This window comes from Notechis scutatus, chromosome 5 (genome assembly GCF_049901735.1).
Source record: "Notechis scutatus isolate UNSWTSFEM ecotype Mainland chromosome 5, rNotScu1.2, whole genome shotgun sequence".
NCBI lineage: Eukaryota > Metazoa > Chordata > Lepidosauria > Squamata > Elapidae > Notechis > Notechis scutatus.
In genome coordinates this window covers 34,825,351-34,955,309 of record NC_142013.1, presented here as the reverse complement: position 1 = coordinate 34,955,309, position 129,959 = coordinate 34,825,351, and the positions used below count along the sequence as shown (strand labels likewise).

Genomic DNA, 129,959 nt, shown 5'->3' with positions numbered 1-129,959 from the left:
GTGGCCTGTAAATGGAATAAGCATAATTGTTTCCACAATAACAAACTTTATACATGGCTCTAGCAGATCTTGCATATGGCAATTTAAATGTCAAAGTTTTCTATGTTCTCTATGAAAACATTAGTCTTCAATGAACCCTTTTTCATATTTTGAGAACAGATATTTAATTGTGCTGTGCTGCCATCTGCATTCAGAGAGAAAATGATTCAGCATATACATACTCTTTCACATACCATCTGCTGGGAACACCTTAAACCAAATGCATCTCTTCCAGGAGATGATATTAGCTGTGGAGGCAGCTGTGAGAACTGAGAAGAAGCAACTGTTTGAAGGTTTTCCTGAACTCTGAATCACATTATGCCCTTTGAATCTAGATCTCTGAACATCTAATATGAAGCCTTAATATTAATATTAAATAATAGGAAAGCCCTAATATAATCTCAGGAAGAATAAACACATAAGGAAATGTTTTGCAAAATAGCAAATTTTTAACTGATCTCCTCAAAATCATATAATAAAAGTTACTGATTTGTTCAAAAATTTATAAAGAGTTCCTGACTGAAATTTTCAAAGCTATTTTCTCAGTCTGAAAGGCAGTAACTAGATAATTAAACTATTCTAGCTTCCTGACTAATTAAGACTAATTAATGAGCTAAACATTATGAGAATCAATAGGCACAGGATATAACCAGACAAGGCTTCCTTATTTAAGACCTTTTTTTTTTGCTAATAGAAATATAAAGCAAATTCATAACTTTCCCTTTAAAATCAGTAGCAATTACTGGCAATTGAAGCTACTTATGGTTCTGTTTTAAAGTTACAGCTGCTGCAGTGCCCTCACAATCATTCACCCCTATGACTTTTTGTAGGTTGCAGCAGCAGTTCCTGCCTCTCTCCACCTCCCTCCTGCTCCCCACACCCTGAGGACCTTGGGCCTATTCCCACACACCTGGCATCTCTTGAAGATCTCTGGACCTCATACTGGGAAGGTACACATTTCTAGGCCACGTGACTGCCTCCCAGAAGTGGCCACCATTTTCAGTGCACCCACAATTCCTTGCGGGCATTTCCAAATGTCAGTTGCTTCTGTGAAGCCGTGATGAGCATACCAAAATGGCCGCTTTTGCAAGGATGTTGCATTGGCCAAGGATGAATTGCTTTATTTTGCTACCTGCACACAAATCTGCACAGCACTGCAGAATTGCAGGTGTGCTGATAATGATGGCCACTTCCAGGAGGCAGCCATGTATCCCAGTGCCATCTGTCCTGTACTCCTTCTCTAACATGAGGTCAAAAAATCTTCAAGGGGTTAACAAGAGGGAATGCGTGGAGCCTAGTGGGGTGGGAATCAAGCCTTAGACATGGGGCCCAGTGTGGGCAAGACCTGCGGGGACTGAAGGGGTGAAAATAACAATGGGACATTTTGGGAGAGGAAGAGACTTTGGGAAGTCTGGGATAGGTGGGCCTGTGCTTGTGCTAGGCCTCTAAGGAGCTCTCCCACCTCTGAGACTGCCTGTGCTCCACTTAACAACCCTCATTTTCATTTAACGACTGCCTCAGGAAGAGCAGGGGTTGGGGATCATTAAATTAGACCATCTCACTTAAGAGCCATCATCACTTGCAACCATAATGGGCAGGCACCATTATGGTCATACCTTGAGGACTACCAGAATTTCAGAATTCTGACTAGACATGTAATCACAGTAGTTCTAGAGTATCACAAATGTCCCAGATATAAACTGGAAAAAATACTAAAGTCTTCCAGGTTTGCTTGAAAATATTGAGCTCAGGGCAGTTTATAAATGGAATAAAAACTTGGGAAGAAGGTCGTCTGTCTGTTAAGGTGAACTGGAAGATTCCATTTTTATTATGGTGTAAACTAGACATTTTTGCTAATGCTTTTTGTGTTAGTATTACTGCTTGTGCTACCAGTTTATGCATTTCTGCTTGAATGCTCTCAAAGATTTAATGCAAGACTTGGCTGTTTTTGTCCTAATTTTTCCTATCAAAAGACTATACGAAGTGCTTTATATTCATTTTGTATTTTGAACAGCTCAGTTCAGTAATCTTTAATCCCTGTGATAAGTCTATAAGATGGTACTAAAGCAGTACTTCTTCCCCTGCTTTTTATGCCTGAGGACATGAAATAAACATGTCAATGAGAATGAGGCAAGGAGAACAATGAGAAACAGCATAAACTAACAAAATAATGAAGGACCATTGTCTATAATCTTCCAGTCCAATTACCCGTGATTAAGTTTAGCTGAGTTCAGTTGGATTTGCCTCAGGCTGAACATATAAAGATAGTATTCTTAAAAATATCCCGTTTCATTGCGGCACCCGGACTTTTTAAAGTCCAAGTAGTTCTCATTTAGAAAGTGCCTCATTTAGTAACCATTGGTGATAAAAAGGCAAGAGTACATTTCATTCACCTTGCTGCCCAGCGCTCACCAGCCTTGGTGCCCTGCTTGGCCCTGCCACTCCTGGCTGACCACACCAGGCTTTCCACTCAAGGCTACTCATGCCATTCTCCAAATAGCTTCTGAGACCTTCCAAAGCATCTCAAGAACAACATATGCAATTTTGAGAATGATGGACATGGTCTTCCTGTGAGGTTTTAGAACGCTTCAAAAGTCTTCCAAAGCATTGTAAGAATGACACACACTATCCAGAGAATGGTGGGCGTGGCCTCATAAGATTTTAGAAGGCCTCAGATATCTTTGGAACATTGTGAAAACAGTGTGCACTATTTGGAGAACAGCATGACCAGTTTTAGAAAGTATGTTTGGCCGGTCCAGCAACTGCCTGGCATCGAGTCAGTCTGGGTCTTGTGAGCAACAGGAGAAAAACAGCAAAGGTCAGTTGGGCTCATCAGGGCCTGAGAAACACATGGTAAATGGCCTTGGGAAAAAGGCCTAGTGTGGCCAGCAGATCACTGGAGGTAGCACAGCCAGCAGAGCAGAACCAGTAGACTTCTACTTTAGGCCCACCTCCGCTGAGAAATACCATAAAACAAGGCAGCCAAAAAGCAGAGATAGATGGCAGGGTAAGTGGGTGGGAGGAGCTGAAGTTTCCCTGTGGTTGTAATTGTGGATGGTTTGCTAAATGGCCAAATTTTCATCATAGGATCACAGAATCATTACAATATCCATAATTTTGGAGACTGGGTGTATCATTTATTCAGGTCGCCCATAACTTTGAACAATAGCTGAACAGATGTTTGTAAGTCAAGGATTACATGTATGATATTACTATCTGCTAGGATATATAAAAAGTTTGTATTTTTCCTTTAAAATATGCAATTCTGCAAATTGTTTTCTCTGAACATACTGTAACCATACATATATTAATAACTAGGCTATTCTTAATAAATAGATACAGTAGCTAGGCAAGAGCATGATGTACTTAAAATAAGCCTTTCCAAAGTAAGGTAAATATTATATGCTGACATAATGTCTTCAGAGTAGCAGTAGCTATAATGCATTTTGGCCTCTTGCTTGGTATTATCTGATTAAGAACTCATTTTGTCAGGAGGCAGCTGTTGTCTTGGCTGGGTATTACTATAGAAATATGCCAAATTGTTTATATTAGTATTCAAAGGTTACATTTCAACTGTTTTATAAGTCAGCCAAATAGTTTTGACATCTGAATGGAATGAAAGGCCACAATAATATCTAACTCAAGGCTTGAATACTGTATTGTATTCCAGTGTTTATTATTTATCAGTTAACACTAGATTTTAGCCTCATTACACATAAAAAGGTCAAGGGTCATTGTTGACCTTTCATTTATGATGCATCAAATGCCTTTCTTCTGCTTCCCAAGAAGGTAGCTCATAAATACACTGTAATCTATTTTAAATTCAAACTCAACAAGTGAGTTCAAGAGTGCCCTGATTTTCCCACCCTTGTGCTTGCAGTATTAGGAATTTTTATTAGGAAAGTTGCCTATTCCTGGACCATCTTATGTAACTAAATTACTGAATTCTAGATCTCAATACCACATAATAAATATATACTTTGTTTATTGTTTGTAGCATTTAGCACCTTTTTTATTATCCAAAACAAAAAGTACTTGGAAATAATCTAAGATTCCATCCATCATTTACAATTCATGCCTTCTATCAGCTGTCAGTCAGGATACTGGCTATATGTATGATTTGTTTAGCATGTGGTTTGAATTATCTTCTTTATAACAAGAAAAAAGAAAAAAAAAGATTTTAAGGTACCATTGGAATCTTAACTGGTGGACCACTAAGACACCTAGATCCCTCTCACAGTTAGCGCTGTTGAGCCAGGTATCTCCTAGTCTAGGCCTGTGCACTTGATTTTTTTCTGAAGGACCTCTTTTCACCACTGAACTTGTTGTTCGGTCCCAATGTTCAAGTCTGTTAAGATCCTTCTGACAGTGTTGTCTGCAGTTTAATGAGTTTCTTTTCTATTCTCTTGTCTGATTCATTTTAGAGATTGTTGAAGAATAATGAGCCTAAGATAGAGTTTTGTGGTGCTCCACTGCATGCTTCCCTTCATGTAGATGTAGTTCCATTAAGGACTACACGTTGAGTCCAGTTGGTCAGCTAGTTGCAGCTAGTTCCATCTGGTGGTGATGCCATCCCATATTTTTCTATATTACCAAGAAGTTTAGTTTAACTGTTATTGATTTGCCAGCACGAGGCATATTTTTTATTCATCATTGCTAGTGTCAGTGAGGCACTCATTCTGGACTAGCTGAAGAAATTTTTGAGCTGCATAATTAAGATGAAGCTGACTGGAGGAGGTTTTACCTTAGTGTGCTGCGAGATACAGACTCTTAGTCACTGGCACCAAATGGCTGCTGGAGCAGAAGTTGGACAATGATATATTATGAATTGGCTTCCTATTGTTGCCATGGGACTATCTGAAAAGACTTTCAGCAAGAAGATTCATAAAAACCAGAGGTTATCTTGTTTGTTTATTTTTACTGCTCTTGAATTGTTGGTCTTTACTATCTTAAAATCTAGAGGATGGAAGGGCTAAGACTTACTGTAGGACAGTTTTGATAAGAGATGTGGAGGACCTGGTATCCCTGAGGGGTAGCAGTTTATTCCTTCCTGGGTGAGGGTGGTAAGGGTACAGATTAGTTCACTTTAAGTTAGTAAGAATGGTTATTTTTGGTTCCTTCCAGCCACCCAGGTAACAGCAGGGTATCTGGGAGTGGGTGTTTGGACTGATGGGCAATGGAGTGGTCTTGACTGGGAGCACTGATTCTACCCTTACAATTGATTGGGAGAACTGTGGCATCTAGTTACATCTAGTATACAGTATATGATGGAATTCCTTGATTGGAAAGGAGGAAGGATGGGGGTTGAAGGAAGTTACTATGTCATGAGGTAGAGGAAAGGAGTTGTATCATGGTGGTGATGGAAAGAAGAATGTATGGATGGAGGGCTATAAGTTTGATACCCCTGGCATGGAGGAAGAACCTATTTGATTGGTTTATGCCAGGCACCTAATGGGCAGTGCTTGATTCAAAAGGAATTTGGGATTTTGTTCTTGAGGTTCTGAGGCATAGTTCAGCTGAGGCCTTAACTGCAGCCTGGAAAGAGGGGTAAAAACAGCCTTATACCAAATCAAGTTTTCAAAGAAACTGTAGGTGACATAAGCTTGTGAACAAACTTTCGATTAATTTTTAATAGTCTTCGCAGGGTATCAGTAGAGTGATGAAAGCAATATCAAGGCATAACAATACAAGCTTCAACCCTTTTTATAAATGTGTGAAGCTGAACTAATGTAAAAGTGGCAAAGATTGCAAGCTCCTGTGAAAATTGCTGATTTCTTGCTATCATGAAAACATTTAATATCCTCAAGGCATATTAGATGACTATCCCCACCTATTACCGGTAGCAAAGTTATATCTGATATTAACTTTATTATGGAATTTGCTTAATGCAAACTCAGTTTAAAAATTACAACACATGCAAAAATGATTGGGGCTTACAAAGCTTTCAAAAGAGATGCTTTGGAACTTCTGGAGATGCATAAAGCACAGGCCTCTTTTTAATTTACACCAGCTGCATCTTTTCGAAGGTTGATGAGGCTGCTTTAACAATTTGAAAGAAGTATGTAAAACATGATCTTTGGTGTTGTGAATCATCTCTTTTGAATGCTTTATTTTTTTCCTAGATAATAAAATTTTATGAAAACCAACTGTTTAACCTATGAAATGAAAGATAGTTCTTGAATAATAATTACCTGTGACAATGTTAGAAGAAATTTTATTTTGGCAAAAATAAACAAGGTCATTGTTATATACGTGATGATTCAGTACAAATTTCCCTTTTATCTCCTTATGTCGATTAAACCAAGTAGCTGCTCTGTCCAAATTTTAAACTTACATAGATGAATTTGCAAAATAAAAGTAAAATATATTTAATATCATAAAATACTTAGTATAATCTAATCAATGGAAAGATTTATTACATTAATTCCATGCTGTAAATAGCCAGCAGATATTGTCCAAATTTTGTTTCAAACAGAAATCTACCTGACAATGCCATCCCCTACTGTCAGTCTTATTTTTTAATCTGTTAATCTTGCTATCCTGTATTTAATATGCTGGGAGTCTATTATGTTACTTTAAATAATTGTCTTTATACATAACAATATTAGAAATGTTATTAGGATTTTAGAACTTAGAACTTTATCCCAAGCACTCTAAGAACATTGTTCCATATCTTGCACTTGGCTCTTGTTCATTTCTTATGCCCCATTGGTGATAAAATACCACATCCAAAAGGACTTTGCTCAATGCCAGATCAGTTCTCACAGGCAGTTTATACAAACTTTTATATCAACAATTCAATGATATAAACATTGCACAAATATATCACACGTAGTCCTTATTATGATTATGCCATAGCTGAAATAAGCAGTCAAAATTCATTATGGGCAAAAAAAAAGTTTTTGACTAGCAGAAAAGGAGTAAGAACGCCTCCATTTTCTCTTGAAAATTTTACCTGCTCAATAACAGTTTTGTGTCTAGTTGTGCATTGCTCCACACAATATTTAACTCTTGCAGCTTGATAAGCCATCTATCTATGCTATCAAGCTGTTACAAAGATTCTTTCCTTTTCATCATTTGTAATAGTATATTTTCTTTTAAGCATTGAAGTATTAGTGCATGATAGCCAGAAAATGTGGATAACCACAAATATTTTATCTACCTACTTGTTGACTCACATGTTAAAGAGGCAAAGTTGTTTTTTCAACAGAGAAAATGTCATGGAGGTGACAGTACATTATCATTCCTACTTTATCTCTTTGATGCTCTGCTGTTTTCAGCTGTTCTATTTTAAGTCATCTGGGAACTGGACCTAAAAAGCATTCTTAAAGTTCAGAATGTTGTGAAATAAAATAAGAAATGAGCATTCTTTTTATCACAGTAGATATTTTTAAAAAATTTCCAAGCACAGAAATTATACTTAAACAACAAAAATTCCTAGAAGCATTATTCCAGCAAAGCTCTATTGATAGAAAATTAGCAATAAAATAAAACTTGTCATGGTTGGAGTGTGTGTTGTGATTGTGTCTTATTTGAATTTCACAAAAATAGATTCCATAATTATTGTGCCAGAAAATTTATACTGTAAATTTAAAATGTAAATTTATTTTAAAGACAAAATTAGAATTTTCTAATTTTCTAATGGGACATTAGTGGTTTAAACCAGTGGTCACCAACCAGTGGGCCGGGGACCACTGGTGGTCCATTAGAAAATTTTGGTGGTCCGCAGAGAAATGTCACCCCCAAAAGCACCCCCCAAAAACAATTAATCCAGGCTGCACAGGAATACAAGGCTATGCTGCCCACATGGCCCATGGGAACACAAGGCTTGTATGGCTTGCATTGCAAACAACATGAGGTAGTGAGGGGAGGATGGAAGGGACAGAGGGGGGGGACTTGCCCCATGCGCCTGGCCTGGCCACTGGGCTCCTTCTTTCTGCTTCTTCTGCTTTTGGCTGCATACAAGGAAAGCAGTTTCTTTCTCTCCCCCAGACTCCGCCAGAAATGAGTCTTTGGGATCCTGCAAGGCATCCTGGTCCAAAAAGCTGCGCCAGCATGACAAGTCTTACAAAGACTCATTTCAGGCAGAGTTTGGGGGAGAGAAAGAAAGACTTCTGCTGCTTCTGCTGCTTTCCTTGTATGAAGCCAAAAGTCTCTCTCTCTCTCTCTCTCTCTCTCTCTCTCTCTCTCTCTCTCTCTCTCCCTCCCTCCCTCCCTCCCTCCCTCCCTCCCTCCCTCTCCCCCTGAGAACAGAGCTAGAGAAGGTATCCTGCAATCCCAAATAAAGAATGATCAATCAGTCAGAAAATGGGATGGGGAATTTTCCTGCAGACTTTTTTTGGGGGATTTTCCCAGGATCTCTGGTCCACGGGATTTAAAATTATGAGTTTGGTGGTCCCTGAGGTGCAAAAGGTTGGCGACCCCTGTTTTTAACAAACAATGTTCAATGAATGGGACATGATTGCTTTTCTGTTAAAAAATGCCATCAATATTTGATTTAATTTATTTTTTCTGTTACTTTCTCGAGGAACCCTATCAGATTTTTTAAGAACTCCAGAATTACATAAAATACAGTTTTAAAAAACCCTGCATCACATGATCATTGGCACTGAAAGACAAACTTCTGTCTCTCTTTACATATGTACTCTCATACACATATGCATTCTAGACATTTCTTAATCTTCAGATCTTGCTCATGTTAAAAACTATAGAAAATAAATATTGTCTGATATTTATTTATAGTCACTATTGCATGTCAGGAAGCAAGGATACAGAATCATCTTACTCCTGGAAAAGCTTTCTTGAATCCATTGCGTTATTCAGAAAAGGGTACTACTGCTGATTTCTGGATACTGAAATTAATTATGATGGATTCTAATTTTCACACACCTTCATAAACCCACACATAGAGTTAGCAATTCTAGATTAAATGACTCAATAAAATGTTAGCCTCTATCCCTAGTTAAAAAGTCATGAGGGCCTGGGATGGGAAATGGTACTGTGCACATGCTCCTTAGCTTATAAACATGAGCACAATTGTTGACTAAGTGCAACACTGCACAACTTCAGGATGTGATGTGACAGCTTTGGCTTAGCATCTATTGTAAATCCAGGTATTGTTTTTGTAAATCATAGCTTATGATTAAGTACTGTAATTCATATGTAATCAAGTTACTGTGCATATGGAGCAGACTTCATGCTATGTAAAAAGCTAGTCATTGACTGTTCCAGCTACATCCAGCTACCACCCCAACCCTGACTAATACTGCCTGGGAGGATAGAGAAATATTGTAATCTAAGGCCAGAGAGTTTCTTTCTCCAATCTGCTAAAAGGGGAAATCTATCTGAATTCTATTCATATTGTTCACTAAGCCATGGTTTGGTTTCTTAAGTAAACTGGCATTGACTGGTTTCACACAATGCTACACCAAAACCAACCAAACTATAGGATTTACTGTGAAATGTAACACCAGCACTGGAATTAAAGAACTAAGGATAGGGTAGCACAGGGGTCGTCAAACTTTTGGACCTCAGGGACCACCAAACTCATAATTTTAAATCCCGCGGACTAATAATATGAATTTTGACTGACAGTGGCTTGCTGACATTTTCCAAGGGTCTCTACAGAAAGCAGCAGAGACCCTGGGAAAATCCCCCAAAAAGTTTGCAGGAAAATTCCCCACCCCATTTGCCTACCGATCGATCGTTCTTTATTTGAGATCGCAAGATACCATCTCCAGCTTCGTTCGGGGGAGGGTGCGAGGAGAGAGAGAGAGAGAGAGAGAACTTTTAGCTTCACGTGAGGAAAGCAGCAGAAGCAGCAGAAGTCTGTCTTTCTCTCCCAAAAAACTCCACCAGAAATGAGTCTTTGTGAGACGTTGTGCCGGCGCAGCCTCTTGGAACAGGATGCCTTGCAGTGTCCCAAAGACTCATTTCTGGCAGAGTTTGGGAGAGAGAAAGAGAGATTTTTGCTGCTTTCCTTGCGTGCAGCCAAAAGCAGAAGAAAGAAGCTGAAAGAAGCAACCCAGTGGCCACTCCAGTACATGGAGTGAATGGGGCAAGTTCCCCCCTCCACCTTTTCCCCCCTCCGCTCACTACCTCGTGTTGTTTGCAATGCAAGCGACACAAGCCTTGTGTTCCCACGGGTCATGTGAGGGCGCAGCCTTGTGTTCCTGCACAGGCTGGATTAATTGCTTTTGGGGGGGGTGTTTTGGGGGTGACATTTCTCTGTGACCACCAAAATTTTCTCACGGACAACCAATGGTCTCCAGCCTACTGGTTGGCGCCCACTGGACTAGCACACCACAAAATTGATGTGAATTCCACCCTTTTTGTAAAATACTTGCATAAGAAATAAAGTCATCTCTGCCTTCAAATGAAACTATTTAAGGCCTCACTTCTCTTCTTCTCTACTTTGGATTATACCACCAGCTGGTTTATGAGTAGTGATGATGGCTATTAAAAGGTCTAAGAACTCCATCAGCCTCACTTCCTGAAAATGAGTTCTTCAGCTACAGGCATGACCTATTTAGAAGTGCTTAAGATACAATAATGATAAAATGTCAGCAGGCAGAATGAGTAATGACAACTTTGAAATTTATCTCAGGTTGAAAAGGCTGGGGGATAATGGTACTTGTGCACAGTCTTTCAAAAGCAGTCTTCTGGGCTGCCAAATAGGCTTGTACACTTAAAAACGTACTAGAGATTAGCCATATCTTTGCCTGTTTTTGAAACCCATGAAGAATGCAACATTATTTTCCATTTGTAATGAAAGCATTTCTTTTGGTCTTTTTGTGTTCTCAGTGTATTAGTGACTATCCAAATTGTAGCCTTTTTGATCAAAGGAACAATAGACTATTTTCACAAGTGGCATGAAAAGTGATGTAATTGCTTTTCAAACACAGAGCAAACTGTCAATCAGAAATTCAACAGGAGGCTTTTCAAGAAGGAATTCAGCTGCTTGCTCACCACCTGGCCATCATTTCAGTATCATTTTCAAAATTTGCATAAAGATCCACGGGGATTGGCTGCTCTGATTGTGCAGCGAGCGAAGGACTAATTATTGTGATATACTGTAAGATCGGATGTACAAAGGTTCACACAGAATTCTTTGGGTGTCTCTGTTCTTCGATCCAAAATGCAAGAAAAGGTAGAGAGCTGTTATATTTGCTTTCGCCTTAAATTCTTAACAAATTCTGAATATGGGGTGTCAAAACTCATGATGCATCACGTGATGTATTGTGACTTTTTTCCCCTTCGCTAAACTGAGGGGTGGGGGTGACCAGCATGTGACACATCCGGCCTGCAGGCCACAAGTTTGACACCCCTGGTATAGAGCCTTTTTTCAGATCGTGCAGATTTAAGTTATTGTCACACTTCCCATATGATTGTTTAACCTGTTGCATTAAGAGGAGTGCTTTCTGTTAGTTTTTATGCAACCCAGATGCTGTTGTTTGTGAAGGATGTAACATATTGCATAAATCCAGATAATGGTGGTTCATTCCATATACCATTAAGCAAACTATGATTTAGTGCATTGCATTCAGAGCTCCAAATCTCAAAAGTATTTTGTTTCAATTTACATATTGCTTTCCAAATTATAATGACTGGATTCTTGCAAAGCACTGTGAAACCAGCATTTGTGGGTCTTTCCCCGCCCTCTCAAAGGACCCGAAATATGACCTTTTATGGCTTCTTCTATTCCATCACTTTTATAGTTGTAAATACAGTAGTTGCTGCATTCTGTTGCTACACTCAGGCAATATTCAGCTTACTGAATTTTTAAAGATTGTTAATTTTTTATAAATATGGCAAGTATGAACAAATCTCCAGCTTCGTCTTTATTTACAGAAGAACCCTGGAGTCCCACATGGACCATTTAGACATTCTTAGAAAGTAGTACTTCTAGCCAAGTATGTTGTTTGGAAATATGCCCATCAAGGGTGAGGAAAGAGAAGTGATAGGAAAGGAAGATTTTTTGTTGGAAGATTAGAAATGGGAGTATCTTAGTTCTTTGCTACATAAAAAAATCCACAATCAGTGTGCTTCTCGTACAGTGACCATTTTGTGAAAACATCCATTAAAGTTGACCCACCTGCCCAAAACTTAGAAAAATGTGCCTTTAGTGTTTGTTCATTCTAAGTCAAGGGTGTCAAACTCACATTGTCACAGCAGTATCACGTGACACATCAGGACTTTCCCCCCCCTTCGCTAAACTGGGTGTGGACATGGCCAGTGTGTGATGCATCCGGCCTGCAGGCCACGATTTTAACAGCCCTGTTCTAAGTAGATAAAGCTGAATACCTTTTGATCGAAAAAGTATAGTCTGTCCATATGAAAAATAATGTAGGACCCTAAATAAATAAGTTCTTAAGTGTTAACAACTAGGTGTTGGTTGGTTTGCAAAAATATTTTCTGTTTTGAGTTTTAGTGGATGGGGCAAATATCTGAGTTAGAAAATGGAATCACATGTAATGAATTTAAGTTTTATGTGTTTTGAAAAAAAAATTCACATTTTGATGAAGTTTTTCACATTTGTGAATTGAGAAAAAATGAAATAAAATACAACTCATAAACTAATCCTGGCACTCTACTCTGATAAAAATAGCCAAATCTGTGTCTTTTGACATAATTAAAGAGAAAATACATATTAGAAAAAATACTAAGCACTTCCAAGTAACTACAATTGAGGATCTAACTATATCCTTGTAAGTTGATGCAAGTTTTTTCCTGTATGTTTTTAACAGTAATCATTTAATGAGAGCCTATGGTTACCCTATGGCTAAGACATTTTCTCTTCTCCTGGAGAAATTCAGAAAAAAAATATTGATTTAATTCCTCTGCCCACACATTTAATCAAGCATAGTATTTATTTGTCCATCTCCTGTAAAGCTTTATACTTTTCTTAAACAGAAAATAGAACACAAAAATATAAAAATGTAAAAAAGAGAATAGAAAGTAAGGATCAATTGAATATGATAGTAAATTGCTACTCTACAAACTGGGAAACCATAAAAGTCACCTGGTGGTGACTTTACTCTCTTGTTCTTTCCTTCAGTTTCAGTCCACCTCCCAAGGTTGTTCTTGTTGTGGAGAAAATAGAAGCATTATTATGTTGCCTGGAATTGTACAAAATAACACCAAACTATCAATGTAAAGTTTGCTCAACTTCAAGGTTGTATGCCAGTGGCAGCCTGTCCTAGATCAAGGGACCCTGTGCTCAGTCATTCAAACCTTAGTAATCTCACAATTGGACTGTTGCAAGAGGCTCTACATGGAGTTACTCTTGAAGAACATTCAGAAGCTACATGTGGTGTAGAGTGTGGCAATGCGGGCAATTCTTGGGGCCCAAAGGTGGTTCATGTAACACCACTGCTCCCTGAGCTGCATTGACTGCCAGCTTGCTTCCAGGAACAATTAAAAATATTGGTAATCACCTTTAAAGCTCCTCGTGGCATGGGGCTATGTGAAAGACTGTCTCATCCCATTGGGATTTGGCTCACCTCACCCGTCCTGGCAGAGGAGCCATGCTGTGAGCCCCACTGGCCAGAATATTCCAGCTAATGGGGTCCTTCTTGGCCATTGTGCCCTTTGGAATATCTTGACCCCGTGGAGTGAGCCTGAGTCTAACTCTCCTCCCCTTCTGCAAGAACTAAAACATCTTGCTCTGGAGGGGTTTCACATGGAAGGTGGTTGATAGATCAATCACAGATCTCACCTCTTTTCATTCTACACCCTACCTCCCCATCTTTTAATTGGGGCTCAATAATAGAATTCCTATTGTATTGTATTTATTTTATTTGTGTCTTTTAGGTTATGTATAGTTTTTATTTTTTTAACACTGTAATCACCCATTATTACCCTGTGCTAAGGGGGCAGCCAATAAATGTTACAAATAAATAATAATGTTAACAATAATGATTATTTGCACTATTCATTCGATTTGCAGATAATTAATCAGATAGAAGCAATTGAAAAACTGTATACCAGCATAACAGTTCTTTGTGACTGTGGAATCCTAAAACCTTGCATCCTGTCATAGAAAGTTTTCTAGTCAACTTTCAAACTGCAGTAATGATGCAACTACTGTTCCAATGTCACTTAGTTCTAGATACAGCTGACAGGCAGTCCCTAGTGCATGTTATTTCTACTGAAGAATAAACAGATGTAGAGGTAAAACTTTCAGTTGAGTGAGCTCTTAATCTGTCCCAAAGCTGGCTCACTGATTCTGTCGTATAGTTTATAGTTATTGCCTTGCAGCAGAGAAAGAATTTGCCCTATAGATTGCCAGCTGTTGGGTAATCTCTACATTTTCTATTCCTGACAGTTATTGTATGATCTCTATTGCAGGAGTGTCAAACTCCAGGCCTGTGGGCCAGATCCGGCTGACGGGGTGCTTAGATCTGGCCCGTGGGGTTGTCCTGGAAACAGCAAAGGACTGGCCCGCAGTGTCTCTGCCAGCAAAAATGGAACACATAGCCCTCCCGAGCTCTGTTTTTGCTGGCAGAGTGCTCGGACCACCACAGGAGCCCCCAACATGAGTGACGTCGAGGTGGACATCCCTACCCTGGCTACGCCGCCACTCCCGGCCCTCAGAGGTCAAACACAACCCTGATGCGGCCCTCAATGAAATCGAGTTTGACACTCCTGCTCTATTGTATGCTCTTTTGATTTTTAATATAATTTGATGGTTTTTTTTTTTAAAAAAAATACATTGCTAAGCTGCTTATTTAAGACAAAGTCTGTGCAGTTTTACAGAATTTAAAAACAACAGCAGTGAACAACAAAAACACACTTTAAACAGTGATCATTAAGGGATCCCAATTATCCCTCCATAGCCTGAAAAACCCATAAGGTCCATCCATCCATTTCAACCCAAAGCTGGAGGGAAATTAAAATGCTTCAACACAGGCAAGGTGGAAGCCATGTAAATCTCTGGGAGAAGTCAATTTTGAAACAGAAGAAAATTGTAAAGAATTTTCATTGTCTTCTGTATACAGCAAACCACCTGTAGTCTTCTCTCTAAACAATGATTTTGTATTCAGAGCACATTATAAAAGAACTAAACTCTTGGTGCTAATTCTTTATTTAGAAAGCAGTATGGTGTCATGAATAGATTTTACACAATCCAGACAACCACTAGAAGATTGTGGCACTGCTTTTGACACTATCTTGTGTCTAGAAAAGATAAATCTTATTACATTCTTTTCCAAGAGGCAGTATTATTAAAAATAGACTACACTAGTCACAAGATGTATTATCAAGAGTCTTTACAATTGTTTGTTTTAACCTACCAGTTAAAGAAATATTTTCTTTTTATATAACCAATGTGGATACTGCATGTCTTGATTTTAAATATCTTAAAACAAAATTTTATTCTGACAGGAAAAGGGTCCAAAGACATGAATCATAAGAAATGTCTGATATATAACCCTGAAACTGACAGTTTTCATTAATTATATTGATGTATATACTGCTTCCCATATCAAAGGAAAATAATCAGTATGAGTAGTGCCTTAAGATTTTGAGTGGCCTTAATTCAAAAAAGATCTGTGTCAGTGTTCAAAGTAATGCACCCATAGAAAGCAGAACTCCAAGGCAGGCAGATTCCTCAAGGAATGATTTATTGGATACCTCATATTGGCACAACTAGTGAAAACCAACTCTGAAAGTTCCCGTGGTTTTCACAAGATTAAAAACTGAAAGTTTCCCCTTCTCCCAAGTCATCAGTCACATTGTCCAATAAAGGTGCTGGCCAGTTGCTTGGTTACTCCACTCCTCCTCCCCCACAGCCACCTGTTGGAATGCCCTTGGTTCCCATAGGAAACCTTTTTGTTTTGACTACAAACCCCCAGCTATCTATTTCTCCCCTCCCTGTCTCTTCTTCTTCCTTGTGGCAACTCTGAAGCCTCAAAGATGGCCTCAGCCTGGTCTGCTTTAGGACTGACAATTTGAAGGCTTTGCTAAAACATAAAATGAAGAATGGTGTAAAAATTGCTAATTGTATTTTGTAATTTTGATGATATAATTGCTTTTTATTTCTACATAAACCTGAGTCACATTAGGTGTTATTTTAGAAATATTGCACACTTCATTGTTTATGTAATTTATATGCCTCATTTTATGTAGCATAATCTTGGTAGTTTATAAATCATAATAAAACAATGAAAAGAATAAAATCATCAGCACCTCCTTCAGGCCTGATAAACAATTATATGGGACGGTGGGATTCAAATTTTTTTACTCCCAGTTCTGTGGGCATGGCTTGGTGGGCGTGGCAGGGGAAAGATACTGTAAAATCTCCAGTCAGAGGTGGTATTTGCCGGTTCTCCGAATTACTCAAAATTTCCACTACCGGTTTTCTAGAACTGGTTAGAATCTGCTGAATACCACCTCTGGTATGGGATCAGCCTCACCCTACCCTAACACTACTGGAAAACTCCAGGGTAGCGGCCCGGAGGAAGTGTTTTCCAAAGGGCAAGGGCTGCTATGGAGAAGGTGTGCTTCCTAAGTCACCCTCTGGAGGGCAACATTTAAGAAAATGGACCTGGAGAGTATATTCACTTTATTGGACCTGGTGGAGCAGGTAGAGGAAAGAGGATGCCACAAATAAACTGATCTTGTGATATTCATGGCTTTAAAGATGATAACTTTACAACATACCTTGAAAAAAACTGGAAGCCTGTGCAACTCACATAAGGGTAGTGCAACGATGACATACCCCAAACTGCACAACACTGCATTATGGACTACTTTCAGCTTCCAGATGGTCTTCTAAGACAAATCTTCCAAAGCACATGGCAGGCATAGAACCAGGAAGTGACCAGAACATGAATGACCATGAGCAACACTTTCCAGTCCAGAAACGCCTATAATTGCTACATGAGATGGATTTGTGCAAAGCTCTCTTAGTCATAACTGCCAATTGCAGTTATGGAACATGAATTTAAAGGGTGTGCATGAGTGCACTATCGTGACTTCACCCAGTGGCCTCATGTAGATGTTAAAGAGGAGAAGTAAAATTTCCAAGCCCTGAGACAGCCCACATTGCAAAGGAACAAGATTTGGCCTTTTATTCTTTCTCTGCACCCACAGCATGGATTGGAACCTGCCACAGAAAAGGAGAAGCCGGTGCAGAGCATTTTCCTCCACCAATCCCAGAACTGGTCCAGAAAAAAACACCACAATCATTTTACCATTGTGTTAATGGTAACTATGCTTCTCTAAACATTATTATACTTGAATTTTTACCTGTTTCAGCTAGGATTGGATCAAGAATGACAGGAAATACAGCCCAACATCAGTATCACCACAAGTTCCATATCTTTATCTTGCACCAGTTCTAAATCTCCAGCAAACTGCTTTACAATAAAAATACTAGAAGCATTTTTATAAGCAAACACAATTACCGACAGTATCTAATGTACTGTTATTCATTATATTTATAGCCTGCTTTAATTCTTCTATTGTTCTATGAGAAATGCAATATTATCATTTCATTTGACAATATACATACAAAAAAGCAAAAAGAAAAGAAAAGAACAGTAACCCTGCCAAGGCCACAAAGAAAGATAATCAAATGTTAAACCCCCAAATAATTTCTAAGTTTGGCTTTTGCCTGTGTTTATGATATTGAATCTGTACTTTTGGCCTTGCATGTGATTAACTGTGGCAACTGCATTCCTTTGACCCCTTTTAGATCATTCTGTAATGTTTAATTCCAGTGACTGAGAGATCATGCAGATCAGTGGTCACCAACCAGTGGGTCGGGGACCATTGATGGTCTGTAAGAAAATTTTGGTGGTCCGCAGAGAAATGTACCCCCCAAAGCAATTAATCCAGACTTTGTGGGAACACAAGGCTGTGCTCCCCACCCACTGGCCCTTTGGACGAGCGCAAACCTTACCTTGAGTAGAGCCATGCAAGCTGGAACTGGAAGGTAAGACCAACAGCGGGGGAGGGAAATCCGCCCCAGGGCGGCTTGCTGACATTGATGATAAAGTTGGCCCCATATTCCAGAGCTGCAGTAGTCACAGGACTGGCCCTTTGGTCATCCTGGAGCAGCTTCGCCAGTCCATGGCAGGCTGGTGCATCCGGGTGGAGGAGCAGCTGCTCCGAGATGACCAAAGGCCAGTACTGTGACTACTGCAGCTCTGGAATATGGTACCGACTTTCCCACCAACGTCAGCAAGCCACAATCAGTCAAAATTCATATTAGTAGTCCACGGGATTAAAAATTGTGAGTTTAGTGGTCCCTGAGGTCCAAAAGGTTGGCGACCCCTGATCCAGATGGTAGATGCTAACAGAATTTTATGTGTAATTGTTTCTCTTTTCCTCCTAAATGTTTTTGACCAATTAAAAAGAGAAAATTAAAGACTTGGGAAAATAGGAAAGAGAGAGAAAGATGACACACTACACATCTCACTTTACCTTCCACCCAGTGGTGGGATTCAAACATTTTTACTACCGATTCTGTGGGCATGGCGTGGTTTGTTGGGCACGGCAGGGAAAGGATACTGCAAAATCCCCATTTCCTCCCCACCCCAGTAACCTGCTTTCCAGCTCTGTTCTCCTGTGCTGGGCAACAAAAAAAGACCCAGCCAATCAGCTGGGACTTGGGAGACAGATAATAGATGGGGGCGGGGCCAGTCGGGATGGTATTTGCCAGTTCTCCGAACTACTCAAAATTTCCACTACCGGTTCTCCAGAACTGGTTAGAACCTGCTGAATACCACCTCTGCTTCCACCCTATTAAATTCCACAAAGTAGGAATGGTGAACCATAGTAAGATCAAAGTCCAGAAGCATCCTGAAACATTGGTAACACATATCAATAGTTGCATAATTGTTGGTGGTTATTTTCTAAAATATTTATGAGAGGAATACAGTCAGATACAGAACATGCTGTTATCTCACTCCAAGATATGGGACTTTTCTATCAACAATTTGCTCCTTGGAGAAATAAATTTACTTATTTGCAAATGTATTATATTTATACACTGCATAACAGTATTCAGTATTAACATATTAGTGACATAACTACAGTTACAAATCAGTGTCATTTTAATTATGCACACAAATTACCCTACCATCACCAACTCTCAGCATGGAAAAGACATTACTGGTTAAATGACAAGAGTATGAGTTGGAAATAAATGCAACCCGTCTTACTGAAAATAGCTGCAATGTAAACTCTTGGGACAAGCTTTCAAAGAATCATTCATTCTTCAAAGTTAGAATTAAACAAACAGTAAAATCTCCTTTGATTCAAGTTCATATTGTAGTAAATATATGGATGTGAACATGTGGCTTTCTTAAGAAGAGCATAGAAGTAAGTTTCTCACTGTCTACTTCCTTAGGGCTTTTTACTCAGTGGCTAATTCCAAAGTTCCCTGGAAGCATTGATGCAAATATTAATCAGGTGTAACTGCTAGCTTTTTAAATTAGCCAAGGGTGGTTTGATGTTTCCTCCTCCTGTGCTCTGTTTTGGATATTTAACTCTGTTTATTTCTGGCCTCTCTCCAGCTTATTTGAACCACAACAAAAATTATATTTTCTTACAAGTCATTATAACTCTGTAGATCTAGTGATTAATCAAGTTTCCTGTAGATGGATTTATGAAGGCAACAGCTGTCAAGAGCCAATGCAAAGGACAGAGACTAGGCTTCATTAAGGAACAATGGACAGGGGCCAGCCACTCATCACACTATGAAATAGAGAGGGCTTAGTTTATAACAGTGATGGCTAACCTGATGACACGCGTGTCACTCGTGACACGCCGAGGCACTTTGACTGACACGCCTGTTGGTGTGGGGAAAACCTGCACATTTAGAGGCTGCCTGTGCTCTGCTCCAATCCCTGCTCCCTGCTTGTTGCGTGGAGGCGTGATGTCACCGCTGCAGAGAACCAGTTTTAACCGCCATAAACTGAGGTTTCTCAGTTTCATTACCTCAGGAACGCTACAGGAGGAAAGGAGATCCATGAGGTTCACAGCCCTGTAAGGTGGCCTTCCAATCCCCACATCCTGCACCTGCAGCCCTGAGACCAGGGAGACAGAGTTTCACAGCCCTGTGTGATCACCCCAGCCCAATCCGTTATAAACCAAATTATTGATATTTCTTGAAGTGACACACGACCTGAGGAAGGCTACACTTTTTCCGATTTTCGACACACCAAGCTGAAAAGGTTAGCCATCACTGGTTTATAACTAAGCGCAGCAAAAAAAAATTTTTTTTGGATAGATGTACACATAGAGGCAAATAGCTTGGTGATCATTCTGTTCTTTTTATTTATTAAGACTTTTCTAAGATCTTATTAGAGCTTGATACTTTCATTTCTAACTAACTGTAGGCTTTCTAGTTTTAGCCTCAGTTTGGATGAAGCTTGACCAAGCACTTGCAGGGCTCAAGTCTGCCTTTACAATGCTTTTCTTTCTTTCCATTCTGAAAGACCTAGGCTCTTTGGGAGACTGCCTAGAGATAATAAGATCTACTGTATGCAGAGAAAAATATAAAATCACCTGCCCTAGATTGAAATAGAGGATCTGCAATTTTTGTTTTTAGCTTTTGCTCTTGATAACTGTTGCCTTCATACATCAGAATAAGAATACTTTTGAGGGCCAAATGGCACAGAAACAAGAAATGTTTATAGCTCCAAAATGTTGGTTTGGGTTGGCTCATTAAAAAGCTATGAATATATGTATAGTATAGCTATGTATATAGGTGTAGTAGTGTAGTAACATAGGAAAACAAACAATGTATCACGGCGTATTAATAACATAGATAATTAAGAAATCAGGAATTAGATTTAAGATATCTTTGTAGTAAATGATCTTAATTAACACTAATAGAGATGTACACTGTTATGAAAACACTGTAAAATGTGAGAACATGATTCTCTTTTTAAAATATTTTCTTTTTTCTTGAATAAAAACTTTAAAAAAAAAAATTTAAGAAATGTCTTCACAAGGAGCTGCGCTGTAACTCCCAGCAATACCAGCAAATTTGTCCAATGGCATTGGATGCTGGGAGTTATAGTTTAGCAATGACTGGCACTTCATCTGTTTTTAGTCTTAAGAGGCGTTAACTGTATAAGTAATTATCTGTAATTAACTTTCACCATTACTATTTAAAAACATTTTTGCATTAAAAAAAAAAATTTACTGTCTGACTCTGGAAAGTCCACAGTACAATGTATATCTACAGAAATGTGTGCTTTTTGTTTGTGTATTGAAAGGTTTTTGTCCAGGCTAACGGGAATTTTCAAACGCCAACAATAAAAAAAGATGCAACTATGATATGTGAGATGCTGAGTCAATACTAGAACAAAGAAAAACTTTCTATCAGGATGTTGATGCTTGTTAACACTTCTCAAAACCCACAGCAGAATATTGCCTTTTTATACTGCTTGTTGGTTGGAAATGCAGTATGTGACTGTCAACACATTCCGGATAGTTTTGACAACCTAGCCAAGATGGATTTCAACTTCAAAGTTATTTTCTGCTAGGAAAATAAAATGAATATTTAGCTTGTTCTGCTTTACTTTGTTTCATGCTAATTTATACTATGGATGGAAGAGCTGTGATTCTTTAACTGTTGGGGAACCACAATTCCTAGCCTTTTTCATTGAAGTCATGTCAGCTGTAGCTGCTGGAGTTTATACTTAACCTCTAGAGAACTACCATATACATTTATAAGATAGCCCTGTGGTAGAATTGTGATATATCAGTTTTGTAACTCTATACATTTTTATTTGCACAGAATTAAAAAGTCCATTGTATTTCCAGTGGGAAAAGAAGTCGTGATTGATCTTACTGATGTATGAATACTGTGTTTTATACTAGAAAGACTGTGCCTTGTTTTTCTTATAACAATATTAAAATTGCCTATAGCAATTGTGTGCAGCTGTTGATTGATAACTATAGATTAAAAAACCATTTAAATTATAAATAATAGAATCTAAAAGCTTGAGAGGGACTCTGAAGCATCTCCATAATTTGTGCCTGAAGTATAATTTTTGCTCTGACTATATACAAAAAGTAATCACTTAATGTAAAAAGTAATCATTAAATCTCTTTAATCCATTTTATATGTACAAGTTTAGCAAATGTAGTTTTGGAGCACAGTCTTTGCACACTACTGGCACCATGGTATGCACCCCATCTGAACATTTATTCTTTACTGTCCCTAAAATTTTCTTAGTAAGAAACCCAGTATTAAGTGTCTTCATTTGTGAAAACTCAAATTTTTCACAGGGTTCAGTTTTTCAACTATTTACTTACTTTGTACTTACTTCTGCTGAAATCACTTAGCAGGCAGACTATTCATTTTTATTTACTTAGCTAAAAATAGTGAACACTTCTTGTCTAGATAGGAACAGAATAACTAACCTAAGCTGCTTCCTTTGGGAGTGTTCACACTAGCAAGCTATTTGCAGTCACATCCATGCTCCTTAATGCTAGACATGTTAACTTATTTTCATTCAAATAGGAATGGACATGCAGTATGTGCATGAATGTAAAAGCATTTAAAGATCCAGTGAAATTCATTTCCATTAAATAGGATTCTGGCTGAGGAATCATTTTACTTGAAAGGATATTGAAGAAGACACATTCCAAAATAGCTATTGACTCCACTTTGTTTCCAGACACAAAATTCAGTTTGTTCCTTACAACCTATTTAGTTCTTAACAGTCAATACGTCTGGGACACTGTTCTCACATGAACCTTCACATGGGTTTGCCCAAGAGACCCCTTGCCAGGTTCTACTTCCTACAAAAAGGCAGCACTTAGTTACTGAAGTCGTTTCCATGATGGCATCCTACATTTGAAAACATCTTTTCTGAAAAATAATATTGATAAGAAACATTTTGTCTTTTCAGTTTATTTGTTTATTTATTTGTAAAATTTATAGGCTGCTCATCTTACCTCAAGTAACTCTGGTGGCTTACAATCATAACCACTAAAATATTTTCCCTCAGCTGATTAATAGTTTAATGAAGTTGTTTGTTGAAGTGATCAGATGTTGAAGGTTTTTTGAATTACATTGAATAGACAGAGATTCCAACAGAAAAAAGTACAAGTTACCTGATAAAATACCCTCTTTTAACACAATTATAAAAGGAGCTTCCTTTTGCTTCCTTTACTTCCTTTTTGGCATTCAACACCTGCACTTGAAGAAAAGTGAGCTATTCCCATGTATACAACTTATAATTTACCTCTTTTTATGTATGCATATTTTTCTCCTGTGCATAAAACTTTAGTATTACACTGGAAAAAGTCATGACTTGACATGATGAAAAGTGCTTCCAGATTATTGGCAGGAGTCGATGTCATCAACTGATTGGCAGGAGGTTTAATTGACTTTTCTAAGCCATGCAACCCAAGGTGTGAATTAGGGAGTTTCCAAAGGAAGCAGCCTGTGTGAATAAAATGCCATCATTTTTCATCATGATGTTAACAAGTATGCAGGAGCCCAGGGGATTAAATGAAATAAAATCTCCAAATGAGTGAAGCAAGTTCAATTGCCTTCCTAACCCTAGTTTGGCTCCATGCTTTTCTTTCATTAATTAAGCCAGAGCAGGTTAATATTATTCACTGAAACAAGTTAAAAATAATCTGGCCAGCCACTACAAATATTTCTGTGGTGCCAATTTGAATTTTGATAGTGACTAACAAATTATTGGTAGCCTTAGTTTGATATTTGTTTGGTGTGTGATCCTAGTAAATGTTACCCATAGTGGGTAGTAAAACTGTTCAGTGTCCAAATATTCTCCCAGACTACTAAATATACTGTAGATGGCAAAAAGTGTACATCCATTCCATCCCCACTTCCTCTCCTTCCTATAACTTATCACAGGACTATAAACCTTCGTGTCCAAAATTTAGCATTTTGACGAGCCCTTTGTAGGATTGTCTTGCAGTCCAAAAAAGGCTTGTGTTTATGGGTAGGTTGATTGTTTGATTGATTGCTTTTAATTTGATCAGCAATTCATCTTTATATTTACTTTGTAAATTTTACATTGCTTCATAAAGAATCATGAGTTAGAATCCAAACTAATTAATCAACCCCTCTCCTTAAAATGCCACATACTTTGAAATGTGCCTTCTTCCTCCACCCTCTCCAGCTTCTTCTAGGACCAGCAGCCAAATTTAGAAACAAGGGAAAGTATTGATGCCTTTTATGTCGCTATCATCAATGACCTTGGTGAAAAATGTATAAAAGCCAGGAACAGCAGAATCTCCTTAGTTGGTCCTTTTCTTGCCAGGGTAGGTATTAACCTCTCTTCTTTCTGAAGATATATGAGTATATTTTGAACCTGGTGTCCTATAAAGTTTGATTGGTATTGTATGTTTTTCTGCTAAGAGATAAAGTTTTAGCTACATAAACAGGGAATATTGTTTTAGTAGTACTGACCTGCTGCCAATAATGTATAGATTAGATACACTAAATGCTTAGTGTTTTGAAAGGAGATTGAGATCTGTGTTATATTAAAGATGGACTGATAAGTTTTTAGTTATATTTTCTATTTTTCCAACTATCATTGGAACTCATTCTGTAACACGGTTTAAACAGATTGTGGATTGAGATTAAGTCAGAGATGAGCTGGAATCCTTTAGAAATGCATAATTTAAGCCAATTCTTATTGCAGATGAGAATATATTAATCATTGCAGTGGTATACAGCCATTGGTTGGGATTTTTCTTTGGTTTGTATTCTTGGTTTTATTCATAATACTATTCTTTTTAACTTTCCAATATTTCAGATTTTTAAAATATAAACATTATTTTATTTTCCTTTATTTTATTTTAAACAGGCAGTACTAATTTGCAACACAGACTAGAATTCTATTTCCTCTTACGTTTAACATTACTTAGTATTTCTGTCCAATGTTTGTCCAGGAATTACATCCTATTGCCATGATTCGTGTATCACATTATGAGACTTTTCTGAAATAGTCCAATACTTGAATATCTCAACAGATGAAAAATCCAGTGTGGAAAAGATTATTCCTATTATTTCCAATCTTAATAGCTGAAAATTCATAAAGATTACTCAGACTTTCTGTCTTGGGATAAAAATCTTGATATAGTGGTCCTCATTTCCAAGTATATCATTTTAGGATTCTACAGTGAAGATCTGATACATTAATACTTTTAGCTCTGAGTCAGTGCTAACATATAAAAGAAAACCTGGAGAGATTTCTCGTCACTAATAATATGAAATTACAAGCAGAGGTCAATTGCATTAAATGTAGTTTTCAGTGAATGAGATATTTGTTATACACAAAAGTAACTCCTTACCTTCCACATTTTTTTAACAAAGGCTTTCTTTTTGATAAATATTATAAGAGTGTACAAAATTAAGCAGATATGATAGGAATTACCACCAAGAAGGTATTATGTCAGATGTATAAACATTAAATAATAAATAAGAACGAATGTTGATTATTCTTTTGAATGTCTATTTTTAAGAGGAACTAATCAGGGATGGCTATTAACATCCTTCTATTTAATTTATTTACAAAAACATTAACATTAGCAACATTCAAAAAGTAATATAAAGGTCAAAGAGCATTTCTTAATTTTTTCACTCCTTATTCTTTCAAATCTAGCATATTTGGATAACTGTATAAAAAAAGGCTTCAAAAGTTTTGCAAAATTATCAGGCCTATCAATTATTTAAAAACTATAAAGCAGGATTATATACTGGATAGAATGTATATCAGACCTTATGGAAGAAGAAGGGCCTATCTGGACACATGCCTTTTATAAAGGTTTAGTAAGTTAAAGCATGCAAGTGACACACACTATTAATCTATAAAATGTCCTGGCCACTTTGGTCTCAGTTAAATTCATGTTATGAGCAAAGAGGATACTAGAACTTGTAAACCCATGTTTTTGAGAAATCAATAATAATTCTGCACAAGCCAAAAGATTAATATAATACATTTACCCATATTTGTTATATTTACACCGGGTTTGAGACAAATTTAGGAATCAGATTTAGGCAAGGCATTCAATGGTGTCATATGGCACTCTGGGAATTCTTATATGTTTCAAGGCAGGAATTATATTATAAGACTTTATACTTTGTTATTTAATTCCTATAGGAATCCTATATAAAATAAAATACATAATTATAAAATAGGTGTGGTGTGTTATAATAAAAAAGGGCTCTTTTCCATTTTAGGTGGAAATGCAGTAAAGCCTCAAAATTTTGAGGGTAGATCTTTGACAAAATAATAGCAATAACTAAACAATGAATGAATTCCTACAAAATTTAAACATATTATATATAGTATATTTGATGGATTTTACAACGCAAAAATAATATTGTTTCCTGCTTCTAGCAGCAAAGTTAATTTTCATGGGTATTGAAATATTTGCAGCTATTTTTGCTTGAAAAATGATTTAATAAGGTGATCTGTTGCTCTGCTTGAGAAGTGGAAATAATTATTGCATAGAAATTGGCAGAATTTTATCAGTTTTATAAATAGCAAAATTAATACTCACCTAAAATGGAAAATTTAAATTTAAATGAGCTGATGCAAGAATATAGATACTATTCTATTTTGCATAATAAAACAATGTAATAATACCATTTCGAATAGCAGAAATTTTATTTATTAAATCTTCTTTTCACTCATAATGGTTTCAGATCAGGTCCTTTTAATAAATACCAGAGCTTCTGTTATTACTTTCATTTTTGAAATGTGCACAGCCCTAGTATTCATGTTTAGTGTAAAATAAACAAAAATTCCTGGCCTGGTTGCTTTGAAGACGAATGAAGGAATGAATGAATGTGAATGAATGAATGAATTCTATTGATACCACCATTCATTAATAATGGAGAAAAATCATATATTTAAAAGATTGCAGTATTACCTTTTATTCAAATTCATAGTTGTAATTCAATGCGAGTTTCTAAATCCCAAGTTATCTTTAAATTCAAACTTTGAGGAAAAAAATAAGCAAAATGCCCTGTGACTAGTTCATTTTATATAATAAGTCTTCTCGTATTTGAGCATTCTCAAAACCTGTAACAGTTTATGGTCCTATTTAATCTTTTGGCAGTTTTCCCTTTATCCTAGCAAAATGTTACAAGATTTCTGTGTTCACTGCGAGAAGAAGGAAATACCATTCCTTTTTTGTAATCCACTCAGAGAACAGTAATAATTAGAAATGATAATGGTCCATGAGCAATTATATACTAAATGTCACAATATCTCCAAGGAATTTTTCCATTAACTCTACAAGAAATCTGAAGAACAAAAGATATTTGATTTTCTAAATATGGAGTGTGCATTATTTTATTTAAGACAAAGAATATATAAACCATATATACATATACATACATAAAATATATAAACATACCAAGAACAGGAAAAGAATTATCCAACAGTCACACTGCATATTGACAATATCAGCTCTTATTGAATAGACAGAAATAAAGGGTGAAATAGTAACGATCTAGAAAGCAAAACTAAAAAAAAAACCTTTAAACCATCTCATTATATTTTCTTGTATTTATTAAATTTATATAGACAAATGTGACTCTAGGCAGTATATCCTTATTCATCATAGTGTTTTGTTTTATATCTGAAGTACTATTTGCTATCTGAAAATGTCATATTACCTAGGACCAAGTGCCACTGAATTCACTGGGACTTAGGTACAAATAAATCAGTTTAGATTGAATTGGCAATGTATTTAACATTATTTATTTGGTAGTAATAATTGTACTGAAAGGGATTTTTGTTCATTTATATGACTATTTTTACTCCCAAACCTCTACCATATTTCATAATGATTCCTTGCTTCATTAAGGGGAATATTGATTTTATTTTGAAAAAAATGAAACCACTATGATGAGTAGCTCTAGTTTTCAACCTAAGAAAATTCAAATGTGACTTTAAATAGTTATATTTTTTGTTGAATTTACTTACTTGTTTTAAAAACTGTAATTCTTGAAATCCAAAAATCTTGAACAATATTCTGCCTGTTTCAGTTGTTTGTGACTAGCAGTTAGCTATGTTGCTATCAATCTGAATAAATAGTCCTGAACTAAATGGTCTGATTTAATATGGCAACATTGGGTGCCAAAATCAGCCTTCCTTAACTCCTACAATCTCCAGCTGGCAGAATTAGTAAGCAATTATAACAGTTGTAATATCAATATATTTGGAGGTACTAGGACTTGTTGGGAGTAGAACAGGAGTGGGAAGCTGAATTCTCCAGAGTGGGAATATGCCTCTTCAAGGTTAGCCAATAATTGTTGGTTTTAGTTCATATTTTGAAGTGCCCTGAAATTGTCACATTATGTCACAATAGTGGGACATAGATAGCTTTTAAAAATTTATCAGCAAATTGTTGTGTATTAGGTACAACGTAGTGTCCATGTCAGAAATAATGTTTCCAGAGAAGATTAAGTCTGATCATTATTTTTGTATTCCCTAAAAATGTAATGCTGGGTGAAAATGTTCCAAATGAATCATTTGAGCCTGAAAAAAAGGAGACTAATCATCATCATCATCATCTGAATGTGTATAGAATCAATTATGTGCATAATCAAATAAGTACTACTGAACTATTGTGAGCAGTCCTATAGAAACCAGAACAAAAGAAACATTTAAAAAATGTTGCAGTGTGCTTCCAAATTTATTAATTAACTTGCTCAATGTATGTCCCACTTTTTCATTAAGAACACAATGTAGAATTTGTGGTAAATCCTTATCTAGTATTCTTCCACAATAATAATCCAGCAAAGTAAATTGGCTGAAAGCCAAAGGTTAGGCCAAGGGCAACTGGTTAGTTTTCTTTCTTGAAGAGGAATTTTAATCTTGATGTCACCAGCCTTAGTTCAATATTTTAATTTAAAATTGTTACTTCAACTAAAAAGCATATTCCTTTTCTATGATTTAGTGCCCTGCTACTTTAGCAGGAATGATTTTTCTGATGCAAATGTATCTCTTAATCTCAATAATATATGTGTTTTCTCTTTATTTGTTCAGGGTCTATGTTGGAAAATAGAAAATATGTTACTGACTTTGAGTTTGTCATTTTATCTTTGTAGGCTAGTTTGCTTCATTTTTCTTTTGTGAGCATATATCCTTCACTTTGTTTGCCAAGATGATGGACATGTCAGAGTTCGGGGAAGCTGCAGCTTTCCTTCGAAAAAGTGACAAGGAAATCATGGTGTTGCAGACAGTGGCCTTTGATGGTAAGATATAATATGACTATTCTGCCCATCATTTCTTCTAGACTGGTAAAGCAGATGCCTGATCGGATATAATAAAATTGAAAGTTCTGATACAAAAGGTACACTGTAGGTCTGAACATGGATTTTAGCCCTTTTGCTCTCCTGGAAAAAAAATATTCTGGTTGAATCTCAGAATCACACTAGTTATATCAGGCAAAGTTTATGACAGCAGGTGAGGACCAATTATTTGTTGGTTTGTTTTATATATGAATAAACTATCCTCTTTGAGGTAAGGAAAACATTTGGCTGTGGAATTCTGGGAACTGAAGCCCACCCATCTTAAAATTGTCTTATCTGAATATATTTTGTAGGCATTACTTGACCTATGAAATGGAATGAAATGGTTTAGAGAAAGCAAGCAGCCTAAGTACTGCTAAGAGAACACTGTATAATATACAGCTGTTGCTGTTATTTGACAATTTTAAGTATTTAGCATGCTTGTATAATGACAAAAATGTCTTCCTTTTCAAGGAAAGAAGAAATGTTGGATTCCTGATGAAAAGAAAGCATACGTTGAAGCAGAAATCAAAGAGAGTGGTGGTGGCAAAGTTACTGTGGAGACAGCAGATGGGAAAGTAAGGAACCTTCTCTGCTTGATAAGTCACAAGTGCAAGACCTATAAGACAGAGAAACAACAAGCCAATGTAAACAGTTGGTCCAGAGACACTTTAACAATAAGGTCAATTAATCTAAGACAAAAAAGAAATGGCCCATATAGCTGGAGATTGCCTTTATATTTTTATGTCTTTCTGCCTGTCTATCCATCCATCCATCCATCCAACATACTTCAATGTTGACTGCTGGTGACTGTCTAGACAAGTCCCTATGATTTTCTTGGCAAGAAATTGCCTTCTTCACAGGGCTGAGAGTGATTGGTTACTTAGCTGAATTTGTGTGCCTAAAATGGGCCTAGAAATCATTGTCTCCTGGATTATAGCATGATGTCTTATCCCCTCATCACATTTGCTCATATATACTGTAGTATGTCAATAGTAAATATAAGTCCTTTTAAAAAGAGTGAAGCAGTTTATCCTTATCCTGCAGGGACTACCATTGTAGCAACTTGAAAAAAGCCCTCTACAAATACATGCACATCTTTGGATCTGAGGCTTTGGGCTGATCATGTATAAGGCTAGCTGCATAAGAGTAATTATATAAAGATGGTCCATATCTCAGTTGCAGAGGTGGTATTCAGCAGGTTCTGATCAGTTCTGGAGAACCGGCAAATACCACCTCTGACTGGCCCTGCCTCCCGAGTCACAGCTGATTGGTTGGATCTTCTTTTGTTGCCCTGCACAGAAGAACGGAGCTGGAAAGCAGGTTAGTAGGGTGGGAAGGGAATGGGGATTTTACAGTATTCTTCCCCTGCCACATCCACCAAGCCACGCCAGTAGTAAATATTTTTGAATCCCACCACTGCTCAGTTGATTTATGTAGTTCAGTATAAAGATGGGTGGGTGGTTTATAGGAGATTCCTGGTGTTGTGGAAACAATAATACATTTTTATGCTGCTATCTTTGGAGGGAATCAGAGTGGGCACATATGGAGAGCGTGTGGAGGCTCTGACTTAAACTTCTCTTTCCAATCTTGGTTAAGCTGCAGTACTTGTGGCAGTTCTGAATATTCTCAGAGGCAATGGGCAACAAAGTCTTAACTCTTTTATGTCACATGCATGAATACAAAGCAACTGAGTATAAGCAGAGTAGAATAAAAAGATCTGAGTTTACAAAATGTAAAAACACAAACCAACGATAGAGATAGATTTTGTAATTCTCTGTACATTCTCCAAAAAGCATTGTAAACAATCTTAAAGAACTTCAGCAATCAATAGCTGCTTTAATAATTGTTCAGTTGTTTGGAATGTTTTTAAATAAGCATGCTTCTTTCATAGGTTTTTAAATGTTTCATAGGTTTTTAAATGTTTTCATTCATGAAATATGCTTTCCAGTGATTGGAATTTAACTTTGAATATAATTTACAGACTCCTATGTCAAATGGCTTTTAATTTATTGTTAGATGGTCAGCATCATTACTAATATCTGAAAACCTCAAATCTGCTATTATCGTTATTTGAATTTCTGCACCATATTTTATAAAACAAAATTACAAACTTACTATTTTCTATTTTCTATTTGATAATCAGATGTTCCAAGTGATATTGGTACAAGACTGTGCTGATCTGTTTAAAATTTAAGTTGCATTTGTTAATAATGTATACTTGGGAATAATCTTTAATAATGTCCTTTTGTAGTGAGGCTACCATATCCACAAAGATAAAAAAATACAAAATTATTCACAACAGTTAAGTGGCCTTGAAAATAGTAGAACTTGCTAAAATGGTTAAACTTCAGCAAACTTGCTAAAATTGACCTGTTTATTAGGAAAGAAACAATAACTACTTTTATAAAAAGACCAGAAACCTTTTATGGTCTTTTTCCTGAAAATGGACAAAAATGCATTGGTGATTTTGGGAAAAAGGTTGTTTGGGGGAAAAGGAACATGTTATGTCATTTGGGAGGGTGGAAACAGTAATAATTATGTTTGTAACTGCTGCAAAGATCAGATTTCACTTATTTAGATATTTTTCTTTCTCCCCACTCCCATGTTTGATTTTTTTTCAATTTTTGTCCTATTATCCATCCAGCCAGCCAGCCAGCCAGCCAGCCAGCCAGCCATCTAGCTAGTTACTTGAAAATCTGTTTGGTGTAATGATTAAGGCATGGGGCAAAGCCACCTGAGTGATCTTGTGTCAATCCCTTTTATCTCAAGCTTATGAAAGAGGCAATTGCAAACCACTTCTAAGAAGCCTTGTCCTGGAATCTCTAAGAATCAGACACAACTAAATGGAAGATAGAGATATACATAAATACCTTTCAAATTAATAATAATGGGAAAGAGAATGCATCCAATTAAAAGTTCCTTTCTTTTTTTGCAGACTGTTACTGTAAAAGAAGATGATGTTCAGCAGATGAACCCTCCAAAGTTTGACATGATTGAAGATATGGCTATGTTGACCCACCTAAATGAAGCTTCTGTGCTATATAATTTGTATAGACGCTACTCTAACTGGATGATTTATGTATGATTTCTTTACTTTATCATCTTAAAATGTGCTATTTGAATAACATATTTTTGTAGAAGAAAATGCCTTAATGTTTTTCTTAAAGAATTGTTCAGGAATTATTTTTATGAAATATTTTTGTGATACATTCTTCTATTTAATTTAGCAATATTGTGAACTTTCTCCTTATCAGCCTATTTAAAGGACAACAATTTGGGGAAGGCTGTTTCCAAAATGGAAGAAAGAAAATGCATTAGGCTCAGTAGAGACAATGGGTACTGTGTTTTGGATCAAGGATGTTGGAAAAGATTCCTCAATAAATTAAATTATTTTTCATTACATCTTTTTATTCTGAAGACTTTCTAAAGAGAGAGATGTGTGTAAATATAGCAATTGAAAGTAGTATTGTCTTAAGGAAAAGTTGTACAATCTGCAACCTACAGACCTTTGAAGTTCTTGTGGGCCTAAGAACTCTCTCCTCAGCTGGCTGTTGAAATTAAGCTTATTAATAATTATTAAGTTGTCTGAAGATTATTTAAATTATGTTTAAAAAGATGTTTCTTTGTTTAGTTGCATAGATTTTTAATATGTTGCGTTTATTTTAGATTTTTAACCCACCTTTATTATTTTTATAAATAAGTCAAAATGGTGAATATACCAAATACGCCTTCCTGCTCTTTTTCCCCAACAACAACAACAACCCTGTGAGGTGAGCTGGGCTGAGAGAGGTGGACTGCCCAAAGTCACCCAGATGCTTTCACGGCAAATGCAAAACTGGAACTCACAGTCTCCTGGTTTCTAGCCTTTACTAGACCTAACTTAAGAATGTTAGAAGATTTTTGTATTTTTTTATTAGATATCCACTTTTATACCCTTACTCCTTCTGACATGAAGAGACAATTCTACTAACAATAAAATCCTCCTAGATCAATATGATATCAACTCTTAATACTATACCGGCAGGATCATTCTACTCTTATTAAAAATTCTTTTCATTTCTAGACTTACTCAGGCCTCTTCTGTGTGACAATAAACCCTTACAAATGGCTTCCTGTCTACAAAACAGAAGTAGTTTCTGCTTACAAGGGGAAGAGACGCTCAGAGTCTCCTCCCCACATCTTCTCCATTGCAGATAATGCATATCATGATATGTTGCGTAGTAAGTAAATCTATTTGATCACAATTCTTTTTAAAAGTTATGTGTATGTGTACTTGTAGCCTCAAGTGTTCCCAGATCAGCTTATTAACATTTGATGACAAATCACCAATATACAACAGTACAGTTTTTAGTTAATATAATGTGTTGACTCAATTCCTTAATTTGCTTTTTTAAAAAAAAAGTTGTACAGAATGGAACCAAAGTTTCAACTGTGACCTTTCTAGTGGTGTCATCATCTTTCTGGCTTACAAATACATAAAAAAAAAAAAAAGCATATTCTACACTGAAAAGCATATTATGCTTTCTAAAAGATTTTTAGAAAGATCTCTTATTTAGTAGAAGATGTCTGATTTGAAATTACTTTTATTTATTGATTTGATTATCTATGGATTTTATATGCTGCTCCAATTAGACACATTTTTAAGCAGTGTATATTCCATGATCCATTAATTAGATTAAAACAAAGCCAGAAATATGGAGAAACTAAAAGAAAAGCAAAACAATCCAATATAACAATAAAATCATCCTAGATCAGTATGATTCTTAGTACTATACCATCAGGATAATTCAAGTATCCTCCAATCCTCAAAATGTTTTGGAAAAGCAAGGTCTGAAAGAAATGGACTACATATTTCAAGAGCTATGTTGTTCCCAAGAGTGAGAACGATACAAAGAAGGCCAATCCCTGAAGTTCTTGGTGTTAGCATTTTAGCATCTGAAGTTAGGAGCTTCAGCAAATTCTTACTAGATTTCATAAGGCAGGCATATTGATGTAAGGTAGTCCTGCAGTGTAGATCCATAAAGAGATTCAAAGAAAAATGATTGTATCAAATTATTGTTGTATACAATTGTATTTTTGGATACAATTATTTGGAAACCTGCTCACAGCCAATGCAACTCCAAAAGTACTAGTGTCACATATGGACAAACAAAATAGATGCCATCATAACTTGAGCCAGTCATTTTGGATCTTCAAAATCTTCAAAGGAGCCTGATGGCCAGTTGCAATAATCTAACTGTGATGAAGCCTCAGCCCATAGTAACAGATGGTGACGCTTCACCCAGTGAATTCATAGATATGTTAAATTGGAGAGATGAGAGGGTTGATTCCTTAGGCATACCACAATGTTAAGGTACTAGATAAAAAGTGAGGGATCTAAAAGTATAAGAATTATGATTCTTAGCTTCATTCACATTTGGGACATTAAATCTATGTTGCATTTAGTTGAGTTAAATTCAAATATCAAAATGATGTATGATTATAACCAACTCAGATCAACCTCCCTCACGGCTGCAATGATCATAATCTAAACTTGACAATTGCACATTTTGGTACATTAGATTTCTTCCATCAGAGGGCACTAGTGATGCATGCTTAACATCCGGGATAGAATATTTGCACTGTTTTCAGCATTCATGAATATTACCATACAAGGTTTAGAGACTATAATTGTGTACAGCAATTTAAAGAGCAGTATGGTACAAACGGATACTTTCTTTATTCACACTAGAAGGCCATAATATGCTAAATAATATGTTATACATTATAAAAATGTATGTTGAATAATATACACAAAAGCCAAATGAAATCTGTAGTTCTTCAGGCCCTAATAATATGTTTTACAGACTTGTATAATTATCTTGTATTTAAATATGGACTGTCTCTACTTTAAAAGGCATGATTATTGTTATAAGGCAAAAATAAGGCCTAGTTTGACTTAATCTCTTAAACTCGGTTATTTATTTAATAATATTTATAGTTCACCCCAATCCTTTCTTTTGAGTAATTTTTGTAAAAAAAAAAAAGCATAGTGAGAAGATTCTAGTCCTCAGGGATTCAAGATCAGTGATTTTCAACCTGTGGTCCAAGACTGTAGAGGTTTGCAAAGGCTTGAAGAAATATTACACTTAAATATAGAATTAAGTCTTGGGCATCTATGACCACAAAAGATATTTAAAGGGGTTAGGATTAGAGCTAGGGTTGCTGGTGAAGAAAAGATTGAGAACTATTGCTTTAGATGATTAACAACTAAGCAAAAAACACAGTTGAAGTATTCTTAAAATTGTTAGTACAATTCTAAAAATTCCTATGACTAATGCATTCAAGCAAAGGTCAAAAGTATGTTGGAATAATATGGTTTTTTCCTGATTTACTTATTTCTGAAATGAAATAAAGGGTTGAATGTACTTCAGGGATACACTCCTATAACAGTGTTCTACCAAGTTATAGGCATCTCTTAATGGTGGTCTTAACAAGCCCTCCCTAGATGTTTGGATTTCATAGGCAGATTCCATTCTAGTAAGGCTCTGCCTAATATATTTCACTGTTTGAGCATTTGAAGTTTTGAAGGTAAAAGTAGCACTTTGAGCTGACCTACTGGAAACCTACTAGTAAACAACACAATGACATTAAAACTGGTGTTATTCTGTACTGCTCTCCTCTCAGCAGCGTGGCCCTCATAGATTCTATCAGCTGCAGCTTCTGAGTCATCTTCAAAGGTGCTTCAATGCATTACAATAATCCAACCAAATGGTGATCAGGGATTCATCACCACTTGGTTGGATTATTGTAATGCAGTATTATTATTAGCATACCAGTCAGAGTTGGGCAAAGAACCCATAACCAAAGTTTCATTCCAACTGCTAGAACAAGAACTGAGTATCTAGGAGCACCCCTCAAGTCATGAAACACTTGCTTTGGAGAGAGAATTGCCCCTATTCAAACTACTATGTCTGTTGGCTATTGGATTTTCTAATTATTTATAAACGAATAGCAACTCTTGGCATAATTTAAGTCATAAGAAGTGACTCTGGGCACCATCAACAATGAACAGTTCAATTGTACAACTATTCAGGATTTCAATGGAATTTCCAGCTCAGTCAGAGGTGGCAATGTGTAACAAGGTGTCATCAGCATATTGATATTTCATCCCAAAGTGGTGGATGACATGTAAATGTTCATTAACATAAGGGACAGCCTTAAGCTCTATGGGACCCCACATTACTTGTACTCTACACTATCACCAGTATCGGATACAAATGGAACAGAACAGGCCATCCAATTTCCAAATTCTGAAGAATACCATAGTGAATTATAGTGAATGCTGCTGACAACTACCATTCACTGGAGCAGAGGTGTCAAACTCAAGGCCCAAGAGCCGGAATCGGCCCACGAGGTGCTTAGATCTGGCCCATGGGGCCACTCTAGAAACAGTGAAGGACCAGCCCATGGTGCTTCTGCCAGCAAAAATGGAGCTTGGCCCTCCCAAACTCTGTTTTCACTGGCAGAGGGTTGCAGAACGCCGTTGCAACCGAAAACAGAGCTCGGGAGCTCATTTTCACTGGCAGAGCACTCGGGGCAACACAGGTGCCCCCTAAACAAGTAACATTGAGCTGGCCACACCCACCCTGGCCACGCCCACCCCAAAGTCAAACACAACTCTGACGTGGCCCTCAATGAAATCGAGTTTGACATCCCTGCACTAGAGCAACCGAAGCCATTTTTATTTATTGATGATCAGGATGATACATTTTCCTGTAGAATTCTCTGTAGTAAATTCTTTTTTACAAGAAATGTCCTAAAATATATATTTTAAAAATAAGCATTTCCCAATAATAATCTATGAGGAGAAAATGCTGTTGATGTTTTTTTTTCTCTTACTCATAGATCGAGAGAACCAATCAATGCTGATTACGTAAGTGGCTCTTCTCAAATGCTTTATATTAAAAAATTACTTTTCTAGTTTCTAGCATTTTTAGCAGAACATGCACATCTAGAGAAACCTAATTTTGTTGATTGCTAAACCTTTCCATTTTGGCATACAGTTAATTTTGCCCTTATGTTCTGAAAGCAACTTTGGTTTGTATGAAAGCTTTTTATCAAGATTACCTTAAGTCATAAATCTGGAAGATTTCAAACAGATTGTCCTAGTATTCCTTCCCAACATGAATGAACTGTAGATTTAAATGGATTTTGTTTGAGAAGTACTTTTAGAACATATTAAAAACTATGCTGAATTAAGATCAAGTTTCTTTTATTCTAGTATCTTATTTGCTACAGGGCCCAATTAAAAGCATCACATCAACAGCCTTTACCTGATGCTGCTCATTGACAACTTTTATTCAATGGCATATTGGCTATGAGCTAGCATCATTACCATTACCTATGGAAAGTCTTATCCTCAATATTGGATGAACTTCCCTCTTTTCTTTAATGTTCTATGTCTGGACTGCAATTATAGGGATAACCACTAGATGGCAGCAGAGTTCTCAGTCACATAGAGGTCATCTAGTTTATTGTAACCAAATTCTGGTAGTCCCATTTTTCTATAAACATTCATTGAAAGAAACCTTTTTTAAGGGAAAGATGGCTGAGTCTCATTACAAAAAGATTAATGTTCAAGTCGTATTTTCTTGTAAATTAAAAGGCTATCATCTTTCTTTTGTTTACAGTGGAGAATCCGGTGCTGGCAAAACTGTGAACACAAAACGTGTCATTCAGTATTTTGCCACTGTTGCAGCAATTGGTGAACCTGGGAAAAAAAATGTAAATAAAAATGACATTTACTTTGTATAAACAATGACTACCCAGTCACAAATACCATGATAATTACCTATGATGTTTTAAAGAACTTCCAAGTATAAAAATACCAGGAATATTTTCTCCAGTGAGTTTAACCTATCTAAAAGTTTGTACCTTTGTTACAATAGTTATGACTGGGATTCAGGTATAGTCAGGGGTGGAATTCTACCAGTTCGCACCTATTCTCTACAACCGGTTGTTAACATTCTAAGCAGTTTGGAGAACCGGTTGTTAGAACAAATTACTGGCCTAATCCTGTAAGGAAGGCAGAAAGGAAACATTCTGGTGTTGCTTACAGAAACTGCCTCTCCATTAACCCTTATTACATTCTTGGCAGGACTAGACTTCCTGTCTCAGGAACTTCTCCGGAGTTCCCCCCCTCCTTTGCTGGTACTTTGCTTGTGTGGAGTGACCATTCAAAGTTACAATGGCACTGAAAAAAGTGACTTATGACCATTTTTCCCACTTACGACTGTTGCAGCATCCCCACAGTCATGAGAGGCCAGGCGAGGAGATGCGTGCCTCGATGTGAGTGATTTTGAATTGGCCACACCCAGCCAATAACATGACCACCAAGCCACACCCACCCAGTCACATGACCCCCAAGCCACCTAAACCACACCCACAGAACCGGTTGTTAAAAATTTGAATTCCACCCCTGGGTATAGCTTATAGGTATATTAAACATTCCCTCTCTCCATCTCATTCTCCCCTTTCTCTCTTTCTCATGCTTTTTCAAGAGACAATTGGACCTTCTTGTTTTTCTTTGAAGACGTTTTGCTTCTCATCCAAGAAGCTTCTTCAGCTCTGACTGGATGGTGAGGAACTGAAGGACTGAAGAATATAAAACCTTCCATTCCCTACTATCCAGTCGGAACTGAAAAAGCTTCTTGGATGAAAAGCTAAATGTCTTCAAAGAAAAATAAGTAAGTCCAGTTGCCTCTTGAAAAAGTACCTTTGGGAAATCCATGACCTGGATGACTGAGAATCTCCATAGAGACACTCTCTCAGCTTCTCCCAAATAGTGTTGAAAATGATAATTTTCCAAGGCAGCTATGAATTTCTAAGATATTTCCTATACCCTCTTTCAGACAAAAGAGGAATGATTATAAAAGTTAGTTAAAATTTGCAATATAAAATGCGTCTGACCGAGGGGAAAAACACTGCTGTTTTGTTTTTTTACAACATATATTTTTAGTATTGTCCTAGTGGAATAGGTATGCTTTGCCATGAATTATACAGGGGATAAAACAGCTCCTTCAGGTGGGACAAGACATGAACAAAGTTAACTGGTATATGTTGAACAAGTAACTGAAGCATTGGTCTGATTCTTGGTGTTCAGGACAGGATTAATAGTTTTGAGAAAACAATCAATAGTTATCAATCCATGCTGCAGAAACTAAATCTATACCTAGGTAACATTTCTTGATTAAAAACAAGAATCTTAGAATTAAAATCATGTTGTGTCACGTATCAAAATGAATTGTAAAACAAATACCTAGTAAAATCACAACTGGAATGGATTGATAGATGAATATATGTTCTTGTTTTCTTCTTCAATTTTGTTTTTATCTTTTGTTTTAAACAGCAGCCAGCCACCAAGACTGGGGTAAGATACCTACATTTGATTTTGTGCTATCAAACTGTTATCAACTCTTAGTGACCACATAGTGACTGTGCATATAGTCATCTATATTACCAAAAGTTAATCCAAGCATTTTCTGAAGTTTAGAAGTCATGTATGCTGTAATGTTAGTGCTTCAAAATGTAAGTATTAGTTTGCATTCACCCATTTATTGAATTATAACTTCAGTAACTGTAAGAGGAACACATGATTCACAACCCTTCCATATTGCGTTTTTTCCATTTTTTAAAATTATTTATTTGAGGTAGCATCTCACCTCAATGGGACTGTCCTGCCCCCCTGCACCGGCAGAGCGGGCATACTGAGAATTGTGACGGTCAAGGAACTTTGGCTGGTGGGGTCCAGGAGAAGAACCGTCTCTGTGGTGGCTCCTGTTCTTAGGAATTACCTCTTACCTCCTGAGATTAAATTGTCTCCCAGTCCTCTGACTTTTTGTAAGAGCCTTAAAACCTGATTCTGCCAGATGGCTTGGGATACTAATGGGGAACTTCAGACTGGACGTGGTTGACTAATTAAAAGCTAATCCCAAATCCCCTCTCCCAACTATCTGGCTCCCCTCTTTTCCATATTGTGTTAATGGTTTTATTTTGCTTGTCATTTTATATTGGAATTTTTTAAATATTTTCAAATGTTTAACATAATGTAATGTTATGTAGCAAGCCACTAAAAGTCATTTGAAATGAGATGGGTGGCAAAAAAATTCTAACAAATCAATAAATACAAAAAAATAATCTTAGGTGCAGGGAAGGATGGAATTGTTCTGTAATGCTAAGCCAATATAATAGAGGACATCTGACCAAGTACAGAAATTTCAGCTTCTTCATCATAGAATTCACTGGCTGACCTTGGGACAGTCATTTTCACTCCATCCAAACAGGTTGTGAATATGAAATGGGAGAAAGATCTCCTATGTCAACTTCCTTGAGCTTCCAGAATAAAGGATTAGCAATTGTCCATGTGAAAGCTATTCTGCAGTTCTGTCCACATCTTAACCCTGATTTAATTGTTCTGTCTGAATATCTGGACTTTTGTATATTCTTTGCATAGTGTTGCATTCTTCTGGTTTATCAAGATGAAGCCAGAAATTGGGTATATGGTTACATTCTAAAGGTACTTAATTTTTTTGCATTGTAAGGGAACCCTGGAAGATCAAATCATCCAAGCCAACCCAGCTTTGGAAGCTTTTGGGAATGCCAAAACTTTGAGAAATGACAACTCTTCACGTTTTGTAAGTAGCATTTCTAACTATGGAACATTACCATCTTGCATTATTATGTTCATAAAATAAAAGCAGAAATTGAATTACATTTAAATCAGTTTTTTAATAGGACTGTATTCCTTGATTAAGTTATTGGATGGTTCTTTTTACAAGTAATGTCAACAGCTGTTCTGCTGTTACTTATTACAACATTTGGCATAGAAATTGTACCGTCTTGGGATTTTAGCAACAACTTGGCAAGCTAAAGCATAAGCAAACAGGACAAGATTTATTCAGGTTTTCCTGCTATAAACATGGCAGAAAAAATGGTGTTTAGAAATGGCCCAGAGGGAATTCAGGTCAATAATTTTATACAAGAACTTTTCTAGCCTCATCAAATCCAGCCAATGATTTTTTTTTTCTTTTTATGAACCTGTAATCCCTTTTACGAAAATGGAGTTGAAGCAACTGAATGGAACTGAGCGTTTACTGGCTGGATTCCTTCCCTTATGCCTACATAGAGTTCGCAGCAGATATTTGCTCTTTGTGCCCTGATAAAGAAACATCTGTTGATACCTAGGATTGAACTCTCAACCTCCTAAGTGTGAGGCCACTACACCACTCAAATCTGTGATAATTATCCTAAATCAGAACATAGTACTAAAAGTTTCTGGTTCCCGCATAGGGAATCATTTCCTTTGGCAATATTCTTCCCTTTCTGTGCTCTATCTTTCATCTTACCACTGCCAATACTCTCACGTGCTTGGAGGATATACTGTTTAATCAGAAACACACCCTAGAACCACAGAGTTTAAGTATATGGAGTTGGCCCTCCCACAAATTCTATGCTTTAAGGGCTAAGCAACCTCTGTCCAATTGATTTTCCAACTCAAATGTTAATTTGCTAGAAGTTATGGTAGACACCACTGAATGTGATGCTATCTATATCCTTAATCACTATTGCTTATGTAGTTATAAAATACTGTCACATTAGAACAGAACAGAACAGAAAAACAGAGTTGGAAGAGACCTTCAAGTCCAATCCCATGATCAGGCAGGAAACCCTATACCTTTTCAGACAAATGGTTGTCCAATCTCTTCTTAAAAATTTCCAGTGTTGGAGCATCCACAACTTCTGGAGGCAAGTTGTTCCACTGATTAATTGTTCTAACTGTTGGGAAATTTCTCCTTAGTTCTGAGTTGCTTCTCTCCTTGATTAGTTTCTATTCATTGCTTCTTGTCCTGCCCTCAGGTGCTTTGGAGAATAGGTTGACTCTCTCTTCTTTGTGGCTACCCTTTAGATATTGGAACACTGCTATCATGTCACTCCTAGTCTTTTTTTATTTATTTATTAAACTAGACATACCCAATTCCAGAAACCGTTATTTATATGTTTTAGCCTCCAGTCCCCTAATCATCTTTGTTTACCATTAATAAAGGTGTAATAGGGAAATATCTGATAATGCCATTTGCCCTCTCAGAATTAAATATATTAGACCATTTATACATTCTTGGCATGAAGTGTTTACTTTGGTTTTTTTGCAAAGTTCCTAAACATACTGCTTACATGCTTACATTTTGTACTTATCTGAGAAGTCTGAAGGTAGTCCAAAGGAAACGTCTTCAAACTGATATCTTACATTGGTGTGTGGACAACAATTTTAGAATTGGTTATCCTTGACCAAGCTGGCTAGGGAACCTGAAGAATACAAGATAGTTTAATGAACTTGTGGATAGAGAAGGATACTATCCATATTTTGCTGCCTTCCTCTAACATGTATTCACTCCCAACCGAATACACTTCTTATATCTATTAATGGTCCCAATCTTAAATTAGTTTTGATGTTTATTAAATGAAGACCTCATTTTTCATTGAAATACTTGGCCATTTGGATTATTTTCCAGTAAAATCATTATTTTTCACTGGAAACAAGAAGGGACTTCCACATGTGTTGCAAGTATCTTCCTTTTTATTAGTGAGTAATATGAATTTTGATATTATTATAACACAGGGAAAGCTATAAATTATAAGGTCATCAGATTTGGATTGCAAAAGCCTTATCATCCTTTGAATCTTTGTAGTCTATGTCTAGTAGCCATACTAAATTAGAAAGATGGACAACATGTGAAAAATTAGGTATGCAGGTAGTTTTTCTAGATCAATTAGCAGTAGTAGTGGGATATAACCTGCTGCCCAGAATATGCAGTATTCATACAGTATTCTGGATTGCAAAAACAGCAGGACCATCTAAAGTTTATAAATAAATAAAATAACAAATAGATTTTTTACTGATAAAACAAGTAGAGTACAGTTTTATATATGTGAAACATATGAGTCCTATGTAATATTCTGTAAGGGATTCAGCAAAAGTAAGCTGATTGCAATAAAACCAAAGGAAGTATTTGTTGTAATTATGGCTGCAAAGCTGCAGAAACCACACTAGACCCCAAATTCACACATTTAAAAAAAAGGCTGAAGTTCCAGACGCTTGAAAAATATCTATGCTGTTGTAAACTGATAATGTATTTTAAGTCTCTGTTTGTATATACTGTATATAAATTGTGTGTCTTTCCAGGAGAAGAATTTAGAATAAAATGTGCATATCTTTGCACAGATATCTAAATATCACATTTTCTTAAGCAGTCCTAAACAAGCAGGCTCCATGTATACCAGTCGTAGAGTATCAAGCTGTTTTAGAAAGTTTATTGACTTAGAATAGTTCCAAACCAGTGCTTCGCAACACTTCAGGGAATGACCATAGACTTGGTTGTTGTCACAGTTTTGTTTTGGAAAAAAATGTAATTTTTTCTAGAGTTGAGCTTGACTCCTAGTAACTTCCATGCTTATTTGGTTTTCCTGACAACAATATGTCAAATATATTCTAGATGCTCTATTCTTCTGGATCTTTTAAAAATCAACGAATCTAGCTAATCCCTATAGCAATGTAACTTGCTTTTTTGTATGTGAAGTTTTTCTATATCTAATGATAGTGCAGGACAAGGAATGATATGTTTGCTATTTTCTATTAATAAGTTGCAAGGAAGGAGGTTGCACAGTCATTGGAACATTGCATGAGTTTCATGTTCAACGAAATCTCAACCAAAAATAAGATAATCATGGATATGTTTCAGGCTATTTTACAATGACTGCTGGAGAAACATGCATATATTTTATCTAAAAACAAAAAGGGAATCATATTCAATGACTGTGAGAAGATATAATGGGGCATAGTAATATTGAGCATCCTGCTGATGCTCAATATTCTTGATTGTAATGTGTCAGGGGTCCTGGAGATTGTTTTATCAAGATCTCTGAGTATAGTTTGGGAACATGCACGGCAAACTCTTTTTCTAGCCATCGTCACCATGACTTCCTTGAATGAAGATTCATCCTTCCAAGGAGTCATGTTTCTTTAGTTATATATTGGATGAACAATTTGTCCTAAATCTTCCACCATTAATAAAACTTAAAAATGAAATTGAGAAACTATTGAATATAAATTATATCTTATCACTTACTCTAAATAAACTATTGTGATGTATGCAATAAGCAATGATTAAATAAACCAAGGTATAGCGTAATGTTTGAATCAGCCAAAGATTTATCTTAACATCCAAACAACGCTGTTATCAAAGCAAGCTTATAGTAATTGTTAAACTACTATTGGTCGTATATATTATCATTTTCACATGTTTTAAAATTTTGTACAATAGGGTAAATTCATCAGAATCCATTTTGGGACTACAGGCAAGCTATCATCTGCTGATATTGAAATCTGTAAGTAGCATACTGTTTGTTATAACTATAGGCTTTATATTTCACATAAAACTTTCAACCTATTTTTCAGTTTAATTCTTCACTCTCCAACTAGATCTTTTAGAGAAATCCCGAGTTATTTTTCAACAACCAGGTGAAAGAGACTATCACGTCTTCTATCAAATCTTGTCAGGAAAGAAAGCAGAGTTACAAGGTAATAAAAAGGAAAACCATGCTTTGTGTGCATGTTATAAACATGCTTTGTGTGCATGAGGTAAAACTTATCTGAATGTGAATGGATAGAGGAACTAAGAAAGAAAAATGTGAAATAACAGCCATTTCAATTAAATAATGGCAATAAAAAGTAAACAGATAATCTGGAAAACTTTGAATAATTAAAATGACAATTTTCTATCTTTAAAATAAAGAGCAATCAACAATCTATTGAAATAATGCTAACATTAATTTATAGTTATTGATTTAAAATGATTATTTTATCTCATTATTGGCCATATTAACCCACAGACTCTTAGTCTGCAGAATGTTACTTTATCAAGCACTTTAAAATAGCACATATGGAGCTCATGTTAAATAACACCATATGTGTATAGAAGAAAAGAACTAAGTTTCTATGTATAATTTGTGTTTAGAGTAGAAGATTGCACACACAGTGAAATCCTAGAATTCCACTACTGGAGAAGGTAGACAATACTGTCTGTATGGATTCTAACAGCATGAAAATGAATTCTTATGTACCCCAATTGATGTCTTGTATTGGGATTCTGCATATAATTCGGGATGAACAGAGAGCAAAACTATCATACTGATAATAAATACTTCATATAATTTGAGAGGATGTTCCTTTCTATCCACTTTTTTTTACTTATATCTGTATTTTTATGGGACTACATCTGTTATTACACAAGACCATTGATTGCTAGTGCTTCGTGTAATATGGGCAAAGCTTCCCTTTATACATGTCCTAAATTTCTGCTTGGCAAAAGCAGTAATAATCTCATTTTTGTTCTTGTCATCCAGGCTGAGTGGACCATCTGCTAAATCCTTAACCAGTTAGCCTTTGCTATGGCCTAATTAAGGTAGATTAGAGGAACTGTTTCAAAATGATTTTCGGCTAACAGGATTTGGATGGAAATATTCCACTGTGAAAATGTACCTTCCATGGTTAATTTATTCTTATGCTATACTTACTGACCATGATTGTTGTATGGATAAGCTGCTGTCCACACAACAGTTTTACTATTACAGTCGATTATTCACAGTCTGCACAGCTGCATGTGTGAAATGGCAGAGAATTTATTAGAAGTAATACTTTTGTAAGAGGTTCTAGTTGTTGACCACATTTTCTAATATCTTAATAAATTTGTGAAATAATCCTTTTGTCCTAATTTTTTTGTGGGGGGGGGAGAAGGGGGTGATATGCTTCTTGCCCCAATTTGGACATTTGAAATTACATTGCTTCTCCACATAACATCAAAACATTAAAATCAATTGAACACAATTTTGATGGGCTTTTGAAATATGAGAAGCTGTGTAAATGTCTTTGCCTTTTATTATTTGTAGCAGAATTAGGATCAGCAAGCACATCTGCCTATGCTATTTGACTGAAAAGCTAAGCAGGGTGTAGGATATGAGTCTATTGATCATGTGGAGTTAATTGCATAAGCATAAGAATGCGTCATTAGATGGAACTATTCAGAGAGACTTGATTATCCAGGCAAATACAATAAAAAATAAAATAAAGTCAATTTATAGTTTCAGAATGGCTTGGAATTCAAGATCTTTTTAATCCTGCTGAAAATGTGTTCATGTTATCACTATTATGTTAGATTAATCTCTTTCTGAAGGACTAGGAATGTCAACGAAAGTTCTGTATAGGAACCTGGTTAATATAAGCAAAGAAGTGGAATAAGCCGTTTTATAGTGATCAAGTGTGGGTTTATATTTTTTTCAACTGAAGTCTCTTTTGTTTGGCACTAATACTGTTGGACTGCATTGTTTTATTCTTATGGGGGATAAATCCCATTGAATTGGTGGAACATATTTCTGTGTAGATATATGCAGGGTTCCGTAGTGATATAATTTAAAAATAGAATTGTACACATTTGTGTAGATCTAATTTCCCAGCAACTTTGAATAAGCTGTATGAATTGCACTTGTGCTATACTGTATTTTAACTTAATAGGAGCCCAGATCTTGAGAGAATAAACAGTTTTATCTTTTCCTCATTTGCAGATATGCTATTGGTGTCAACAAATCCATATGACTACCACATCTGTTCACAAGGTGTTGTTACTGTGGATAATTTAGATGATGGGGAAGAGCTGATGGCAACTGATGTAAGACTTGTTTTTTTATTAAAGTACAAAAGGGCATAAGCTGCTCAGTAAGAACAACAGCAATTTCCTTATTTGAGTCAGTTCAAACCAATCCATATAAATTGTCCTACTCAACAGGATTGCTGACAATAAATATGCAATGAATCCAGGATCAATACATCAAAAGTCGGGGCAATTTTTAGTATGCAAAATGGTCTTAACAGTGAGTCATTCTTAGCCTTCCTTTACATTATTTTAGAACAGGACTGTACAAATAAACCCATGCTATCTTTTTATTTTATTTATTTTGATTTATTTTGATTTGTCAATCGCTTACTAGATAATAGGTATAAGAATATACATAGTTATGAATACATGAAATGGGTACATAGAAGAAAAATAAAAGAAACAATAGGACAGGGACGGTAGGCACGTTGGTGCGCTTATGCATGCCCCCTACAGACCTCTTAGGAAAGGGGTGAAGTCACTAGTAGACAGTCTAAGGTTAAAGTTTTTGGGGTTTGGGGAAGAAACCACAGAGTCAGGTAGAGTATTCTAAACATTGACCACTCTGTTGCTGAAGTTGTATTTCCTGCAATCAAATTTGGTGCGGTTAACCTTGAGTTTGTATCTATTGTGTGCTCTTGTGTTGTTATGGTTGAAGCTGAAATATTCATTGACAGATAAGTCATTGCAATGTATGATTTTATATATCATATTTAGATCAGACCGAAGACAGCGTAATTCAAGATTTTCTAGGTCTAGAATTTCAAGTCTGGTGGCATAAGGTATTCTACAACGAGTAGAGGAGTGGAGAACTCTTCTTGTGAAATATTTCTGGACTTTCTCAACTGTGTTAATATCAGATACGTAATGTGGGTTCCAGACTGATGAGCTGTATTTGAGTATTGGTCTAGCAAATGTTTTATATGCTCTAGTTAGTAGTGTGATATTACCAGAGAAAAAGGTACATAGGATTAGGTTAACAACTCTTAATGCCTTTTTGGCTATGTAGTTACAGTGGACTCTAGCACTTAGATCATTTGAGATGAGTACTCCAAGGTCCTTTACAGAGCCTGGATCATCAACAAGGTCTTGACTATTCAGCTTGTATTTTATTTTCTGATTTTTTTGCCAATATGTAAAATAGAGCATTTATTTGTTGAGATTTGAAGTTGCCATTTGTTTGACCATTCTGATACATAGTCAAGATCTTTTTGAAGGGTAGTAGTATTGTCTGTGGTATTGAACAGCTTTACATCATCAGCAAAGAAAATGCAGTTGCTCTTAATATGATCACAGAGGTCATTTATATAGAGTATGAAGAGAGTTGGTTCTAGAACACTGCCTTGGGGAACACCACTATTGACAGGTACAGAATTTGATAGGACACTCCCAATTTTGACCATTTGTTGTCTGTTTGACAGGAATGCTTCTATCCAGTTATGCAGTTGTCCAGAGATACCACAAGATTTTAGTTTTAGGAGTAGTTTGTCATGTACCACTGAATCAAAGGCTTTACAGAAGTCTATGTAGATTGCGTCTATTGTTTTGCCCTGATCAAGTTGTGTAGTCCATATGTTTTTACAGTGTAAGAGTTGCAGATTACAGGATAGTTTTTTTTCTGAAACCAAATCGTTTATTAAAGAGTAGGTTGTTTGTCTCTAAGTGGAGGATAATGGATTGGTTAATAATTGATTCCATGACTTTACAGGTTACGCAGCATAAGGAGATTGGTCTGTAATTTTCAACTAGACTGAGGTCTCCCTTTTTGAAGATGGGGATGACTGTGGCTTGTGACCATAGGTTAGGCAAGGAGCTGGTCCTGAAAGATTTTTCCAAGATTATGCTTAGAGGTTCTGCTATGGAAGTGGATAGCTTTTTTAAGAAGTAGGCACATATTCTATCCGGTCCAATAGATAGAGATGGTTTTAGATTGTGTAGTGCTTTTTCAACATTGTCTTCTGTAAAATCGATATGTATTAGATCATTGTAGTTTTCTGTGGTTCGGCTAGGAAATACTGGGCATAATCCATTGCTGTTTACAGATTCCCTAAATACATTCTGAGGCAAAGAATGTGTTAAAGATGTTGGCTTTAATGGTGTTGTCGTTGCAGTCTTTACCTATCAGGGGTAGGATTTATTGACTTTCATAAATTGAGGTAAAAATGTAGTTCTGCTGGATCAGATTAACACCCTTCAAAGATCAGAATTTTGATTCTTACACTGGTTAGCCAGCCAGTGTTTGCAAACAAGAGATGGAAACATAGCAGTTTCCTGTTATTGCCTTGAAATGGATATTTGAAGGCATGCTGCCCTCAGCAGTGTGAAGATAATACTGAAAGTACAAGACAAATAGCCTGTGATAAACCTGTCTTAGATACATTTATCCAACCTCATTTTAAAGCTATTTAAGTTATCAATATTAAAATATTTTAATAAATATATATCCAGAATGTATTTAGGGAATCTGTTTCCCAATGTGAGCACTGTGCTCCCCCTAGAATTTGCCTAATTGTCTTTTCCAAAGCATTTTGTTAAATGATATGCTTCTTTTAAATGTATTTTCCAAATCCCATAATGTGCTCTTAATGTTACTAACTGTTCCATCAGCATCAGGAAATAGAACATGAATAAGACTTTTCCAACAGTTTCAGCTTGAATTTTTAATACCAGAAGAAACACAGTAACACCAGGAGTGCTCTAAGGAAATTTTGGAAAACAAAGCGGCATGTAACTCAGGAAACAAATAACGAAAGCATGTTTTTTTTTCTTTTTAAAATTTTTAACAGCAAGCCATGGATATTTTGGGTTTTGTTGCGGAAGAAAAATACGGTGCCTACAAACTCACTGGTGCAATTTTGCACTTTGGAGACATGAAATTTAAACAGAGACCCAGGGAAGAGCAGGCAGAAGCTGATGGCACAGAGAGTAAGTATTTTCTTTCTTATTTACCAACAGCATTCCTTTTCTTGTTTTGTAATATTACTGTTGTTTTTCCCCCCTAATATTATTCCCACATAGAAATCAAACTTCTTTGTGGGATTCTGTCTATAGATCAGTATGCTGCAGTTGGACACAATCTGAACATATGGTCCATGGGAGTGGATTGATGTATGATGCCCGGGAAAGAAAACAGCATAGCTTTCAAAGACTGAACATTAATTACATAAAAAGTGCCCTGAATAATTTTCTCACTGTTTGCTGAGCACTTAACAGAGATTAAGATTCCCACACTTAACTCCTCACACTCCCAATTCAAAATATTCTAAGATTCCAATCATTCCTTAATTAGAAAAAAAGTAATAAGTAGTTTTTGTGAGTGTTGCCTTACCCATCATTTACCTTTACTCATCATTCTCCAACATTACTATACAATAGGGTCTCCTCCAAGGCAAGGCGTATGTTCTGTGAAGCCTTTGGTTGATTCTCTTGTGCCATATATTGAAGCTGATTTTACAAATTACGCATACAAAGTGTACATGATACAAACCATGCTGTTTTGCTCACATTCACTTTTTACAAGACATAATTACCCATGTAAAATATGCAGAATCTGTGAAGACAATACTCTATTCATACTCGATAGGTAGTTTGTTCTGTAATCACTTCAGAATCAGCTATTGCCCCCAATCAGTAGCTAATTTTTACATGATAATGTCTTCCAGACAATAGTCTAAATTATGATCTTATTGTGCCCATTATCTACATTTTCAGAGTAATACCTGCAAAAATCACCTTGTATTCAATAGAATACACATTGAATTCTTTCTGAGAAATCTGTTTCTCAGTGTCATGAAAGAACTTCTAGGCATGCAGGTGATCAGATCACACTAATTAATTACCTATGGTGAGAGGTCTAAAGATGCATGTGGTCCCCAAAAGCTTCGGTGTAGTCCTCAATATGACTTCTCCTAGGTCAACTTTAATGGAACAGATGGCAGGTAATTAAATTAGGGCTGTATGGTTCTTTGGATTAAATTTTGAAAAGTTACTGAGGGGGTGCAAATAGAGCAGCTGTCAGGTCTAATTAAGAATCAACACCTTTGAAAAATATCTCTCACTTTCCTTTTCTCTTGCCTTTGAACTGAAATGGACTCCTTGTGACTTTAGGGAAATCTGTCTATATATAACTAAAACTCTCACCTTTAACTGGGAAAAATGGTGCATCTTAGGACATACAGAATGTGTCCAAAATCTGGGGCCCATGATTTTCAAGAATCCACATGTTTGGAGAAGTTGTGGCTGCTTCAGTGCTATTGGTTGCTGTGGTACTGCTACTGCAGTCACATGATCTTCATTGGCAACATTCCATGACAGTTTCCCAGTCAGTTTTGCAATACCTCACTCTTTGAACCCTACCTTTGCTTTCTTTTGCAATGGTTATTCTACTTTATATGCAGGTGTTTATATTATATTGTTATATTTTGCAATTTTTTTTCCTAGTTCTTTCTTTTCTCTTCTGTCAGCAATGTCTTCTATCCAGTTGTGTTTTTTTTTGTCAGCAATTGTTAAGTCTGGGGTGTTATGTAACAGGTGCTTGTCTGCCTGAATTTTATTGTCCCAGAGCATTTTAGCTTTTTAATTTTCTATTACTTTGTTTTGTGGTCCCACCAGCTCTTGCTTACAAGTTTATTACCGTGTTTCTCATATAATAAGATTTGAACCTGAATAATTCCCCCCCTCAAATTTCCACTAATGTCTCAATTAGAATAAGAATAAACAGTTACAACATTGCTTTGCATTAGATGATTTTTCTTATTATTTCTGTTCATGTAACTATGGCTTACATCTGTATTTTTTTTTAAATTAAATCTTGTTCAATGTGTCATCTTTTGATATACCTGACAATTGCAAATATTGCTTCAGTAATTAAAATAAATATATTTCTATTCTCCAAAAGTGCTACTGTATATGAACTGCTTATTCATTTTTCATTTTCTTCTTCTGTTTTATTGTTCTCCACCTTGAGTGGATCTAGGTAGAAAAACACCATATTTTGAAATAATCATAATTATAACACAGCTAGAATTTCAGCTACTCTACCATCAGTTAATTTTCTTTTTCTGCAAGCACTGTTGATCAGGCCCATCTTCTTGGCCTCCGCATTATCATTTCTGTGTAACTGAGATTATACATTTTCTGAGCTGTAATGCTGACAAGTGTATGTTCTGCCAAGTGTCAAGATTTTTTCTGTTGAGGTAAATAAACGTCAACATAACAATAACTAGACTTCAAAGTATTAGTATTGGATCCATGATAAACCTAAAGTAGCTTTAGGAAAAACATATGACGTAAGTATTTTATCCTACTAGATGTTTTACATTAAATATAATTTTAGCTCACAATGATTATCAGCTGAGCTAGTTGTTGTATTATGGTTAATACCTGCTTGTATCATACACTTCATATTATTCCTCTACTTTGGAATTCTCTTCTAGAATATGTTATAGAAAACAAACAAGCTATATCTGAAAAATCAATCTAAACTAAAAAAAATATTTTTAAAATTTGGATCCTGCCTTTATTACTTTTACAAATAAGGCCGCAGACATATCCAATACCCTTCCTTCTCCTATTTTACCTATTGAAATGCTGTTTTTTTCAGGTGCTGACAAGGCTGCTTATCTAATGGGAGTTAACTCTTCTGATATGCTTAAGGGTTTGGTGCATCCAAGAGTGAAAGTTGGAAATGAGTATGTCACTAAAGGCCAAAGTGTAGAACAGGTGAGAAATCCTTAAACCACATAATCCATCAAGACACCTCTGTCATATTCAGTTGATTCTTCTGTAAACAGAAGTATTATTACAAATATTTGTATTTTTATTCCTACTGCTACAATTGTCCAGTATTTCCCATACCATAACTATGGCTTTTGAATGATCCAGTCAGCACTTGAATATCATAGTGCTCAATGATCACGATCAAGCTAAATGGACAGGATTTATTATACGATTTCAGGTTTCAACAAGGTTCGTATGAAATTTGTCAAAGTGTTATAAAACTTTAGGCAAATCTATGTTTCTCTCCATAACTGCAGAACCTTAGTATAAGCTAGTCACAATGAAAAAAATAAATCTTTGATGGATACTTTGGTTCCACCATCTAAGAATCCTTCTGTGGAAGCTTACAAATCTACTGCTTCCAACTGTACACCAAACATTGAGTGGTAGAACTAAGACTGCAAATTCCTATCATTCTGAACAGGAATACTGCACAACACTCAAGGCTGCCTAACTCTAAAGAACAATAAACTATGGAGCATATTTTAATGCAAATTTCAATTCAGGAAAGAAATATATAGTGTGGGCACAAGGAAGCAAAATTACTTTGTGGCAGTTCAATATTTTTTTTCAAAGTGAATCTGAAAAAAATATGTGGTTGTTTTAAGGCACTTTACTCATTAAAGTGAATGTGATTCTTAAATGCACCCAAATAGAAGGATCCTTTTTCAGGCTCATAAAACACAGGTTGCTATAAGCAATAGCAAAGATGTACAGTATAAAGCACTCTTGAATCATTTCAAAGCATTCACAGTCCTAGTAAACCAAGGTAATATTCCATATATATTGATGCCATGCCATACAGTTCATTTATTGACATTTTAATCATTTTACTGAGCAGTAGAAAAAAGGGAGATTAGCAAATAATGTACAGTTCTCAGAATGGGTCTGTTATAGCTTAAGTTATCAGTGTATTCACCAATAAAAGCTATTCCACAGCAGAAAGAGAAGCAATGAGTTTTAACAAATATTTCTTGCAGATAATAAACTTCATTACATTCTTCACTATATACCCAGCCATTGTTTCTTATGTTTCCTTAGGTTACCTATGCTGTTGGAGCTTTATCTAAGGCAGTATACGATAGAATGTTCAAGTGGCTTGTTACTCGCATAAATAAGACTTTGGACACTAAATTACCAAGACAATTCTTCATTGGAGTATTAGACATTGCTGGCTTTGAGATCTTTGATGTGAGTAATTGAAACCAAAAATGTCCACAAAAGAGAAAGTTAATTTAAGTTAGCAGACTTTAACCAAGTGTTTTGTTTGTAAAATTTTATTAAAAGTGTTATATAGTCTACCCCACTTATTAGGCAATAACTAGTCAGAAGATTTCTTTGTTAAAATAGTTTTCAGGAATCTTCATAAACCATGCCTTCCAGTTGTATTAGACTTAAGCACTCATAATATCCATTGTGATGACTTAGTGTTATGTTTAAAGCCCAACATTACTAGAAAGCATCAGATTGGTGAAGCTTGACTAGCACCTTGGAAAACTAGAAATGCAACTAATATTAAAATCTTGATTGCTTCCTGGAATCACTGATCTAATGTAAAATTAATATTAGTGGGACAAGGATGACTTTGGTTCATATCTTTGTGAAACATGCCTGAACATGTTTAGCAGACATGCTTAGCAGACTTTGTTAATTAAATAAATGATTCTAGCTGTTTAAAAAAAATGGCTACAATATTTAGGCATATTAAAACAGACCTGATATATAAAGAAATTCAAATTTTACCAACAAGCCATACAGATATTTTGTCTTAGTTACTCTGTTTGATTCTAAACAATTTGTTCTCTCTCTCTCTCTCCCTCCCCCTCTCTCTCTTTGCCTTCCTGAAGTATAACAGTTTTGAACAACTTTGCATTAATTTCACAAATGAAAAATTGCAACAATTTTTCAATCATCACATGTTTGTCTTGGAGCAAGAAGAGTACAAAAAGGAAGGCATTGAGTGGGAATTCATTGACTTTGGATTGGATCTACAGGCTTGCATTGATCTAATTGAAAAGGTACTAAAATTCTTCTAAGTCCCTGACTGTAAATTAATTTTAAAGGTTGAACTAGCACTATGCCTTTGTCAATTTTTTTCCAATAGTCATAACAAGCCTGCACAACCTTTGGGTTGGCAAGTTAAATGTACTTAAATGTGTTTACATTATGCCTATCATATTCTGATTTTTCTATTTAGGATTAAAGGAATTAAAGAGAATGATCAATTCTTAGCAGACCATTACTAACAACTTGTAGTTTTATGGGTCACAAAGCATATAGATCTGAGTATAAAAATGCTTTAGTGTCTATCTCTTTCATTGAGACAAATATGTCAGCCCATCAAAGTATTTTGAAAGTGAAAACATCAATATTATGTCAGAAACTGGGATAAAATCTAACATCTTCACATGCTATGTCAACAAGTTTTCTAGCAGATGGAAAGAATAATAGATTAATGGTTATGAAAAAAACAACCCAGTTCTGTACTAGTAGCATTCATTGCTGGCAACATACTATGTATGATTGGAAGAACATACTCCTAAAGCAGTTCCCATTGATTGTATTGGCTTAGTATTTTAGAACTGTGGAACAACTGGAAGAGACAAATTTGGGAAGGCTGCCATTGTTTGTTTATTATTCTGTTTTTATTGTTTACAGCCTCTGGGCATCCTTTCTATTCTTGAAGAGGAATGCATGTTTCCAAAAGCTACAGATATGACCTTTAAAGCCAAACTCTATGACAATCACCTTGGCAAATCTCCCAATCTGCAGAAACCAAGGCCTGACAAAAGAAGGAAATATGAAGCACATTTTGAACTTCTTCACTATGCTGGAGTGGTAGGGTCCTCCTTTCTTTCTTTCTTTCTTTCTTTCTTTCTTTCTTTCTTTCTTTCTTTCTTTCTTTCTTTCTTTCTTTCTTTCTTTCTTTCTTTCTTTCTTTTTTCTTTCTTTCTTTCTTTCTTTCTTTCTTTCTTCCTTCCTTCCTTCCTTCCTTCCTTCCTTCCTTCCTTCCTTCCTTCCTTCCTTCCTTCCTTCCTCCATCCCACCCTCCTTCCATCCCTCTTTCCCTTCCTCCCTCCCTCCCTCCCTCTCTTCCTTTGCAGTTGGAAACACCATAGAAAGTTTCTCTTCTGTGGCATCACTTTCTGTAAACTTATATCCTATGCGGAATTAAATGCCATGGAACAATGAAGCACAGTGGAATTGGAAGATGAGAAGAGTGAAAAAATGTTTTTGGCAAAAAGAGAAACTGGCATTTTGAAAAGGCTGGCATTTGAAGTGGAAATGTTTTGAGTCTCCTTTTTGCACTAGAAATGTATATCTTAGAATTCAGCAAATAAGAATCAGAATACCACTTTTAGTATAGTTTATGCCTATTTCTTCTCATCTTTATATTTTGATAAAATTCATGCAATGTAATGTACAAGAAATGCTTGGATAGGCCAGTCAGAAATATACAACCTTTGGGCGACAAAGCACACTCAACATTTTTGAATAGGACTGGAGTTTGGTGTATATTGTCAAGTTTTGTTTTGTTTTTTTAACCTCAAAGTGACACAGATGAGCTTTTATTTTTCAGCAACCATGTATGGAAATGATATGTTACCAAGATCAATTATCCCAAAGGTGCTTTTTCAAGAGGCAACTGGACTTTCTGGTTTTTCTTTGAAGACATTTCGCTTCTCAACCAAGAAGTTTTTTAGCTCTAACAAGATGGTGGGGAATGAAAGGATTTATACTCCTTGCAGACAGTTGGTCATTTGCATTCTTTTAGCAAGTTGTTAAGGTCACCTGGATGTTTATCTGTGTCCTCAAGGTCACCTGAGTAGTGCAAATGGGTGTGGAGCCTCCTTGGAACTGTTGAAAGGACTGTGTTGTAGACTGGAGATGGATGATGTCGTATCCCTCCCTCTCTGTTGAGAGTGGCTGTTCAATTTTGTTGTAGATCGCCTCTTTAACCTCTCTTTCAAGGCCTCAATAACTCAATGTGGCCTCAATAACTCTCTAAAAGAATGCAAATGACCAGCTGTCTGCAAGGAGTATAAATTCTTCCATTCTCCACCATCCAGTCAAAGCTGAAGAAGCTTCTTGATGAGAAGTGAAATGTCTTCAAAGAAATACCAAGTTGCCTCTTGAAAAAGCATCTTTGGGACAACTATGACTATGAGAATCTCCACAGACAAGATCAATCATATTTTAGTCACCATTTAAAGACAGAAAAACACAATACCTTTTCCCGTATAAAGTTCATCTAGTGACGGTTCAAAGGTACAATGGCACTGAAAAAAGCGACTCATGACTATTTTTCATACTTAGAATCGTTGCAGCATCCCCATAGTCATGTGATTAAAATTCAGAAGCTTGGCAACTGACTCATATTTATGATGGTTATAGTATTCCGAGGTCATGTGATCACCTTTTTTGACTTTCAGACGAGCAAAGTCAGGAAAACTAAATTCACTTAACAACCATGTTACTAACTTAACAATGGCAGTGATTCATTTAACAACTGTGCCAAGAATGGTCTTACAATGAGGCACAATTCCTTTAACAACCATCTCATTTAGCAATAGAAATGTTGAGCTCCATTGCTGTTGTAAGTTGAGGATTACCTATACTTCATAGCTCAAAACTAAATATAGAATTGATGTCAAATTAAAAAAGAACAATTGATTGGGTAGTTTAGTTTCTAGTTTGTTGGCTCAAAATTTCTTTTTGGTGCTTCTTTTAGGTGCCCTATAACATAGTTGGTTGGCTTGAGAAAAATAAAGACCCTCTCAATGAAACTGTGGTGGGTATTTTTCAGAAATCTTCCAACAAACTTCTGTCCAGTCTATTTGAAAATTATGTCAGTTCTGACAGTGGTAAGTGGAATAACCGTATATTTTATTTTTTACATCACATATTAGAAAATGTGGCTAATAAATATATTAGCTTATGATCATGGAATATTTGACAGTGGAAAATATTAGATACATAAACATTTCTCTGGGGAGCAGAGTAAGAATCAATAATTCAAATTGTTGGTACCTCATTAAGTCTGTTTGCTGGCTCTGATTGAATGATAATTATTAAGCAGATATTAAAGGGTGCTTTATATATAAAGATACATTTGACAACTAAATATTGCCTATTAGAACTGGAGTAGAAGCAGTAGTTTGGAATTATAAGGAAGAAAATTCAGAGAGATGTTTCCTTAGTGTATGTACTGTCAGCTAATGGAGTAGGCTTTCAATGATTGGCAAGTTCTCCTTCATGATAATCTTCAAATAAATAAAGAGATGCTCTAGTAGATGCTACTATGTGGAGCAGGAGATTGGACACAATGGCTTCTATGGTTTCCTGTATTTTAATACTATTTGTGCTACTCAGAGATTATATTATTTTATAATTTTTGAGTAGCACAGGCATTTGTAAATCAGCTATATTATAAAGTATACATATGAGGAAGCTAAGATAATCAATAGTTTTGGTCAATAAAGGAGAATATTTGTAGCTTAGGGTTGAAATGAGGGGTTTGCTTACCCCACTCCTCTCTAGCACTGATGATGTTACCTAGGTAATAATATGTTTGCAAGAAAACAAACAATCTTAGAGAGCATCAAGGACCACACATACCTATAGTTTTGAAGAATGAACATTCTTCAAAATGTAAATTCATATTTCAAGAATGCAAAATAATCCATACAGAAGGGATGTTTTATAGTTCAGAGGTATAAATCCTGTAGGTGTACTGTAGATATGCACTGTTGCAAACAAATTGGATGCAGACCTCAGTGTTACATAGGCTGTCTTTTGTACAGAAGAACAAAATAATATATTTAGTAACACAGAAATTGCACACACACACATATTATCTCTATCTATCTAACTACCTATCATCTATCTGTCTGTCTATCTATCTATCTATCTATCTATCTATCTATCTATCTATCTATCTATCTATCTATCTTACACACGTTTGAATACACAGCTACATCTGTTTAATTTTGCCTTAGAGTAATCTCGAAGTCAGCCCTTATGTTTGATAAACCATGGTTTATGGCTGAGTATAATGGATAACAATAGCTATTGTGGCTCCTTTAACCAATCATGGTTAAACTAACCATGACTTAGTGTCACAACTCATATACAGTACTTTATGTATGAGTCAACCAAGTGAAAGCAAATTGTGCCTTGTTTTTTAGAACTGCATACAATTATTGTACATGGGTCATTAGTTGATAATGGTTGTGTATATTATGAATTTTAAGGGGCATTATAGGAATTCATTCTCAGTGGACACTAGCTATATGTTTCTAATAAAAATAAGACAGTTTATACACAGACGCTCATAAATAAGTTAAATAAGGATGTGCCTTTAGTTATAAAAACATCTTTTGTTCTAAAATATTGTACATTTGATAAATAAAAAACAAAGTTAACTACTTTACAAATCTTTTGTTATGGAGATTGATTATTTAATAGTTATTTGTAGAAACCAAATATCCACATATTACACATTTTTACATCACAATTTCTCAAAACTGAAATGACATCACTTACACCAATTAACCATATGATCAGCATAATTCCAATTAGGCATTGTCTATACCAATTTCACTGAGGGCTACATCAGGTTTGTTTTGACCTTGGGGGCCCAGGATGGGCATGGCCAGAGTAGGTGTGGCCAGCTTGATGTCACTCATGTTGAGGTGCCTGGGGTGGCCCAAGTGCTCTGCCAGCGAAAATGGGCTCCCAAGCTCTATTTTTGGCTGCGACAGCCTCCTGTAACCCTCTGCCAGCAAAAACAGAACTTGGAAGGGCCGCCCACGGCCCTTGCATGCTCTGTTTTCAGCTGAAATGGCCTCCTGCAATCCTCTGCCAATGAAAATGGAGCTCAAGAGGACCTCCCTCAGCCCTCCTGAGCTCCATTTTCACTGGCAGAGGCACCATGGGCCAGTCCTTTGCTGTTTCCAGGGCAGCCCCACAGGCCAGATCTAAGTACCCCGCAGACCGGATCCGGCCCCTGGGCCTTGAGTTTGACATCCCTGGTCTATACAGTAACTCTTGGACACAGAGCTTTCATGGAAGATCAATTCTAATTGATAGTTGACATCAATAGTTTTTATCAATACTTGACATCAAGGGATGGTTGCTTCTGGCCCAAGATTGGACTCTAGAATAGAGGAAGTTCAAAAGAACAAGCAGCCACAAAGATTTGCCTAACATTTTAACACTGAAAATACCACTGAACCAAAAGAAATATGTTTGTTGTTTCTAAAATACTCCTAAACTTCTAAATCACATAAAACATCTGTGGTTATATGTTAGTGCTGTAATGAGAAGTTAATTCTGTTTTTTTCCTTTTATTTCAAGTTGATCAAAGTGGAGAGAAGAAACGCAAGAAAGGGGCTTCCTTCCAGACAGTGTCATCAATGCATAAAGTAATTTTACATTCACTTTTTAAGTATAACATCTCATTTATTTTCTTTCGCTACTGCAGAAATAACATATTCAGATTAAACAGAACAATAATTAAAAATTCATTTTACAAGGTTTGAATTTTCAGCATGTTCACTTAAAAAAGGACTACTTCTTAAAATAATTATATGAATACTTAAAGTTCCACAGGATTCATTGTTACTTTTCATGGCAACCAGTGGTTAGATTTCTCAGAATTAGATCAGTGACCAAAGGCACTTCCCAGTCATCTGGATTCTTTTTCAAAGGTAGCTGGCATGTCTGCTTTCTTAAGAGTAATTGGACAGCATTTACCTTTTAGGAGTTCACAATATAATCTGAAATTTTTAAAGCTCTGCTAATATATAATGCTAAACCATAATGTAGGGATTATTAAAATGCAAATCTACTTATGCAACAGGCCATAATTCCTTGTTTAGCAAACTAGGGCCCAAAGTCCCTGGTAAATAATACATATCTGAGAATCAAAGATTTGGATCTTTGGTTTTGATACTTCAAAACCAAAGATCCAAATGTGCCTTACTGACCAGCATAGGTGGCTATTTTCACAGAAGATATGAAAGATCCTTGCTTATGTTCTATATATTAGGTAATATTTTTGCCATTGATAAAATTTGTGACTTAACCCAAATTGTAGAAAATGTGCAATTCTGGATAAATAGTGCAACTTCTGCTTGTCACACTCAAATATATAAATAGAATAACTGCTAAATAATCAAAGATCACACTTTCAAGAGTGTATATTATGTGTTTAATTTTGTTTGTATTTCTTTTCAGTGTTAGCATTTAATACAGAAGATAGGTCTTCCTTCAATGTATTTAATTCATTAAAATTATCAGATACCTCTGTTCAGTCAGAATATGTTATAAGAAAAAAAAATCTGCAAGATCATTTTGGCCCAGCAGTCCCCAATATGTGGTGTAAAAGAGCAGGAACAGATCTTGCTAGAAAGACCAGATTGCCTGATTGAACAACAAAAAGATGGTGGGTGGGTAAAACTGACAAATAACTTAGTTTGCTTGTTTAGAATCATAGAATTATAGGGATGGAAAGGAGCTTGGTGGGCTTCTAATCCAATTCTGCTCAAGGCAGGAGACTTCTACTATCCCAAATTGGTTGCTATTTAAACAAATAATAGTTTAGAATAGAGTTGAACAGGTCCTTGGAGGTCTTCTAATCCAGTCCCCTGCTCAAGCAGCAGAACCTCTACTATTCCAGATAAGTGGCTGTCTAGTCTCTTCTTAAAAACCTCCAATGATGTAGCGTCCATGGTATCTGAAGACAAGCTATTCCACTGGTTAAGTGTCCTCACTGTTAGGAAGTTTCTTCTCAATTCCAGGTTGCTTCTCTCTTTGGTTAGTTTCCAACCATTGTGTCTTGTTTAAAGTTTAAAATTGGATGATGTGGTGTACACGGTGTATAACCTTTTTCAGGAAAAAAGGCTGCATCCAGTCTGTAAATAGTATGTGGAAGATATTATGCCAGAAGTATTGAGAAAAAAATTATAAATAGGTAAAAGGGACTAGGACAAAAGTCTTATTTTCATTTCAAAATGTGATTTCATTTCATTTAAATGTGAATACCCAGTTAACAACTTCAGTACCTCATATTTAATATGTTATCCCTTCTGCTAGGCTAACAATTATAATTTGCATCTAATGGTGATTCTGGAATTCTGGGAAGTACACATAGTATTTTTGGAAGTTATAGGCAATTATGAGGCCTCAGGTTGTGTGGCATAAACTAAACACAGTGTAATCCAAGACAGGCATCATAACAATACACTTTCACTTTTAGAAAGCAGCTGTTTCTAATTTTCTTCAGTGGAAGAAATGTTATTTGAATACTCAAGCCCAAAACTCACCCAAACTCATTATCATATGATATAACATTATTATTTAGCATTGTATCTAAATCATAACAAAATAAGAATACTTAACTCTAAGTGAAAACTTGAATAGACAGCAGAGAACTGATGTACGCTTCATTTTAGGACTACAGTTAGTGTCCTATAAAGTTAGTATGGTAATTTATGATGTAACTCTTCCAAAAATAATTGCTTTCTTCAGTAAATTTCCCCACATGACATGGCCAAAGTAAGTGAGATGCAGTTTTGTGATTTAAATGTTTAAATGATTTAAAAGTTTCATGATATAAATGGCAATTTATACTCTCTCTAATTCTATCGTTTATTCTCTGTGTATTTAGGAAAATTTAAACAAATTGATGACTAATTTACGATCTACATCTCCTCACTTTGTGCGATGCATTATTCCCAATGAAACAAAAACTCCAGGTAAAACTCTTAGAATATATTTTGTTATTAATACTTAATCTAATGGTGGGAAAATCTTGCTTTTAAGCATGTGTATATAGGAATGCATTTATTATCCTATCATTTCAGGGGCAATGGATGCTTTCCTTGTCCTCCATCAACTTCGCTGTAATGGTGTTTTGGAAGGAATCCGCATTTGCCGCAAAGGCTTTCCTAATAGAGTGATTTATGCTGACTTTAAACAAAGGTATTGTGAAAACCAATGGCACAGTCAAATTGTTTGATTTGCAGAACTGATATTTGTTCTTTAGTAGCATCTCAGTAGATCTAGTTCTTTTTTTCTGGCCAAACTGTTTTTGAATAAAAAAATGAAATGCAAGATATATTTTAGAATATACAATGGTTCACATTCAAAGAGGACAAAAGGATGTTTCTGATTCCACAGAATGCACTACATATGTAGCACCCATCCAGTGGTGGGATTCAATTTTTTTTTACTACCGTTTCTTGGTGGGAGTGGCAGGGGAAAGATACTGTAAAATCTCCAGTCTTTTGCCAGTTCTCCAAACTACTCAAAATTTCCTCTACTTTCTCCAGAACTGGTCAGAACCTGCTGAATACCGCCTCTGCACCCATCTCAACTTCCAAAAATAAACATTTTCCCAGAAAGGCATAAATTTGTGGTTCCTCAGCTTTGCTGCCTTCAAATCTAACAGTTAGAATTTTCAGTCTGCATGGATAGTGGCCCAGAATGAGTTAAACATTCTGGCTGGTGCAGTTACAGCATCTCCAAAGAGCACCAGATTGAGAAAGATTGATGTAGACATATTTGATTAGATGGACAAAGTGTCTGGGTTCACTAAACATACTTAATCTGGTTACATTTTTGTGTTCGTATAGTAATGAAATCTTAATCATATCCTATAAATTGTCACAATCTGCCAAACCACAAAAAACTAATCCAGATTAAAACCAATCAAGTTATATACATGTTTTAAATAAATAAATAAGCTTAGTATGCTGTGTAAATAAAGTACTATCTCTACATTTTTTACTGAAGTATTAAGCTTGTTGTGGAAAGGCAGTCACTGTGAGGTATTAGTAGACTTCCTGATTCTTAAATCAAGGAAGGAATTACACCATGATTTGGAGTTTAATTCTTTTTGTCTGTTATTTATTTGCTCTAACCAGATATCGCATCCTGAATCCTTCTGCAATTCCAGAGGACAAGTTTGTGGACAGCAGAAAAGCTGCTGAAAAATTACTGGGTTCTTTGGATATTGATCATAGCCAGTACCGCTTTGGGCACACCAAGGTACACCAGTTCACGTAATCCAGCAATGGAGAAAATGGAAAGACATGTTCCTAGTTGGTACCTGGATCAAAACTCTTTTAGAATGAAATAACTGTTATAAGGGAGAGTTGGAATAACCCTTAATTTATGTTGTTTAATCATGTATCTCCTCATATACAGCCCTATTGATAAGGTCTGTTTGCATTATGTTTGGGCAGAATAGTTTTATCTCAAGAAGGAAAGGAGATATTTAAAATGGATCAACTACCAGATCCATAGCCTTACTTTCTATAGGTAGACATTGAGATTTCAATTAATTATATGAATCTTTTAATGCAAAAGAAAAGTTTGATCCTGTGGATTTATAGTCATCCTTGAAATCCTTCTACAGTGCTTTGTCCCCCAACTCTGAAGAAACAGACAACATTTCTCCATTTTTTTTTCTAGATTCTCTATTGGCTTCTTTGCACAGTGGAGTAGTTCCATTATAAATAGCTTACCAGAATGCTATTATGGTTCAAATAAAAATAAAGGGAAAAGCATATCTAAAGTACCTTGGGTAGGGATCAGCCACTGTGTAATTTGGGTCCAAATGTTTTACTGTATCCAGGCTGGCAATAAATACATAAAGGGAGAAGCATTTATATAGTGCCTTGGTTAAGGATCAGCTACATTTAGGTCCAAATGGTGTTATTGTATCTGGGCTGCAAATCAATCAGCGTTCATATATTTGAAAAAGACCATTTTTAATATCAACTGAGACCATTTCTCCACTAGTGATATAGAGAATCTTCTAGCATTACCTGGCCATAGTAATGATATAAAACCTGCCTTTTTTGTTATATGGCACAATGGTAGTTGAATTACTGTAGAAGCCTTTATAAATCACTAACAGAGATCCAGCCTTAGGTTTCATTTAAAACTCCTGCTGTTTGCCAACCTGATATTTATACAGATAGGCAAAATGTTGTAATATTTATTCCCATTTAAATTTCCTAAATGTCAATTAAAACCTGAGCAGGATGCTTTTAAAACTTTCAAAAGCTTTTCTTTTTCAATGACAGAGTCTATTTGTTTATTGTATATATGGAATGTGACAGGAAATCAAAGTAGTAAATAACCTTTGGGTTTATATTTATATTAGTTTCCTTGCCTCAAATAAAATACAGAAAGATAATTTCAATTATACCTGATACTGTCTTTGATACTTTCGATATATTTGATACTGTCAAATATTAGATGGGCCACCCTCAGTCCTGAGCCCACAGCTTTCCAATGATTGCCTTTTCCTTGCACCAAAGCCAAAAGATTAACAACCTATCCATTTGTCAAAGAACCACAGTGGAAGAAAGATAGTGGCTATTATTACTTGCCTTTGTGCCCATATAGCACTTGTGAAATCTAGCACTTTCTCTTCCTTCATGAATCTATCTCCTCTCCTGCTTACACCTACCTCTCTACTTAACACATAGCTTTAAACATACTGCTAGCCTAGAAGAGCAGGTAATTATTAATTTGCTGCTGCTCCTGTCAACTGTAGTTTAGCTGGCATATTTTAATTAAGTTCCAGAAGACATGAGCTTTTGCACTAGAATAAAAAAAATCCATGACCTAGCTTTCCTCCTTCTAATATATTCATTTTTAGAAATTATATTACATCCCTCATAGAATCCTAGAGTTGGAAGGGAAAAGCTGCTGTGTTGCATGTGCACTACCCAGAAGAAGATATATTTTCATTGCTAGATTGTCTGGCCTTCTACATTGCAGAATATGGCTCAGTGACTAGAGCAATTTCATTTAGCAATGGGATATTATGTTTACACTTATTTGATTATACACATTGTTATTATATTTACACTTATTTGTATATACACATACATATATCTATAACTTTGCTTCTGTAAGTAGTTGTAAGAGTAAGCAGCACAGTAAGCAATCTGTCACTATGTGTCTTAGTTTCAGTCCCAATTCTAAACCAATTTTAACAGTTTTATTACATTTGTACACCTAAGAATGCTGCTGCAGTATTCTCAGCCTTCTGTACTCAATCCCCTTAGGGCCATCAACATCTTTTCTAGCCTCCAATTTCTAGCCCCCAATCATTTTACTACCTTTCTTTGAACTTATTCCAAGTGAACGATAATGAAAACGATAATATGGAACTATTATATCATGTGTTTTGGAGATCTTACTTCTTTTGATACAGCCTAAATTTGCAACTTCCTTCATCCCTTCAATTTTCTTAGTAAGCTTTTTCAGAAGTAGTTTGTTACTGCCCCCTTCCTAGGGCTGAGAGAAAGTGACTAGGCAAGATCACTCACAGTCTCTCAGTTTCTAGCCTGATGGTTAACTACTACATCAAATAAATTCTGTTTTAAGATATTTTTCAGGAAAAATATTATAAGCCAGATATGTCTCATCCTAAAGCTGTACAATTATTTTTTCTTTCCAAAGTGAGTTTTTCATTTGTGTCTTAAATTTATTATTTTACTTGCAGCCTATTTCTCTCTGAATATCATTTTAGTTTATTTCTATCTAAAATAATATCTATCCCATTCAATTTTCTGCCATCTGTAAATTTGATAAACATTTCTCCATTTCTATATCTAAATCATTTGTAAAAATATTGAAGAATTGAGGACCGAGTCCTGAGTTATCTTATTCAAGGCCTCAATGCCCAGTCCATCTTCAAGACAACTTTGTCTGTGGTCCCAGAATCCAAATCTCTCCTTATATAGTCACAATTTCCATGTCATAGTTTATTTATAATATTTGCATTTTCCTTCCCCTGTCTTTTTCATAGCCTGGAAAAGTAGAATGGAATACTGTTTGAATCCTCAGTGTCACCTTTTTAAAATGTCTGCTGAAAATTAAGTAGTGTTTTTTTAAAAATTGGACCTATCATTAGGACTAAATGGCAATTTTTTATAAGGAAAAAGCCTAATGGAAAAAGATATATTCTAAGCTCTATAGTATTTGCTTTTACAATTTTTAATTTAAAGAAAAATGAAATACATTTTTATAGTTCAAGAGTCAATAGTAATTTCAATTATTTAATTAACCACCTTATACACTGGATATTGCAATATCTAAAACAGCATTAAGATTTCACACTCTACTATTTTTATCTTGCTATCGCAGTGTGCTGATACAACTATTATTATGCCCTTACACCGTTGTGCTTTGTTACATGTCTGAAACTGATTTATGTGTCACCAATAACAATTGATTAAATTTATTTGACAAACTGATGGCATGTATTTCAGGTTTTTTTTAAAGCTGGTCTCCTAGGCCATCTGGAAGAAATGAGAGATGAGAGATTAGCCAAGATTTTAACACTAATTCAAGCAAGAGCCCGAGGCAAACTGATGCGCAATGAGTTCCAGAAGATGGTAGAACGAAGGTATTATGCTACATACTCTTCATGACACTGTATACTGGGGTCAAATCATTACTTCTTTTTTTCCCCAAGTGATTATATTATATAGCAATTTTCCTCAGCCTAGTATCATCCAGATAATGCAGTTTACAAATTTACCAGCTAGCATTACTTTCACCATGTGGACTAGGAATTTGTAGTCTAAAACAGTGGTCGCCAACCAGTGGGCTGGGGACCACTGGTGGTCCGTGAGAAATTTTTGGTGGTCTGCAGAGAAATGTCACCCCCAAAGCACCCCCAAAAACAATTAATCCAGGCTGCACAGGAACACAAGGCTATGCTGCCCACATGGGCCATGGGAACACAAGGCTTGTGTGGCTTGCATTGCAAACAACATGAGGTAGTGAGGGGAGGAGGGAAGGGACAGAGTGGGGGAACTTGCCCCACTCACCCCACGTGCCTGGCCTGGCCACTGGGCTCCTTCTTTCTGCTTCTTTCTTCTTCTGCTTTTGGCTGCACGCAAGGAAAGCAGCAAAAGTCTTTCTTTCTCTCCCCTAAACTCCACCAGAAATGAGTCTTTGGGACCCTGCAAGGCATCCTGCTCCAAGAGGCTGCGCCAGCACGACAAGTCTTACAAAGACTCATTTCTGGCAGAGTTTGGGGGAGAGAAAGAGACTTCTGCTGCTTCTGCTGCTTTTCTTGCATGAAGCCAAAAGTCTCTCTCTCTCTCTCTCTCTCTCTCTCCCCCCCTGAGAACAGAGCTAGGGAAGGTATCCTGCAATCCCAAATAAAGAATGATCAATCGGTAGGAAAACGGGATGGGGAATTTTCCTGCAGACTTTTTTTGGGATATTCCCAGGGTCTCTGGTCCACGGGATTTAAAATTATGAGTTTGGTGGTCCCTGAGGTCCAAAAGGTTGGCAACTCCTGCTCTAAAATTACATACTGTATGTGAAGGAGCTAGCTTGAGGAGGCAGTAGAAATTTGATTTATGTAAAGGAACTTCAAAGTAGTTCATATAATATCTGATATTTCACAATTGTGAATAATGCCATGAAATGCCAGAAAAAAAATGTATTCTTTTTCTTTCTTTCTTTCTCCATATTATTATGTTATGCAAACAAGGTTATTTTTATGCTGACTCGGAGCTGAATAAGATTTTTTTCCCCCACTTCTATTTCTGTAGTGGCATGTTCTAGCTAATTTTTTTCTTCCTGTGCTCCACTCATGAAATCCAGACAGCCTTAAGTCATCCTTAGTTACAGCATTGTTAATGTAACCTCTCCTCCATTATTCTAACATTATCCAAGGACAACCTCAAGGTATATAAAACCTGTCAGGCTTTTCCGTGACTGACTATGGTGGGAAGTAAGATAACTGCAGTAACTTGAAACATTGGCAATAAGGGCAAGATAATGAGTGGCAATAGGCATACCAAATATCTGCCTCAGATAACCGCCAGGAGTCATTTGTTGTGGAATGACACACTAAACAAAAAATTACATGGATTCAAGGATAGGTTTACAGCACTATAATTCAGCAGTGGAGAAAGACCTAAATTTAGATCACTAAGAAGGAAAAATGGGTGCAGTTTTTCAAGAGAACTTGATCCTTTTGTTTCATATAAGTAAAGGCTCATAACTTCTTGTTTTCTAATTTCAAAGTATACTTACACAATATGAATAAAAACAACAGATAGACATAGTAATGGTAACTGTCACAGCTGTTTCTGATACTGTGCAAGAAATAGATAGCTGTACATATTGCTTTGAAAATGCAAAAGAAATGTAGAAATGATGTACACAAATGAAGCATAAAATCTAGAAATAGGAATTATTAAAATATGTAGCGTCACTATAGTATTTAGTACATAAAAGAAAACAAATTATTACAAAGACCTAAGATCATGAGGAAAGATCCAAGTACTAGTACTAAAATTAGCTCTATTTCAGATAACTTAAGACTTCCTTCCTTCCTTCCTTCCTTCCTTCCTTCCTTCCTTCCTTCCTTCCTTCCTTCCTTCCTTCCTTCCTTCCTTCCTTCCCCCCTCCCTTCAGAGATGCCCTCCTTGTGATCCAGTGGAACATTCGAGCTTTCATGGTTGTGAAAAATTGGCCTTGGATGAAGCTATTCTTTAAGATCAAACCCCTCCTAAAATCAGCAGAGACTGAAAAAGAAATGGCTAATATGAAAGAAGAGTTCCTGAAATTGAAGGAGGCCTTAGAAAAATCAGAAGCCAGAAGGAAGGAGCTTGAAGAAAAACAAGTTTCTCTTGTACAGGAGAAGAATGACCTTCTTCTCCAGCTGCAAGCAGTAAGTAGATTAAAATATCAGTGTTAATTAATCCAACCCAAACTTTGGTCCAGCACAGGAAGCTTGCTGTGAAACTGGTCCTGCTAAGTACAAACAGTGAAATCCAGGGGCACAGCATCCATTTACTTCTAGCATAAACTTTTAATACTTTCAATTCTTAATTTACTAAAAAGTCCCCTTCCTTTCTTTGAGTACTTCGTATATAACATTTAATTACATACAGAATCATAAAGAAAGAATAGATAAATAGAATCGAAGACTTGCTAAAAATGATTGAAACATTCTCCATCTTATAAAAAATAAAATTGATAGGTACTAAAGTTGTTCACAAAAATGTTTGACTGTCAGACATTTTGCAGCAAGAGAAAATTGGAATGAAGAGTATGGTTTTTGTTTTAAAAAAAGAAATGCCTGAGATCAAATCAAATCTTTTATTATTATTTGTTACACTTGCTGCTGGGCAATATGGCTCCCCAAAGTTTATAGCTCAAAGAGAAGAATTTTCTTTCCATTGATAAAATGCTGCTATAAGAAAGTTGGTAAAAAAAAAATCTTCTATTACTAGAGAATAGTCAATTTCCAAAAGTAAACAAGTGTTGGAAGAAATATCCTTCTGGGTTCAGTTCCAAGTGGGGAAAAAGACACTGGAAACATGGAGGCTGTTTGGAAAGATGGTTTAATGGTGGACAGGATCACATGCCTTGGAGCTCTTGGGTGAAGAAAAAGGGAAGAGATGCTGAAAGTACCTGGGTTTTATGCCCTCTGTTGGACTTTGAATTTGAGCTTGGGTTCTGATTGGTTTTCAGACTCCCGTGGGGCCATGTAGGGGCAACTCTGTAGGCTGTCCTGAGTCCCAGGCTTGGTTGAGCCTTGCTGGATGATGATGTAATGAAAGGACTTTGGGATTCCCATTATGGGTCTGCCTGAAGGAGGTAGATCTTTGTTATGTAGAATAGACTGGCCCAGGCCTTAATGGCCCATTAGCAAAGGTGGGGGGGCTAAGTTTCTGCCTCTCTGAGTTTCTACTTCTCTTTTAGAGGAAATATTCTGCCTTTTTAATATGTACTAAAATATTTCATTTCTCTAGGAGAGGGGTGGGTTTTAACTTCCAACACAAGTAATAATTCTGCATTTTCCCTTTTAAAGCAAAAGCATAGATTGAACAAATAATATAAATCTATATAAAGAAGGATATACAAATTTCAAAGGAGAAACATATTAAAAAACATAAAAATTAATAAGAGGCATATTATAAATCTTTTACTCTATAAAATGGGGGGGATGTTTTTTTTTAGTTTATCATATTTTGCAAGTATTCTTCACAATAAATTTACCTTGCTTTATTTTTAAAAAATAAATATGAAAAAGCAGAAAAACAACAGCCAGTTTCAATAATTTGTTCAACTAAGGATGACAGCCTTCGTTTTGCTCTGCATTAGTTAACATTACTTTACATGTAAATACATGAAGTGTAAAACTTTAAATGCTTGGATATAAATATGAATGTTTTTATACATATTTCAGTCTCAGAATCAGTTTCCATGGCAAATCAACAAAGAAACAGAATGTTAAATTTGGGATATGTACTATAGCATTTTATATACAATTTATTGGTGTACTTTTGCATTGGCAAAGAAAAAAAATGCATATTTTAAGTGTTTGTTATATTGAACTTATATCTCAATTGACTGATTATTCTATTTATTTATATGAAGCTATTTATACCAAATACTTTTTTACTTCATTAATCCTTTGCGATGTTATTATATTTATTTGAAAGATGACTAATTTTGGTTGAGATATCATAGAAGCTGAAATATTGTACTGGTCATTTGCTTAAGGATCACTGAAAAAAGGGTTGTAAAATCCAGTTGGGCCTGTGGGTAACCTGCTTTATGACCATAATGACTTACATTTGTGATGGACAGGCTCCATTGTGGTCATAACTTGAGGACCATCTGTATTCATCCAAGAATAAATAGTGATGAAAGTGGACTTACTTTTATGATATATGTATAGGATTCAGAAATAAAAACGGTAGTTCTAGGGTTGTTTTTTTTTAATTTAAAAAAGCTTCCTTTTGGAATAATCTAAATTTGCCACATCTGGTGGTAAATGTGTTAAGTTTAGATGTAATAAATTTATATTATTCCAAAAGGAAGCTTTAAAAATCCACAATAAATGGAGCTGTCACTTGCAATTAGAATTGAAAGTTTATTTAGTTATTATTTATTTATAAAATTACTTCTATGGTGCCAATCTCACACATGAATCTCTAGTTGCTGACAACACATTTAGAAACAGTACAACACCCCCCCCATCAACAAAAGAGCTGTATGTCTGATTATTTTGTGCCAGTTTACTGTTAAATCTAGTGACTACATACAGTATATAGATCATCTGTAGGATGATCTGACCCCAAGCTTGTTCTGTCGGTCTTTTAATGGTGCACACATTGCTACTGTAACTGAATCTTGTAAACTTGCTGCTGGTTGTTCTTTTTGTTGTTGTTGTTGTTATTTTCACATTTTCTAGATTTCTCTAGAGAGCTGGGTCTTCACATACTGTCCAGAGTATGATATTTTGCACTTGGTTATTTCTGTCTCAGTGTGAACTTTGAGTTAATGTATTTGATGATTCATTTGTTTTCTTGGCTATCCACAATATCCCAGGAAGTCTGTTACAACTACTTCAATTCCAAACCATCAATACTTTTTCTATCCTAGTTTTTCAAAGTCCATCTTTCACTACCATAAAATATCACATGGAAACCATTCCTTACACAATTCTGATCTTTGTAGGTACAGAAACATGACAGCATTTGAAAATCTTTTTCGAAGTCTTCATTGTGAACCTACCAAGTACAAGTCTGTAGCATATTGTCTGACTCCTGGTTTCTTTATTGCAGAGTAATCCCTAAAAGCAGAATCTAGACACTATTTCAATATTTTTATTGTATAAGTTGCTGAACAGTAATTTTGTATTCTTTCTACCTACTCTTAGTCCCATTTTTCAGTGAAGTCTTTGGTTTTTATTACTAGAACTTCCATATAATTCCTCTAAAATCGAAGAATATGTCCCCTTAATGCCAATTTCAAGGTAAAAGTGGTGGAAGAGATCCATTGTCCATCTATCATGCCTAAAACTTCAACAATGTGCCGGTAACATAGATTGCTAAGATTAAATAAAGCACAAAAACTGAAAGTTTAAACAAGTTTAATTTTGACCACACAAAACCATATAGTCTAGTCCTTTCACTGTGTTAATAAAGAGCCAGTTTAAAAGCCAGGTGTGAATACTTTTCATCTATCCAGACCTTGGTATATGCTGCTTAATATTTTTCCAAGAACTCAAAACAATGTTGTTTTTGCAATAATCCCTTGCATCTAGCATGGGTTTAGAGTAGCATGTAGTCTAGATTCCAATTTTGTGGCTTAATACTGAAATGTATAGTTGATGATTGGTTACCTAATAGGTTTTCTTAAGCCATTAATACAAGTCCCTATGTGTTTTTATAGTTGATGATTGGTTACCTAAATAGGTTTTCTTAAGCCATTAATACAAGTCTCTATGTGTTTTTATAGTTGATGATTGGTTACCTAAATAGGTTTTCTTAAGCCATTAATACAAGTCTCTGCAAATTCTGACAGGAACAAGATACCCTTGCAGATGCAGAAGAACGATGTGATTTACTGATTAAATCTAAGATCCAGCTGGAAGCCAAAGTTAAAGAACTGACTGAACGGGTAGAAGATGAAGAAGAGATGAACTCTGAGTTGACATCAAAGAAGAGAAAGCTGGAAGATGAATGTTCAGAGCTGAAGAAAGATATTGATGACCTTGAAATTACTTTGGCAAAAGTTGAGAAAGAAAAACATGCTACAGAAAATAAGGTACTTTTAATATTTTTTTAAAAAATCAACGTGGTCTAATTGTATAATGATTTTAAAAATGGGTTAAATTTTACATGTTGGAATGAAATCATTCATAACTTCACTGATATGCTTGAACAATCAAGAAAGGAATATTTGGATCGTGATGGATAGCTTAATGAAAATGTCAGGCAAATATTGATCCCTTTGAAAAAAAGTGAATTTAAGAGTAAAGAATCAAAAATAAAATGCCCACAGTTTGAACTATGCTTCAGAAAGCTGCAGTTTCTCAGTGGGAAAAGGTTACAACAGTTGGAGATTTAAGACCAGAAAAAGAAAAAGGCATAGTAGGGGGACTAATGCAATAGCATAACTTCGTAATATTGTACATGGTGTAAAAGTAGACAGAGAAACATTAAATCTCCACTAAGTCCAGTGAAATTGAATACTGTAGATGTTTTTGATGACATATAGACATTGGTTACAGATTTTGCTAACTCAAGGTCTAATAATTTTTCAGGAAAAAGATATAGATGGGCAGAATCTATATAAATTACATTATTTCCTCCTCTTATTTTGTCATCCTGATATCTATGCCTATAGAAACTATCTATAATTCTGTTATTTCCTCATAGCATTCACTTGAACAAATGCAGTACCTGACTATTTGTTACACACACAAATGAGGACACACACACACACACACACAAACATTTATTTCATTATGGAACCTAAAATAATGTACATAAGATTTTCTATGCACAGACTCTTCTCTCCAGGTATTGGCCACATCCACAGTTGCTTGGAGGATATGCTATGATATCTTGAGTGTTGAAAATTGTTGTGCAGGTTATTTTGAACAAAATATTTTATTACCTAGATACGGAACTGTCTCTGCTCCAATACTCTAAGCCCAGTTTTTTCAAACTGTGTTCTTCACTGTAAAATTTTGATAAGAGTTCCAAGAGAAGGTAAAGCTCAATTAAACACAACCTGTTTTGGATCACTAGAGCTTTTTCCTTGACAAGGAGTTCTAGAATATTTTTTAAAATAGGTTTTGCAACTGAAAATCCTTCATCTAAGGTATTTTGCTTCCTTTTTTATATGAGGGCATGTCTGTGATTCAATTTACATGAGGGCATACTCAAAAAAGGAGCAGCTTTCTTTGTTTTGTATGAATCAGAAGTACATTGTTTTTCACAAATAAGGATCAAAATGCATTTGAACTGCATTGACTCTGCAAATACTTCTTGACTTTTGTACTTACTTCCATTTCATTTTTCAGGTTAAAAACCTAACAGAAGAAATGGCAGCACTGGATGAAACTATCAGCAAACTTACGAAAGAAAAGAAATCTTTACAGGAAGCTCATCAACAGGCCTTAGATGACCTGCAAGTGGAAGAGGATAAAGTCAATAGTCTGAGCAAGGCTAAAGTAAAACTGGAGCAACAAGTTGATGATGTATGTTTGGTTTGTTGTTGATTTGCTTAGGTAAACCTTATGCAACTAGTGCCTGTAGATCCAATGGAGTACAACTCTCATTATTGCTATATTGTCATATTGACCTGGAATGGTGAGATCTTTTATCCAATCGTTCTTGGAGTCAACTGAATAAAATTGGGCTTTTTAATTGATTGTCTGGGTGTTTGATGAGTAATAGTTTTGATTTTCTTACCATAGATTTCAGACCCATTCTTTGCCATGAGAAAAATGAATTAAAGTAAACCAGTAAGTTTTTCAACAACACTGGCCTAATGTGAAGCATGAACATATGTGTTGGTTCAATGGACACATCACGCTTAGCCAGAAGTGATGGTTTACAAACTATCATGGCTAGACTCATACAGTATGCTAAACAAAACCAAATAACCCACATTATGTCTCAGCATGATGTATAATTTTTCTATACTTTATTATAACTTATGAAACTAAATGTAAGATACTGTCAGAATTCATACCCCTTGAAGCCTTGATCTATAGAGTGTTCTCTTCCACCTTTTTATGTCTGTAGCTTGAAGGCTCTCTAGAACAAGAAAAGAAAGTGAGGATGGATCTGGAAAGAGCCAAACGAAAACTGGAAGGAGACTTGAAATTGACTCAAGAAAGTGTCATGGATTTAGAGAATGATAAACTGCAACTGGAAGAAAAATTAAAGAAGTAAGGTTATTTATGGCTTTTAATAATTCAGTTTGTTATGGTAACATAGAGAAAGGCAAGCTAATGCCTTCAATCACAATTTCCCCAATTATTTATTCGTCACAATTTGCCATGCTGGATGGGACAGATGGAAGTTGAAGTCCAAAATATCTAGAAGGGACGTGCTTTTTGGTATAAGCAATTTTGGGTGCCCTTCATATTCAGTTCTAAACATGGAAACTAACTACCAACTATGTGAAAATAAATCCACGTACTTAGACTTACAATATAAACTGCTGAGTACTTGGAGGTTCCCTGCATTTTTTGATCCAGGGAAAGCAGCCAAAACCTGAAGGTTTGTCAGTCCCCTGAGGTTTTGTCATATGTGCCTGGTGGGTATGTTTGATTAGTAAGTCACAACTTGCACATAACAGAAGTGGATAGCTTGGAAAGGAGGGTTTGAGAATTGATAGCTAATAAGATTTTTGAAAGGAAAGGTCGGGGGAATATTCCTACCTAAAAAGTTACCTTGGGAGCTTTTGAATTTTACACCTCAATAATAAGAGGCAGCAAAACAAAACAAAGCTTCTGTGTTGTAGGATTCTGTTTTTATTTTCCTCCCCTGATCTGCTGGCGTTCCTTTTATTACAGCAAATTGGGTTTGGCAGCAGATCAAAATGTAGCACAAAGTACACCAACTTCACCCAATATCAGAGTTATTAAAAGTACAATATCCATGGATTGCTTAGTTTGCAAATCAAGAAATAAGATAACATTTTTTAAAAATTTGCATTAACAACTAGGTTTTTTTAAAAAAAAATCTTGATAAATAGCAGTCATGGTGGCCATTACTCCTGAAACTGCATTTCTGCTTAGAAAGCAATAAGGCAATTCTGATTAATTGTCTTATATTCCACCACATCTAAACATCTATTGCATTAACAGGAAAGAATTTGAAATCAGTCAAATGAACTCTAAGATTGAAGATGAACAGGTCATAGTGATACAGCTCCAAAAAAAGATAAAAGAGCTTCAGGTAAATAATGAGTGATTCTTACTTTTCCTTCATTGAGCTGGTAATTATTTATGATTTATAAATCAAAAGTAAATTTTAGTGGCTTACACTTAAAACCAAAGTGCGTTACACACACAAAAATAACCTGTACCAATGGAACAAATATGCAATAATAAACATTATTATTGTTGCTGTTATTTCTTAAATTATACACTGCTATACCCCAGAATCTCTTATTTGTAAAGGTCAACCCAAGTAGATGCCTCAATAATTGGGTGAGCAGGCAGGAAACATGACAGAAAAGACTCAAGATTCGATTCTAGTCACTTCAGATGCCTAGAATATTTTTCACTTTAAACAGGGCTGGTGATAAACTATCTGTAGACATGATAAGAATATAATCCCTAATATAGGCTCTTATGCACATTTGATTGGATTCATTTGATTGGATTCATTGGATTCATTCTTGGAAAATAATGGTCCTCACAGTTTGGGATCAAAATGGTGTATCTTAATATAGTTTCTGAACAGCTTTAGTACCATTCAGTCTGAATTTCTGGCAATTAGAGACATCCATGTATGAAAAGTTTTGCTTGATGTCATTGGATTCCACAGAAAACATCCAGATCACATTCTCCACTCTAGTGCTGCTTCATAAATTGGGAGTCCAATTAATATAATTTGCAAAATTTATACTGTTTAAAAATCCATGTCCTGTTGTTAGTCTAGATAATGCTTCTCCATGTGTTGTCTTCCCATAGCTAGAGGTTCCAACTACTACTTCATGAGTACATCTACTTTTCTTTTAAACCCATCTAATGTTGAAAGGAGTTTTGGATTTAATATGATTTGGATTCCTTTTTTTAATTCACTTCCTCTTCCTCTTTCTTTAGGGAGGATTTAATGATTAAATTATAATGATATACATAAAAATATCTAGGTAATTAAATAAGAAGGTGCACCTTCAGAATGCTGGCAGGCCTTATATAGTCATTTCTACAGCCTGATTATAAATGCAAATCAGAATCAGTTATCATTTCCTATGCCCAACATACATCCCTTCATCCACAGTTTAAACAAAAATGATAGATGTGCTATAAATGATACCCATGACTGGTGAGTCCACATCCAATTCATCATTTCAGACCTTTAGAACAGGAGATGCAAACTGGAGCCACAGCTCTCCCAATTTTTGTTTTCCAGAGACTTTCTTCTGAATTTATGAATTTCTGCCTTTTTGGAACAGGAAATTCATTAATACTCTATGTTAAGTAGCTATTTTGGAAAGAAAGTCCTCCAAATAATTTTCCTGATCCCAGGAAATCAGAAATTATAGCTTGTCCATTTATATAATGTGCAACTCTGGGTTCCTCACAGATATAAATAGCTATCCATCATTCCGGCTTTAAAAGAAGTGCTCTTCACTTCCTGTGAGGAGAATGAGAACAATACTCATTCCCTCCACAGTACGTATACCCAGGGGTGGGATTCTACGCCTTCACACCTATTTGCTAGAACCGGTTGTTAACATTCTAAGCAGTTCAGAGAACCGATTGTTAGAAGAAATTACTGGCCTAACCCTGTAAGGAAGGCAGAAACTGCCTCTCCGTTAACCCTTATTACATTCTTGGCAGGACTAGACTTCCTGTCTCAGGAACTTCTCTGGAGCCTTTTCAACTTCTTTGCTGATACTTTGCTGTGTGGAGTGACCATTCAAAGTTACAATGGCACTGAAAAAAGTGACTTATGTGCCTTGATGTGAGTGATGTTGAGTTGGCCACGCCCATCCAGTCACATTACCACCAAGCCACGCCCACCAATTAAGCCACACCCACAGAACCGTTTGTTTAAAAAAATTAATCTCACCCCTGCGTATACCTATATACACCCTCTCCAACACACAGAAAACTTAATTGAGTTTTATTTTGCACTTTTCAGGGAAAAAAAACTATTGATCACTTGAGAAAAGCAGGTTTGAAATCTCCTTCCTAAACTGCAGGGGTTCCAACTAATAGGCAGGACTTAGTTGCTGGATTGCAGTCATAAAAGAGTAGGTGAGACACTTGGAAAGAAAGATATATGAGAGAAAGTGAATTGGAGAGGGAGAAAAGATATACTCAGCAAAAACAAAAACATCTCTCTGAATACCCTTGATTATAAGTATATAGCGGCTGGTGAGTTACAGAATAAGATTGTATCGTGGAAGACAACATGAACTATGTTGATACGTGACATAAACACTGAATTTGTACAGGAGCAAAGCCCTTCCAGGAATAAAAATACTCCCCTTAGCTATTGATATAGGGAGGCTCCATGATCATCTTGGTTTAACAGCTGCCAAAGTTAGTTTTCATTTCTCTTTGGAGGGGAGGTTATGGGAAGTGCCATTAATAATGCTGCAACTTGCTCATTGCCCAGAAGTGGAATATGCAATTAAACTGTTTTGACAGTTCTAGTGCAGAGTCAAAACATGGATAAGAACTACAAAAAGAGCTTCTCTTTACCTTGTAATTTATACTTCTTTGAATTTTAAAGGGGCATAAGACACTCTAGATTTAAAAATATGTATTTATCACCTCCATCAAAGTTTACTTTTATACACTGGGATTTTTGCATCTCAAGTTACCCTTAGAGTAATTTTATGCATAGTTAGAATAAACCTGGCAAAGTTCAATAGTTATTCTATATAATTTCAAATACAACTGCAGCCTGATGTCTTGGGGAAATGATACAAAACTACCTTTCCAGAAGGTGGAATCATAGTAAATTCACCATGTACTCAGAATACATATCAGACACTTACTCTTATTTAAATACCTCTATGGCTTTTCCTCCAATTATAGGTTAAACTGCAACTCTTGTCATCCCAGTAATATTGCTGCCTGGGGATGATAGAAATTAGATACTAGGCCTCATTATGCTATGGTGTTTTTTGCTCTACAATTAATATTCTAACTAATGCAGAATATTATCCTGCATTTTTTCTTTCAGTTCTGTTTCAGTCTGATAATTGATTTTGTGTTTTACAAATTAGGATAAAAGAGAAGATAAATTCAGAGGAAATTTCATGGATGATACTTGAACTTATTGAACAGAGGGGTGGTCAAAAGAGCTCTATGTATTCCTGCCATTTTACTGTGCAGTCAGTAATCAGCAACTCCCAATATTACACATATCAATAAATCCCAAGAAGTCCATTATGAAGGAGTCATCCTCTGGGGCTTTTTGATTAGTAGTGTACTGCCATGGCTAAGAGGAAGTCTTGCCCTTAATTGTTAAAGGATTTCTCTTTCCTTTCAAGACAATTTTCTGCCCACTAAGTTGGTATAGAATTTTGAAAGACCTGAAACTCAGATTCATATTCAACTAGGTAAAGAGAGAAGGTTCAGAGTTAGGCATACATTCAGGTTATATATACAGTTTGTAGCATATATAAGTGGAATACGTAAGTGTTTTTAATCTGTCTGATAGGCCCGAATAGAGGAGTTGGAGGAAGAACTGGAAGCAGAAAGAGCTGCCCGAGCAAAAGTGGAGAAGCAGCGATCAGATCTGGCCCGAGAACTAGAAGAACTAAGTGAGCGACTAGAGGAAGCTGGAGGTGTTACTTCAGCACAGCTGGAAATGAACAAGAAACGTGAGGCAGAGTTTCTCAAACTTCGACGGGATCTTGAAGAAGCCACTTTGCACTACGAAGCTACTGCAGCTACACTAAGGAAGAAGCATGCGGACAGCATAGCTGAGCTCGGGGAGCAAGTTGACAATTTGCAGAGGGTCAAACAAAAACTGGAGAAAGAGAAAAGTGAGCTGAAGTTAGAGGCCGATGACCTATCATCTAACATGGAGCAGCTGGTCAAGGGAAAGGTAAAAGCAATTTAATATGAAAGTTTGAATCTATAGAGGTATAGGTGCAGTAGATTTAGAGATATAGATAGATAGTTGGTCTATCTTAAGTTGTAAGAACAGTTTCCTCTTTACTATGTTGAAGAGCTGGGTAACTAGCTGTTTCTAGTTAGTGTGGCTATGGTTTTCTGTCCATCCATAGTTCCCTCATCATTTTATATATCCATTCTCATTAGATCTGCTATTATAGTAGCATTTCATTAATTCCAAAATCTTTTGTCCCATCCATGTATGATTGGTTCCAGGAGCTCATTTATTGTCAGGTTGCCCTTGCTCCCCTACATCTGATACAGATCTTGTTAGTTCAAGTGTCATCTGAACCAGCACGAGTCTCTTAGACTCCCGTATTTGAGATAGGCAGGTGAAGCATTAGGCAGGGGGCTGTTGCCCAAGGACTCCTACTGGTAAGTTAAGGTAAGTAGCAACCAGGATTTCAAACTTGTCTCTTCTGTCAATGCTCGCACCCTAATCACCATGCTATCCAGCCTATGTATGTGCTAGGTATGTATATATGTATGTATAAGTGGGTGTATGCACAAACACACACAAAGTGAGAGAAAATGTATTACCTTTTTTTACTATCCAAAACTCTAATTTCTGATCTTACTTCAATTTTCCTTTTTTATAGACCTCCATTGTAATTTGTCACTAAATTAGTCACTAAACTGTTGGTTACTAAATGAGTATTAAAAATAGTGACCACAGACTGCTTTGACATTTTCTGAATTCATTTGCAGAAATTTTAAGCTAGCATCTTTTATGGACTTTGGCAGAAGTGGGTGACAGTTTATTGTAAGAGCACATCATGCTCTTCAGAAAAACTTCCATTTTACTTTTCTTTAATAATAAATGATGTGAGGAAGAATTGTAAAATATTCCCTAGGGATATTTTTTTTCTCCCAACTACTGACAAGAGTTTCTAAAAGAATGTCTAAAGCTCACAGAAGCATACTATTGTCTAAGTAACATATTTTATCTCGTGAATTCAGTCAAATAATTCCAAATTATTAATTAAGTAATTTCATTTCATATGTCATAATATATCTCTATATGTTTGTTTTTGGTGATATGATTCAAGTAAAATATTACTTATGAGAAGCAATAATTTGATTGATACATAGGTAAAGAAATTTCTTATTATATTCTGAGAAAAAAACAAAATGTTACCTTTGGAGATGAATGTGTAAAAGTCTTGAAATTATATCATTAAAAGATTTTAGCATTTTAAATGTGTAGGTTTTGACTAAGAATCAGCTGATTTGTGTTATATAATAACATTTAAAAAAAAATCCAGTCAGATCCCCTTCCCCCCCTTAACTATTTATTGGTATGCTGTTTTAATTTCTTCCAGCCAAATTTAACAATATCCAAGGTCTAAAGAGTCAGGGGTGACTGGATTATAGTTTTTCACTGTATTTCATTTATTTATTATTAAAGTTGTATGCCTCCCAACTTGCCAGAAGCAACTCTAGGCGGCTGACAGACATTCCATTAAAATGCACTAGAAAACATTAAAACAACAAATAAATTCCTTTCCTGCTTACAGTAAGTTTGTTCTATCGCTTTAGGCAAATGCAGAGAAACTCTGCCGGACTTTTGAAGATCATCTCAGTGAGGCCAAGACTAAAGTAGATGAAATGACCCGGGTGATAAATGATCTCACTGCGCAGAAAGGGAAGCTGCAAACTGAGAATGGTAAGTTCTGTACAATTCTTATTAATTATTGTGTTTTATCTTACTTTTTCTCAACACAAATCTGTGTCAACTTACATACCTCAACATCTCAGAAGAGCTTTTCCTAGAGTTTGTTTTAAACCATTAGATGCAGTGATAAAATATGGGAGATTTCATGGAGTTTGATTTGAAGAAAGACACTGTGGAGCACCAGCTGTTGGAGACATTGGAGACATCCCTCTTGACTGCAGACTATACTCTGCAGAAAGGGCAACTTATTTAGATTCTTATTTAAAAACTTAAAAAATACTAGGGCACCTGGGAGAAACTGTCATATTTTTTGCAAGGAACAAGCCTGCATATCACTAATAACACTGCACTCTTTATATCAAAGGTCATTTCAAAAAGACAGAATATTTAGATCAGACTGAAATTAATTATAGGGATGATGACTTAATATGAATATGTCTTATTGTTTTCCTTGTATCTTTATACTTGTATCTTTATATTACTTTTATTTTTTTGATATGTTCAAATGACTAAATCAATAAATATTCTACTCTACTCTATTCTTTATTGCCTGGGTATTTAATTAAATTTATATGTTATGCTTTTCGCCAATAAGACAACTCTTACCTACTTTGTCCTAATCTTTATGACAGTGTTTCTTAATGTACCAATTTAAGAAGTGTTGACTTCATCTTCTTTCCCCCAAAAGAAACACAGAGGTTTTGAGATTGAGAAACCCTAATCTAGGCATTTACCAGTAGACTGGAGAAATGCTGAATTTACAAACCAAAGCCTAATGCAGAAGACTGCACAGTAAATGCAAATGCTCTTCAGAATTCTGGTTAAATGTGAAGAAAAGGCTAGGGATAACATTCATACTTCCTTTGTTGAAGCTTCTGTTTAGCTGAGCATCCAAATAGATGCACAATATACCTTGTTTACCATATGCACTCTATTGCTAATTGATATTCAGCTTTTAAAATTAAAAGCCACATTTTCTGAATAGCAATCTATTTGGCTATTAAACAGATAGTTTTTATTACTGTGTTTAATAATTTTTTTAAAAAAGAAAAATACTATTCAAAATAAGAATGTACTGAATCCTTGTATGCCACAAAGTAGTTGCATAAAGTCAAAAGCATTTGGCTCAGAAAAAGATTTGCTTTTTTAATCCTGGACACTGGTTTGTGAATTTATTTACAGGTTTTTAAATAAGGATTTTTTTTTTCAATAAAGTTTTATTTGGGTTTTCACACATACAAAATACAAGTAAAACATCTTTTTTGAAAATAGCATGGTCCCGGGTTGAACTTCTTTATACAGACACAAAACTCAATTTCATGCTCCGTTTTGTATTCTATTCCATATCTTATACTATTCTACATTTTCTATATAGTTTTCCCCTCTTTTAATTTTCTCAATTTTATTTTGATTATCTCATCTCAATTCAAACCATTATATTTATACTTTTGTCTGTTCTGTTTCAATTTCATATTATCTTTTCTCATTAAACAAATTTTCTCCTGTAGTTACTAATTGGAGTATGACACCTTTATATCTTTTAATTACATCCATTCAACTCTTATTTAAACTTCAATATATACCTTAAGGTTATGACTTTCAATATAATACATAATACATAACTTCCAATCGAATTCTGCTTGGTACATTCTTATAATACACACTATATTCTTTATAAAAAAAAAGATTATAAATATATCTAATTATAAACCCTCATTCCATTCCAATTCAGTTCTATCATTAATAATCATTAAAATCTTAACATCCTTAACACTTCTTTTCAATTAAATATCATACTTCCTTAAAAACACATATAATCTCCATAATTAATTTTTCCCTTATTTCTCTTCACATATGTTTTGTAAATCATTAAATATTCATTTTGTTACATGTATTTATTGACAAGCATTCCACTGAATTACAATAGCTATTTTATCAAACATTTTAATCATACATTGTTTCATATTTTCTAAAATTATTTCTGTTTCTAATATAACAATGCTATCTTATGTACCTTTGCAGAATCCCTTTTTCCATTAAATTTTCACCCATTATCTCTAAATAGGCCCTGTTTCTCTATATTTTGTTTCTGACCTTTATAACTTCTTTTCCTTTCTTTCTTCCCTCTCATCTTCTCCCTCCCCTTTTTACCCCCTTGTCTCTCTACTTCTAATTCTCTCTTCTGCATTTCCCTCTTCTGTTGCTTTCTGATTTTATACTTATTTTTCACTCTATTTTTTTTGGAGTTGTTTTTCCTAATCTTAAACTTTCCATTCTCTTTCCCCCCTTTCCTTTTTTTCCCCCACCTAAGATTACTTGTTCATTAAAGATGGCTTCTTTTTTGTCGCAATCTTCTTGTTCTGCAGGCATTTCTTGTTGTTTCTCATAATTCCAAATCTCCATTTCTAAAAACTGAAATATGAAGCCAAAAGAACCTCTCCCTTCTTGTGCATCTTCTTTGTACTTTTTAAGTTCCATTTTCAGTTCTTCTAAAAGTGGAGCCATTTTAAACAGTTTTAAACAACCACCCAATTGATTTTAGTCATTCAAATAAAATAACCAAAAATCCAGAAATCATCAAGTAATCGAAATAGTCCCAAGTTATTTCTTCTTATTTCTTTTTCCACTTTCTCTTCCTGGGATTTTTGTTGCGATATTTCAGTTAAAATGTATCTTTTGGAAGTCTTGTTGAGATTTTGCTGTAAGTTCTTTTTTAATTCCAGGCAGTCTCCTCCCTTCCAGATCCTGCCCTTTTATTCTTTTTTTCTCCTTTCCTGTTTTCAAAAGCTTTTGATTATCCAGAAATCTTTATTATCCCTTTGACTTTTTATTTTCAGCATTAAATGCCTATTAATGTCAAAGTGGATTTTTTTTTTCAATTTCTTGCTTAAGTCTCTTAGCTGTCAGTATAGGAAAAGGAGAAAAAAAAACCAAATCTTTTCCCTTTTCTCTCTCCTTCACAGCTTAAAAATCTTCTTAGGGAACAATGTTATTGTTTTTTTTAAATAGTTTCAATTCCAGGGTACCTTATTTGTTGCTTTTGCTGTTTGACCCAGTCAACCAAAACTTTCTCTTCTTATCTTCCTCCTGCACATTCTTTTCCGGACGAGTTCTTCTTTGTGGTGGCCATTTCTGACCACCGCTACAACCGCCTTTGGGAAAGGGAGTAATGGCCAGCTGGGGAGGAGAGATGCGGCTCTCCTCAACCCTGCAGGCAGTCTCCCCCTTCTTCACCACCTCTACGGGGTGGCTTAGCCCCGAAACCAGCCGGCTCGGGGCGCTCCAGCAGCAAGCACGGATCGAAGCCTCACAGAGACGAGGTTTTGGTCTGTCGCCGAAGAAGCTCAAACCGGAAGTCTTGGTTTTTAAATAAGAATATTGAGCAGAAATACTAAACCAGGCTTCCACTCCTTTATTTCTGTGTCTGCATGCAAGAATTATTTTGTTTTCAATATCATTCTGCAATATTTTTAAGTGTTAAGTATTCATACATGGTAGAAGTCAATGGAGATGCATTTGTAATGAAACTGAATAACTTGGCTAGCAGAGCTACTATATCTGCATTATGCATTAACCTGAAATTTCACATTTATGCATCTTTTCAGTCCAACATCACATTGTTTTTTTCTCCTTTGTTTTCTCTGTGACCAGAGAATTTCTCGGATTCCTCACGGAACTTCAATTTTGGCAAAGTATGAGCCAGCCTGCAAATGTTTTGTACCATTTACTATCTCAGACCATCCCATTGTCTCTGAAGGGCAATCTCACTTTAGAATAATCTGAACTGATAAAATATTTGCCTCGAGTAACAAAATATATTCCATTTTGCTTTCCTGTCATAAAAAGCATATGCTCATTATTGCTTTTGATACCTCTCTGGCAGGTGAATTTACAAGGCTGCTGGAAGAAAAAGAATCACTCATCAACCAACTTTCTCGAGGGAAATTGTCTTTCACTCAACAAATAGATGAACTTAAAAGGCAGCTAGAGGAAGAGACCAAGGTAATGCTTTTGTTAGGAATCCTGACATGATTCTGAGACAGCCCAAAAAATATATCTAATTTTAAGGTAGTTTGTGAATAGGTACAGAATCACATGTCTCATGTCACTGCAATGGAACTACATTGATCTGCATGACAGGGAAAATTGGTTCATTATTATTTTTTATTTGTGTAAATCAAATAATTATTTGTCAAGATTTGTGTAAATAGCAATAGCAGTAGCAAGTAGACTTATATACCACTTCACAGTATTTTACAGCCTCCTCTAAATGGTTTACAAAGTCAGTATATGGCGTCCCAAAAATCTGGGTCCTCATTTTACCCACCTCAGAAGGGTGGAAGGCTGTATCAACCTTGAGCTGGTGAGAATCAAACTAATAGCGGTCGGTAGAATTTGCCTGCAATGCTGCATTCTAATCACTGCACCACCACAGCACTTAAAATAGAGAATGGGATTATAAATTCAGAATAAAGGTTGTGATAGTTATTATGGATTGAGTGATATAATGTAATACATGAGATTTTCATACCTAAAAGGTAAAACCCAAAATTGGGAATCAGTCACAGGAACTTGCTAGCTACAACTCCAATTGTAGCTCCTTTTTCTGTTACAAAATGTGCTAATTCCAGTTTCCTTATCCTGCAGTCCAAGAATGCTTTGGCCCATGCTCTGCAGGCTTCTCGCCATGACTGTGACCTCTTGCGTGAGCAGTTTGAGGAAGAACAAGAAGCTAAGGCTGAATTGCAGAGGGCACTTTCTAAAGGGAATTCAGAAGTAGCACAATGGAGAACTAAATATGAAACAGATGCAATCCAAAGAACAGAAGAACTTGAAGAAGCTAAGTAAGAGACATCATAGTTACTGCTTAACTTTTCACTATAGGTAGTCTTTGGCTTACAACACAAGCCCAGAGTTTATGTTGATAAGTCAGATATTTGTTAAGTGAGTTTTGCCTCATTTTACAACTTTTCTTGCCATATTTGTTAAGTGATTCACTGCAGTTGTTAAATTAGTTAACATTTCTAAAATGAATCTGATTTCTCCATTGACTTTGCTTGTTAGAAGGTCACAAAAGGTCCTTGGGACACTGCTACCATCATAAATATGAACCAGTTGTCAAACATCTGAATGTAAAACATGTGACCATGGGGATGCTTCAATGGTCATAAGTGTGAAAAATGGTCATGTCACTTTTTTCAAAGCCATTGTAACTTCGAATGGTCATTAAAGAAACTGTTGTAAGTCAAGGACTACCTGCATATTCTTTTTATAAACTGGTATGAATATGTGGAAAAGAAAAGTAGAACTAGTGGTGAAACTATAGCAGAAAACTCAAAGGAATTTTATGTAAATATTATATAGAATGAGTTGCCAGAAAAAACTTTGGAACAGATCAGAACTGATTCCTGAGATTGACTGGTCTCAGAAGGCCCTAAATTCTGTGCTGGCCAGGGGTGCGAAAATGCTCTATACCTCAGGGAATTGGAAACAAATTTTTGCCAATATGTAACCAAGAAAGTTCAGTAGTATTAATTGAAATTAGATTGATTGATTTTTGTAAAAGTCAGAAGATTTTTGGATGTGTTAATTTATTATGAATATCTGATATCAGGAAAAAATTGGCAGCTCGTCTCCAGGAGGCAGAGGAAGCCATTGAAGCTGCCAATGCCAAATGCTCATCTCTGGAAAAGACAAAACACCGACTGCAGAATGAATTGGAGGACATAATGATTGACTTGGAGAAGGCCAACTCAGCTGCAGGATTTCTGGACAAGAAGCAGCGCAATTTTGACAGGATTATTGCAGAATGGAAACAGAAGTATGAAGAATCCCAAGCCGAACTTGAGAGTGCCCAGAAGGAATCTAGGAGCCTCAGTACAGAATTATTTAAACTGAAAAATGCATATGAAGAGAGCCTAGACAATACAGAGACCTTAAAAAGAGAAAACAAGAATCTCCAAGGTAGGTCATTCGTTACCAAGGATACTGCAGGGAAGTCATGAATAATTTATATAAGGAGCTTGAAGCCTTAACCCACCAAGATGCAGAGCAATTTGCCTACCTAAAAGGAGGGTAAATAAAAGTCTGGTGTCATAATGTTCCAGGTGTGATCTGGACTTATTTGTCTAGAACTTCACCTCTCAAGTACCAAAAAGAACTTTCATATCAGAAACATTAATTTTCATAACATCAGTCGAATATCCTTAAAAAGTCTTAATTACCATGGAATTTGTCAAACACATTAAGTTCCTGGAATGGTAGAATAGACAAATATCTAATATAAAACTATGAGTAGATGATACTGATTTATCAGAACAAAGGAACACAGTGTCCACCCATAGTGGATCTGGATACCAAAGCCTAGAAAAGCATGGCACAGAAGATACAATTATTTTCACTGTAATAACCCAGTGTTAGATAATACCATGTGTCTCTTTATATGTGAACCACACAATCTGTGTACCAACATTTCATAGATATTTCCTTACCTAAAGAGAAATAGAATGAACAGAGCAAAAAAAAAAAGCAGCAAGAGCAGGAGTGACTTCCAACTTCCTACCAGCTTGACCATGGCTGATCAGCCTCTGGCAACCATGAGGGGGCAGGTCTTCCTGGCTTCTGGAAAGTTAGGACCATTCTACTGAACCTCTGGGTGACAGCAATATTTAAACAACCACAAATTCCCTCATGGGAGTCATGGATCCTGGATTTTGGGCCCATTCTATAACTTATCCCATTTGAGGTAATTACTTCAAAAATTGGTGCTCTGTGATGCACCATTTTACCCAATTAAAGTTTACAGGCATAAAAATTTTGTTTGTAGATAGATGGAACAAACATATGAAGACGAGACATAACATTGTTGTCATGCTTCTGACCTACGTCAGTTCGTAATGAATATTCTTCATAATAGTAGCATACTATTATTGTATGATCAGTATTTCTTTATAGCTTATGTATTCTAATGATAATATAGGACTTTCTTTTCATAAAAAATAACAGAATAATAATAAATCTTGGATGACACTTAGAAAATATATGTACATTGGCAAATTTTCCATCTGTCAATTACAAAAAGCAACACTGCTTGGATCTGCTACTATACTATGCCAATACATTATGACACCTTAGGTTCTTGGAGAGAATTCAATGTATATGAAGTCCAACACCAGCTAAAGAACCAGGATCTGTGATTTCATATTTTTGTGTATATAATAATAGTAATAATTTATTTGATCAATGATCAGCCAAAATTTTAAAAAAACACAACACCAAAGTAAAATTGAATAAGTGAGACAAACTATCAGCATACTATATATAAAATGATTAATAAAATGTGACATAAACTGCTATAATGCATTAATTACTTGTACAAGTGTAAATCTAAAACATTACAGACTGTGAAGTAATATATATATATAATCTAAAAACAAAATAGTTGGTACGTGTTAATTGAAAGTGATAAAACAGAAGTGATTCCCCCCGCCCCCCATAACCAGTTATGCTCTTTTATGATAACAATACAGAATTTGGCTACTTCATAGATGATAAATAGTTTCAAAACTTCTAGAAGATGGTTCACATGGAATTGCCTGGTCTTCCTGGAAACCTATATATTAGGGGAAGAATATAATATCTGTAGAATTTACAGTGTAGTAATACATGTGAAATAACAGAATAATAGAGTTGGAAGAGACCTTGGAGGTCTATCTAGTCTAACCCCTGCTAGTCAGGGAACCCTATATCATTTCACACAAAGGGTTGTCCAATCTCTTCTTAAATATTTTCAACTTCACAACTTCTGGAGGCGAATTGTTTCACAGATTAATTGTTCTGTCAGGAAATTTCTCCTTATTTCTAGGTTGCTTCTCTCTTTGATTAGTTTCCACCCATTACTTCTTGTCCTGCCCTCAAGTGCTTTGGAGAACAGGTTGACCCCCATCCTCTTTTGGGGCAGCTCCTCAAATACTGGAAGACTGCTATCTTATCTCTCCTAGTCCTTCTTTTCATTAAATTAGACATACCCAATTCAAGCAACCCTTCTTCATATGTTTTAGTCTCCAGTGCCCTAATCATCTTCGTTGCTCTTCTCTGCACTCTTTCTAGAGTCTCAATGGTATCGGTCAGTATCAGTCTTACAGCAGTGCAGATGGCAAGATTTTATGTCTGACTTTGAAAAATACTATTTTCAGCTCGAAGAGAGTTACATTTTATAGAAATCTTGCTGATTCCCAATTGCCCCTCTTGGTCCAGTTTCTATCAAACCTATTTTTGGAATATGACCAGTCTGATCCATGCAGATCATCATAAAAAATAACAGTATGGCTATTCAAGTATCTCATGTTTATCTGGAAGTTGTTTTAATTGACAGAACTTGGAGATCCTTTTTATTCTGCCTTGTAGGAACCAATGATGTATTATAATATGTGCTCCACATGGTGCTACCATTGGAGGGTATCTGAAAGCTTTAATTGGCTCAAAATTCAATGGCCTGTGTAGTTTTGGGCAAGCCCAAATTTGTGCACGTTTCACCTTTTTTTGCAGAGCTGAGCTTTATTGAATGCTGATTTGCTTCTGGGTACAATTCAAGGTGCTGGTTATCACCTTTAGAGCCCTACGTGGCTTGGGACCAAGTTAGTTGAAGGAGTGCCTTTCTCCAATTACATCTACCCAGCCCACTAGAGTAAGAAGGCAGGGCATGTTGTGTGACCCACTTGTTAAGGAAATACATTGGGTAGGACCAAAAATAGGGTCTTCTTCTCTTCCTTCCCTGTGGACCATGATTCCCCTGGAGATAAAATTGGTTCCCATCTTGTTACTTCTTCAAAATATCCTGATGACATAGTTCTGTCAGTGAACTTGGGGATCTTAAGTTGATCCAAAGCCAAGTACCGGTAGCTTATTTGATTTGTTTTCAGCCACAGGGGCAGATGGGAGGAAATGGATTTTGGAGGAATGGGGCTTCAGTTCAATTTAATTCATTACTGTATGCTACCCAGAGTCACTGTGTGTGAATTGGACATCCCTAAAAAATTGCTAAAAAAATAAACATTCAACATCTTTCAGCTTTGATGGCACACACAAACATGTACACATACATGTGCACAGACATTGGTTTAGAAGAAAGGGAGGTCCTTCATATTCTTATTCCTTTATCATTGTTTTTAAAAAATTCTTTCAGAGGAAATTTCAGATCTAACTGATCAGATCAGTGAAGGAAACAAGAACCTTCATGAACTAGAGAAAATGAAGAAGCAGACTGAACAAGAAAAAGTAGAAGTCCAGCTAGCACTGGAAGAAGCTGAGGTAAGGTAAAGATTTGGAAAAAGAATGTGAAGGATACCTAACTTGGGCTGCAAATATTCAGAATTCTTTGCTACCTGTAGTAATTGTTTGATATTTGCCTCCCAGATCTGGGAGTCTTAATATTGTGGGAATAAAGTCTTAAACTCAATCCTGAAAGAGTAAAGAGAACTCTGGGAACCAGAAAACAATTTTTCTGTATGAGAGATAATTTGTTGGGAAAGGTAAATTAGTAAAACAATTAAGGATAAAATTTGCATAATGTTAAACTGACTTTGCATTTAACATGCAAATGGAATCAGCTGGAAGAGATGTTAATTATCCAAATCAAAGAAGGCAGACAGAGGGACGCTCTGACTCTTTTACTCCTCTGTTGTAATCTTGAGGGAAATCTTGGCCTTTGAATTCAGGAAATTCCTGCCGTGTCCCCAGTGAAGTGTAGCTAATACCAGGTTCCGAGGAAGTGCTTTTCTTAAGACCTCATAAAGAGAAGAAAGGGCTAAATCTTCTCTTCCAACTGCTACAATCAAATAATTGCCAGTTGTATATCTAGAGAGAGTTACAATTTAAAAAGGATGTAAATGCAAATACATATTTCACATTAGGTAGTTTGCCAGTTTACTATTTCTGACTTGCTCTGAGGGCATATTCATAAATGCATGCTTATCTCTGGTTAATTTAGCCATGATTTATCTAATTGATCCAGGCACAATAAACTGAATTATAAACTAAGCATTCATCCTGTGGTTGCCCAACATGCTAAACTATATTATGATTGGCCAATTTGCCATTCTATGTGTCATGTGAACAAAACATAGTCTAAAAGCAAAGGTTGGTGTTTGGTCAATTTGCATATTTATTTATTTATTTATTTATTTGATTTGCCAATTGTTTACAAGACAATAAGTATAAATGTATACATAGTTGTGAATACATGAAATGGTTACATATAAGAAAAATAAAGAATAAGAGAAACAATAGGACAGGGACGGTAGGCACGTTGGTGCGCTTATGCACGCCCCCTACAGACCTCTTAGAAAAGGGGTGAGGTCAATAGTAGACAGTCTAAGGTTAAAGTTTTTGGGGTTTGGGGAAGAAACTACAGAGTCGGGTAGAGTATTCCAGACATTGACCACTCTATTGCTGAAGTCGTATTTCCTGCAATCAAGTTTGGTGCGGTTTACTTTGAGTTTGTATCTATTGTGTGCTCTTGTGTTGTTATGGTTGAAGCTGAAGTATTCATTGACAGGTAGGACATTGCAATGTATGATTTTGTATACCATGCTTAAGTCAGACCGAAGACGGCGTAATTCAAGGTTTTCTAGTTCTAGAATTTCAAGTCTGGTGGCATAAGGTATTCTACAGCGAGTAGAGGAGTGGAGAACTCTTCTTGTGAAATATTTCTGGACTTTCTCAATTGTGCTAATATCAGATACGTAGTGTGGATTCCAGACTGATGAACTGTATTCGAGTATTGGTCTAGCAATGTTTTGTATGCTCTGGTTAGTAGTGTGATATTACCAGAGAAAAAGCTACGTAGGATTAGGTTAACAACTCTTAATGCCTTTTTGGCTATGTAGTTGCAGTGTGCTCTAGCACTTAGATCATTAGAGGTGAGTATTCCAAGGTCCTTTACAGAGCTTGGGTCATCAACAAGATCTTGACTATTCAGCTTGTATTTTATTTTCTGATTCTTTTGCCAATATGTAAGACAGAGCATTTATTTGTTGAGATTTGAAGTTGCCATTTGTTTGACCATTCGGATACATAGTCAAGATCTTTTTGTAGGGTAGCAGTATTGTCTGTGGTATTGAACAGCTTTACATCATCAGCGAAGAGAACGCAATTGCTCTTAATATGATCACAGAGGTCGTTTATGTAGAGTATGAAGAGAGTTGGTCCTAGAACACTGCCTTGGGGAACACCACTATTGACAGGTACTGGATTTGATAGGACGCTCCCGATTTTGACCATTTGTTGTCTGTTTGACAGGAATGCTTCTAACCAGTTATTCAGTTGTCCAGAGATACCATAGGATTTTATTTTTAGGAGTAGTTTGTCGTGTACCACTGAATCAAAGGCTTTACAGAAGTCTATTTAGATTGCGTCTATTGTTTTGCCCTGGTCGAGTTGTGTCGTCCATATGTTTTTGCAGTGTAAGAGTTGCAGATTACAGGATAGTTTTTCCTGAAACCAAATTGTTTATTGGAGAGTAGGTTATTTGTCTCTAAGTGAAGGATGATGGATTGGTTAATAATTGATTCCATGACTTTACAGGTGACGCAGCATAAGGAGATTGGCCTGTAGTTTTCAACTAGGCTTGGGTCTCCCTTTTTGAAGATGGGGATGACTGTGGCTTGTGACCATAGGTTAGGCAAGGAGCTGGTTCTGAAAGATTTTTCAAAGATTATGCTTAGAGGTTTGGCTATGGCAGTGGATAGCTTTCTTAAGAAGTAGGCACATATTCCATCCGGTCCAATAGATAGAGATGGTTTTAGGTTGCGTATTGCTTTTTCAACATTGTCTTCTGTGAAATCGATATGTATTAGATCATTGTTGTTATCTGTGGTACGGCTAGGAAATATTGGGCATGATCCATTGCTGTTTACAAATACTGAGCCGAAGAATGTGTTAAAGATGTTGGCTTTAATGGTGTCGTCGTTGCAGTCTTTACCATCAGGTCCTATCAAGGGAGGGATGGACCTTGAGTCTTTTAGTTTGTTGTTTACAAAATTGTAAAAAGCGGGTGGAATTGGTGCTTAGAAGGTTTTCCTCTTGTTTAATGTGATAATTGGTGCATTCGGTCTTTATCTGGTGGCATAGATTTTTGTATCGGTTTTTGAAATATGAAGCATTGGATCAAAAGTAACTCTTTTTTTTACAGTTGTGGGTCCTTTCTTGCTCTTGAAAGTAGTGTTTTATGCCTCATCCCAAAGTGAAAATAACTTTGGAAATCTTATTTACTTTGTACAACCTCTTGGACAATCTGGAAAAGTGAAAATGGCTACAAAGCCTTATAATTATAGTGCTATATAGATTCAGAAAAAATCCTTTTTGTTCTTTGGCTATAATCCAAATTCTCATATTACTCAATTGGCCAATAAGATATTCAATATTGTTGTAAATGTAGAAGTATGGGGAAAGTTGTTCTATTTAAAAATGTCATTCACTTGCCTTGGCTACAAATATCCAGGTGTTTTCTACCATCAAATTGTCAGAAATTTCCAGCCAAGACATGTTTTTCTGTGTTTTTGTGAAATGGTAATCATCAGGTTGATTTCATCTTTTGATATCTATGTTCTTCTGTGCTCTCTTAAGTATAATTTAGTGTATCTGATAATCATCTGTTTACATAACAAGCTAAATGAATACATTCTATAGCACTGTCATAAATTAAAATTTAAAAAATTATTTATTTATGTTAAAAGGGACATACACCATCTATTTATCTAATAGTTTTGGGAATGCACTGATACTGAAAATAAGCTTTGAATCAGCCACATGTATTATTTTATTAATCTGTCTTTGTTTTTGTTTTTTAAAAAAAATGCAGGCTATCTTATGTTTTGCAGGGATTTCCCCATCAAATAAAAAGGTTTTTGGTATTACAGCAGAGGAACAGCATGCTTGGTTCCACAGTTTTGAAGCAAGCATATATGTATATGTATATGCATGTATACATATATTTATGTACATATATGAATACTGTATGTACAGTATATGTATGTGTGTGTGTATACACATACACACACACACAGAGAGAGAGAGAGAGAGAGAGAGAGAGAGAGAGAGAGAGAGAGAGAGAGACTTTGATATACAACATATACAGCACAATAGAATAAAATCTACCTGAGCACCATATGTCCATTGAATATATTTTACCTTGATAAAACAGTCTAGAATGCAACCCAGCATACTCATTAAAACAGTTGTTCCACAAAACTACAAGGAAGATTTTTATTTTTGTTTCTATTTTCTAAGCAATGCATTTTGCAGTAATCCAGTGCAAAGAAGCCAGGGCCATGTATGCTCTCAGAGTGTCTTTTTTGGTGGCCATTTGTGAAAATCTTCAGTAGATATCCAGAAACTGTAGTGAGCACTGAAATAGGCTTAAGCTAGTGAGTTGTTTTTTTTTTAATCCAGTGCCCTGTGCAGTACAGTCTGCTTTTCCCAAACTGTTCATTGTGGTCCCTCACCAACAGAAGGTGAAGAAAAACTTTCTCAAAATTTTGTTGGCCTTTGGCCTTTGTACTACATGGTGAAGGTTCAACCACTTGATGCATATTCATACATGAAGCTATTCCTTTTCAGACTAAACAGCATTATCCATTTCATAAATACAGATTCTTACTTCCAATCTAACTAGAGCTTACAATACAGATTCTTACTTCTAACGTAGGAATCAATATATTCATTCCTACATTGTTTTTGTTCCTGAATATTGTAGTCATTAACTTCTAAATTTAATAAATGAGGCCACACAATAAAGTGTTGCTATGCGTTACAAATGTTTTTATGAATATGAATGTGTGTGAGAGAATGAAGACTGGAGATTATGGGTATGAGCACCTAATAAATCATAAACATGAACAAAAAACGTTTCTTAAAATGATTCCATTTGACAGATGACTAAAATCAGATAAACGTGTGTGCCTTCATTAGCAATATTGTTGCTTACAACTCATTGTCAGAGTTGTACTAGAATAACAACATCTGATAAGCATATATATATCCACAGATTGAATTTGCTTCATTTTAAAGAATCTCAGTCAGATGGCATAACACTATATAGAAAAACAAATGTTCAATCCACATGATAGTTAAGAGGGAACTAAATGAATTATACTGATCCCTCTGCTGCACAATGCTTTATTTTAAAAATTAGTTTAAAAATGCAATATACAACTAAATCAGAAAAAAACAAATGCAATGAAAATCAAGGAATTATTACTGCGGGATTTTATATTCTTGTTTTCTGTTAAATCTTTAGCCTTTATTTGGAATCTTGGCCATGAAATTTAAATATTCTTAAAAATTCTTAATTGTATTGATGAGTTGGCTGGTTTTTGATCCATGAAAGCTCATCCTGTTCCATATCCCTTTTTCCTATCATTCCTCAGCACATATTTTTACATAGTACATTACCATGCAGTTTATTCATGCTAGATCTTAAAGCCAGTCATAAAAACCTCTATTTTCATATCTGCAATAAACATAAATGAGCAAATGAATGAAAAGATAAATAAACTTGCTTATGCAAATTAAAAAGAAATGGAAAACAATGCTATCAAGTTCACATAAAAATGCCCAGGTTTTTAGTGCTATTATAAGAAGCTTTGATAGTCCGGAAGGAATTAACCTTCAGCCCTACTACATACCTGTGTGTTCCTACCATAGCTATTACATTACAAGTGGAGGCTTAATCTATTCTAGACAGAACAAATGGTGTTTTACACAACATGTACTGCTAAGCCAAAATACAATTTGCACCAGAAGGGATATCAGATAATATCTGTTTCATCCTGATATCAAGTCAAGTTGTAGGGTAATTCAGAAGCTGTTAAATTAGAATAAATTGCATGTACCTCTTGTCATCCTGGCAGTAAGAATAAAACAGTAGTAAACCAAATTATTAACAGATTGCTCCCTTTTTATGATACTCAAGGTGAATTGCCCAACATACATTTCATTCTCTTTGATGGTAGTTTGATCTAATGATTAAGATATGGAGTCAAAAAATAAAATAAAATCTGAGTACGAGTCCTACCTTAGGCAAGTAATCAGTTGCATGATATTGGCCCAGTCACTTTTTCTCAGCTCTTGAAAGAAGACAGTGACAAACCACTTTTGAAAACATAAAATTGCAAGGACTAGTCTGTATAGTCACCTGGACTCAACAGACTCTAAGGCATGTGTAGTGTAAACAACCAAATATATCAGGTAGGGTCAGTGATGGCAAGATTACCTGCTCCTACCCTCGCATGTAAAAATGTTGCAAAGTGGTACTAATGCTGATAAAGAATACCAGTAGTTAGAAATCTTTAGTCTGTGCTTTTTGATATTATCATAATGATTGCTCTGCAACTGAACAGAATATTGGATTGTGCCTTTCAGCTACCATAGCATATGTGTGGTGATTTTTTCTTTTCTTTTTTTAAAGACAGTTAACTTCAATTTATATTGTACATGTTTATTAGGGAGCTCTGGAACATGAAGAAAGCAAAACATTACGCTTTCAACTGGAACTTTCCCAAATTAAAGCAGACTTTGAACGAAAATTGGCAGAAAGAGAGGAGGAAATGGAAAACTTCAGGTACAGTATGATAAACTTTTCCACAACCTGTCATACCAAAACCAAAACTGGATTGATACTAACTGTAAACTATATATGGAATTTCGGCTTAAAACATGTCTCTTAAGTACTGCTTAGGAGTTCATTATTGACAGTGCTCAACATATGGGCAGTTTGGACACTCCTACCACCATCTTTCTACAAGCTGATTTTGATGTTGGCTGTGGCAGGTGCAAATGTCTGTATCAGGGTGACTTTCATAATATGACTCTATGTGTATTGGCTTCTACGTAAGGTTTCTCAGCGTTCTAACTTTCCTAGAGTCCAATATCACTTAATTGCTGATATTTTTGCATATATGTGTTATTAGCAGGTGGTGTCATTTGACATACCCCAATATGGGAGGTTATTTGGAGTAGTTTCCTGTTGAAAAAGAGATTACTATAACTTAAGATGACCAACTGCCCCTATTAATTTTAACTAGGGCTGGATCCAGGCTGCAAAATTGTATTCAACAAGTAAATAGCAGACATAAAGGCAGTTCCAATACTTCGTTTCCAGGTAGTAGTTATCTGGATTTTTACCATCCAGATCTAGTAGTGCTAGTGCAATAGAATCTAAAAATTAGTCTGCAGGATGGGTGAATCTGTCAGATGTGTTTATTCATTCAAATAATTGTAAATTTCTTTTTTGTTTGTGTGTCCCAATATGTAAATTCTGGTTAATATTTTTAAAGAGAGAAAAAGAACACTGAACAGATTTCTATCTGAATACAATATCTTATTTACGTTTTCCTAGAGAGAACGTTCTTGAGAGAACTGGGTTTTCTCTTCTTGACATTTATCGTTAAATTGGCTAGACTGTCTGTAAAAGACTAACTGCTGCAATTTTGCAATACAATTATAAATGAACTCATAAAGATTCAAGCCCAATATTTAAGAGCTACACAGTCAAAACCCTCTGAAAATATTTCTTTCTTCACAGTTCTTTTTTAACTAATTATTACACACATGCATTTATGTTTAGGAATAATAAAATAATTAGAGAAAACAAAGAAAGAACAGAAATTCTGCTAAAAGTGCAATCAATAAAAAATAGAAAAAGGTAGAAAAAACAGAAAGATATAAAGAAAGATACACAGAAAAGATATGTTTATGTATAAAGAAGTAGCTTCTGATATTCTTCACAGCAGTTATAATTACATTTATATTGTACATCTACTATTATTGCCAAACTTAGAATGGTATTAATTTTCCATTCCATTCTAAGTAGCTCACAATTCTAAACAAGGTTACTAAGAAGTAGACTCTATAGCAATCAATGGGTCTTGGTTTTGGGGAAAAAGAAACATAAAAGAGATCCAATGAAATTTATCAATAAGAACTACTATAGATACAAGTGATCTATATTTCTTAATCATCACAAGATTTTTTTTCATAGTTGTTCTGCCAGTAACACATTATGCAGAAGAGGGCAATTTACTTCTGCTTATGAATCTGTTGAACCATCTGCACATGCTGTCTTAATTTGCAAGAATGTTGTTAAGACTGATTGATAATTACTGTCTGCACAATATGTTGACAAAAGATATATTAATAAACAAAAGGAAATAAACAAGAAAAAACTGGAATCACTTTTTAAGAATTAAAAATTGAGGCAGACTGTCTTTTGTCTGATAGACAGACAAAAATATAACAGCCTTCCTGATAGTAAAGCAATGTTTGAAGATGACTTGGGATGAAAGGTGTGTATATTAAAAAATATTTCAAAAATAGGAGAAACCAGCAGCGTACAATAGACACACTTCAGTCTACCTTGGATTCTGAAGCTAAAAGCAGAAATGAGGCTGTCCGGCTGAAGAAGAAGATGGAAGGTGATCTCAATGAAATGGAAATCCAGTTGAGTCATGCTAACCGGCATGCTTCCGAAGCAACTAAGGCCACACGCATCCTTCAGACTCAAATAAAGGTATTCCATGAATTGTTAATGAAATCTGTATATCATAACAACAACAGCAGCAAAATTCCAATAGATGCAGATACCATATAGTGCTAAGTTTCAAATTTGGTGTTGTAAGGAAAATTTTGAATTGCCAACCCATGGTCAGATACAAGGTTTTTTCCCTATCTAATTCTAAAATAAGACGATAAGTCCACCTGGATAAAATAACTTAATATGAGAAAATTGTTTGGTGTGGAGAAATAAAAAATGTCATCAGCCAGACTACTTGGTCTTTTCATAAATTGCATTTTACACTACAATGGCAAACAGTTTAGAGACTGTACATTTGCCATGGTATCTATCAATATTTTTCCCTGGTGAATGTGCATCTTGAATAATCTTAAGAAGCTCTATCTTTCTCACACAATTAATGCTATTTCAAGTCATTGTATCATATTCACATTAGTATGCAATTTATAACAGGATGTAGTTCGCATCCTTTTCTTCCATTTTAATTTTTCCTCTTTCTACTCCCTTAGATATAATGGTCATATTAATCACAAGGATAGGAATTACATAAGCATGCAGTTATCTTTGTATGTATGTACATATGTGCCAGAATTTCAAAGTTATTTAGCTAAATAAGAAAATTCAGATCTCTTTAGCTTGTTTTGAAGTAAATCAGACTTTTTCATGCATTTGTTAAAAACATATTTATTTTACTCTGAAGAGAAAAAGATAGAAAACTAGATGGAAGTGGGGCACATTTAACACATTTAAAAGTGGTACAGTAGTCCTTTAATTTCATCTCTCTGTATTTCTTTTTATATTTTTAATCAGAGATGTGCCTACCAAGATATAAAACACATAAGCTTGTTTATTTATTAAGTAAGTGGAGAAAAGATGGCATGCTCTGCTCACCCATGAGAAGAAAACCGTAAGAAAAATCAAAATGTTTGGACAATTGTACTTCTCAAGAAGCAGACATGGAAGCAACCAATAGTTTAAAAAAACCACACACAATTTGAAATTGGTCTTAGTTCTCTTTATGACAATTATGTAGCTCAAGTTGCCTGCCTACTGATCTTATAGCTGCTCCAAGATAATAAGATGAAACGTATTTACATAATATTTGCTGATTTCAGTAAAAACAAAACACAGTTAAGCCTAGGTGTGAATAAAGACATCAGGAATTCCATGACTGTAGCAGGAGACAGATAGACAGATATATGTGAGATTTCATCTTCTTTCAGGAATTGCAAATGCAGCTTGATGATTCAACACATCTTAATGAGGATTTCAAAGAGCAATTGGCAGTCACTGATCGACGTAATACTCTTCTCCAATCTGAGCTGGATGAGCTGAGGGCTGTGCTGGACCAGACAGAACGTAGTCGTAAATTGGCAGAACAAGAATTATTAGAAGCCACTGAACGTGTCAACCTTCTACACACCCAGGTTAGCTTGCCTGTATTATTTTCTCTGTCTCCTGGTGGATAATAAATCCAACATTTCCCATAAAGAAATATCTTTGTGGTTCCTTGTTGTAGAACAACATATAGGAAATAATAAATTTATCCACCAGGGTTTCTTTCTGTGTGAATAGAAAAAAAGGAATAAAGTATATATTACAAACTGACCAATATTTAAAATTTTATCTTTTGGCCTCTAGGTCAAAGAAAATTGCCTTTGTACATTTATGTGACCAATCATTTCTTTAAAAACCCTTGTGCTTAAGGGAATATTTACCCATCCATTTCTGTTTTCTGTTAGACATTTTTCCATCCAAATTTTAAGGCTCTTCTATGCTGCAAGAGCTTTGGAGAATATCCAGATAATTTCAGTACAAGAATTATGTAACTTATTTAAGTTCTTTTAAAGCCCACTATTTCCATGAAAGTCCATGTCATAGCTCTTTCTTGTGGAAATAAGGGGATTTCCAAGGGTATCATCTTGGGTAGATTACTTGTTTCTTGCTTTCTGCTGTTTTCTAAGTTATAGATCAGCCTATCAGCCAATATTGGTGATCTTTTCGCAAACTAGTTACACGAAAGAAGCCTTATAATATCATGTTTTCTAAAGGATTTTTTTTTTTACTTTGCATAAACATAGAACCCATTTTATTGAGAGATGAGAGATTTATTTCAGGTTGCAGAAGTATAGAAAAACTTGAGGCCTCAACAAAGATAGCAAATATATTGTGTTATTGTTTAATGGGCTATTGTGTAATGGGCTATGCATCCATAGATGCATCTCATAAACAACTCCAAGATTCTTTGTTGTTTTTGTCTGGCAAATACTCAGAATTCCTCATCCAATTTATATTAACACACACATCTATATTAACACACACATTAATTCATGGTTGACTTCTTCTCTCTCAGATTCTAGTTATCAAGAAGGATCTGATGTGGAAGATTCTACTTTGAACCAGAAATTGACCTGATTTATTTTTCACTAGTATGTCTCTTGGAAATAATATGAGTTATTCTACCAGGAATATGAATAAGGCTACTATTATACTTTATCTTATTGGCACTGGTCCCAGTGCTACAAAAGATCCTGCCATCCTAATGAACATTCCTTTTCCTTTTGAAATAAAAGAATACAAGCCTAATCAACCAGAAGAAGAAGCTGGAGACTGATGTTACTCAAATACAAACTGAGGTGGAAGAAGCTATACAAGAATGCAGGAATGCTGAAGAAAAGGCTAAAAAAGCAATCACTGATGTAAGTAGACATCCTATTTTTTTCATTCCAGCCTAAATAATTGCTTTGTTATAGTACTTCTTTAGAACAGTATTATCTATAATTAGTTGTGGAAATTTATCTAGAACTTTAAATTCCTATGTCCATTAAATCATAAAACTGAAAATACGCATTTTAGTGTTGTAGAAGATAACCATTTCATATCTTTATGTTATTTCAGGCAGCAATGATGGCTGAAGAACTTAAGAAAGAGCAGGACACCAGTGCTCACTTGGAGCGCATGAAAAAGAATATGGAACAGACTATCAAAGATTTACAGAAGAGACTTGATGAAGCAGAACAAATTGCCCTCAAAGGGGGCAAGAAGCAGATTCAGAAGATGGAATCGAGGGTATTTTTCTTTGAATTCAAATCAAGTGATAGTTGCCTACTTCAAAAATGTGTACTTGGAGCATAGTTCTGGCTGAGTTAATGTTGTTATTTAGTATACTTTGATTTAAAAGTACCTAGTATGTCTTTAAAATGATAGAAAATAATATAAATCAATTATTATTATATTTACTCATCCTTTCAGTTAATTTTTAAAGCCGAAATAGGCCTTGTGATAACATTAGAACCAATCCTGAACGTTTCGGCAGAATCTCATCTGCCATCATCAGGCTTCTGTATTGTACTGCCTGATTTTATTGTACTATATATTCCCTTTAAATTATCTTTGCCAATGTCCCATGTTTTGATGGGTCAGATCTTTAGCTCGTTTTCTTTTTGCCTATCTTGAACTCAAGTCTGCTATGCAATCTCCTTCCTTCCAGCCTCTACATTGACTGGGCTATGTATGGATTCTCTGCTATTTTAATTCAAGGAAAAACTGGTATATCTCTTCCTCAACTTAATCTTCTATTTGATATCATTTTCAAGGATCCTGTTTCTTGCCTCCTATAATTAAACTATATAGCTGCCTTGTGCCAACATTTTTGCAAATTACAGGGTTGCACAGATCCATAATCTCATGGACTATATATAGTTAATTTCCTGAATTACAAACTCAATGACACATAGCCCATTGGCTTCACATATTTTACTCTAAAATATGGTTTACAAACCACAACATATAGCTTAGGCCCTGTGCTTCTCACCCCATTTGTAGGGACAAAATTCAGAAGAAAGTAATTGAATTGCATTATAATCTTTTGATAAAAAAGGGACTGGATATCTGAGGAACTATTTGTCTCCAATAATTTTTCCCTGACTGATATGTCCGAGCAGAATGAATACACTGCAGGTCCCTTCTAATAAACACTGTCATCTTTGTGGGACTAAGGAAAAAAATGCCTTCTCTAATGCAGCCCCACCTTCTGGAACAGTATCCCGCCAGAGACAAGGATTGTGTTCTCTCTGCTAAGGTTATGAAAATCTCTGAAAAGCCCAATAAGGTCTTGGGCTTAGATATATTATTGTTTGATTAGGGTCCCTATTTTGTTTGATTTGAGTTGTTTATAACATTGCTGCAGCCTGGGCTGTTAGTTTGATTTGATATTATACCTGTTTTTATGGATTTTTCAGTTTTGTACACTGCTCAGACTCCACTGGGCAGCTAATAAATAAAATATGACAATGGGAGCCTCTGGAACCTCTTTCCATCTATCAGAAAATAAACTGAAACCATACCACTAGAGTATGAAACAATATAGCTGAATTTTAGCAATACAGTACTTGGGTAAAAATGTACAACTAAGAATGGAAAAGGGAACATCAGTTTTCTGACAGATGAACTGACATTCTTCCCATTCTAAAAACTTTCCATGAACCTTTTAAAATGGCAAAAAATGTATCCTCTCTAATGACATCATAGACTAATTGGAAGATTATCAGTAATCAGGAGAGTGAGTTACATCTACAATCTATGTATTTGTTCATCTTGAGCTCAGTGTTATGGTAAACCCAATCTAACAATATTTCTGTATTGGTGCAGATTCGTGAGCTAGAAAATGAGTTAGAGGCAGAAATTCGTCGAAATACTGAGTCTCAGAAAGGAGTCCGCAAATATGAGAGGCGCATCAAGGAGTTGACTTACCAGGTAATTCTAGTTATCTTAAAATATTGCGGTAAAATAACACATTTTTTTTATACACTCATGTATATAAAGCAACATTTCTTAAGAAATTCTGACGAAATATTGGTTGCAAAAAGCAACTTAAAGCATGCCTGCAATTCTGTCCTATATCTACTATATATAGCCAAAAATAGCTTTGGATTATGGAGAATAGAGACCGAGGTGTTGAAGAGAGAAAAAAAGAAAAGGTTCTACTTTTACTAGAAACATTTCCTTCTAAAATCCTGAATACTTCCTGATTAGAATGGAATGCAGAAATGTCAGTGTGAAAGTTTGGAAGTAAAGAATAGAATATTTGGTACAAGAACTATTTGTTCTTGAGGATTATTATTATAATTATAACTATATTATTCAAGGACAAATAACTTCTTTATCACAATTTTATTTATTAGCATTAAGTTAACATATTACTATAACATACATTTATGTTATTAATCTTTGTTAAATAATTTAGTGTAACATTTGTTAAGTTTCAAGAATGAAAAACAGAAATAATTAATAGTATCAGTTAGAAGATAGAGTAAACATTAGGAGCCCATGTTTGCTCTGTTGGAAGATGACATACTTCTTTCTATATTAAGTGTGAAGCTTTTTCCCTAAAATGGTATTAAACTTAATAATTCCTTTAAAAAGCCAACTCTAGGTTGGAAAGTAGTCCTGAAAAAAGTACAATTAAAAGTACAGTTAACTGATATGGCCTATAGTTATTGTCCCAACAGACAGTATAAGTGATAATATCATCTTCAGTTATAGCAGATGATGAAATTGTACTTGTGTCCTTCATTTTTTAAAAAACAACATATAATTAAAATGTGCAAGAGTGTATGATTAATCCATTAGTTTCTTCTCATGTGAACAGTGGTGATATTTTGGTTAATTTAAATACATACTACATGTTTGTATTTTACTGCTTCTTGGAAAGAAAGGCTACCATTTCCAGCTATGATAGAAATTATGATTCTTCACCTATTCTTTCCTTTACTTTCATTTGTTGATATGAGATAAAATGCAGCAGTCCGATGTAGATCATCCTGAGCTACCTGGAGGAATGACAAGATGAAATGTAATAAAAATATCTTAAGAAACAACATTTAGACTTCCAGTAAAGCAAACTGCTTTACCTGTTAGGCTAGCATTTGTGCATAGCTCATGGTTGCTGATGTTAATACTTTATTTATTAAAAGGCAGAAGAAGACAAAAAGAATTTGACAAGAATGCAGGAGTTAATTGATAAATTGCAACTGAAAGTAAAAAGCTACAAGCACCAAGCAGAAGAAGCTGTAAGTAGTATAGTAATCATTATTGTACATTTAGTTTTTAGTTTTTCCACTAAATTTTATTACATTGCATTTTTCTATTTTTTTTATGTTATTTCTAAAAATCCTGGAGTTTTCCTAGATCATCTTATATTGCCTTCTTTTGTGTCAATGGGCACATTTTGGCTAAAGAAGTACAAGAACATCAGAAATACAGGAAAGTAAACTTGGAATGTGTACCATTGTATATAAATACAATTTCATCCTTCAGAATTGAAAATGTATGATACATTACGGGATGGAATCATTTATCTTAGCATGATAAGTAGAAGAATTCACTCTATTTTCTGTTTCTGCCTCAGTAGAGAGTGATAGATCTTGCTTATTACCCTGCAGAACAGAAACAAAGCAATCTGTGTGTTTACTGAAAGCTGCAATCCCGTGGGGCATGAAGTGGTTGCATACCAACTTACACACAAGATTTTCTCAAAGATAAATCAGTCTTCTTACAGCAATGCAATCGGGTTAAATTATGTTTCTTCCTTAAAATCTGGTTGTTATTTTTGCTGAGTCGCAAATCCACTTTATATATTATTACCTTTTTTTATAAACCACAATGGTTAGATTTATCCATTATGCCAAGTCAAAACCAAACAAACCAATTATGAAACGTAACTCATTGTACCTGTCTGTTATTCTTAAATTATCCTGGACAGACTCATTACAACAAATGTTGAAAATCCTCTACGTTTAGAACATTTGTTATTTTTTCCTGTCTGTAAAAATTGTTGAGTTTTGCTAGGCCATCTCTTCTCCAATTGAAGGCTTGAAATCAATATTCCTGACATCCTAAAGTCCCTCCTTAGTAACTTCATAGATTGGTATAAAGGAAACTGCTTTCTATCATAATATCATTAAATATTTAACAATGAAGTACAGCAACCTTTCCAAGCTTAGTGCCTTTTAAGGGTGTAGAATTACAATTCCCATAAACCCCTGGCCAGTGGATGTGATAGAACTTTCAGTTCAATATATCTGAAAGGCAGTTTGCTATGTATAAACCTGATTTGTCTTGCCTGTATGTTTCAAAGGACCTTTGCTTCTTGATTGTCAAAGTCAAATATTTTTTACATCCTTATATATTTTTCTCCAACAGGAAGCTCAAGCTAATCAATACCTTACAAAATATAGGAAACAGCAGCATGAACTTGATGATGCCGAAGAACGAGCTGAGATTGCTGAATCTCAGGTTAATAAGCTCAGGACCAAGTCAAGAGACATTGGCATGAAAAAGGTATGAAGTGGAAGAAAATGATTCTGCTAGAATCTCTAAAAGGACAGCAAGGGAGAGGAACAAGAATAGGCAGAGTATCTAGAATCTGCCACTGAAATTAACTTTTTCCAAGGTGAAAGTCATTCCTGATTCTCCTCTGCTTGGTCCCTTTAGAGCAGTGGTTCCCAAACTTTTTCAGTCCCAGGGGTGGGATTCAAATTTCTGTGGGCGTGGCCAGGTGACTGGCAAACAAATGGTCCTCACTTAATGGCCGGTTGTTTAGCAAGTGTTCTAATTTATGACTGGCCTCCCCAGAGATACTTGACCTGTTTTTGGAGTTTTGACAGCCATGCGCACACATACACACACACTCCCTTCATTGGACTAGAATCGGCAAAGCATCTCTGATTAAATTCTACCGTAGTAGTGAATAAAATCTAATCAGAGATGCTTTGCCGATTCTTGTTGATTTGTTTTATTTGTATTTCTTTATTTTATGTTGCTGAATTGCATTGACATGTGTGTCCCTTCTCGTGCACAACCCAGAAGCTTTTGTGATTCTTTGCAACAAAAATTACCAACCTCTGGCTTTGCTCTACTTTTCAAACATGCTGCCACTGCCGTGCTCTAGGTGCCGGCCCCGCAGGTCCACCCCATTGAGCCCACTGCACTGGAGGGACCTGCCCAAGCAAGTCAAGTCAATGGGGTGAACCTGAGAGAGGGAAAGAGAGAGAGAAGAGAGAGAGAGAGAGAGAGAGAGAAGGAAGAAAAGAAAGAGAAAAGGGAAAGAAAGAAAAAGGGACAAAGAAAGAGGGGGGATGGAAGGAAGGGACAGAATGAAAAAGAAATAAAGAAGGAGGGAGGAAGGAGGAGAAAGATAATGAGATATCTATTCTAGTCCAATCACCTGCTCCAGCAGGGTTAGAAGGGAGTGTGCGTGTGTGTTTTCCTTGTAATTTACCAGTACATTTTGGTTTTGCCTTCTTCATAATTGGCACTTTAATGCATTGGGGAAAAGTAATTTTTTAGGGTGCAGATCTGGTCCAATGGATCCTGTTTAAAGCCTCAACAAAATGTGAGAGCTTCCTGATAGTCTTGACCATGTTTTTTTTGTCCACAAAACCTTTAATAGAAGCCAAAGATGTTTCAATGTGCTGGCAAAGATGTTTCAATGTGGAAAAGGTCCTCAGTTTAAACTAGACCTCATTTCAATCTGATGCAATATCTCTCTCTCTCTCTCTCTCTCTCTCTCTCTCTCTCTCTCTCTCTCTCTCTCTCTCTCTCCCTCCCTCCCTCCCTCCCTCCCTCCCTCCCTCCCCCCCTCCCAGACTGGCTTTGCTCTACTTTCCCGATGTGCCTGCAGGGCTGGTGCTTCGAACTTGGATGGATGGATGGATATATAGATAGAGAGACAGAGAGACAGAGAGAGACAGATAGGTAGGTAGGTAGATAGATAGATTGTAGATAGATAGGTAGGTAGATAGGCAGGCAGGCAGACCTTTTGCATGAATGTATGGATAGGTAGGTAGGTAGGTAGGTAGGTAGATAGATTGGAAGATAAGTAGATAGATAGATAGATAGATAGATAGATAGATAGATAGATAGATAGATAGATAGATAGATAGATAGATAGATGATAGATCTATATTGGTAGATAGGTGGGTAGGTAGATAGACAGAAAGACAGGTAGGCAGGCAGGTAGGTCAGTAGGCAGGAAGGCAGGCAGACTGACAGACAGACAAACCTTTTGGATGGATAGATGGATGGATGGATGGATGGATGGATGGATGGATAGATAGATAGATAGATAGATAGATAGATAGATAGATAGATAGATAGATAGATAGATAGATAGATGATAGATAGATGATAGATAGATAGATAGATAGATAGATAGATGATAGATAGATCTTTATTGGTAGATAGACAGATAGGTAGGTAGGTAAGTAGGTAGACAGAAAGACAGCCAGGCAGGTAGGTAGGTAGGCAGGAAGGCAGGCAGGCAGACAGGCAGACCTTTTGGATGTATGTAGGTATGGTATGGATGTAGGTATGGATGGATGGATGGATGGATGAATGGACGGATGAATGGATGGACAGACAGACAGACAGAATGCGGCAGCGGCGGCACTTTGGGAAAGTAGAGCAAAGCCAGAGTGGGAACTGAAGTCCACACAAGTTGCCAAGGTTGAGAAACACGGACTGAATATATCAACCCAGCTATTCTGATTTAGAGTTTAGCATGCTGTTTGATTCTGGCTTAGTCAATAAACTATGGCTAAGATCTTCCTGCTCCTTAATGCAGCTGCCCCTCTGCCCCTTCTCCAGCCCCCTGCCCCAGTTCTTTCTTTGGCACCCAATTTTGCAATGCCAACCTCTCCGGGGCAGTGATGCGGCTGACTTGACCCTCTTTGCTTCGACCCAAGGTCCACTTCCATTGGGCCAAGCAAGGGGAGGTGCTCTGCACATGCTCAGAGACTCCCAACTTTGGGGAAGCGCTCCGCCCATCTTTACGCTCTGCCCAGGAGGAGGAAGGCATGCAGAAGCAGCCCAGACAACAGAGGTGGAGGGAACGATCACTTGGAAACTAAGCAAGCAAGCAAGCGCAGGGCTCAGTCAGAAGAACCGGGCTGCAGAGGGAGGCTAAGTTCTAGGTCCTGGCCAGCCACATAGAACTGAACCAAACCGATCCATGCGCCTTGGAGAGCCGCAGCTGCACCCACCTGCATCCTGTGCGCAAACCCGGCTGGCTGGAGAGGTGGAGGCCGGAGGGTGCTGCGTGCTCCCTTGTTCTCCTCCAGGGAAGGGGGCCCGAATGCCGGACTACCCACCCCTTCCACTGTGCGCCTTGGGAGGGTTTTGCTTTTGGGTCTTCTGGAGCGTCTCCACTGCTTCCACCGGAGAGGGCAGCCTGCAAGCTAAGACCCCCCCTTTCCACCAATTCCCACCTCTCCCCCCCCCCAGGCTTGGCAAGGCTCACTGTGTGCGGGTTCTGCATTTGAGGTGCCGGCTATGGAGTGATGAAATAGTCAAAGGGCTGCGTGGCCAGCAGTCAGTGAGCCTGCAGGACCAGAGCCTCAAACGCCCCCTGCCACCTCTTAGCGCCCCATTGCTAGCTCCCTTGCCTCTTAGCGTCCCCTAAGGCATCTCAACGCCCTCCAGGGGGCAGTACCGCCCACTTTGGGAACCACTGCTTTAGAGGAAAAGGCTATTCCTGTCAAATTCATTCCTGTGAAATGGGATGAGACTTGAGATTCAAAAATGGAGCATTGGAACACTAAGTTAGAGTTTTCCATCTAGATGTCTTGGGTACCCCCCCTCCATTTGTCAACCATCTAAATATTCTCTTAATGCATCTGAAAAACATCATGGTTGGAAATACTATGCTAGGCTGGAGTGAGTAATGCCCCACTCTTTTGCTCTCGCTGAGCTAAAAATAGTACATACTACATGAGTATCACTTGAAATAAGGTGCTATCTAATAAGAAGATATTATTTCAGTCTGGATTATTAGTATTTAAAAAGGTATCCTTTTTAAAAATGTATTAATCAATCATGCTTTGCCCATGTAATTGTACTTTTAAAATGACTGTAATTAATATTACAGTTAATAACTAAAGATGCAATCTAGGAGTATTAAAATAATTTGGGAGTTAACAAATGATTTTTTAAATTCAAATTTGTCCCACAAAACAGCTTTAAAAGTGGTTGTTAATAGTGTAACTGATTTTAATACTATGGGCAATTAAGTTTCATGTTATCTTTTTTATCATGTTATTTTCTCCGATAGTAGTGGATATTGACAAAAAGAAATTATTCACTGACTTTACCCAGTGAAAGCTCCAAAAAGAACAGTAGAGACTCAAGGAATGGCCTCTAGTGGCAAATTGCATAATCATTGGTTGTTGTCATGGTCACCATTCTGAGGGATCCCCAGAGGCCAGTGGAGAACATAAAAATGCCTTCAGCCTGTATAAATAACAAAAGCTCACAACCTCACACACTCTATAACAGACATAGCAGACTCACTGCAGACTCACCATCTCTGCAGGTTGTACGGTGTTTACATGTCCTGTTGCTTCCTTTTTTAAGCAGTTACAAATATTACAATAAAATCACAGCTTAGTGTTATAATATAGGGAGGATGTGCAAAATCTAGCAATTTTTGGAAACTTGGAGGCAGTTAACTTTTTTCCAATTCAAAATGTAAAAATTTTACATGCAGAATATTTAACCTGACTGCCTGTTTTTCCCTTGCAATCTTGCCACTTTCCCTTAAAATATTAGTCATGAGACCACAAAAAGAGCTTTGTTTTTATCTACATTCTGGTCTCACGAAGGCCAAATGAATACCCAAGAGAAGCATGTGAGGGCAATTATGTTATTTTCAGAATTCTGCTTCTGATATTTAAGTATTCAAGAAGATATTACAACCTGAAATTCATTTCTGTTATTGGATGAAATTTACATTAAATAGGTTTGTGAATCAGACCTGATATCAGTTAAACCACAGATTTAATGTTTGTAGGTGTTAAATTCAATTTTGCGCGTCAAGATGCCATCCTTATTTTAACAAGAACCACTTCTGGGAAGACACAAAAAGGCATTGAATGACAAATCTCAATGTGACACTAATTTATAAAATTGTGCTTCTTAGCAATATTTTATTTGAAAGATTAGAAGAGTTTCACTTCTCAATTGGTTTACTTTCCATAATCTAATTGTAAGTAGGTGCCAGAATTAGTGGAAGGCTGGTCAGTAATTTGAATTGAGCAACTGTATCAGTGAAGACAACAGAAGCTGGTTACACAATTGTGTTGCTTCAGAAACTCTCAGAATCAAGCAGCTAGATTGTGAAGAAGAGGACAAGCATAGATGTAAGACACACATATTCTACTACACATTGTGGGCAACAGTATAATATACTAGTATAGAAAGAAATGGATTTTAATGACAGTAGAGGAAACAGGCAGCTGATATGAAGAAAAATGGCTTTGAAAGTTGAAAGGTTGTGTGGTATATGGCAAACCTTTTGATTTTGAGGCTGTAATGACAGATTGGATGGCATCATTGTACTGCTGCAGATCTTTTTAGAGTTCAGTTCACTAGCTGGGGAAGTTTTGGCAAATATAAAGGTAAAGGTTCCCCTCGCACATACATACTAGTCATTTCCAGCTCTAGGGGCGGTGCTAATCTCCGTTACAAAGCTGACGAGCCAACACTGTCCAAAGACATCTCGGTGGTCATGTGGCCAGCATGACTAAATGCCAAAGGCGTACGGAAACACTATTACCTTACCACCAAAATGGTCCCTATTTTTCTACTTGTATTTGTATATGCTTTCGAACTGCTAGGTTGGCAGAAGCTGGGACAAGTAATGGGAGCTCACTCTGTTACGTGGTGCTAGGGATTCGAACTGCTGAATTACCGATCTTTCTGATTGACAAGTTCTGTGTCTTAGCCACTGAACCACCATGTCCCTTTTGGCAAATATAGGCAGTGGTAAATATTGGTAGGCAGTGAAGCTGGTGAGGCTGACTGGCATACAGGTATCTTTCTGTTCTGAATATATTAAGCAACAGCATAGGAAGATTTACAGTAGTTATTTCCAATTCTTAAGCAGAATGCCTGTACAAAAAGGCCCATCCATAGATTAAGCAAATAACAGATAACAGATAATCAGAGTTGGAAGGGACCTTGTAGGTCATCTAGTCCAACCCCCCCACCCAAGCGGGAGACCCTACACCATTTCTGACAAATGGCAGTCCAGTCTCTTCTTGAAAGTCTCAAGTGGCTCTCCCACAACTTCCGAGGGCAAGCTGTTCCATTGCTTGATTGTTCTCACTGTCAGAAAGTTTCTCCTTATTTCTAGGTTAAATCTCTCCTTGTTCAGTTTCCATTCATTATTCCTTGTCTGGCCTACAGGTGCTTTAGAAAATAGCTTGACCCCTTCCTCTCTGTGGCAGCCCCTCAGATATTGGAAGACTACTATCATGTCTCCCCAGTCTTTCTCTTTAGTAGACTAGCCAAGCCCAGTTCCTGTAACCATTCTTCGTAAGTTTTAGTCTCCAGTCCCCTAATCCTCCTGGTTGCTCTTCTCTGTACTTTTTCTAAAATCTCAACATCTTTTTTATAATGTGGTGACCAAAACTGGATGCAATACTCTAGGTGTGGTCTTACTAAGGCTTTATAGAGTGATATTAGTACTTCCCTTGATCTTGACTGTATCCCTCTGTTAATACAATTTAGGATTGCATTAGCTTTTTTGGCTGCTGCTGCACACTGCTGACTCATATTTAGCTGGTTGTCCACTAAGACTCCAAGATCCCTCTCACAGTTACTGCTATTAAGCCTGGTTTCACCCAGTCTATATGTGCACTTTTGTATTTTCTTGCCTAAGTGTAGGACTTTACTTTTCTCTACATTGAATTTCATTTTGTTAGATACGGCCCAGTGTTCTAGTCTGTCAAGATCCATCTGGATCTTGAGCCTATCTTCTTGGGTCTTAGCTATTCCTGCCAGCTTAGTATCATCTGCAAATTTGGTAAGTTCCCCTTCTATTCCCTCATCTAAGTCGTTAATGAAGATATTGAAGAGTACTGGGCCTAAGACAGAACCTTGTGGCACCCCACTGCTTGCTTCCCTCCATGTAGACTTAGACCTATTAAGGACTACTCGTTGAGTACGGTTTGTCAGCCAGTTGCGAATCCATCTAGTGGTGGTGCTATCTATTCCACTTTTTTCTAGCTTACTAAGAAGTAGGTTGTGGTCTACTTTATTGAATGCCTTGCTGAAATCTAAATTTCCCAGAAGCCTCTTTCCCAGAAGGAGAAAGCATTTGAAGGAAAGGCTCATTCCTAATCTTGTCTCTGTTCTTTAAGCATTATGTATTGGGGCTTTGTTTTTCTTAAAAGCACACTGCTGACTCATATTTAGCTGGTTGTCCACTAAGACTCCAAGATCCCTCTCACAGTTACTGCTATTAAGCCTGGTTTCACCCAGTCTATATGTGCACTTTTGTATTTTCTTGCCTAAGTGTAGGACTTTACTTTTCTCTACATTGAATTTCATTTTGTTAGATACGGCCCAGTGTTCTAGTCTGTCAAGATCCATCTGGATCTTGAGCCTATCTTCTTGGGTCTTAGCTATTCCTGCCAGCTTAGTATCATCTGCAAATTTGGTAAGTTCCCCTTCTATTCCCTCATCTAAGTCGTTAATGAAGATATTGAAGAGTACTGGGCCTAAGACAGAACCTTGTGGCACCCCACTGCTTGCTTCCCTCCATGTAGACTTAGACCTATTAAGGACTACTCGTTGAGTACGATTTGTCAGCCAGTTGCGAATCCATCTAGTGGTGGTGCTATCTATTCCACTTTTTTCTAGCTTACTAAGAAATAGGTTGTGGTCTACTTTATTGAATGCCTTGCTGAAATCTAAATTTCCCAGAAGCCTCTTTTCCAGAAGGAGAAAGCATTTGAAGGAAAGGCTCATTCCTAATCTTGTCTCTGTTCTTTAAGCATTATGTATTGGGGCTTTGTTTTTCTTAAAAGCAGTAAGCATTTTAAGCAAAGTTCAATTTTGACTTGTTTCCCTATTCTTAAAAGCAGTGAACCTTTGGCATAAGACCTATTGTTAGACTTGTACCTATTCACTCAGTGCTGAGATTAATATGTAGAAATTGTAACATTGGCACAAGTCTCACATGAGTTACTGTAATCCTTATGGCCAAATTTAAATAGATGATAGTGAAAGTGATATTTGAGACATATACCAAACCATTATGGTGCCTATACTGTCAGAACTGCAAATGTGTACCCCAAAATTCCATTTAAATCAGGTATCAATTGTCAGTGGAATTAAGATATGCTATTACTCACATTATGTGCATAACCTGGGTTATCCCAACAGCTAACTTTAAAGAACACCAGCTACATTGTCACTTCATAAGAACATACAAATGATAGGCTGTTGAAATATTGAGTGCCATCCTGATCACCCATTTACAGGTAATGCTGGTTAGTAAGACCTTCAGATACTCCTGACTGATCCTGAGTTGCAGTAGATAAAGAACACAAAGTAGGGATCATTTCCTGCCTTCTCAAAGTGACCCCATGCAATTCCATTTCCTCATTTCTTGAGTCAGCCCGAAGCCTACAATTTTGTTGCCACACCAAACCAAAGGTTCAGTGGAAGAAGTCATGCACTACCCCTTAATTGAGGAGACCTTGGAGAGAAGTGTATATGTGCATGTTGTGCATGTTGTGCATATCTGCACCCCTATGTTATTCTTGGCATTTGCTAGTTCTTGCCGTTTTCTTGGCAATATTTTCAGAAGTGATTTGCCATTGCCTCCTTCTAGAGCTGAGAGAGACGCTGAGAAAGACTGGCCCAAGATCACCCAACTGGCTTCACACCAGGCAGGATTAGTTCTCCAATGAAGAAAAATATTTGTAGCTCAGGGCTGAAATGAGGGTTCCTTGGTGCTCTCTGAGCTTGGTTGTTTTCTTGCAGATATTTTATTACCCAAACTAGGTAACACTATCAGTGCTTCTAATGCTACTGATAACGTTACTAGTTTGGGAAATGAACTGTCTGCAAGAAAACAACTAAGCTCAGAGAATACCAAGGATCCCTCAGGACTAGTATTCACAATCTCTGGTTTCTAATCTAATGCCTTAACCACATAGCAGACTGGCTCTGAAGAAGACTATAAATACCATGAGATTTTTCTCCAGAATATCAGCAATGTTCTCGTCTTTCATTGTGGGGGAGGGGATTTTACTTCCTGTTTGCTGCATTTGCTGCTACTGGCACAGATAAAATCATCTTGCTATTGTCTCCAGGACTTTTCACCCTCTCTTCTGATGTTGGTTGCATAGGATCATTTCTACTGTACCACACTGAGACTAGTCTATCAAGAGGGAAGAGGAAAGGGGTGTTTTGAAAGTATGGAAGGCACACCCTTCCTTATCCTCCCCTTCTAGAACCCCTGTCTTATTAATATGCAAGTTATATTAATATGCAAGTATGTGTTGCTGAGAAATATTTAAACAAAAACAGGAGAATGAAGGGGAATAAAAGATGCAATTGAGTGACTGAAACAAGTGCAGAAAGACTGAACATGGAACTTAAAAGCAGGCATTAATATTCTATAGAGAAGACTCATAATGTTTAGATAAGAATAAAAGTACATGGGTATGAAGAAAGGGAAAGAAAATCACCATCAAGGGCAGAAGGAAGTAAGAGTGGAATAGTCTTGCTTGCACAAAGAACAGCAACATGTCCCTTTATGAATATTTTGATAGGCAAGAGCTGAAAAATTCTCCTCATATTGTTAGCAGTGGATTGTACCACTTAGCCCCTCTCAGTTGCCCCTAGGACCAGGGGTGGGATTCAAAATTTTTAACAACCGGTTCTGTGGGCGTGGCTTAGGTGATGGGTGTGGCTTGGTGGTCATGTTATTGGCCAACTCAATATCACTCACATTGAGGCATGCATCTCCTCGCCTGGCATCTCATGAATGTGGGGATGCTTCAACAGTCGTAAGTGGGAAAAATGGTCATAAGTCACTTTTTTCAGTGCCATTGTAACTTTGAATGGTCACTCCACACAAACAAAGTACCAGCAAAGGAGGGGGGAAAACTCCAGAGAAATTCTTGAGACAGGAAGTCTGGTCCTGCCAAGAATGTAATAAGGGTTAACGGAGAGGCAGTTTCTGTAAGCAATACCAGAATGTTTCCTTCCTGCCTTCCTTACAGGATTAGGCCAGTAATTTCTTCTAATAACCGGTTCTCCGAACTGCTTAGAATGTTAACAACCGGTTCTAGCGAATAGGTGCAAATTGGTAGAATCCCACCCTGCGTAGGACATATGCAAAAAGTCAGTTGAAGCAGCAATCATTGTAGGATATAAGAAGTATCATCAGCACAATTTAATTTGGATGCAAGCTTTAGATAGTCAAATGTAGAAAATCTTCAGGAAAACCATTTGGACACCAGCTATTGAAACAAAAAGGATTCTGGGAAAAAGAAACCAGTAACTAATCTGAGTGCAAGTAACTTCCATTCTTACTACATTTTCTCCTTTACTGTAAATTTTGACCTGGCATTTCGTGATATTGTATCAATGCAACAGAGTTAGGAAGGATCATAAAATGAAAGTGGTTAACTGTCATATATTCCCTGTTTTACTTTTAGGCAAGCAAACTTGAGGAAAATGACAGAAAAGTGGTTAAAGAAAGGAGTGTACTTACTCCAGTATATTCCAGATACTGAATATTTCATTTGTCTTACATATAAATCCTCCATAGCAATATAAACATTGCTAAAGATGTCTGACACATTTTAATGATGATTTGGGAGCCAAAATATTAGTTCAGGATACCATGAATTATTATGTAAATATCAGATTAAGAAAATATAAAAGAAGAACTCATGCTGAAGCTACTACAAATGTTGCAACTACACAGCTTTTTGTAATGGAGGTAGTTTTATCAAACAGTTACTTTACAAGCCTTGATGTAAACATGTGTTAGTTACCCCACAGTGTGGCTGCTGTACCATGGTAGACTAATTTTCTTTTGAGATTTTTTTATTAACTGTAATAAAATTTGTGTTTTAATGTCTCAGACAACGATTTGAGGATAATGTTATGCGTGTCTAAAACCCCAGAGAAATGTATGCCATGATGTGCTTCAAGAACTCTAAATAAGTGCTAGGATAATCAATGAGCGGAAGCAGACATACCACAGGTTTCTCACTAAACAGTAGTTGCTCACAATCCAGAGATAAGTACTTCAGGCACAGACAGATGTCCTTAATGCTCTACCTGTGAGCAAATCAAGTCTTGGATGTCACTGTTTACCAAGCAATTATGCATGGAGCAAGTTACATGTCTTAAATATACATGTTTTCTTATGTTAAAGTGTTTTCCACATAGGGAACCAAAGCTACTAGCCTTTGTAGTCATAGTCAGCTCATATATGCCCAACCAGAACCCATATTTCTTCATTGTTTCAAAATGGCACTAGTGAGGAACTAAAAACTTTGTTTTCATTTTTAATAGAAAATTCTATACATATTTACTCATAAGGAAATTTCTCTTACAGGGCTACTCTCATAGTGTTAGCATAAAAAAATACTATTTTAAAATTTTGTGTAGGATACATATAGGATCATTGGTCCATCTGACTAATATGTTCAACACTGGCAGGCAGAAGTTTTCAGGTTCTAAAACATTTTTTTACTTTAGCTGCCTAAACAGAGAATAAAGGATTTTCTAAATGTAATCTGCTGCATCATATTTGTTTCCTATTGTTCTTTCCTTACCATTTTAATTTCTATTGCATCTAAATTGTCTTTGTTTTATGATATTTCAGGTTCACAATGAAGAATAAACATACTTTCCTTGAATAAGTGATGGTTGGAATAGTGTTCACAAAGAGCACTCATCAATACTGAAGCAGAAAAAACTGATTTTTAATTAATAAAAATCAACCTCTATACTGCTATTGTCCTTGCTCTATTATAAAAATACATTTTTCAAGGTTTGACGTAAAAATGTTTCATTCTGTTCACTATTTTGCATGTTGAAATTCATTTAAAATATTGGAGAAAAGGGGCACACTTCAGTAGAGAATGTATTTTGAGTAATCCCTGCTGAAACTAATGGAAATTGCTCAGCAGCTGTGCTTTCTTTCAAGTTCTTGCCTCTTTACTAGCCTGATGAATCACATCACCAATTATGAACAAACCAGAGGTGCTCACATAGCTTAAGGTCATGGTGATTAAAAGCAAAAAAAATGTTTCAGAAAGTAGTAAAGCAAATTAAATTATCCTGAATCAAGCCTTAGTGTTTTGGTAAGGTAAATATTTCAAGGATAATCATGCATAAAGATAGATTCCACAAAAAGAATGATTAAAGAGCAACCTTAAGTAATGTTCGATTGCATAAATGACCCCAAGAACTACAGTAGTTAAAATACGTTCCAATATTGTATCCCAGTGGAACATATCTTCAAGTTTATCCTTAACATTTTGTTCAGCAGAGCTTCAGAGCTTATTTGACTGGTAATAAATAAACCAGTAACTAGAAGGAAATGGCTCATCAGCTTTACTAATTTTATCATATGAGAAAGTGCTAGGTATTTCTTCCTTTCATGTCACTTCAGTTAAGAACTTTGAATGGAAAGGGACATAATTTGGGATTGTAGTCACATATGCAGGTCCTTCTTACAATACACGTGGATATTACAAATAGGCTACCATTATAATTTCTTGTTCTGGAAGGTTCCGGACCTTATTACTCTTAATTTTGTTACATCATCATTTGTGTCTTTTTTTAAATTTAATAATAACCCAACTTTCTATTTCCTGGCCTCGTTCCACCAACACTATTAAACCAAGGAATCACTAATAATTAATGGGTTTGGGCTGCAACAAACATGGTAACTGTATTAAAAATCATTATTTGGGAAATATAGTGTTTTTATTTGTTTTGTGCAAAAATATATATGATATTTCATGAACTCTTGGATGTTACTGAAAAACTATCACATTATCAGCCCTTCCTCTTTGACCAGCAAATTGTAGTTGATTGGAAATAAAAGAAGCAGGGGAGCTCTGGAACATTTGATTCAGATTTTTAATTCTCAAACATTTGCCCTGTACCACAAGTCACTCGTTTATCATTTTTTTGATTACCTCAAAAAACATCCTATGGAATAACAAAACCATAAACATTCCTTGCAAGCCAAATGTAATTTTATTAAGAGATAAAAGCAACAACAAAAGGAACTCCTAAGCTGCACAAATGCCAACAGAGATAAAAAGAAAACCCATAATGGGGAAGAATATTAACAAGTGAATCAGGAATGCACAAGTACATCAGCAAACTTTGGCTTCCTTCTTCATCTATGCCAGGCACAAAGGTGGGGCTTCTAATTAGACTCTGTCAGGCTGAAAGAGATTAGTTACTTCCATAAACCAAGAATTTTTCAGAACAAAGAATTTGCTCTTTTCACCATGGTTGATCAAGATATCAGTAGAACTTTTATAAGGCAAGCTAGGGGCCTTGCACAACAATACATTCCCATAGTTCTCATGGGAATTATGAATGCAAGTAGCAGTTATGAATACAAGAGGCATCCGGAGCTAAAACCTCATTCTGTCTTGAGGACTGAGCATAAAAAATGCCACCTCAATTTTAAATATCCAAATACCTCTCATACAATAATGGCTATAATAGCTATTGGAGTTCCCTTAAGCTCATGTTAATCACTGCTGTTCTTATTGTATCGTTGTATCTTATTGTATCATTGTTACATTATTAACCATATTTCATCATTTTAAAAAAATGTGAAAAGGGGTGCTCCAAAATACATTGTTATGACAATAATTGGAATCCCTCTGCCCGTACACGTGAAGGACCCTTGATGTCCATCATGGCTTGAAGCATCATATGCTACATAGGATACATAGTGTTCAGGGAGCTGACTGGTTGGGACCGGCCTAGCTTCTGTTGAGTCCTTGTGGTAGTTGAAATCTTTTTTAGGTTTTAGGATTATGGCTTTCTCTTTAGTCTTGATGTTTATTTACTTTTGGAATACATAAGATTATTTTAATTATAGCATAAGAATTAGGTGTTCTGTCCACTTTAGAGTCATCATCAGTTGCAATGCTTGCACAGAAACATGTCTGTATTCCCACAACACAAGTGATTAGAAAAAGTTAGTTGAACCTGTATATGATGTGTTTGGGGGTATTTTTAATTCTGCCAAGGTTATTTGAAAGTACACTAATCTCTTGTTGGTGTTCTCAAATTCAAGTCCTTCCCTGGCCCAGATAAATATGATGTAAGAACAGAACCTGTTAGTGAATTCTGAATACAATAAATGACAAAAGTATACCCCTGTCACAGAGTTTTATTTTTCTTAACTGAACTGTAGCAAAATCTATTTGCTACAAAGAATGGCATTTTTCATTATCCTGACTTTGTATTAAGACACGCACTATAATATTAGCTTCAGCATTTTAGCGGTACTTTTTCACTCAAAGTTATACCCTTCACATTGACAACATTGTCACACAATGGCAAAGATTTCAATGCTTTATTCATAGTAATTGACAGAGTAATTAAAGTTTTAAAAGAGTGAAAGTGTTCTCAATACTTCTAAAAAGACTAGGAAAAGATGAGCATCTCATCTCCATTTTTTAGCTGAGCTTATGCCAACCTTCTTAATACAAAAAGAGTTTTTGATAGAATTAATTCAAACTTTCGATCTGTAATAATTTTAAGTTTCTTCATTACAATTTACCTAGCTGGGGTTCATAGAACAAAAGCTGCATACATTGTTCTGCTGCTAGCCAGAAATTCCACAAAAAGAAGACCTGCTGTTAGGATCAGTATAAAAGGACCCTATGTTCAACTTAATGAATCTCTCAGAACTCCCACACTGGAAAAGAATGAGTTGAATTATGTGGTTCTGTATGACTGATTGACATATTGCACTAAGTCATCAAATGTGCTTTACGAATCACAATGGCTGGGTGCATATGGTACTCTGTGCCAAATCTCAATAAAACCTCATGATGCATGATGCCACTCAAAGCTAACAAAAATATCTATTTCTTTCTGGTGTTTTGAAAACATAAAATATTGGTCTGGTAGAAAAGAAATACAAAACCAGTACTTGAACATATATTTTAAAGAACAAGTAATATAGTGCAACAAATGTTTAAAATTTAAGAAATAGCAGTTTCCCCAGGTGTTTTTACTACTTATCATTAAATATACAATTTCAGGCTTTTCATTGATTTTTAAAGATAGAACAATATTGGACCAAAAAGAACTAGATTCAGATATATATTTAGCCAGTATCACCACTTGCATCCTTATCAGTTGCTTCTGCTTTCATACTAATCTATCTCAGAGAGGAATTGAGCATACTACCATGAGACTGTTGGAGGAAAGATGACATATAAACAAACAAACAAACAATGTTTGAAAATTGACTGGTCAATTTTGTGCTTGGGGGAAAGTAATGTAAAATTTAAGTGTTTGATAATTATTATTAATTTGTTTAGGTGCCTCAAAAAGATATATTTCACAGGAATTGGCAGAGCTAATATAAATATTATACTTAAATATTATATGAAGTACAGTGTAAATATGCTTGGTGGAATGAAGAAAGAAAGAAGCTATAAAGAAAAATGTATATAAGAGAGTAAGAGCAGCAAAGCCTGAGGAGTAGAGACATATTATATAATATGTATAGTGGGGGGGGGGGGGGGAATGTGGAAAGAATGTGGCTACAACAAGGTTTTGCTTTGCTTAATTTACATTTGAGAATGCTATATAAGCTACAGCAGATTCGCACAGGTGTTTTCCTTGTGTATTTTGTTTTATGCTGGCCATTAAATGTAATATATATTTATTCTGTATTGTTTTGATTTTTTGTTTGATGTTTTTATGCTGTACCAGAGTCACTGGTTGATATGGGCCGCTAGAGAAATTACATAAATGAAACAAATAAAGTAAACTAAGTTAAAAAAAGAAAAGAAAAAGAAAATGCAAAGCTATTTTGATGGGTTTTTAAAAAAATAGTTTTAAAAGATGTTGAAGAACATTTAGGGAAGACTGTCAGCAGAAGAAACAGAATTAAGAAAGTAATGAACTGGTTTGCTATTAAAATGGACTGGTGGAAAACTAAAAAAATATTTAGAGATTATTACAGGGATTATAGTCCTATGTCAAAGGTAGGAACTGAAGTTGTAATAATTGTTAGTCATCAAGAAAAACAGCCAAAAAGGAAGTGAAATGCTGTTGAAAAATGTTAAACTGAAAACAGTTAAGATATGAGTATATTTTGACTACAAAGGGTCTATTTGACTTCTTCATTGAGTGTGTGAAGATTGTAATTAAAGATGCTGCTATTGTTCTTTATACAAAGAAAAATGTAATTCTGGAACACAAAAATTACTGAGGTATTAGTTTGTTATGTGTCTGGAAAACTGTTGGATATAATCCTTCCTAAAATGGTTCAAGAGGAGAAAATGAGCAAAATTTGGGAAATGAAATATTATTTTATGCAAGACAGAAGAGCATGTACCAGAATGTTCCTCTTTAGCAGATCACTAAAAATAGTTGATCATGAGAAAATAAGATATTTTGTTGTTGATTTAGAGAATCTGTATGCTAAAATCAGTAGGTTTGAATTATAGTACATTTTGCATGAACATGGTATTGGGGTTTGTTCTGGATTGTGATAAATGAAAACAAATCTGAGAATAAATGGAAAAATTAGCAAATGGTTTATCACCAAACAGGGAATAAGACAAGGATGCACAATGTCACTTGATCACTTAATGTATTTATAGATCAACGTATAATATATGGTTATAACAATATTATAATAATAATAAAAGACTCAAGGTCCATCCCACCCCTAAAAGAACCAAATGGTAAAGACTACAATGATGACACCATTAAAGCCAACATCTTTAACACATTCTTTGGCTCAGTATTTGTAAGCAGCAATGGATCATGCCCAATATTTCCTAGTCGAACCACAGACAACTACAATCATCTAATACACATATCGATTTTACAGAAGACAATGTTGAAAAAGCACTACGCAATCTAAAACCATCTTTATCTATTGGACCAGACAGAGTTTGTGCCTACTTCTTTAAAAAGCTATCCACTGCCATAGCTGAACCTCTAAGCATAATCTTTGAAAATCTTTCAGGACCAGCTCCTTGCCAAACCTATGGTCACTAGCCACAGTCATTCCCATCTTCAAAAAGGGATACCCCAGCCTAGTTGAAAATTACAGACCAATCTCTTTATGCTGCGTCACCTGTAAAGTCATGGAATCAATTATTAACCAATCCATTATCCTCCACTTAGAGACAAACAACCTACTCTCTAACAAACAATTTGGTTTCAGAAGAAAACTGTCCTGTAACCTGCAACTCTTGCACTGTAAAAACATATGGACTATACAACTTGATCAGGGCAAAGCAATTGACGCAATTTACATAGACTTCTGTAAAGCCTTTGATTCAGTGGTACATGACAAACTACTCCTAAAACTAAGGTGTTTTGGTATCTCTGGATACCTGCATAACTGGATAGAAGCATTCCTGTTAAACAGGCAACAAATGGTCAAAATTGGGAGCGTCCTATCAAATCCTGTACCTGTCAACAGTGGTGTCCCCCAAGGCAGTGTTCTAGGACCAACTCTCTTCATACTCTATATTAATGACCTCTGTGATTATATTAAGAGCAACTGCGTTCTTTTCGCTGATGATGTAAAGCTAGTCAACACCACAGACAATGCTGCTACCCTTCAAAAAGACCTTGACTATGTGTCAGAATGGTCAAACAAATGGCAACTTCAAATCTCAACAAATAAATGCTCTATCTTACATATTGGCAAAAAAAATCAGAAAATAAAATACAAGCTGAATAGTCAAGACCTTGTTGATAACAAAAACTTGGTCAAGGACCTTGGAGTACTCATCTCAAATGATCTAAGTGCTAGAGCCCACTGTAACTACACAGCCAAAAAGGCATTAAGAGTTGTTAATCTAATCCTGCGTAGCTTTTTCTCTGGTAATATCACTCTACTAACTAGAGCATACAAAACATTTGCTAGACCAATACTTGAATACAGCTCATCAGTCTGGAACCCACATTACATATCTGATATTAATACAATTGAGAAAGTCCAGAAATATTTTACGAGAAGAACACTCCTCTACTTGTAGCAGAATACCTTATGCCACCAGACTTGAAATTTTAGACCTAGACAACCTAGAACTATGCCGCCCTCGGTTCGATCTAAGTATAGTATATAAAATTATATATTGCAATGTCCTACCTATCAATGAATACTTCAGCTTCAACCAAAACAATACAAGAGTACAAAATAGATACAAACTAAAGATAAACCGCACCAAACTTGATTGCAGGAAATACGACTTCAGCAACAGAGTAGCCAATGTCTGGAATACTCTACCTGACTCTGCAGTTTCTTCCCCAAACCCCAAAATCTTCAACGTTAGACTGTCTACTATTGACCTCACCCCTTTCCTAAGAGGTCTGTAGGGGGCGTGCATAAGCGCACCAAAACGTGCCTAACATCCCTGTCCTATTGTTTCTTTTTTTTCTTATTTGTATCCATTTTACATATTTATAACCATGTTTATACTTATACCTGTTATCTAATAATTGTTTGACAAAATAAATAAATAAATAAATAAATAAATAAATAATATGGTTCTGATGACATAAGAACAATGTGGGTTTGAAATGTGAAAGTATGTGTATCTTTGTATAAAGGTGACGCTGAAAACTCCAATAATTTGCAAATAACGTTATGTAGCTTGTATGTTAGTGCAAAAATAATCTATCAGCAATCAAGATAATTATGTTTGACATGTTTGAAAAGAATGATGCTAAATTATATACAAATGGTGAAAAATTAAAGCAAGTAGATGAATTTATGTACCTTGACAGAATGCATGATGGGAAAAAAGAAAGAAATATTTTAGCAACTGAAATCACTGATAGAAACTTAGTGGAGAGTCTGGTGGGAGGAATGACTATTTATAAGAAGCAATAGTGGCTGGGTCTAAAAGCAATTTGTTATATGGAAATGAAAATTATACATGTCGGGAGAAATGGTCAGATGAATGTAGTAGGTTAATTAGTTGATTCTGTTTCTGTCAATAATCAGCATAAAACAAGATGCAATACAATAAAAGCACGTGCTATTACAGCATTCTCAAACAGAAATAAAATAAAATACCAGATTATCAACACTAAATACATAAAGCTATTTCCAAAATATGTTATAAATATTGCTTGAACATAAAGCAACAAAACAGTAATTTAAACATGCAGTATAATATATAACAAATCTAAAATACTAGGATTCCGTTTCTATAATCTGACAAGAAATTAAATAGTGACTCCCTATTTGGACCCTGCAGGCAATATAACAATATTTAGAGACATTCAGGGGAACTATATTTTTCTGATGAAATAACAAATCCTGAACATATAATGAGTCTAGTTGCCTTGGGTGATTTATTATTAGAGGGTTTATACAACATGCACGAATATCCTATAAAAGAGTCAGGAAGGGGGGAAAGAACAGCAATGGACTGAATATTGATCATACACAATCATTATATTTATTTATTTATTTTATTTATTTGATTTGCCAATTGTTTACAAGATAATAAGTATAAGTGAATACATAGTTGTGAATACATGAAATGGGTACATATAAGAAAAATAAAAGAAGAATAAGAGAAACAATAGGACAGGGACGGTAGGCACGTTGGTGCGCTTATGCATAGGTAATCTTCACTTAACATGTATTTGTTCTGCCCATTTTGAAATTACATTGCCAATGAAAAAAGTTGCAACCAGTCCTTGAATTTATGACCAATAATCAGATGATAAACATTTGAGCCAGCTCGCATTTACAACTGCCCCTGTGTTGCGTCCCCTGTTGTTCCAGATGACCTTCATTGCTTTTCGTGTCTCCCCTTCACTGGACTCACCATCCTGGACATCCTAGGGAGGTACCATGGTTCTGAGACTTTTTGCCATTGGTGTTTTGGGGGCTGCTTGGACCCTCCATATCCTCCCTCACTGCAGCAACTGCTCCCAATGAACTCTCTCATGCTTCACTGGTCTCCCATACACCCTCCTCCAGCCCATCTGTGCTTGTGCTGCACCTCACCAGTCACCCACACGCTCTGATGCACCCTTCCCCAGCCCATCTGCACTTTCCCGGTGCTTCCCTCATCACTCAAACCCTCTTATGCTTCCTCCCTCAGTCCATCTGAATTTGTACTGCACCAGACACCCATGCAACCTTGCATAATTGGCAGCAACCACTGACCTGTCTGCTGGCCTGCTTGCAAGCCACCTGGGAATTGGAAGTTCCTACTGTCTTCTCCACTGATTTTTGTTATTGGAAGCCAGCCAGAAGTTATGTGGAAGTCCCAACCCAATGACCCATAGTGATTCATTTAATAGTGATTGCTGATGCTAAGTGATATGGTAATATGACATCGTGGTTTATGACTTCACTGCTTAGGGATGGAAATTTCAGTTCAAATTACCAATGTTAATCCAGAACTACCAGCATACAGTATATAGAAAAATCTTAGTGCCCTTCCCAGGTAAACCAGCTTTTCCTGTCTGAACAAGGAGAAGACTTGAGATAGCCTACAAGCAGGACTGAGCTGCTGGGGGTTCTCATGGGTTCAGGAGAGCCCCTAGCTAAGATTCTGTGCAATTTGGAGAACCCCCAAATCCCACTCCTGGCTGGCCCCGCCCATCCCACCTCGCCGCTCCCAGGAGTCCCCGCATGGCCCATTTTGGATGCAGGTAAGTGCAGGGTGCATATGTAGGCTTGAGGAGGGTGAAAAATGGGCCTCCCAGAAGTTCAGAAAGGCCGGAAATGAGCCCATTTCCAGCTTCCAGAGAGCTCTTGAGCCCAGAGAGACTGTTTTTGCCCTTCCGGAGGCTCAAGGAAAGCCTCTGCAGCCCAGGGAGGGCAAAAATGTCTCCCCCACCGTTGTGTAGGAAGCCAATTAGGCCCCGCCCACCATGGCCCCGCCCACCCAGCAACTGGGCAGAGAATCCTTTGCTAAAAATTCTGAAGCCCACCCCTACCCACAAGTGCTAGAGACAGTTGCTAGAGACCACAAGACTGCTGCTGGGGATTAGAGGTCTAGAAGAGTGGGGGGGGGGGGAAATCATATGCTTTCCTATTTTTTCAGTTTGTGTTACTTTTTATCTTTGTAATTATAATTTTTAATAAGACAACATAATAAAAAATATAAGAGAGATCAGTCCCACAGAATAAATCTTTTATTGGTGTATATACTATTACACACCAATAATTGTTATTTATAGTAAAGTTTAAAATTTAATTAAAGAATAGCACACAAGTCACGTTAAGGCATCCAAAAATATTTCTCAGGGGTTTAAAGCATAAGAACTCTGTTTCTGCATGATTTTATATGCCTGTCATACAAAAGTTGCCTTTGGACTTTTGCAATAAATATTTTAATTGTTGCTAAAATATACAGAACTCCCTGAAAGCTACAAAAGGCTTGAACAGTCAATATGGATCTCTGTTCATTCTGTATAACTTTATCTAAGTAAGCACTCTGGTTTCCTGCAGGATCAAAAAATATACCCTAATATTTAAATAACTGCCCCTGGCATAATTCGTTGTGATGAAATGTTGGTTTGACTCAGTGAAGGAGATTGCCAAAAGAATATAAAAATATATTTTAGTTCTGGGAAAGTAAAAATGATAGAAAATTAAAACAACTATAACAATAATTGTGTTAGCTATAAGTTGAACTAGATTAGAGGGCATGATTATATTTCAAGATTGATGTTAGCCCTACAAGATACGTAAGGTCATGAAAGTAGGAATCCCTAGATGTCTTGGGACATGTTTGAATCCACTTAGGGTATGATAACAGTATTATCTTGGAAGCCTGATTTCCAGCATTCAATCGAGTTAAGGAAAGGGAAAAATGAGCTTTTAAAAGAAACTTCGCAAGCAAGGAAAATCCAACTGCAGTGTACTGTGATCCATTAAAAAAATCCTTTAAAAAGTCTTTAAATAGTAATTATTGCATTTCATCCACACAATGATCACATAAGAGATAAGAGACTAAAGGAAATAGCCCATTTCTTCATTAATTCATAATGACACTATTTTATGGTAAGAGATTCAGTATGGAAACACATTAGTATGGATGATTAAAGGAAAGTACTGTTGTAAGTCATATATGCTGTATTTCTTAGTCAGCCTTTCTCTCCATTTTTCAACTTCCATCCCACTATCATGGATATATAAACCTGAGATAATTTTGCATTTTTACTGATGTCTGACCCACCAACAAATGATCCAGTTATGTTCTTCAATGACTAGAATTCTTCATAGATTAATTTTGGAAAATTCCTTCTCTCCTCATTATTCTTTCTTTATCACAACAGAACACATGCATCCTTGACAGCAGTATACAAAGCACATGTTGGGCACAAGTACTACTAAGTTATTCCAGTTGTATTAAATGTGCAACAATTCGCTTTGCTTGATGGCAACTGAATACTACTGATGTATTCAGCTATATTATAACAACAGCTGCCACTCAGCCCTTGTATATACCCTGAGGGGTTTCTTTATGAGGGCGAGCTGCAGAATTTTTATACTTAGGTTTTTGATCCAGCAGCCAATCCCGTTTGTAGCAATGGCAGCACATATTTCTTCCAATGAATTGCTTTTGTCATTTCTAGAAGAATAAAGCCAAAAGGGGTGCAGTCTTCTGTCAATTGCCTGGTACATTTTGACAAACTAAAAGGCAATACGCATCTGGAAAGCATTTACAAAAACATGAGGGCAAACATCTTCTGCTAGAATCATTATTCTGAATACGTACTGTCAATTGGAATGATGACTTTTGAATGCCATTGGGTACATAATGGGCATTTTAATAGGACATATGATGGAGATTTAGCTTCTTTATATGAGCACAAGCCAGCTTTGAGACAGAAGGTTAGTGGGTCTTCTCATTGTCAACCTAATGGGTATTGCACAATTGGTATTGAGGTAAAGAGCTGCTTCTAAGGCTTGAAGGAGTGTGTGTGTGTGTGCATGTGTGCAGTGTGTGTATGTATCTTTGATATATGTATATCAAGTGATAGTTGAAAGGAAGCTTTTAGAAATCAACTGGAACTGCTTTCCATTATTAGCTGTTTCAGGATTCTCATTATTCTATTTTATTCCCATATTTACTGTATTTCATTTTTATTATTGTTCTTAGGCCATATTAAAATAAATACTAATACTC

The 129,959-nt window shown here is 36.0% G+C and overlaps 1 protein-coding gene across 1 annotated transcript; it reads left to right on the top strand.

The window, feature by feature from the left end:
• The first annotated feature begins 29,120 nt into the window (after window positions 1-29,120).
• Window positions 29,121-119,669, top strand: MYH15 (myosin heavy chain 15). Its single transcript, XM_087966535.1, has 42 exons — window positions 29,121-29,257; window positions 29,768-29,871; window positions 32,232-32,375; window positions 33,360-33,516; window positions 37,184-37,211; window positions 37,969-38,062; window positions 39,687-39,707; window positions 40,879-40,971; window positions 44,656-44,719; window positions 44,814-44,912; window positions 46,952-47,055; window positions 49,827-49,965; window positions 52,643-52,761; window positions 53,860-54,009; window positions 54,666-54,836; window positions 55,477-55,656; window positions 57,551-57,683; window positions 60,178-60,245; window positions 62,492-62,579; window positions 62,688-62,805; window positions 63,750-63,873; window positions 67,119-67,255; window positions 69,289-69,544; window positions 73,195-73,437; window positions 74,702-74,878; window positions 75,429-75,574; window positions 76,499-76,589; window positions 80,040-80,429; window positions 82,037-82,163; window positions 86,056-86,174; window positions 86,820-87,016; window positions 87,787-88,136; window positions 91,357-91,481; window positions 97,676-97,791; window positions 99,546-99,738; window positions 100,965-101,168; window positions 102,315-102,440; window positions 102,640-102,810; window positions 104,392-104,496; window positions 105,717-105,812; window positions 106,945-107,082; window positions 118,439-119,669. The coding sequence occupies exons 1-42, from the start codon at window positions 29,167-29,169 to the stop codon at window positions 118,454-118,456; spliced, it is 5,814 nt and encodes a 1,937-aa protein (XP_087822661.1). The 5' UTR covers window positions 29,121-29,166; the 3' UTR covers window positions 118,457-119,669.
• Window positions 119,670-129,959: the final 10,290 nt, after the last annotated feature.

Excerpts from the sequence above, each read along its gene's own strand:
- MYH15 (XM_087966535.1), top strand. The coding sequence starts at position 29,167 with ATGATGGACATGTCAGAGTTCGGGGAAGCTGCAGCTTTCCTTCGAAAA. Across the intron at positions 69,545-73,194 it reads TTCTTCTCCAGCTGCAAGCA|GAACAAGATACCCTTGCAGA; the intron begins GTAAGTAGATTA and ends AAATTCTGACAG. Across the intron at positions 88,137-91,356 it reads AGAAAACAAGAATCTCCAAG|AGGAAATTTCAGATCTAACT; the intron begins GTAGGTCATTCG and ends AAATTCTTTCAG.